We start from the raw sequence: 109,648 nt of genomic DNA, 5'->3' as shown, positions 1-109,648 counted from the left end.
TGCTGCGGGAACTTCTGAAGTTTCAATGACAGGGGGGAAGAAACGTGGATGGAAGCCGTAGTTTGCAAAGAACGGCGTTTCTTTTGTAGAAGCTTGAACTCCATTGTTGTAGGCAAACTCAGACAGTGGTAACAGAGAAGCCCAATTGTCCTGTTGGTAGTTTACATAACAGCGAAGATACTGCTCCAAAGTGGCATTGGTGCGCTCCGTTTGCCCATCTGTTTGGGGATGATGAGCTGAAGATAAGCGAGAGTCTATGCCCAATAGTTTTTGTAGTGCCTTCCAAAAACGAGAGGTGAATTGAGATCCACGGTCTGTGACTAAACTCTTGGGCAATCCATGTAGTCTGAAAACATGTTGAAGAAATAGATCCGCAGTTTCTTTGGCCGTGGGGAGGCCTTCGCAGGGAATGAAATGGGCTAACTTGGTGAAAAGGTCCACCACCACTAAGATCGTGGTGAATCCACAGGAAGGTGCTAGGTCAGTGATGAAATCCGCGGAAATTATTTCCCATGGGCGAGATGGGGTAGGAAGGGGGTGTAAAAGCCCTGAGGGCTTCTCCCTTCGTATCTTGGAGCGCTGGCATACTGGGCAGGTGTTGACATATTTTTCCACATCCTTGCGGATCTTGGGCCACCAAAAATCCCTTAGGATCAAATGCATAGTTTTAAATAGTCCGAAGTGTCCTGCTGGTTTGCAGTCATGACACAGACGAAGCGCTTTTTCCCTGCCCGGTCCGGGTGGGATATAAACATGATTTCTATAGCAGAGCAGCCCATCTTTAAGCGAAAAGGGAAAATGCAGACCTTGGCGAAGTTGGTCCTGCGCCCAGGCATCTGCTTGCTGACTAGCCCTGATTTCTTGAGCACAGATGGGTCCTGGAGTAGGGGAAGTTGAACCAATGGGAATGGATTTGGTGTTCCCCACCGTGAGCGTGGCAAAGTTCTCGGGTTGTAGCAGTTGGGATTCAAAGGTCTCCTTGCGTCCTGCAGCGTATTCCGGTTTACGTGACAGGGCGTCTGCTTGCTTGGTTTGGGCTGGGGTCACATAATGGATCTGGAAGTTGAAACGTTCAAAGAATAAAGCCCAACGTTGCTGCCTCTGATTTAGTTTGCGGGCAGTTCTTAGATGTTCTAGATTACGATGATCAGTGTGGACTTCAATGGGAAATTTGGCCCCTTCTAGCCAATGTCTCCAAGTTTCAAAGGCTGCCTTTATGGCCAGTAGTTCTTTTTCCCAAATGGTGTAATTCCTCTCTGGTGTGGTTAGTTGACGAGAATAAAAGGCACAGGGATGGAGGTGATCTCCCACCGGTTGTAAGAGTACAGCCCCAATTGCCACATCAGAGGCGTCCGCTTGCACCACAAAAGGGGTTCCAGGATTTGGGTGCTGTAGAATTGGCTGGGAGGTGAATAGTTTCTTTAGTTGCTGGAACCCTTTCTCTGCTTGATCAGTCCAGCGGAAAGGCTGCTTTCCACGGATGCAGCTAGTGATGGGGTCGGACCAGCGGGCAAAATCTGGAATGAACTTGCGGTAATAGTTCGCGAACCCCAAGAAACGCTGCACCTCTTTCTTGTTAGTTGGCGCCCGCCATTCCAATACTGCTGAAACCTTGGCTGGATCCATGGAAAGCCCTAGAGGCGAGATGCGGTAACCAAGGAAATCTACCTCTTGTAGATCAAAGGCGCATTTTTCCAGCTTGGCATAAAGTCCATGATCCCGCAATCGTTGTAACACCATTTTGACGTGGTTCTCATGTTCTGATTGTGATCTAGAAAACACCAAAAAATCGTCCAGGTAGATTATCAAGAACCTGTCTAGATAGTCCTGAAAAATGTCATTGACAAAATGCTGGAACGTTGCGGGGGCTCCGCATAAACCGAAATTCATAACTCGGGACTCAAATAATCCGAATTTGGTCTGGAAGGCGGTCTTCCACTCGTCCCCTTCCCTGATGCGAACTAAGTTGTAAGCCCCCCGAAGATCCAGCTTGGTGTAAACCTTGGCTCCTCGAAGCCGATCCAGTAGATCCGAGATTAAGGGCAGGGGATAGCTGTTCCGCTTGGTGATATTGTTCAATGCTCTGTAGTCCACCACCAAGCGTAGTTCCCCTGACTTCTTCTTCACAAACATCACTGGGGAGGCGGCTGGGGATTGAGAGGGTCTGATGAATCCCTTGCGAAGGTTTGTCTCTAGGAATTCCCTGAGAGCTTCTTGCTCTGGTTCAGTCAGGGAGTAGAGATGCCCTCGCGGGATCGGGGCCCCCTCCACCAAGTCAATGGCACAGTCATAAGGTCTATGTGGGGGTAATTTTTCGGCTTCTTTCTCATTGAATACATCCCAATACTCGGAGTACTTCTTTGGCAAGGTGATGATGGGCTCGGTGTCTGTGGCATGGCATACCTTGGCTACGAGGCAATGGTTTTGGCAGTACGGTGAAGCAAACTGCAGTTCTCTGTTGGACCAGGAGATGTTAGGGTCGTGGAGAGTCAGCCATGGAATTCCCAAAATCACAGGGAAATGGGGGACCTCGGTAACAAAGAAGGAAATCTCTTCCATATGTTCCCTTATCCACATCCTGGTGGGTTCCGACCACTGACTTACGGGGCCCGTCTTGAGGGGGCGGCCGTCTATGGCTTGCACCACACGGGCATTCTTGAAATCATGATATTGTAATCCCAGAGAGTCGGCATACTCTCTATCGATGAAATTGTTGGTAGCTCCAGAGTCTATCATGGCGTGGATCATGACGGGTCCCCTTTTTGCTGACCATAATGTGACCACGAGAAGGAACAGGACCCCGGTTGGCGGCTCTTGGATGGATTTTTTGACCGGGTTGGCGAGCCTCTCTACACCCGGTCGTTGGCTTCCCCCGCCGGCTGTGTGCCAGTCGGCTCAGACGCCTTCGTCTCCGTGGAGGACGCCGCCGCAAGACGGGCGGCAGGCTTCCCTTTGGCTGGGCACTCTCTGGCGAAGTGGCCCCCGTTCCCGCAGTACCAGCAGAGGTTTAAGCGTTGACGACGGGCCTTCTCGGCGGCATCTAGTCTGGGACGCACATTGCCCAACTGCATCAGCACCTCCTCGCCTCCTCTGGGGTATGGGGTTGGCGGTGGGGGTCTCCACACCGGACGTGGCTGAACGCTGGCGGGAGCGGGGGGTTTTGTCCCGGCTCTACTGCCCTGGCCTCGAACCCACTGTTTCCTGTTAGCAATCATGACTTCAGCCCGTAAACATTGATCAATGAGTGCCTCGAGGGTCTGGGGAGGATCCACCTTGGAGATTTCTTCCAGCATTTCAATGTTGAGACCCTCCCGGAATTGTCCCCTGAGGGCTACATCGTTCCAGCCGGTGTTGTGGGCCAGTACTCGGAACTCGGCTATATACTGAGACATAGGTCTGTCTCCTTGGAAAAGGCGACGGAGTTTGTGACCGGCTGCCTCCAAATTGTCCTCGATTCCCCAAGTCTCCTTGAGGTGGTCCAAGAAGTGTTGCGCTGATCTTAGGTGTGGAGAGGCTTGGTCGTACAGTGCCGTCGCCCAGCTGGCCGCTGGCCCGTCTAGAAGACTGTAAACCCATGCCACTTTGATGTCTTCTTGGGGAAACTCGGCAGCACGGGCCTCTAGATAAGCTTGACATTGGCGACGGAAGACATGAACCTTAGAAGCTTCTCCAGTAAACTTGGTTGGCAACGCCATGGCCGGAAGACGAATTCCGCGTTCCTTCAAACCCCTTATTTCTCCATCCTGTGCATTGAGCTTATCACGGATTCGGTCCACCTCATCCTTGTCGATGGTGTAGGTAATCGGCTGGCCGCTCGGCCCAGGTACGACTCCGGTAGACATTCTGGCCGAGGTTAATTGGTGCTTAGGGTGGCGGAGTCAAACTGTCACGACCCAGGCTGCAGAGCACCAATAACCATACACAGAGGCCAGAATCTATCTAATATCTTTATTGAAGGAATATATAAAGTTAATAAAAACAAGTGTAGAAAATAGTCCAGAATTAGACCTTTCAGGAAAGGTCAGAATTAGTCCAAAAAAGCAATGTCCAATAAGAAATATTAAGGTCCAAAGTTGTAATCCAATAACCGAAACACTCACTTTGCCAAGCAAAGTGAGGGGAGATGACAAGGTCCTTTAGTCCATGAAACTTGAGCGAGGCTAGGAAATAACTTGATACTTGAAACAAGGCTTGAACGTGGAACAAGGTAACTAAGAACAAGAACAAGGTCCGTGGAATAACTTGATAAAATCCGTGGAACAAGGCAAGGATTGATCCTGGGAAACAAGGCAAAGTCCGTAGATAAACAAAGGCTGGGAAGCAAGGCGAAGGCTGGATAGCAAGGCAAGGCTTGAGCAGGAGCGAGGCTTGAATCGGAGCGCGCTGTCCAGACACAACTCGCTCCGTAGGCTGACGAATTGACTCCGCGAAGTTACTACGCGGGTAAAACACCTAAATAGAGTCTAACTTTCCCGCCGAAGCAGTTCTCTGGGAATCAGAACCGAAAGCTAAACTCTGAGACCAGATGTGAGACTCCCCAAAGATTCTCACGAGAAGCAGTCTTAATTGGCCACATTCTTAGCTGCAATCCTCGCACTCCTGCGCGAAGCTGATTCCAAACTTCTCTGTTGTTTACAAAACTCCCGGCGCAAGAACACGGGAGAAGTAGGCTCTGGGCTTGTTTGACATACTTCTGGGAGACAACTTTCTTGCAGGTGCAAGGTTCCCAGATCTGCCTGGGAAAGATCTGGCTGAGAGGAATCCAGTTCAGACTGGGAAGGTAAAAAACCCAAGTTTTCATCTTCATCAGGAATTACAATGTCCTGAGCAGGACTACAAGGCCCATGGGTCATCACAATTTCCAACTTTTGAATTACTCTGTATAAGTTGGTTTGTTGGAACCCTGACACAATCCTTTAGAGTTCTTTATAGTCTGCATTGGGGTGACCTATCCTGGGGACAAGATAGCATAAAATTGGATGTATGAGAAGCACAAAATGTTCTAGATAAGAAATTATTTTTCAGTCCTATATCTTCAATGAGCGTTAGAGCCTGATCCATGCATGTTTACTCATTTATTCAAGTAACACATGAAATGTTGCTTATCACAAAGACATCAGGATATTCAGGACTGTGAATGAAGACAAGGCAGATTAACAATCAATGTGGGTGCATCTACACTGCATCATTAATGCAGTTTGACACCACTTAAACTGCTATGAATCAATGCTATGGAATTGTGGGATTTGTAGTTCACAAAGTCTTTGGTTTTCACTGCCAAAAAGTACTGGTGATTCACCAAACTATAACTCCCAGGATTTCATCACATAGAATCATGGCAGTTAAAGTGGTATCAAACTGTATTAATTCTATAGCGTAGATGCACCCTGATTCTAGAGTCTGTGCCCATGGTACCATTGATAATCTGACCCTGATTCCACACTTTTGATGAGATACTCCAGCATTGGGAATGGAGCTGAATAAATGACTGCAAAACTGCAGGCTCATGATTTCCAAAAGCATTTCTGTGTGATCTGGAAAGCCATAGAAGGGCTACTAAAGGAAACTCTTCCCTTGATTTGGTTATGGATGAGCACGGCATTGTTCATAATCTTAGATCCGGTTTCTTTGATTTAACATCTGAAGCAGTTGTTCTATAGCTGCCCCATTTTTACATTTCCCCCCAATTAAGTGAGACATTCCTTTGCTTACTTTCATCTCCTCCCTTTTGATTCTTATTGCTTTCTGAAATGAGATTCATTCTGGTTATACATGAAGCCACTGGGGGAGTTTTGGAGTTCGATGCCATCTGTAAGCAGATGATGTCCAACTTTATCACTCCTTTCCACCTTCTGCTAAGGAGGCTGTCCAGGTCCTGAACCGGTGCTTGGTGGCTATGACAATTTGGATGAAGGTAAACAAATTGAAATTGAATCCAGACAAGACAGAGGTGCTCCTGGTCAGTCGGAAGGCCGAACAAGGTATAGGGTTACGACCTGTGTTGGATAGGGCTATACTCCCCCTGAAGATACAGGTTCGCAGCTTGGGAGTTGTTCTGGACTCATTGATGAGCCTGGAACCCCAGGTTTCAGTGGTGGCCAGGGGAACTTCCGCACAATTAAAACTTGTGTGCCAGCTTCCCCTGTACCTTGGGAAGTCAGACTTGGCCATGGTAGTCCATGCTCTTGTTACATCTCGAATAGACTACTGCAATGTGCTATATGTGGGGCTGCCTTTGAAGACTGTTCAGAAGCTCCAAGTGGTCCAACGATTGCTCACTGGAGCAACGTACAGGGAGCATCAAACCTCTTTTCTATGTCTGCTCCACTGGCTGCCAGTCTGCTACCGAGCACAATTCACAGTGCTGGCTTTGGCCTATAAAGCTCTAAACGGCTCCAATCCAACTTACCTGTCCGAACATATGACCCAGTAGAGTCAGCAGGGGAGGCCCTGCTCTCAGTCCCACCCCCTACACACCTATACTGAACACAGTTTTATACCACTTTAACTGCCATGGCAAACAAGGGAGTCAACGTTTTACAAGGTCTTTAGCATATACAGTAGAGTCTCACTTATCCAAGCTAAACGGGCCGGCAGAAGCTTGGATATTATCTTGGATAATAAGGAGGGATTAAGGAAAAGCCTATTAAACATCAAATTAGGTTATGATTTTACAAATTAAGCACCAAAGCATCATGTTATACAACAAATTTGACAAAAAAAGTAGTTCAATACGCAGTAATGTTATGTTGTAATTACTGTATTTATGAATTTAGCACCAAAATATCATGATATATTGAAAACATTGACTACAAAAATGCCTTGGATAATCCAGAACCTTGGATAAGCGAGTCTTGGATAAGTGAGACTCTACTGCACCCTTATTTGCATATGCTAATTTTTCCTACTCATAATGGTGACACTCCTCAAAGTGATTCTTTGATCACATCAAGATCTGCATATATATCAAATTTTATCACTTAATTCTAAAACTAGATTCTATCCTTTTTAATAAAAAGCTGACTGGGATGTCAATCATGCAATGAGGGGCGGGGCAATGTCAAGTAAGGTGATATGGAAGGGGCGGGGCCAACATTCAGAGGGTCAATAAGAGAGGGCGGGGCCACCTTTGGGTGAGAGACGCTTGAGTTTCAGTCTGCCCAATGAGCGCACTCTGTTTTAGGCACGTGGAAAAGTTCCCCTCGTCTCGACCAATGAGCATTCGGCAATGGGATCAGACTATGGAACAGCGATTGGTTTCAGCCAATCAGAGAGCACACACTCCGTCGTCTAGCCTCCATTCCCTCAGGGAAGTGGGAAGACCAAGCGAGGGCCTGTGGGGAGAAAAGGGGCGGGACTTTTCAAGGCAACCAATGAAAAAGCTAGAGGTTGAGAGTGACACGCCTGGCGGCTAATGAATGCAAAAGAATACTATTCAGGGCTTGTCCCCCCCACTCGACGAATCAGAAAACGAACTGGTGGTGACGCGACGTTGCCCCTGGTCATGTGATACAACGAGCGTCCTTTTCGTAGGAAGGAAGCGTCAGTGGTCACGTGACGGGAGTAGGTGGGAGGGGAGAGCGAAAGGAGGAGTGGTACGGAAGCCGAGAAGAAACGCGCTTGGAGGCGGTTGCGGTTACAAGAGCGGCGGCAGCGATGGCTGCGGACGGCGAGCGCTCCCCGCTGCTCCCGGCTGAGCCCGGGGATGGGAACGGCAGCGCCGGGGGCCTGGTGGGGCCTGCCGGGCTGCCCTCGGGAAACAACTCCAACCCGCCGGGGAAGCCCAACCCGCCTCAAGGTGAGCTACGCCCCCTCATGAATATGCATGAGGGGCAGCTGAGGCGCGAGGGTGGGCCCGATAATGGAGGGAGAGCATCCTGTAGACTCACTGGCTCAGGGGACCAGGGGGCGGGGCTACATACCATGTGGGCCGGGTTGTAGCTCGTGTGGGCGGGGCCTTGCTCCAAGCTTGAGTGCCTCTATGCCAGGCATGGTCAAATTTGGGCCTCCCTCCAGGTGTTTTGGACTTCAACTCCCATCATTCCTAACAGTTTCAGGCCCTTTCCTTTTCCCCCTCAGCCGCTTGAAAAGGAAGGTGCCTGAAGCTGTTAGGAATGATGGGAGTTGAAGTCCAAAACACCTGGAGGGCCAGAGTTGGCCCAGGCCTAGTTTAGATGCATGCCTAGAGGGTATAATTTGGTACAGGTTTATAAACTATGCTTTAAATCTTCCGGGCTGAGGAGCAGGGTATAAAATAATAGATAGAATAAATATTATTTATTTATTTACTGTATTTCTACCCCGCCCTATCTCAACCCCGAAGGGGACTCAGAGCAGCTTCCAAATAATTCAATGCCGCATTAATCTAAAACAAACAAAATCCAATGTACAATACAATTCAATGTGCTGAATTGTATTGTATATAGTATTAAAATCCTAAACCAGTGGTTCTCAACCTGTGGGTCCCCAGATGTTTTGGCATTCCAACTCCCAGAAATCCTAACAGCTGGTAAACTGGCTGAGATTTCCTGGAGTTGTAGGCCAAAGCACCTGGGATCCACAGGTTGAGAACCACTGGTCTAGCCCATGCAAGAGGCAATAATATATCGATTAACATTAGCAAGTTGTGATATTGTTTGGATTAAATAGGAAACCTTTTTTTAAAATGTTGCCTCATACTTTAGATACACACAGTAGAGGGAGTGGTCTGGGGTTATTGTGACTGACAATTTTCAAGTCTGCATGGAAGCAAATCAGAAGACAGAAGGATTGTGGAAGAAAAGGCATGGATTAAAATGCAGCAGTACAAAGTATAAGCAAGATAAGATGCAAAATTGGGACAGGGTGCAAAAATTGGGGCGGATTTAGCTGTGTCTGAAGGGACTAATGTTAACTCAGTTCTGAATTTGCTTTGGTTTCCCCACCACCACCAGTTTAAAGGGTCTATTCAAAATACTGCATTCTAGTCACTTAATAGGTTCAGTACTCTGGACAGCTCCATTAAACTGTGGAATAAGTCAAAATGCATTAGTTGGATAACTTATTATGAAGGTGTGGTTGCTCCTAGCCAATGCTCTTTTTCCTGACTTATCTCCCTTATCTCTTGCAAAGGATTTCCTTCTTTTGGCGGCATCAATGATGGGGGCCAGGCAGCCGTTCTGCCCGGAGAGGACCCTCCGCCCTACTCCCCAATGGCTTCGCCAGAGAGTGGCAGCGCTCCCATGATCACCTGCCGGGTCTGCCAGAGCCCCATCAATGTGGAGGGCAAGATGCATCAGCATGTGGTGAAATGTAGCGTCTGCAATGAGGCCACGGTGAGCAGTCTTGAAGGGGCAGGGAGTGGGCAAATTATGGGCAATAAGATCGAATGGCTTTCAAAAAACTGGACATACAGTAGTAACATTGAGGATGAATAGTGTGCCAGGAAGTGTGAGGTTTAAGCCACTTCTCTTCTCACCTATGGAGTAGATGAATACCCAGAGGCATGATTCTATCTGCTGTATTCAGTATAATTTTGCCAGATAGCAAACTTGTGACATAGAATACACAGAATCTCACAGAGGAAATGGTGTCTTGTGTTCTTAAATTTTATCACAAGTATTTGGGGAAATTATTTTTTGGACTTTGATGTAGAACAGTGGTTCCCAATCTGTTGTCCGCAGACCACCAGACAACAGTGGTCCACAGGAACTAAAATATGGTCCGCAGCCTCACTGTGACTACACCGTTGCCTCGAAAACACGAATCAGTTTTTGGTAAACTTTAAATTCGGTTTGGTTATTTGGGGTGCTGATTCAGAAAATTGCATTGGATAGACCACATCAGCTCTAAATTATTAAATATGGTTTTCTGTGGGCAAGTAGATGGTGACTACTGGGTGGCATATGTTCTGTATCAGAAACTAGAGCTGATGTGGTCTATTCAATGCAATTTTCTGAATCAGCACCCCAAATAACCAAATCTAATCTAAATTTTACCAAAAGTGACTTGTAATGCTTTTGGTACTAATGTTGGAGAGTGGTCCCTGGTCCAAGTGGTCCCTGGTCAAAAAAAGGTTGGGAACCACTGGTATAGAAGGAACAACACTTGTGAGATCAGAACCTGGATGGAAGACTGGGGAGAGGATGTAGCTTGATGGTTAATTTGGTAAATTACTATACATCTCCAGTTGCATTTAGGAAAGCAACTGAAGTCCTAGAAAGCCATTACCAGTCCATGTGAACAAGGGCTAGGGATACCATCAGTTTCAATCTCATGGTCAATAGGGAAGATGCGTATTGTAATTTCACAATATCTAGCGGGTAACAAAGCCATCACCAGCATCCCATAGCAAATATTGAACTAGATTGACTCTTAAGGTTTTTGCGGTATAAAGCAGCTTAGAATCATAGAATAGTAGAGTTGGAAGAGACCTCACAGGCCATCCAGTCCAACCCCCTGCAAGAAGCAGGAAAATCTCATTCAAAGCACCCCTGACAGATGGCCAGACTCTGCTTAAAAGCTTCTAGAAGATTACTTAAGAGTCATTTGTTTATCATTTTGTCCTAAAAGGATTTTATTAGATTGTTACCTGTTGTGTGGTTTTAACTAGAATTTTTATATTATATATTTTTATTGTGATGAGGATTGGCTTTAAATTTATTGTTCATTTTATGGTTTTAAAAGGCATTAATTTTTATATTGTATATCTTGGTAGGCCACTTCACCTTTGAAGGGTCTTTTCCTAAAAGGCAGATTACAAATATATTAACTGTGAAGGTACATTTCATTTATTTGCTTGGTTTATAAGAAGAAAAAACCTTGTTTCCTTCTGGGAGACTGAAGAGAGTTTGGGTCATGTAGTTAAACTGATTGGTAAGAGATTTAGATAAGGACAACTGAAATACTCCGCATTACACGCACTTTAGAGCAGTGGTTCTCAACCTGTGGGTCCCCAGATGTTTTGGCCTTCAGCTCCCAGCTGGTAAACAGGCTGGGGTTTCTGGGAGTTGTAGGCTAAAACACCTGGGGTTGAGAACCGCTGGTTTAGAGGGAGTTGTATACTTAGTAGTTGGGTTTAAAATGAAATTAGGCAAGTCCTTGGAGGATAAAGAGGCCAGCCAAAGGCCACTAGTTATGATGGCTATATGGGACCTTTGGGTTCAGTAGCAGTATGACTCTTATCTTGAATTTCTGGGGAAAACAAAAAAAGAAGTGAAACAGTTTCTCTCATATTTGTGGCGTTCTGAAAGGCATCTGATGGGCAGTTCTGGGCTGGAGACTAGATGGACCACTTTCCAGGTTCAGTGGGGATTTTCCAGAAACCTTATAAGTAGGGAACAAGTTTGGCTTATCACGCCTATTTAGAATGACAGGTGGTAAGGACTTGTGAAAGTGGAAGTCTAAAACATCTGGAGAGCCAAGGGTTCTCTTCCTTCTATTGAGTTGGTTGTTGTTATGCCTCATTTGCAAGTTAGAAGTATTTTGGAGACGTTTTACATCTCTGACCTCACTTGCCCCCTTTGTCCCCTATATATATATTACATTGGAAGGTTCAAGAAGGGTACTCCCTCTTCCAAATGCCTTACAGGTCACAATCTCTGTGAGCCATAATACTGCTTTGTCATTACAGAAGCAATTGTAATGTAGCTTTTCTCAACCTGGTGCCCTCTGGTTATTTTGGACTAATATTCCCATCAGCTTCTGCTGCCATGGCCAGGGGTGATATAGGTTGCACTTAGAAATATCCAAATAGCCATCTACTAGAGACTCAGCCTTAATGAGATAACTTACATGAATCAATTTGAACAAACTGAAAGGAATCAGTGGGAGCAATGGGATTCTACTGAAGAATCATTGAGTGTGTCCTCCCTTGCGTTTTCTTTTCCTTGCTCGTCTTTTTGCAAAGCTTCTCAACGTTAAAGTCTTTTTCATTTTCCTTAAGAGAAAATTAGAGAGAACGCAAACTGTTAAAATAAATATAAATCTCAAAGTCAGGATTGCCAACCTGCAGCAGTTTTAGTTCCTTGGTAAGATGACTCCACAGAACTGGCATGACATGTTGCTCCTTGGACATGCTCCAGTGTCTGAAATGAAATCTTTGAGCATGCATTCTGGATGCTTTTTCATTCTCTTTCTAGAACAGGCATCTGAATTGAAGTAAATCCAACCCCCAATGTCTGGTTAAGCCTGCCTGGCAGCTTCTCTCACTGAAAGTGAGACACCCCTTAGTGATGTTAAAAAATAAAACTGTGGTTAAGAAGGATAGGTGATTGAACTTTGGACTTGGAATTATACCTTGGGTTTGCTATGAAGTTAGCATATTGTGATGATGGGTCTCCTCCTACTCTGCCTTGCTCCATGTTGATATTAGTAAAATAAATCGATCTCATGGAGATGTAACCAGACTGACGGAAGCTTCAGGCACTTCTTACACATTCCACGTGTTTTATTTCTTGTGTTTGCTTTCTTCTGCCTGTGGCTGCTTTGACGAATGTCCTTTAGGCAGATATTGCAGCCCTTGTGTATAATGCTTTGCATACTGACGGTTCTATAACAAGGCCTTGTTCTCACAAATATCAATGGTGCTGGTGCCCTGATTTCTGGAATGTACCATTAAGCTTTTGTTTTATAGATTGACAGTGGCTTTTTTGGGTCTTGATCACGGAGTGGTCTTTTCCACTAACTGCTATTTTTAAATAGCAAGATTAAAGATTTTACCATAATCTTCTTCCTGCAAAGTATGTGCTCTGCCAGTGAGCTGTTGCCGTTCTCCAGATGTGGGGCTTGGATCTGAGGCTGCTTGGGAATCTTCCCTCTAAACTATGAAATGACTTGTTGGACTTCTGTTCGCATCATTGCTGTGACCATTCTGGCTGGAAAAGGTGAGAGTCATAGTCTTCACACCTTTTCCATTCAGCAGGGCCAGTTCTCAGGGATTATGGGAGCAGTAGTCCACATTGGGGTGTGTTGCTTATCAGAGACCCAGCTAAAAGTCAGAAGGGGGCTATTTGTATGTGCACCTGACCTGCAGTTTGAACTGGTACAATCCAATTTTTAAATCTTAGCAATAGAAAAACAAAATACTGTATATATCCTAAACATAAAGTGCATCTTAACTGTGTATGCTGGATTTCTATGTGCTCTAGTCTCTGTAACTGTCAGCTGTTCAGAGTATTTTGTGCATTACAAGCTGGACAAGTCCTTCCAAGCATTGTTCTCTTTGAGGTCTGTGAAGGTGGTCTTTGGGTATTATTTGCTGTTGTATTTGTGTTGCATAGTGAAGAGCGGTGAGGATTTGAGGTCAAATTGATGATTTCTCTCAAGTCCATCTGTTAAGACTACCTTTCTTCTTCCAAACACTTCCTGTGTTTTCCTTTATGAAACTTGCTTTGTGTTTCTCATCTGAAATCCTTTTAAGAGACTTGAGATTAAAACATTTGACAGGAGGATATAAAATTAAAAACAAAATACCATCCTCCTTTGGCCTTTCCAACCTCCTGACTCAGCAGTTCATGAATCTGAACCACCATTGCCAAAGGTTTTACAGAAACCACATCCAGGACGTCTAGGTCTCATGTGAGACCTTCCCTTAATATCTTACACTTCTGAGCCTGTTTATGACCTTTCTTATCCACCACTGCCACTAAGCCCTCTTTGCACTGCGGGTTGCCTTTGCTGCGTAAAAGCGATGGACCACCGGCAGATTTTGTGCTTGATCTCACACTTGACTCAGTCCTGTTTAAGATCTTAATTCAGTCCTGAACAACAGAAATATCTGTGGATCTCCTGTAGCCCCACAGCTGCCAGAAGAACCATTTCAGTTTTTGCACAGTTTTTTAACCTGTTCTCCTTTTTATTTTATTTTTTCCCTCTCAATGCTGCTTCTCTAGCTGCCGGGCTGTGGTGCAGCTAGCTAGTAACCAGCTGCTATAAATCACTACTGATCGAGAGGACATGAGTTCGAAGCCCGGGTCGGGTTAAGCCTCCGACCATAAAAAAAAAAAAAAAAAATAGCCCCGGCTTGCTGTTGACCTAGCAGCCCCGAAAGACAGTTGAATCTGTCAATTAGGGAAATTTAGGGACGCTTTATGCGGGAGGCTAATTTAACTAATCTACAACACCATAAAACTGCTCACGAGGAAAAGAAGAGGAAGAACAGCCACCAATGGACGGTGAAGCAACAGCTCCCCCTGTGGCCGGAAATCGTGAAGCTGGAAGATGTTAAAAAAATGCCTCTGTGTCTGTCTAAAACTGAATGTTGTTTGTCTATTGGCATTGAATGTTTGCCATATATGTGTTCATTGTAATCCGCCCTGAGTCCCCTTCGGGGTGAGAAGGGCGGAATATAAATACTGTAAATAAATAAAATAAATAATTCTCAAACCAAGATATGTACATTGGCCTTGTCACTTTTGACTTTTGGATTCTGTTTCTTTCTGTCTGCTCCAGCCAATAAAAAATGCTCCACCTGGTAAAAAGTACGTGAGGTGCCCCTGCAACTGCCTCTTAATCTGTAAAGTGACGTCGCAGCGCATTGCTTGTCCTCGGACCTACTGGTAAGGGAAGCTTCTGGCTTTGACGTGTTTCAGTTCTACATCGCTGACTCTACTGTGTTTGTTCACAGTGTAAATGAAAAACATTTAACTATAATTAGCCTGACGTGTTGTGGCTGTAGAACTCAGGTGTGTTTCAGTAAGGGTGTGGTGGTTAGCAACGCTAGAAGGTGATCAGCCACAGAGGACAGACTCCAGTGTGAATTCCAAGCTTTTTTTCTTCCCAAAAGAAAGAGCAAAGGGCTGCAGTTCATACTAGCTATTGAAAGACACAAAATGTAATTAAAAATAGAAGTAAAGATTGGGTATCTCTTATCTGGAATCCAGTCTGAATTCCAAGGCTTGTTTTTTTTCCCCCCCAAAAGAAAGAGCAAAGTCCTGAAGTTCACACTGGCTATTGAAAGATATAAAATGTATTTAAAAATAAAGGTACAGGTTGAACATCACTTATTAGATATACTGGGAACTACTATACCTAGTAATCCTTTGGACTTAGAATTTGTTAGAGATTGTCCAATGCATGTTAGAATTGTTAAAACTCCAGATGGAGAGAAAAGAGATTATTGTTCAGGAAAAATCTGGGAGCAATGGTGCAGGAATGATGAGAAATTGGATTTTTGTCACTAAAAACAGTAGGCTATATCAGTGGGGAGTGCTACCATGTTGGAACAGTCGGCCCAAAGGGGGTAATTGCTTTTTATCTGAGCAATAAAGGCTAATTGTTACAAAACTCCAAATGGCCTGAGGGAGAACAAAGGAATAATAATAGATTTGGACTGGGAAGTGGCTCATGTGCTCTTTTCCAGGCTGTGATGCTCTGAATAGCAGGGAAAGGCTCACAAGGAGAGTGGGCTGATCTCTTTTGTCTTGTCTTCCCAGCAAAAGAGTCATCAACCTGGGCCCAGTGCATCCTGGTCCTTTGAGTCCTGAGCCCCAACCAGTTGGTGTGCGAGTCAACTGTGGCCACTGCAAAAACAATTTCTTGGTGAGTGGGATTTGGAAATGGGCTGAAAGGGGAGGCAGGACAGTCTGGGACCTTTCAGTTCAGTGCTTAAACGCTTGCTGGTGTTTGGAGAACTGCTTACTGTGGTGAGCCTCAGCAGAGAAGGGCAAATGTAGCCCTGGGGCTCTTTTTCCGAGGCGATTTTTATAGCTCTCCAGACTCCTCACCCCACAATTTTTCAGTCTCCAGAACAATTGGCTTTTCAAGTTGCTGGATCCTTGATCATTGTTTAACAGCAGTACAGTTGTACCACCACATTTGTAGTTTTGACTTTTGTGGATATAATTATTCACAGATTTTATTAGAAATGTTATCTTTAGGAATCTCTAGGTCTTCTGAAGGACACTGAGGCCACCTTCATCTAGTCATGCTGAAGGATTTCTAAAGAGAACATATCTCTAGGAATCTCTTAAATCCTCTAGTGTAATTCCACTGTCAACTTCCAGCAGAAGTCAGTCAAAGTCATGCTGAAAGACCTAGAAATTCCTAGAGAGGTGTTTTCTCAGGTAAACAATTGCAAATTCTTTATATGCTTTTTTCACTTTTACAGGGGACTTGTGCCCCTAATCTCAGCAAATGTGAAGAGCTGACTGTATTTACCAATTGTTCAATACTGGAAGTGTACTTCTCACTGCAGTTTGGTTTGCAATTTTTGGAGGGTTTGCAATTCATGGAGGGTTCAAGGGAAAGAAGAGTGCCTTCCAGACTTGTGAAGTTGCCCCTTAAAGTATGTATTCTGAAGTCAGATTACAAATGTGATCTGGCCAGAATGTGAGGTTTATATCAGAAAAGATACACAATCAGTGGCTTTAAGAGTCATTCTGACCTCTCACTCATATACCTCACAGTATTTTTATGAACCTAAAGTAGGTGGGGAGGCTATAAACTTTAGTCCAACTTCCTTGAAAAAAGGGCATGATTGAAGTCCAATTACCAGATGCATTGGCCAGCAGGCTATGGTCAAAGATTAAGATAGTATTTATAGAATTCTTGAAATGGTTGCAAGCTGTGATCATGGCCTCTCTGTTTTGGCAAATTGGGTAACTTTAGTGATTAATCGGCAAATAGATGTCTGATGAACACCTGACGCACTCCTGCCTTGATAGATAGGCATGCTGGGGTTCAGACACAGGACACTTCCTCCAGGTTCGACTAACCATCCTTTACCTTTCTCTCTCTCTCTCTCTCTCTCTCTTGTTCCTCTTCTTCCCTCTAGTGGACAGAATTCACAGACCGCACCTTAGCCCAATGTCCCCACTGCCGGAAAGTGTGAGTTTACTTGCTCTTGCTTAACCATTAAGGTATAACAGGAGAGATCTTCCCACTAGCAGCACTCAGGTGTTGAGAGAAAACTCTGGAAAACTGTCCTTGGGCTCTCAGTTCTACTGGCTAGATGTTCAGTTTGGGAATGTGATAACCGGGTGGAGATTTTGCTTCTCTGAGAAGAAAAGTACCAGCCCAGAAGGGTGCTTGAAACTGAGAGGAGTGTTTCTATGAAACAGAAGTCTGATATTTGGTTTGGGCCAGTCAGTGCAGTAGCCTCTTGCTGTGTGTTTCCTTGAGTGTTCACATCTGGGACTTGAGACCTCTAACAGAGTTGATTTCAGGAAAACTAATGGGTTTGTCCTTCCTGCCACCAGCTCCTCCATCGGGCGCCGTTACCCCCGGAAGAGATGTTTTTGCTGCTTCCTGCTGGGTTTGTTAATGGCTGTGACAGCAACAGGACTTGCAGTAAGTAGGGACAAGAGGATGTGATCCCTTTATAGCCCTTCTTGGCAATTGCAATAGGAATCTGAAGTGGATTACAACATGTTAACATCCATCATGAAATGTCTGGAACCAGGACAGGAGTTCTAATTTTTTTGTACTTCAAATCCCAAAGTCGAGTAGTGAAAAATATTGGGAGTTGCAGTCCAAAAAGATTTGGAGAATCATCTGATTCCAACAAGAGATATATAGACTTATCGAAGTCCAGATAAGCATTGCTCTGCATCGAGGTGAGGAATGTGTAGCTTACCAAATATTGCAGTTCTTTTCACCTCTTGTCAATATAGCTTGCGGGAGGTGGGATAATGGAAGCTGAAGTCCAACATTATCTATAGGGCCTTCAGAGCTTTCTCATTTTTGATTGTTTGATTACCAAAATCTCTCAGTAGGAATCTTTTGGAGGGTTCCAAAGACAATAAATAGCCAAATGACCAGAGCAGTACCCCAATATTGGAAGAGAATATGCCCTCTCTTCCTGCTCATTCACTGAGTCACTCCTGGAAAATGAGATGTGATGGAAGTCATTTCTAAGAACAGAAGGCCACATGTTTCAAATTCACAACATCATTTGCCACCCTTAGACTGGTGGCTCTGATAGTTTCCTATTTCAAGCAGTTGTTGAGTCAGTAAATCACCCTGGCCCTTTTCACTCTTGCATGCGAGAGCCCAAACCTTGAATGGAATTAGCTGTTGTTCTATAGCAGGCATGGGCAAACTTTGGCCTTTCAGGTGTTTTGGATTTCAACTCCCAGAAAACTCTAGCCAGTTTACTGACTTTTAGGAATTGTGTGAGTTGAAGTCCAAAACACCTGGAGGGCCAAAGTTTGCCCATGGCTGTTCTATAGGTAAACACAGTGGCAAGACTTCTGCTTCCTCCTTATATTGTAGTAATTCCAGCCATTCTGCCTTAATTTGTTTAGTTTAGAAGAGGAAAGGAATGAAAACTCACAGTGCAATCACCAACCAAGTAATTTAAATGTTTTTAAAATGGTACTGTAAAACAGAAATGGAACAGTGGCCTGCTAATTTTTTGAGGTACTCATGTCAGGTGTATTTTGAAGGTACATTTATTTTAACTGTGGCTTATGCTGATGGTTATAGCATATGTGCAAAGAGATATGTGCATGTATCTCCTTCCAACATCAGTGCTGTCAATGGAGGGTGAGATAAGTTAGAAAGTACAGCTTCAACTCTTTCTGGCAGCAGAAAAGCTTCTCCATCTCCTTGCTTGACTCCCCTTTTTTTGCCTCTCCCTTTGTTTCCAGTTCGGCACGTGGAAGCAAGCCCAGAAGTACAGCGGGATCTATGCCTCCTGGGCTCTGGTGATCCTCCTGGCTTTGGTGTGCCTGGGCCGAGCAATGTACTGGGCCTGCATGCGGGTCAGCCACCCCGTCCAGAACTTCTCCTGAGCGTCTGGGAGCTGCTTTCCATTTCCAGTTGCTGCTGCTACTGCTGCTACTCCCAGCATATCATCTGCCAGCCCCACTTGCCCCCTTTCTCTTCTACTTCTTCTCTCCATTATGGGGCTGGCACATTCCGTGCTCCTCCTCCCTGCTGTGCCAGCACCCCATTTGGTCATCACAGCTGCTGCTGCAACCCTCACCAGGGAACCATTGGACCTGAAGAAGACTGCAAAAATTGGGGGCTGCCAGCAGTTTCCCCTGAACCCCCCTTGGCAACAGAACCCTGCCTGCACCGAATTCAAGAGGAGTCAACTATGACTGAATATTTTGGGGGGAGTGAAGAAACTGGGGATTTGTTGCTGAGCATCTACTTCAGATGTTGGAATTACATGGCGCTGTGCCAGGACAGAGAATTAGGTGGGTTGTTAGGATACTTTGGTCAAAACGGCCCAATCCCAAGTGGAAACCCCAGCAGTAAATCGCTCCTCAGCCACTTGAATTACACTACAAAGATTCAGCAAAGGAGCACATTGTAGAGTCAGCAAGCTGCCCTTTCCTGCTGCTGAAATGTTTCTTGGCCAGGACAAAATTGGGTCATGGAGTTGCTGCTGCAAAGATTCATCCCTTGCCCTCTGCTCATGCGCTTTTGACATTTGCTGTCCTATAAAGGATGGCTTATATCCTGAGAGCCAAGGCACCTTGCACAGCAAATTGTGAGTTGGAGCCAGAGATGTGGGTGGCAAATGGTTCTCCACTGCTGGTTTCCCTCACCTCTTGGAAGAACTTTGATTACTTTGATGGCCAGTATTGGGCACCCTGGCTTTGGGTGCTCTGGATCCTTCCTTTCGCAAACCTGTCAATCAGTACCACCAAAAGCCAATCCCAAGGCCTCTTTGAACCCGTTGATCTGTGACCAGTCCCAGCATTCAAAGGCCTTGTGCCAAAAGAACCTTGGGAATTTCACTAGAACTTATCCTTGGGACATGTGAATTTTTCCTTTACTTCAGTCAACCTTTCCCCGTTTTAACCCCCCCCCCCCTTGCACATTCCTTGGTGGAGGACCTTTTTTTAACTTCTAAGAACCAAAACCAAGTGGGGTGGAAAGGAGGGACCGCCATCTTATCCATCATCATGTCACTGATTGTTGCCTCCTTTAAACAGAGAAACCTTTCCCACCATTGCACTGAGACCATCAAACTGAACCCATGTGGTGGGATCAAATTCTTTTCTTTTCTTGCGCATCAGCTGGCTGTGGGCATTTTGTCTGATTTGATACAGGACACTATGCTTTGTGCTTTTTCCTACCAGCAGTTCCATTGTGGGCTTTGCTCTTCTGCTTAATTTCCAACCTTCATTTCTGTCTTTGAGCTGATAAAGTATTTCCCCCTTCTCTCATCACTCTTCCTTCACCTTCTCATCCCTGTTTTCATGATGCCTCTGAGGTTTGAGTTGGGAGGACTCTAACCCCTCAGAGACATTTACTTGGAGGAGAATGGTGTCAACAGAAGTAGGGAAGGAAAAAACACCCATCAGAGCCACAAAGAAGCATTCTTGTTAGGAAAGTGTTCCAGCCCAGTTTGTGTGCCTGTCTGCCTTGGTGTTTCTAATTCATTCTCACATATCCTCCCGTCCTCCTGGCTTTTGAGCTTGCCTCCCCAATCTCTTTGCTGTTGCAGCGTGTATATACAAGTGATTAATGTGTACATAGAGCTATTTAAAGATCATTCCTCCATGGTGGCTGCCTGCTTGCGTCTTTCCTTCTGCCTGTGTGCCTGTGTTTTCTCCTTCCCTTTCTTTCTCTGTCTCTCTCACACTTTCTTCTCCTTACAATGAAATTTATCTGCCACCTTTTCTCTCCACAGCCAAAGGAGGAATGAACAAAATAATTGGATGGTTGTAAATAAAAGTAAATTCCATAGACTGATGGGAATATTTCTCACCAGGGGAGGGTAGATGGTCTCTTTGGCTTTGCTTTCACTGTGAGCTTTGGTAGCTTAAAGAGAATAATTTTAGCCCAATTACCTTGTCTTGAAAATGCTGGAGGAACCACATTGATTAAAGGCCTATGCTGTTGACAGTGGCCAATCAGTTGACCACCAGAAGCCCAGAGCAGGACATGAGTAAACCTATGTTCTCCATCTTTTGCACTTGAGCAACTGACAATGGCATGCTACCTTTGGTACCTGCTTAGACCTTAATGGGAAATGGTCCATTACCATTTAGCTGTCTGAGGAAAGACTGCATCAAAATGCCATTTTTCAGATTATAGGCCTGTCTGGATAGGTACTGTTTGGCAGCAGCTCTCCCAAGTTTGCTGGGATTCTTAGAAGGGGGTTTAGGGTTCTTTAGTCCTTCATTTTAATCTGAAATTACTGTAGTCCCTTGCCATTCACCATGCTGAGTGGAATGTCTGGAGGTTTATTCCCAAAACATTTGATCGCTCTAAAGGTTTTCTGCCCATTTGAACAAGAAAGAGCAGAGATTTAGCCCGAGACATTTTGAATATGTACCTCCCTACTAAGGATCCCCAATCCCTATTTCAGGGCAGAGCATAATATATGAGAGTTTTCTTTGCTGCGTCATTGAACTCAACTGCATGGATGACCAGTACCATTATTCTTCATGATTCATGTGCTGCAGTCCAGATAGGAATCAAATCATTATCTCTCACTGTGGCTCATTAAGGGTATGTGGGTGCTGAAGAAACTCAATAAGAACAGGAGGAAGGTATAGTATTTCAAATGTGTTTGGGTTTCAAATCCCATCACCTCTGCAATGGCAGTTGGCTGGTGTGGTGGGATTTATTGTCCAATGGCACTTGGCATGCCAGAGATTCCCATTCCTACTCTGTCTTGATGATTTAAAGCAGCGGTAGTGAGACCCACTAGATGACTTTATTTCTATCTCAAGAAAGCAGTGGTAAACCTCTTGGTTTCCAAGGAAACCTTGAAATAGGCTGGCTTGATGTCACTTGACTTGAAGGCCCCTAACCATATACCACAGCATAGGAAGACCTGGATTTGAATTTCCAGTCTTGAGGCTCACAGGGTGCTTTTGGTCCAATTATACTTATGACTACTCAACCTCGCCCGTTTGTGGTTAAGAATGAAAGGAGCAGGCAGAATATATCATATACATCACCTATAGCCTTCTAGGAGAGAGCAGAGAAAGGAATGTCATTAAATTTGCTGCAGACAAATTTCACAACAGTACAGAAACAAAACAGTACAACTGTTTCATTGTATCTTATAAAATGGAAGTTTAATGCTTTTTCTAAGAGGTTATGCTGTTACTATCTTGAAACATTACAACCTTCAGGAAAGGAAGGGAGGGAAGTAAAGAGAAAATAGTTACTTGAGGAAGAATGGGGCAAGGGAAAGTATGGAAACAGAATTTACAGTACTAGGCTGGAAGGCGAAGCATCAACTTTTTCCTCCTAGTCACTTAAGCTCTTTTGGAAAATCATCAGCAGGCAGTTACCAAATGATGAGCCACGCCTAAACAACTGAATGTAGAAACAATATGGCTACTCTCCCTTGCTCCATTCTCACTGTGATTTCTGTACCAGTGCTTGTTATAATTGAGGAAGGGGAAAGTGGGCAGAAAACCGTAGCAAGAGACCTGTTTCTGTGCATTATTCTGATTGCCTAGAATTGGCCTTGAACAGTTTCAAGGGAGGGGTCAACTTCCATCTCAGGAGTATCTTAACTTTATTGGAATCCTCTCTAGGTTTTATCACCTAGGGAGAAAAAGAACAGAAATTCAAAGCTCTACTATATAGGTGTGGATACAACAAATCACATGATCGCACACTATCTTACACACCCCAGTTTTCTACAGTTGTCTCCTTCACTCACAAGCTCTAATGTTACGCTGGCAGTGTAATAACCACTAACTATCCTGATTCACACAGCTATATACAGGGTGATGGGACAGTGGTCGCTCCCCAGGGCAGTGGAACGGATCTTGCTGTCGCAGATACTCTCCTGCAGGTCTTTGGAGACAACAAAATAGTCGAGACGCCAGCCCACATTCTTGGACCGGGCGTTCATCATGTAGGTCCAGAAGGTATAGGCGTAGGCTTTGTCGGGGTACAGGTGCCGGAATGTGTCAACAAAGCCTTCCTCCAGCAGCTTGGTGAAGCCGGCCCGCTCCTCAGGAGTGAAACCGGCATTCTTCTTGTTGCCCTTGGGGTTCTTCAGATCGATTTCTTCATGGGCCACATTGAGATCTCCGCACAAAATGAGGGGCTTGCGGGCAGCCAGGCCTTTCAGGTAGGAGCGGAAGGCCACGTCCCAGCTCTGGCGGTATTCCAGGCGCACCAGGCCTCGGCCAGCGTTCGGCACATAGGACGTCACCAAGAAATAGGAGGGGAACTCGGCAGTGATCACTCGACCTTCCTTGTCATGTTCCTCCTCACCTGTAGTGGGGAAATTGACAGAATGGAAACCGGTACTGGTCATATTGGTCAAGAGGAAAAGCAAGGTAAGTGTGCCTCCCCCAATCCACATCATCACCTGTTTCCGCCCCACAATTTCACCAGAGACACCATTATTTTAAGCCCAGGCGACGCCTAGTTTAGTCTTAACAAAGTTTCCTGCTGGGAAAATGGAACAGTAGGCTCACAGTAAACCAGCACGCACCTATGGGGATTGTTAGATGCAGTATAAATGTAGCTTTTTTGTTGCTTGAGAGAGTTTTTTATAAAAAAAAATAGGCCTAAAGTAATACTCTGTACTGATATTTTGAAATACAGTAATTAAAAGCAAATTAAGACAATGACAAACTTAACGGTTTTTACTATCTTAAAGCACTTTATTTCTTCAATTCTAAGATCACTTTCACCCTATATAAGCATACCTAAAAATAGGGTGCATCTTAGAATTGAGGAAACTTTTGGTGGCACTGACGTTTGTGTGCATGTTACAATTGATGGCATTTTAAAATTGAAGAAATGTATAAAAACAGCTTTTTTATTCATAGCATTAGTTCCTTGATTTTTTTTCACAAATGCTTGAGAGTTCCAATTAATTGAGAGTCTACTGTAAATCCGGATCTAAAATGGTTACTGGCGAAATATAGCATATTTGGCTATAAGGGCATTTATGGAGTTAAGATTTTTTTTTCAAAAGTACAGAACTGTCATAGCAACAATTACATCCTTGCATGGTTTCATACAGGACTATTACATTCTCTCCATCCGTGCCAGATGCCCATCCCAGCCAAATGCAAGAGAGATTTAAAGGAGGCTGGAATATCAGCACTTTCTTCTGAAGAGGAGTGTGATGGATGGAAAAGCCTATCTTTTTGTAGGAAAGTCCAGCCAGGTAAGCTAAAGGAACCATTGCCAGCCCAGGAGCATAGAAGGCAGCAAGTTTGGAAATACAGTATTCTGGATTACAACTCCCAGGAAGGCACCAGATTCCATCTAATATTGGAAACTATGCAGGTTCAGACCTAGTTAGTACTTGGGACGGGAGACCACTAATAAATATCAGGTGCAGTAGACTGATTTTCAGTGGAAGGAACCTTATGTAATTCATGAGATCATCATTAGTTGACAGGTGACTTTAAGGCGCACACACACAAACTGGACACAAAGGTTTCATATGTCCTCACCAATTCCATACTTGACCTCAAGAGGCTTGACCTTGGAGAGTAAGGCCACGCCACTGTAGCCTTCCTTGTCTTCGGAGCAGGCCCAATACTTGTGGGGATATTCGGCTAGATCCCGGATATCGGCCGGCAGCTGCTTCTCTGCACACTTGGTCTCCTGTAGACAGAGGATGTCCGGGTTCTCCTCAGAAACCCACTGTGGAACAAGAACATTTTCAGATAAGGGTCTCCTGACTTACATCTTCTCACAAAAGGAAAAAAATATATTACAAAGATTAGGGTGTCCAGAACTGGCTTCCACAGAAGAAGCACAGTTGGGCCACTGTATATAATGAGACTCCATGGATTTTGATATCCACCAAAGTTTGAAGCAAGCTCTCTAGCCCTTGACGCATTTTGTGTTTTATTGTTCATTTATTTAATTTTAATAGTTTATATGTCTATTATTATGTATTTTGTTAGCTTTATATTGTTGTGTGCTGCTCCGAGTCCTTTCAAGGAGAGGGAGCAGGATACTAATATAGTGTGTTATTGTTGTTGTTATAGGTGATGCTGGAATACAGCTCTCAGCAGCCCCAGCCCATTGTGAGAAATGGGAGTTATAGCCATAAAAAACAGGAGGATCATATTTCTTGGAGGGCAGCACCTTTGAGACAACTGAGGGAAAGAAGCTGGTAGCATGAACTTCTATAAACTTAAGCCTCTTCATCAGATGCATGAGGGTCTGTCTACCAATAAGCTTCTGACATAAGCCTGTTACTTACGTCTATGAAAGCTCACACAACTCCTTTCTCTCAGTCTTAAAGGTGCTATAAGATCCCTCTACGTATTGATACAGACCAACGGTGCATCTACACTGTAGAATTAATGCAATTTGACACCATTTTAACTGCTATGGCTAAGTGCTATGGAATCCTGGGAGTTGCAGTTTTATGAGTTCTTTATTTTGTAAAAGGATGCTGGTGCTTCACCAAACTACAACTCCTATGACTGCATAGCATTGAGACATGGAAGTTAAAGTGGTGTCAAAGTGAATTAATTCTACAATATAGATTTTTGTCTGTGCATGATCCCAAGCAATTGGTTGGCTGCAATGGAAAGTAAGAAGCTGGACTAAATGAGACTCCTTTTCTGGCACGGTGTGTCTTTATGCATTACCTCCACTCCCTTCTTCTTGACCCAGGCTCGGATCCCATCAACATTCCAGGATGTGACCTTCAGTGTATATTTCTTGCCATTGGAAGAGGTCAGTTTATCCGGAGGGTCCTCGTACAAGATGGGACCGTCGGCGTCCTTTGCAGCTTTAGCTCCACCTTTCTTGGCTTTCTTAGGTTCTGGCTCTGGGTGAGAAAAGACACGGATAGACAAACAGATACAAAGAATGATTAGAGAATGACTCAAACCACTTTTCACCCATCATAGTGAACTGGGTGACATGTTGAACTGGCACTCCCAACACAGTTGAAGAGAAGGAATTATCAGAACTGAAGTCTACAAAGCATCTACCTAGCACTGCTTTAAGAAAGCTCTGCAAATCTATAATGATGTCCCTAAGTGTGCCTCTACACTGCACAAATAGTGCAGTTTGACTTCACTTTTAACTTCTATGGCTCAATGCTATGGAATACTGGAGTTGCAGTATGGTGAGGTGCCAACACTCTTGCGTAGAGAAGGCTAAAGATCCTGACCAACTACAACTCCTCTCATTCCATAACACTGAACTATGGCAGTTAAAGTGGTGGCAAACTATTATTTCTACTGTGAAGATGCACCCTAAGTTTTGGACTTGTTTCTCTACTACACCCAATACCTCTACACATTCTACTAATCAGATGAAGATTTCTGCAGAAAACAAAAGGGCTTTACATTCCTTTAGCATTTTGGTGTGCCCTGATGAAACACACTCACAATGCACAACAAACCCACATGAAAGAAGGATGCTCTTTCTGCCTTGGCTTCAGGATAATCCTATCTTTATGGCTAAGATGGAAACATGTACCTGCCACTTCCTTCTCCACCGGCAGTTCTCCATCCTCTTCCTTCTTCTTCCCTCGTTTTGGCATCTCAAGTCCCCAACTTGGTCCGACCCGAAGCAGCCGGCGGCTGAGTCTTACAAGCTGCAGGGCTCCTGGCCAACAACGTCTCCTGGGAAGAAAGCAGCCAAAATTGCCCATGACCCTATTCCCAGCCATGGTCAAATGCTATGGAATTGTGGGAGTTGTAGCTTGGTGAGAAACCAGCATTCTGGCAGAGAAGACTAAAGACCTTGTAAACTACAAATCCCAAGATTCCATGGCATTGAGGCTAGGCAGTTAAAGTGGTCTCAAACTGTATTAATTCTACAGTGTAGATGCATCCAAAATTACTCCGTAAAACCCTGCAGATAAGTTGGACTATAAATATATATGTAAGTTAAATCAATATATTGTTTCTCAAAGGCTATCTAAAGCACTTTATTTTTTTTAATGGGAAATCAAAAAAATCACTAGCATTTGGTTGTTAAGTTGCCTTTGGCCTTTTCCATAGCCAACTGCACCATTCCCACAAGACACAGTCCCCAAAATCAAAATGGGCCTTCTCTACGAAAAAGACAGCAAATTGGAAAAACCTGACTTGGCAACAGTTTACTCAAAAAGGAGACACATGTCTTAATTGACTATGAAATTCAGGCAAACCAGCAATTCAGTGTCACAGCTAAGGAAGCGAATGCCATGTGCTGTATTATCAGAAACACAAGATCCAAAGCATGACAAGAAATGAGCCCAATTAAGATAACAGTGGGATCCTTATATCTGTGGAGGGAAATGTACCAAGGCTATCCCAACAGTTGAAGAAGAAAGAATGTCCTATGATCCTGAGGAAAGTACTGTATTTCATTGATTCTATTATGCCATCCATTGTAAGATACACACTAATATACATATAAATGAAAAAGCACCTGTGATTCTAAGATATAATCTGTTTTAAAGGTATTCATATGGAGGGAAAAGCGTGTCTTAGGGCCCATCTTCACTGCCATATAATACAGTTGGAAAGTGCATTATATGGACAGTGTTATAGACTTATAGCACCATATAATGCAGGGTTGTTTGTTTGTTTGTTTTATTCGTATCAGTGACTTGAGAAACTGCAGGTCGTTTCTGCTGTGAGAGAATTGGCAGTCTGCAAGGACCTTGTCCAGGGGACGTGTTGTCGACCGCGTTTTTAGGGGATCGGGCCCCTTAAGGAGAGAGCCGATCCGGTCCTGAGAGAACGGACCTTGGCGGAGCCAATAGGAGAATATGAGCCGCAATACAACCTGAAGCCGAAATGAAGAAGGTCCGCCAAAGTTGAAGGAAAATCCGCCAAGGAGTCTTTATTGAGCGATTCAGCTGAAAAGGACTCTAGTAGTGATCATTCAGTCTACTAGGGTATCATATAATCAAAATAAAGCCATATTTATACAATGTTTCAGTCTGACAGCCCCTTGAATTTCCCGCCCCGCTCCCCCGCCCATCTGATCGCGGATAGGCTAGAGGGTTGAACGAGGCAGGCTTTCGTTTCCCGCCTTGCTCTGTTGGCCCAATAGGGAGCTGCTTTTTGTCCCCACTCGAGCCAATCAGGGAGGAGAAGGCGGGAGTTATTGAAACAATGAAGTGACAGGGCAGGAAATATCATATTAATTCCTGCTAGACCGATTTCTAAAGGGATTAATGACAGCAATCAAGGGTTCCTGTCACGTATACAGATTTTAGATATGCCTTGGGGTGTCAGAGGTGGAAGTAAGGATGGGTGGTAATGAGCCATATTTACAGGCTCTGCAGGGCGCCTTCCTGAGGTGTCCTGGTTTTTCCTTTGGGTGAGATATGACAATGTTTGCCTTGGGGGCGAATCACCTTTTGTTTTTGGGAAGGGGAAGCCTGGGTCATAGGAGCTGGGATGGGTTCTAGGGTTCAGGTTGAGTTCAGAATATTTCCTATTTGATTTCATGACTTGACAATTATATGAAATAAAATGAAAAATAAAACAAAGTTGGAATATAAACCCTGCTGGGAAAAATACATATTTTCCGGGGATCCCAAAGAGTACAAATACATATAGGCAGACAGATAGATTTCATGGAAATAAGGGAGAATCCATAAAAGTGAGTTACATTGCATAAAGGGGAATCATGAGTGATATAAACAATTGAAAATATTTGATAAGAACGAAGTTCATAACATCTGGAGAACCCAATATGGAAATTCATAAAAGTGGAGTTTTAGCAGCATGATTTTACAATTCATGAAGTTGTTATCTCTTGCCTCAGAGTGCAGGGATAATCCACAGTAAACTCCAGTAAAAAGTCTCAATCACCTTCTACTATAAATATATGGAATATAGAACATAAAGTCTTGATTTTTGAACTATCTTTTACAAAGCCCTGGGGGGGGGGGGGTCATCTCGATCACAGACGCCCGGATGTTTTACCATCCTGTGGGAGGCTTCTCTCATGTCTCCGCATGGGAAGCTGGAGCTAACAGACAGGAACTCACCCCGCTCCCTGGATTCGAACCGCTGATCTTTCGGTCAGCAGTGCTGCCGGCACAAGGGTTTAATCCACTGTGCCACCAGGGCTCTATATAATGTGGTAAAACTGCATTATATGAGTCTACACTACCCATAGTAATGCACTTTCAAAACTGCATTATATATGGCAGTGAAGACAATGATGATGATAATAATGTACCCTGTCACCATCTCCCCGAAGGGACTCAGGGTGGCTTACACACGGCACAAAGTGCCAAAAACAGAATATGAAATAAAACACAATTTTAAAATACAGTTGAATAAAACATATAAGCATATTAAACAACAACTTAAAACTCAATTAAGTAAAACAGCTCTCATCAACCAATGGAGGTAAGCGACTATAAACATGTAAACATGACCAGGCTGTGAACAATCAGGGAATGGGATAAGTGCAAAGCTGTAATAAAGTTCAAGGCTGCATAACAATTGCATAGATCAGTTGGGGACTAGACGTTCTCAAAAGCTTGATGAGGCACTAGAATTGAAGAAACAACAATTTGCCCTCCCTCTGCAAGTAGATAAAAATAACGAACTGCCTGCCTATGTTGAGCCCCTCCGACTATCTTTTAATAATTGTATGTCTTATTCAATTTTAACATGCATATTTTTCTGGGGTTTAAATTATTTTTATAGTTGTGAGCCAATTTCGGTCACAATTGAGAGAAAAGCAAGGTAATGGATTTTGGGGGGGGGGGGGGGGGGAATGGGATGCAAACATCATTTTCTGCGCAAACAGCAGACTTGTTTTTGGAGATAGAGGAGAAAAAAGAAGCAATTCTTCCAATATGATGGGCCCAAACTGCACTTCTTGAATTTTTATTTTTATTATTATTACATTTATTAATATGCTATTTTTTTCTCTTAGGTAAAAAAAGTCTAGTCGTGTCTGACTCTGGGGGTTGGTGCTCATCTCCACTTCTAAGCCGAAGAGCCTGCGTTGTTCGTAGACACCTCCAAGTTCATGTGGCTGGCATGACTGCAGGGAGCGCCGTTACCTTCCTGACGGAGTGGTACCTATTGATCTACTTGCATTTGCATGTTTTCGAACTGCTAGGTTGGCAGAAGCTTGGGCTAACAGTGGGAGCTCACCCTGCTCCCTGGATTCGAAACGCCGACCTTTCTATCAACAAGTTCAGCAGCTCAGCAGTTTAACCCACCAGGGCTCTATCATTAGATTTATTAATATGCTACTTTTCCTCTCGATTTTAAAGGTTTTGGGAAGAGAAGGCATAGCAATCTAGATGCATCCACATTGTGGAATTAATGTAGTTTGACACCGCTTTAATTGCTCTGGATCAATTTCGTGGAATAATGGGATCTGTAGTTTGGTGAGGAATGAGCAGAAAAGGCTAAAGGCCTTGTAAAGCTACAACACGCATGGTTCCATAGGAGTTAGCCATGGCGGTTAGAGCGGTATCAAACTAGATTAATCCCAGTGTAGATGCACCCTCTGCAAAGATGGAGGTCCTTTTTTCTTAAGAGTCTAGGCAAATCAATTTTTTATTATTACTACTATTGTTATAAATTGCACAGTAACTGGTGGTTCTTCCTGGCTGCTGCTCTTACCAGGCCAAGATCCCAACAGCTCCCCTTGGAGACAATGCGGACAATTTCGCAGAATGGAGAGGGCGAGGAGCACGTGGAAGCGAATTGTGTCACGTGACAAGGGCTATTGGGCGTCAAGGGGCGGGAATAGCCGTCCAAGCCAATCAGAAAAGGCGCTTTTCAAGAGTAAAGACACGAACAAAACGCGGAAGAGAGTGAGGCCCCGCCCCGTCATGTGGAGAGGGACCGATGGGCGGGGCTTAGTGTCCGATGACGTCACGAGATTTTGTCCAGTCTGGGTTTCCTCTGTGCCCAAAGAGAAGTGGCAACTTTTATTGAAACTATAGAAGTAAGGTTCTCAATTGAACAATCAATGCAAATTAGACAATCCAGAAGTGAGGTAGAAAGGGAAAATCCTCCATGCCGTCCCTTTTCTCTTTCAAGACGGAAAGTATTCCCTCAGCCACTCATTCTGCTCATTAAAGTACTTCTTTATTCCTCTTCAGCCACTCACTTCCCGCATATGGCGGCTGTCGAATGCTAACCGGAATTCAAGATGACGTTTCATATCCCAACCTCTAGTATCTTTTTCCTAAGAGGGAGGGGGGGAAAGTAAAGCAAATTTAACCCTCTCTTGTCTGTACTCTTCTGTAGCTTTCTAATTTCAAAGCAACTCTTTTCTTCAAAATATTTTATTTTCTTATTATTGATCCTAATCTTCTCTTTAAAGGATAGGAAGGAGGATAAAATCTACTGGAGGTAAGGGAAAAAAACTCCAAATTTATTTCAACTCATCTAGAATAGAAAATGTGGGTGCATCTACACTATAGAATTAATTAAGTTTGCCACAGTTTTTAACTCCCATGGCTCAATGCTATGGAATCATGGGAGTTGTAGTTTCACAAGGTCTTTAGCTTTCTCTGCCAAAGAGGGCTAGTGCCTCACCAAACTGCAGCTCCCAGGACCCCATGGCAATTAAAGTGGTGTCAAACTGCATTAATCCTGCAGTGTAGATGCATCCCGAGATAGCTTTTTAGGCAAAAGCTAGAAGCCAAGGGATCTGAGATCCTTCCAAGTATTTTGGATTAGAAAGCAAGGAATCTGGGATCTCTGCAAGCATATGGGGTTCACACCAGAAGCCAAGGGTTTGTAACCCTTGTAGGTATGATTACAGTAGAGTCTCGCTTATCCAACACTCACTTATCCAATGTTCTGGATTATCCAACGCATTTTTGTAGTCAATATTTTCAATATATCATGATATTTTGGTGCTAAATTCGTAAATACAGTATTTACTACATAGCATTACTGTGTACTGAACTACTTTTTCTGTCAAATTTGTTGTATAACATGAAGTTTTGGTGCTTAATTTGTAAAAACATAACCTAATTTGATGTTTAATAGGCTTTTCCTTAATCTCTCCTTATTATCCAACATATTCGCTTATCCAACGTTCTGCCGGCCCGTTTACGTTGGATAAGCGAGACTCTACTGTATTAGTGAAGTTAAGCAAGGAGAATAGTGGGTTGCTGTGAGTTTTTTGGGCTGTATGACCATATTCTAGAAGCATTATCTCCTGACATTTTGCCCATTAGGCAAGTGCAGTTTATATATTTGTGGAATGTCCAAGGTGGGAAAAAGAACTCCTATCTGCTTGAGGTGAGTGTGAATGTTGCAATTGGCCACCTTGATTAGCATTGAATAGCTTTGTAGCTTCAAAGCCTGGTTGCTTCCTGGTTGTTTCTCTCTGTGGACATTCCACAGATATCTAAACCCCACTTGCCTAGTTTCCTAACCCTCACAATCTCTGAGGATGCCTACCATAGATGTGGGCGAAATGTCAGGAGAGAATGCTTCTGGAACATGGCTATGCAGCTCAGAAAACACACAGCAACCCAGTGATTCCGGCCATGAAAGCCTTCGACAACACAAGGAGAATACTATTCTTGTATGTACAAGAATGTAAGCGTGGGCTAAAATGGGCTTTAAAACTTTACAGCCATTCCTGGCCTTGTACCCCATCTACACTAATAGTTTAATGCAGTTCGAAGCTACTTTCAAACTGTGACGACCAAGCAACAAACCCCCACAAAAGTATGCAAAAGAAAGCCCCTTGATTTGCATTGATGCTTTGAGTAATCACCATCCGGACCTGCACAGCGAAACCACTTTCTTCGATGCCAGTTTGAAACTGCGTTAAATGCCCGGTGTAGATGGGACCTAAGAAAACCCTATGAAATTGTAGGATCATGGGCAGCCTACTATAAAACAGGTGATAGTTGCAGATACATTTCGTTCCATGGCTTAATGATAATATATCATACTAGCTGTGCCCGGCCACGCGTTGCTGTGGCAAAGTCTGGTGGTATGGGAAATAAAATATTGAGGAATTGGTGATAGTTAAGGTAAAGGGTAAAGGTTTTCTCCTGACATTAAGTCCAGTTGTGTCCGACTGCACACTGAAGTGGATTATATGGCAGTGTGGAGTCAAGATAATCGAGTTCAAAGCAGATAATATAAGATTCTAAATAATAATAATAATAATAATAATAATAACTTTATTCTTATACCCCGCCCCATCTCCCCAAAGGGAATCGGGGCGGCTTACATGGGGCCTTGCCCAGACACAACAATATAAAAGCAAAAGCAAAACAATAAAACAAATTATTCAACAATAAAACATCAACATCGATAAAAACAGTCATAAAAGGTCAACATACAAAATAAAATGTTAAATGGGTTATATAGCTGTGTGGAAGGGCCTTGAGTCTACACTGCCATATAATCCAGTGCAAATCACATAATCTGTATTTTATAGGCAGTGTGGAAGAGGCCTAAGTGAGGCCTAACTCTGCCTGTCCCCTGGGCTGAGTGGGTTGCTAGGAGACCAAGTGGGTGGAGCTTAGCCTTCTAACTGGCAGCAATTGGATAAAAAAATTATTCCTCTCCCTGTAATTAGGACTTTATTTTTCTTTTCTTTTTGTTGTATGAACGTAGAGGCATGGATGAGGGGTTGTGCTGCCAAGTTTAGTGTTTCTGGGATGTGTCGTTTTGTTGTTTTGTCCTAGGCCGAAATTTCATTACCCTTATATATATATATAGATTTCTGAATATTCATTCTGCTTGCCGCCTGCCCCTTACTAAGCTAAATAGGACCCAGTTCCTAAGATGGGTAAGAACTCTTAATCCAGAAGAACTCTTCCCTATGATGGGAAGTTAGTATCATCTTGTTTCTCTGGCTTTCAAGGACGCAATATGCCTGTGATCATTGGCTTCGAGGGCAGTGCCAATAAGATTGGCATCGGGATTGTGCGGGATGGAGAGGTGCTCAGCAACCCCCGAAGGACATATGTCACTCCTCCAGGGCAGGGTAAGTATCTTGTGTATGATGCTATGCCAGGTATACAAGGATGCATTGTATTGTGGTATACTTCAAGTCATTTCTGACTTATGGCAACCCTAAGGTGGACCTATGACAGGGTTTTCTAGGCTGAGAGTAAGTTACTTTCCCAAGATAATTGAATGGGTTTTCATGGCTGAATTCTGGTCTCCAGAGTCATAATCTGGCACTCAAACCACTATACTAGGCATGGGCAAACTTTGGCCCTCTGGGTGTTTTGGACTTCAACTCCCACAATTCCTAACAGCCTACTGTTGAAGAGTTGAAGTCCAAAATTTATATATATTACACACAGTAGAGTCTCACTTATCCAACATAAACGGGCCAGCAGAACATTGGATAAGCGAAAATGTTGGATAATGAGGGATTAAGGAAAAGCCTATTAAACATCAAATTATGTTATGATTTTACAAATTAAGCACCAAAACATCATGCTTTACAACAAATGGATAGAAAAAACAGTTCAGTACACGATAACGTTATGTAATAATTACTGTATTTATGAATTTAGCACCAAAATTTCGCAATTTATTGAAAAATTGACTGCAAAAACATTGACTATTAAAAGGCAAACTGCGTTGGATAATACAGAACCTTGGCTAAGCGAGACTACTGTGTGTGTGTGTATTATTTATCTGAAGTCCAAAACGTATGTATGTGTGTGTATATATATGTGTGTGTGTGTGTGTTATTTATTTGATTTTTGCCAGTTGCTTGAGGGTTCTGGTTGCTTGAGAGTATACTGTTTAATAATAATTTGAAGAATTTAGTTGGTTCAGAATCTAAGCTATGGCTCTTTATCTGGGTGCATTACAGAAGGAGAGAGAAAATCTCATGTAAACATGGGTATGTGTTGGAAATGACAGCAACATCTCTGTTTTCCTAACAGATCAAATATAACCGGTTATTCAGTCTAACAACTGAAGCCATTGCCTTGCCTAATTATATCTGGTTGTATACCATTAGGGGAGATTCTACTCTAAAGGGTTTTTGTCTCTTCAGAGTTCATGCTTTTCTAAAAGTTATGATCTCCAAAAGGTGTTTTTTCAAAAGATTATGAATGCCGTTTTCCAAAAGTATGCACCATCCTGTACTGGGAATTCGGCCTTTGCTGTTTATCTTTCCCGTTTCTCATTTATCTCTGTCTTCATGCCTCCAATCTCTCACTCCACTCCAGGATTCCTACCGAGCGACACTGCACGTCACCACCGGTCTTGCGTCCTTGCTGTCCTGCAGGAAGCACTTCATGAAGCTGGGCTGAAGCCACAAGACATAGATGCAGTAGCTTTTACCAAAGGTATGTTCCTTACATCACATGCATAAGCTGAAATAAAAAGAAGGTGGAAACAATACATGGGAGAAGTATGCAAAAGAGTTGGAAGTGTGACAGATTCATTTGATGATACAAAGAGAAAACAGATAGGAGAAGAGTTCCATGGATACTGCATATTGCTAAACAAAAAAAGGGGTCCAAGGTCAAGGGTGCATCTCCGCTGTAGAATTAATGCAGTTTGGCACCACTTTAGCTGCAATGGCTCAATGCTATGGCATCCTGGGAGTTGTCATTTGGTAAGGCATACTTTGGCAGACAAGTTGCTACCATTATATACATGGGGCAATAATTACCAGACTATATACAATGGTTGTGTTGATCATGGTAATGCATGGATTGTTATATTATTTTTAATTGCTCCACACATTGACTACAGTTTGTTTTATACAATTCTGGTCATACATTTCTGATAGGCTGTTAGGAATTGTGGGAGTTGAAGTCCAAAACACCTGGAGGGCCAAAGTTGGCCCATGCCTATCTACATTGTAGAATAAATGCAGTTTGACACCACTGTAATTGTCATGGCTCAATGCTATGGAATTCTGGGATTTATAGTTTGTTGTTGCACCAGCACTCTTTGACAGGGAAGGCTAAGACATTGTTAAAACTACACCTCCTGAGCCATGGCAGTTAAAAGTAGTGCCCACTGTTGATGGTTCAAATAACCAGAGCAGCTCTTAAGCCTCTTTTCTTCCTGTTGTTTAGGTCCAGGCATGGGCGCCCCTTTAGTGACGGTGGCCATCGTGGCCCGGACGGTGGCCCAGTTGTGGGGGAAGCCTCTGTTGGGTGTGAATCACTGTGTAGGACACATCGAGATGGGGCGGCTGGTGACCGGTGCACAGAACCCGACTGTGTTGTACGTCAGTGGTGGAAACACCCAGGTAGGGGTGAAAACGATTCTTCATATAGATTAAACTGAGGAGAAGACATGATTCACCAGTTTGATGAACTGAGGAAGCCACAATCCTGAGTCTGCAAAACCTTAGCAATACCTGAAGTTATATGGTACATAGGGTTGCCTTTCATCACCATTAAGTGCCATTTTAACCTGATAACAAACTGGTGAGATAGAGAAAGCCAAAAGAATGTGACTGCCTTTCAATCAACTGGAGGACTTCACGAGTAAGTGGTTTTCCCAATTCTATTTTGATAGTTTTATCCAGGTCAGAGTCTGGGCGTAGGTTACAGCTTTTATTCACCTCTGGCTTCCTGGACCATCCTTTTTCTAGCCATAGAAAGAATTACTTTTCATGGAAGCTGTGGTCCTACCCTTAGCAACAGAGACCTTACCCTATATAACGTAATTAATATGCATTGTTCAAAACCACTTCTGGCCAGTTTGCTTTTGCTGTGATTTTTTTTTTTGTGTCAAAACGTTGAATCCTCAAAAGTTATCAGGAGTAGAAAAGTTATCCCTAGACCCATCACATTTGGCCGCTGCTGCTCTAACCACTATACAGATGGTCTTATTAAATCATGTTTTCTGTTTGGAGTCCTTAAATCTTTCTTTTGTGATTGAAACCACTTTTTCCCTTGGAGTATTGCTATATGTCTTGGACCCTAGAGTGGAATAAAATACTTCAAGAGGGTCTTTTACCTCTCCATCCTTCCCTTCTTTGTCCTCTGGTATTGATGGGCAACTTGTGACTTTCAATACCTTTGATATAGAAAAGTACCTTGACATATAAACAGAAGTGTATTTTGCCTTTATATCTTTGGGGCAGCATTAGGTGGTTTGGAACGAAGACACTGAATTATGTACAACTTGAATTCTTCTCCAGCTCTATTTTTAAAAGTGATTCGTGATAACTTGACCTGTTGTTTCCTTTCCAAACCCATGCAGGTCATTGCATACTCTGAGCACCGATATCGGATATTTGGGGAAACCATTGACATTGCTGTGGGCAACTGCCTGGACCGATTTGCCCGGGTCCTAAAGGTGAAACAAGACTTAAACTAATTCTTCTTTATTAAGGGGAAAGAGCTGTTTGAATGCAGTGGGGCTTCCTTTCTGTGTTTGAGTGTTGTTGTGAGTTGTTTTCCATTCATAACAGGACCTTGAACCACTATGTGAAAGAGACACATTTTTAAATTTTCTCTGTGAAACTGACATAGTATTCTAGGAGTTAGGACAAGCCTCCTCTCAAAAGAACTTGGATAATTTAACGTATTGTCGAAGGCTTTCATGGCCGGAATCACTGGGTTGCTGTGAGTCTTTCGGACTGTAAGGAGAGAAAGCTTCTGGAACATGGCTATACAGCCCGAAAGACTCACTTGGATAATTTACTTTTTGGGACTCCATTTCCCAGAATGCCCTAGCCAGCGTAGCCTAGTGTTTCGAATTCCTTTGGTGATAGACAGCAAGAGTAATGGAGCCTATATGAAATCATGACTACTTTGTTATCTCTTTCTCTACTTAGATATCAAATGACCCCAGTCCAGGTTACAACATTGAACAAATGGCAAAGAAGTGAGTCCTGCAATCTCAAAAGCAAACAATGTGGTTGTGATTCATTTACACGAGATTCTTTAATTACACTTGTGTGTTGTGTGGGTGTAAATATACACATGTCTATCCCAGTCTAGTCTAGATTTCATCTTTTAGCAAGATGAGAGATCTAAAAAACTAAAAATTGCTAACTAATACAACAGGTAAAGTGTCTCTGTCAGGGAATGTTGTCACCTGCCTCCACTCCTGATAATTTAAGCCTAATTTAGCGTTTTTCTTCTTCTTTGGAGTTTCTAAACTCTTCACATACTTCACATGTTCTCAACTTTTATATGTAATGTTTTATTAAGCAAAGTTGAATTTCTAGATTGGAAACTCTGCAAAGAACTATCTCTTATATTTTGTGAAATAAAACAATTTGTGGCCATAATTTGAATATGAGTCCCTAGAAAGTTGCTACTGTTCATTTTAATATTCTTAAAAATTAGGTTCTGGGAATTTGAAAATAATACGGTACATGAGGAATTGGGGGGGAAAAGAGATTTAATGCCATTTTCCTCTTTTCTATAGAGGCCAAAAGCTTGTTGAGCTTCCATATACAGTAAAAGGCATGGATGTGTCTTTCTCTGGGATCTTATCCCATATTGAGGTATGATCTGATCTCTTCCATCTCACCTAATCTTGCTTTTTCATTCTGTTTCAAGGGATTATATGTCCTTAAATTATGTGACACAAGTAGGCAAATATTCAACAGTGAGAACTTCTTTTTCGATCCTTTCCATGACTCCAATTAAGACAATATTCCACCTGTTTTAACATTGGCCAGATTCTGGTCAAATGACGTTTTGTATAATGCCAAGTTTATAACTTTCTTTGTGTTTCTAAATACATAACAACGGTACCCTCGGTTTCGCTTCTGCCACAATAAATAAATAACATTGGCTTGTTATCACTGCCATCGGGATAGTGCAATTATCCTCAGCCAAAATCTAGGTAGGAACATATATTTGGGTAAAAGTAGCTTGAATATCCCGACAGTTGATTTTTCGCATTCACTAGGGCAGGCATGGGCCAACTTGGGCCCTCTGGGTGTTTTGAACTTCAACTCCCACCACTCCTAACAGCCTCCCAGCTGTTAGGAATGGTGGGAGTTGAAGTCCAAAACACCTGGAGGGCCCAAGTTTAGCCAGGCCTGGGTTAGGGGTATAGGACCCTCACAAACGTGGAAAAAACATGAATAAAATACATTTTTTTTAATTTGGAAGAACACCTCTCTAGAAATCTCTAGGGCTTCCAGCATCACCCTGTGCTCAACTTGCAGTGGAAGTCCAGTGCTCAACTGCTGCACGGTGCTGAAGGAATATAAACTTCAGTAGAAGAGAGAAAGCTATCGAGCTAACTATATATTCTCACTCCCCTTCTTTTCCCTTGTTACAGGAAGCGGCTCACAAAATGTTATCTGCAGGAGAATGTACGCCAGAGGATCTCTGCTTTTCCTTACAGGTAAGGACACAGTCTAGCCAAGGAAGAGCAGAAAGAGCAAGTCATGCGACTTTGAGTGCTGGGTGAAGCTCTTTTGCTTCATCCTATCAGAATAGGATCTTTTTTGGTCCAAAGTAATGAATTCCATCATTAATTTGCAATGTTACCTCAGTCTACTTGTAATTTAAATCCATTAGTCTGGGACTTGCACAGTGGAGTAGCAGAAAACAATGTTGCGTCTTCTTCTATGTGACATGTTTTCTGATACTTGAAGTGACCTACCGTGTTTCCCCGAAAATAAGACAGTGTCTTATATTAATTTTTGCTTCCAAAGACGCGCTAGGTCTTATTTTCAGGGGATGTCCTATTTTTCCATGAAGAAGAATCCATATTTATTGTTGAACAAAAAAGTGAACATCTATATATATAAAAGAGTGATGGCATCAGGGCAGCAGACAAAACAACAAAACTACAGGCCCCCCAACCTCGAAATTTGACAACACAACCCATAATCCATGGCTCTAGGTTGATACAACAAAAAGAATAGAAAAATAAAGTCCTAATGACAGGGAGAGGAATAATAGTTTTTATCCAATTGTTGCCAGTTTGAAGGCTAAGCTCTGCCCACTTGGTCTCCTAGCAACCTACTCAGTCCAGGGACAGGCACAGTTAGGCCTCACTTAGGCCTCTTCCACAGATTATCAGATTTTAACTGGATTATATGACAGTGTAGACTCAAGGCCCTTCCACACAGCTATATAACCCATTTAGAATCTTATATTATCTGCTTTGAACGGGATTATTTTGACTCCACACTGCCATATAATCCACTTCAGTGTGCATACTAAACATAAAGACAACCATACAACAGACATTCAATACCACCACTACCTCAACAATTTATCACCAACACCAGCAGACAACGCCACAGCAACGCGTGGCCGGGCACAGCTAGTTTATTATATAGTAGTTGTGCCCAACCATGTATTGCTGTGGCATAGTCTGGTGATTAGGGATCCCTCTGGTTAGGAAGCAGCCTGGCTTTGAAGCTGCAAGGCTGTTCCATCATGGCAACATTTTTTAAAAGTGGTGTTAGGCTCCGCATACAGCTACGAGGTCCTCTGGATAATGTAGTTGCTTCAGTTCCCCGGGGACCTCTGCGCATGCGTGGTAAGCAATGGGGTTTTTTTTTTGTTATTTGGACTTTATATTTTTAGGTTATTTTGATTGAAAGACATAGATTGGATGACTATGTCTTTTGTGGCCAAATTTGGTATGATTTGGTCTCGTGGTTTTGTTGTTTACTCCATGGGAAAACACACATTACATTTTTATATATATAGATTGTTCAGTAGTTGTCATCACAAACCAGCATAACCAGACAAACTGTGAATCCTATCAAGAATTTCTTATTCCTACCATTATTTCCATGTACAACAAACTATGGTACGTACATTTACCGATCCTGCATGCTCTGCTCTTCTGTTTGGTGTGCATGCTTCCAAACAAAAACTTTGCTAGGTCTTACTTTCGGGGGAGGCCTTATATTTAGCGACTCAGCAAAACCTATACTAGGTCTTATTTTCAGGGGATGTCTTATTTTCGGGGAAACAGGGTAATATCTTTTCTGAAGGCTCAATGTCCCCAAAATCCTGAACCTTTCATTGTAGGGTTTGGTCTCTAGGTCTATTTTTTGTCTTTCAGTGAGAACCATGCCTGTTCCTCTGACTTGTTTGACTTTCTTTCTCTAGGAGACACTCTTTGCGATGCTTGTGGAGATCACAGAACGGGCCATGGCACACACTGGCTCCCAAGAGGCACTGATTGTAGGAGGCGTTGGCTGTAAGTGAACTGCACTGGCATGAAAGGCAGAAACCTTGGCCTTCTAAATCCTCCTTCCAATTCTTGTGCCTTCATACTGTTCCATAAGCCTACTTCCAAAGCAGTTTGGTCTATGTACTCTCAGTTCAGTCCCTTCCCCAACATCTTGATGGCTCCCAAATTTCTCAGAAGCAAGCGATGGAGACTGGTTTCCAGCTTTAATCATCACCACTTTCCTCCCTTTCCCAGTGCTCTCACCTGCACCCCACATAGCTCCAATAATTATAGAAAACGTATTTTAAATATCCCTCCCCCTTTTTCTAATTTATTTCATAACATTTAAAACAGAATACAATTGTCTTGAGACATCATGTGTTTCCCAAATCTATATCTCCCACCTCTCGTATCATTCACATACCATTATAAAACGCAGCTCTGTCAATTCTATTACTTCTACTTATTCTAATGTCACCCATTACATATAAGTATGTAAGAAAATCTTTTTAAAAATGCTCCTATTGAATTGGTTGAGATTCTATGAGATATTTATTGTAAAGCTATAGCAAAATGTGCTACAAGATGTCTCTCAAAAACAAAGTTTTTGTAGTTTAATAAACTTTTTCCATGTTTTTTTATGATAGAACCCATTAGGAAATGACATTTATAACCCAGTAACAAAAATTGTGTCACATAGTGTAATTATTATTATAAGTTTTCTCCCCTTTTTAAAAAATTGCCTGATTCCCCTCTATATAACTGATTTCAGTGTTCACTCTTGGCTTGACCATACACATTTTTTTCAGTAATGCCCCATTAACCCATCAACTGCATATAATGAGTGGTTTTAAAGGATGATAGGTTTATTTTGAAGGACCATGTTGTGCCTAAGAGAGTCTTCTCCAGCCTTTTCTCTCTTTCCATATGGTCACAAGTTGACCTGTTGTCATGGTCTTTCCAAATTGGAAAAAAGCTCTGAGTCTTGTCTGTCTGGCCTGCTGTTCTCTAATGTCTTTTGAATAAGATGATAAACTACTATGCCTCTGTTATGTGATTCTCTTCTCTCCAGGCAATGAGCGTCTGCAGCAAATGATGGAAATCATGTGCCAGGAGAGGGGAGCAAAGCTGTTTGCTACGGACGAAAGGTGAGATTCCATTTACCCAACTTGCCTTGCTTGCAAGACTCTCCCAGATTGTCGAAAGGGAAGAGCATTTCACAGTCACCTTCACAGTCTCAAGCATGGTTAGCACAGCTTCCAGTGAGATTGCTGTTCATAGAATCATAAAGTTGTAAGTGACCACAAGGGCCATCTAGTTCAATCCCATTCTGCCATGCAGAAAAAGCACAATCAAAGCATCCCCGACAGATGGCTATCCAGCCTCTGTTGAAAAGTCTCCAAGTAATGAGCCTCCACTGGACTCCGAGACAGAATTCAATAGTTGAACAGCTCTTACAGTCAGAAAGTCTTCCTAATGTTGATAAATAGTAATAATCATCATATATTTTATTTATATTCCGCCCTATCTCCCCGAGGGGACTCAGAGCAGATTATAGGAAAGCGCCTTAAATTTATATTTAAATGTATAATTATCTATATTTTTAATGTATATTCTTAATTTTATTGTAATTTTTAATCTTGATGGATTTTTAAATTTGATGAAAACTGTTTTTTGATGTGTATGTTTATATTGTAAGCCGCCCTGAGTCCCCTGATGGGTGAGAAGGGCGGGGTAGAAGTGATGTAATAAATAAAATAAATAAATAGGTACATATATGGCAAACACTCAATGCCATTATACAATTGACAAAGACAGACAGTACATAAAGAGAAGGAAGGCTTCCCTCTTTTTATCTCCGGCATCTGGCTGTGCTCAGCTCGGCCATGGGGAGGTGCTGTCGCATCATTTTTCCACACCGAGGAGTCTGTTGTTGATGGACACCTTCCTGGTCAGATTTGGCCGGCATATTTTTCAGGGCACCTTTAACCTCCCGCCAAAGCAGTACCTATTTATCTACTCACATTGTTGTTTTCGAACTGCTAGGTAAGCAGAAGCTGGGGCTGATTGCGGGAGCTCACCCTGACCCACAGCTTGAACTTGCCAACCTTCCAGTCAGTAGGATCTTCTATAGCTGGCAGTTTAACCTACTGTGCTAGCTGCCGCCCCCAACAACAAACAACATAACAGCTACAAATAATCTTAGGGCATCATCAAACCTAACAGATTTCTTGTAGCAGAAGACTAAAGCACCCATGGCCAGATCTGTGAGATATTGATAGAATAAGTTTGAATTTGTGTTTCTAGGACTTCTTCAAGACAAAGGTTTGCTGGTATGCTACCAATATTAAGTAATTGTGCAAATTAGGAAGATGCAGGATTGCTGGTTCATGCTGCTGAAAATATTACTTTAATGTAAAGCTTAATACCAGGTTAAAGACAGTACTGCACAGCCTTTTTAGTCCTCCTGTTTAGTATCTCTATTATATGTAGAGCGCAGGAAATTCAAACTTTGAATGAAAGGATTCAGCATCTGCTATCTGAAGTGGCGATAATGTGGTAGTGTAGCTGTATCATCTTTTTCACCATTTTATTCCACCACTTTTTAATTTCTAGGTTCTGTATTGACAATGGAGCTATGATTGCTCAGGCTGGTTGGGAGATGTTCCGATCGGGGCAAATCACTTCGCTTGAAGATTCATGGATTACGCAGAGGTATTGATGCTGTGTTTTCCATGCAAAGCCTATGTTGGGGGAGTTTGCTCTTCCATAACATTAAAAAAAAGAACTGAGCCAATTGATGTGTGTATGTAGCTGCCACCCCTTGTTTTCCCTTTCTGAATTTGATAGAGGTTATTGTTGTGATTGGATTGTTGTTTACGTGATTTTAATATATTGTAAACCGCTCTAGGTCCCATGAGGGAGAAATGCGGGATATAAATAAAGATGTTGTTGTTGTTGATGATTTATTCACTTCTCCTTTAATCCAATGATTAAAAACAATAGGAAATTGAAATATCCAAAAGACTGCTTCAAACCAAGCCAGGGTCCATAGATCAATAGCAAAAAACCTCTATCTTTAGGAGCAACAAAGCAAAGGCTAAGAATATGTTTTCACTCAAAACTTTAGATTCTATTTTTATCTTATTGATTGAAACAAGGGGTGATCAGTTATTCAAACATCCAGGTGCCTTCAAGAAATCTGTTATGTTCTATATGTCTGTGAAAGAGATGGGAATACTTCATAGGTGGATGAGCGAATATGGGATTGCAACCTTACATTCTGTTTTTCTTGTTATGCAGGTATCGCACAGATGAGGTGGAGGTAACGTGGCGCGACTGACTCCTCTGCATGGAAGCCAATCTTTCTTCAAGGTGCCCAAAGGAGGGAAGCATAGATAACAAGGAATAACAGACTTATTGGATTTGGAAATTCAGATTGGAGTAAAGCCTACATTTTTTGCAAAAAATCTGCAATGTCTCTGTCCCAAGAAGCCACTGGGATGAGAAAGACAAGGGTGTGTGTTGCAGATTGGCTTGCCTGCACATCAGAAAAGGCCCAAGGGTTAAAACATCAGGGCATAAGGAGAGAGTGGAAACAATCTACACGGTGATGGGAAATTCAACTGAACTTAGTTTTGCATTTCCTGGCCTTTAAAGGGAGATTCAGATTTCCATGCCAAAACTTGCTTTCCCCTTCCTTTTGATATTTTCACAGAACCTTTTTAAAGAAATTGACCTATACCAGTAGTTCTCAACCTGGGGTCCCCAGATGTTTTTGGCCTTCAACTCCCAGAAATCCTAACAGCTGGCAAACTGGCTGGGATTTCTGGGAGGTGTAGGCCAAAAACATCTGGGGACCCCGGTTGAAAACCACTGACCTATACCAAATAGGACCATTGATCTATCCAGCCCATAGATATTAACAGTGACTAGCATTACGTCTCCTGGGTCTCAGATAAGACTTATTTCCTGAGTCAACCAGGTTGAATTGCACAACCTCTGTACAGACAGCCCCCGAGTTACAAACATCTGACATATATAACTTCTAGTTACAAACTGGGGTCAGACAACAGGAAGTGAGAGGAAATCCACCTCTAGAAAGGGAAATCCATTCCTGTAAGAGTTATCATGGGAAAAAGGTGTCTCCACTGAAGTTTATCACTTTTTTTTGTTTCCAAAACAACCCAAAATGTTCAAAATCTACTTGTCCCAGGAACAGAAAGTGAGGCGAAATCTTCTCAACAGGGGCACAGACAACAAAACAAACATTACAAGGATGTTAACATTTCCCTATTCTTTTTTTTAAAGGCTGAAGTTACACTTTAAAAAATACCTGTTCTGGCTTGTATACAAATTCACTTTTAGATCCAACTTACAGACCTTAACTCAGGGATTGCACGTATATATTTGCTCTACCAATTTGCCACAGCTGTTAGCCAGCCTTCTCTTCTCCTTCCCAGCTCTGATCCTAACACCAGCTTCAAGTATCTAGTCCTCAGGTCTGTAGCTATTTTAACCAAGTTTTTTAAAATTGATCTACTCTGTGCCTCCTTTTTGTGATTTATTCAGTTTTTATTCAGTGATGAGCAGCCATGTTAGGATGAGACGCAACCACTGTGCAGGAAAGCTGAAGGTTTGAAAGTAGGTGTCAAACCACTGATGTTAAATAACAATATTTAAATTTAATATTTACAGAGGAGTGGTTATCCTTAAACAGGAGAAATCAACATTGTAGGTCTCGGTCCAGCAACATGAAGAGGGAGAAATGTGAGTCCATAGGAAAATTGAATGGTAACATGGATCTTCTCTTGCATGTTGAAGGCAGTCTTCTGACTTATTTTTCCACATATAGCAGAGACAAAGTTGCCTCTGGCAGACATCTGGTCAACAGTGGAACCTAGGCTGTCCTTAGGAGTGAGGTTCCATGTAGTCTCTTGCATTGCACTTCTTGGAGGACTTGCTGCCTTTTATTGGCAGTAAAAGGTGAGTGCGTCTTCCTGGTTCCCTCGGATGAAGGCGACAGGTGGATGCAGCCCCTTGGAGACAGTCTCAAGCCAAGCCATGTACAGGGCGCTTGGACAGACCCCTTTCCGCACCACAGGAAGGCTCCTAGAGGGCAAAGGAAACCAGAAGGGAATTACAAAGCACTGGCAATCACAGAATCCCAAAGGTGCTTTTAAGGAGGCCTAAAGCTCTATTTCACCCTATAGACCAGGCATGGGCAAACTTTGGACTTCAACTCTTACAATTCTTAATAGCTGGTAGGCTGTTAGGAATTGTGGGAGTTGAAGTCCAAAATGCTTGGAAGGCCCAAGTTTGTCCAGACTTTAATATTTAGGCCAGAGACAACTACACCTATGCAAAAATATGAAATCCAGGTTCATCTGCATATACAGGTCTGGAATTCCGAAGTACCCCAAATTCCAAAATTGTAGGTAGCTGAGATACTGACACCTTTGCTTTCTGATGGTTCAATGTACCAAACTTGATTTCTTGCACAAAAGTTTTTTAAAATGTGCAAAATTTCCTTCAGGGTAAGTGTATGGTGTCTATGCAACAAATGAATTTTGTGTTTAGGCTCTACAATACTTCATTGTGTATGAATATGCAGATACGGGTATTCTAAAATCTGAAATCAGAAATACTTCCGGTCTCAAAAGATTCTCAACCTGTATGTATTCCTTATAGAGTAGAATAGGAGGTGGGCATAATGTGATTAGGTAAAAGTAAAGGTTTCTCCTGACGTTAAGTGCAGTTGTGTCAGATTCAGGGGGTTGGTGCTCATCTCCATTTCTAAGCCGAAGAGCCGGCGTGGTCCGTAGACATCTCCAAGGTCATGTGGCCGACATGGAGTGCTGTTACCTTCCCGCCGGAGCAGTACCTATTGATCTACTCACATTTGCATGTTTTCGAACTGTTAGGTTGGCAGAAGTTGGAGCTAACAGCGGGCGCTCATTCTGCTCCCGGGATTTGAACCTGGGACCTTTTGGTCCGCAAGTTCAGCAGCTCAGCGCTTTAACACACTGTGCCACCAGAGGCCCCAATAATGTGACTGTTGACTAGTAATTCCTAGAAGCTTTAGCCAACATAGGCAATGAGGAGCAATTCTGGGAGTTGCATAGCCTTGGAACTGATATAGCCGTCAGCATTCCTGATTGTCTGCTAGGACATACAATTCAAACAACATCTTGGAGGGGTGAAATTTGATTGTCTTGCAATACTGAGCAAGAATAATCTAAATTCACACATCCTGGATTTAAGAGGTGATGATTCCTGAATCAAGCTACAACTGTAACTTCAATGTCCATCTGTCTTGTCATAAAAACTTGTTCCAAAAGGGAGAAGGAATGGGAGGAAAATGTGTGTATATGGATGTTGGAAGGATTGCCATACAAAAATGACTCCTCTATCCTGGAGCACCAACTAGTAAAAGATATGGAGTAACTCACATGACAATGAGGGCTGCATTTCGAGAGTGGTCCTGCAGGATCTCATGGAGGCGCATATGCTGTTCGGACTGGAAAGAACATTTTGGAAAACAAGGATGAGAGACTCGCAAAGAGGATGTCCATTCCTTCCCTTTTACTCATTACACCACTTAACTCTCAGGCAACGCACAGGCCCCTTCTACACTGCCATATAATCCAGTTCAAAGCAGATAATATGGATTTTATATGGCAATGTAGAAGGGGCCTCAGTATCTGCAAGAGTTTGGTTCCAGGACTCTGCACTGATAGCAGATGATTGAGTGCCAGGAATCATCTGGCACTCAGGTTGTTTTATAAAGAGGAACAAAAGAGCAATAAACAACTCAATTTTTTGGGTTAGTTTCCAAACACTTTCGTAAGTAATTGCAACAATAATTACTCTCTAAATGCTGTAAAAAGTAACAAGGACACGTTGTTAAAAGGTAATTTAAGCTAACAGTTAATTTTCAACAATTTAGCATTTTTACTCAAGCCCCAGCTTCTGCTAGAGCTTTCACCTCACAACCCAAAAATTTAAACTTTCTAAGGAAGGAGGGAACAAGAGACATGACTTTTCCTATCTCCTTAAATGTAGGTGAACGCCACCTGTGATGTGCTGACTCTATCCCGCAATGCACAAATTGCATCCCACAATCTTCTACAAAATGTTAAGGGGTTGACGAGAAGTTAACAGAAATGACTTAGTTGTTCTGTCACCATACAATGGAAATGGCACCCACAGAAGCCCCACCTTTTTCTTGTAGATTCTGAGGTCTTCATCTGTGACCTTCCATGGTGCTTCCATCTTCATCTCTTCCACTGTATCCACACCTTTCTGGCCCTCGTTGAGTCGATATGGGGCAATCAAGTCCTCAAATTCTTTGCGACTGGTGGGAAGAAGTCACACAAAAAGTGGTGAGACTAGAATAGTACAGGTGATGAGCAAAAGTGTACCAGAGAGGAAGTAGGCTAAAATGGAAATGGCAGCCATATGGCTCACTGCTAGAGTTGGCAGGTCTCAAGGCAAAAGCACTCCCTTGAAAAGTGTGTGCATATACATCCAACCATTCACATTTGCTAAGATTTGGGGCACAGGACCCCTATGAAAATGGAAAAACATTGAAGAAGAGAAAATATGTTTATTTTTCATGTGAAATCCCTCTATAGCAGTGGTTCTCAACCTGGGGTTCCCAGATGTTTTTGGCCTACAACTCCCAGAAATCCCAGTCAGTTTACCAGCTGTTAGGATTTCTGAGAGTTGAAGGCCAAAAACAACTGGGGATCCACAGGTTGAGAACCACTGCTCTATAGGAACCTCAAGGTTTTCTAGCACATCATTGGGATCAACTTCTGTTCAACACTGGGATGTGTTGGAGAACTTGGAGATTAATACAGAAAACATATTAATCAAATCCGTGAGTAATCAAATCCATTAAAAATTAAACTCACAAATGTGGTGGGCTGAGTGTATATTTCTCATTCATTAAACTCTCTATTTTTAAATTAAGTACCATTCTTTGTTGAACTGTGGTTGATGGTTGCTGTATCATGTTTAATGGTATTATCAGGAACTGTCTCTAATGACTCCAACAGGGCCAGCTTCCTGTGTCACTACAGGAGGTTATTCCAAGATCTCATATTTTAACTCAATAATAATAATAATAATAATAATAATAATAATAATAATAATAATAATAATAATAATAATGGTGATGATGTATATTCTACCTTTCATCTTTTAATGGGACTAAAGACGGTCGACAACTTATTTAAAGCAATATGAAAGCATTCATAAAAGTATAAATATAAGATTACAAACTAGCTTTAAACATTAAACAGTTACACAATCAATTGACATTAAAAGACATGTAGAGTGTGTGTACAGACCCACACAGCATTAGAAACATTAAAAGCCACACTTTGTTAAAAACCTGATGTCACAAAAATATTTTGACCTGCCGTTGAAAAAAGAGCAAGGATGGGGCCATCCTAGTGACTATAGGGCAGTGGTTCCCAACCTTCAGTCCTTCAGGTATTTTGGACATCAACTCCCAGAAATCCCAGCCAATTTACCAGCTGTTAGGAATTGTGGGAGCTAAAGTTCAAAACACCTGGAAGACCAAAGGTTGGAGCTGCTATTCTGGGGGAGAGTTTCAAAGTTTTGAAGCACCTACTGAAAAGGCCCTTTCCCTTGTTCCCACCAGAGGATCCTGTCCTGGAAACCCTACTATCTACCCATGGAACCGTTTTTGGAGAAAAGTGTGAAGAACCAGGGGATAAGGTTTGTCCACAGGTACTGACCTCGTCTCCTCAGGCCTCCACATGATTTCAGGCAGCACCACAACCTCATTAAAGCCCAAACGGAACTTGTTCAACAAAGACTGAATCCTGAAAAAAAGATGGGAGGGTAAGAAGTCTTGCTCTAGCTACTGGGATTCTGTAAGCAGGGAAAGTGACTTCAAAGCCCTACAATGGTGTGGTGTGGATATACTCCAGATGCTGTTGGGAGTGCAGTCCCCAGCATTCCTCACCATTGCCTATGTGGCTGGGAATGAAAGACTCTTAAGCTCCATCATTAGACTCTTAACAATATGAGGCAAGCCATCTGATTTCCAGGTCTGTGTTAGACCATTACAAGGTGATTTGCTTCAGACACAAACACAATGGTTCCCATAGCTTTCATAAATTGGGAACAAGGAATTTTGACAAGGGCAGCTTTTCCCATACCTCTACAGTCATGGCACAAAAAATTGAATCTGGCATAATTCTTCTAAACCAGTGGCTCTCAACCTGTGTGTTCTCAGATGTTTTAGCCTCCAACTCCCAGAAATCCTAACAGCTGGTAAACTGGCTGGGATTTCTGGGAGTTGTAGGCCAAAACACCTGGGGACCTACAGGTTGAGATCCACTGGTCTAAACCTTGTCTGTGTCAGGGGACCTCTCTTTAGTATGCATGGTGAATTACCATTGTATACAGCAAGACCACTGATTGGATTGCAGTTATATGAAGTCACAGGTATGACCAGATTCCAATGAGTTGCACCTAGAGATTTTAGAGATGTAGTCTATCTAGGGATTTATTTGGTCCTCTTAGGCAACTCTACAAAATTGTCCGGAGAACCTAGTAAATTCCTAGAGGCATCATATTTCCATATATGGATAAATGAAACTGCAGTCTCACTGTATTAAAAATTAACTTGGTGAAGCGATAATGTTTCATCTTTCAATCCAGACCCCTCAATCCCACCCTCTTACTCTTCTCTGTGCTCTTCAGCATTGGCGATCTGGCTGCTGAGGAAGACTCGGACTCTGCAGCGGCTCCAGCGTTTTCGGCGAGTGAGGAGGTAAGGAATGAGAAGGGTCAGCCCTGTGGGAACAGGCAAAGAAAATGAGTGGGCCAGGCTGAAAAATCATATGGCGGTTGTGGGCAACTGTTGGGGATAGATTCATTGCATCCCACAAGAAACGTGGAGTCAGGTACATCTGTCTTGTCCCCCACCAGCCTCCTAATACAATATCAAAATAATAGGAAGATCTTTTGCCAAATTCTGGGAAACCTTTGTAATACAGGAATAGCATTTGGGGGCAAGGGAGACCTCGTCCAGATAGCCACCTAAGGTGAATCTGCACTGTAGAATTAATGCAGTTTTACACCACTTTATCAGCCATGGCTCAATGCTAAGAAATCCTGGGATTTATTGTTTGGTGAGACACCATCTTTCTCAAGCAGAGAAGGATAAGGACATTGTGAAGCTACCATTCCCATGAGTTTAGCATTGAGCTGTGACAGTTAAAGTGGTGTATTTTTAACTGCATTAATTCTACAGTGTAGATCAGGGGTCCCCAAACTACGGCCCGGGGGCCGGATGCGGCCCTCCTATGTCATTTACCTGGCCCCCGCCCTCAGTTTTATAATATAATATTTTTATATCAGTTTTAATAATATAATATACTGTATATACATATAATATTGATAATAGTCTTATGTTATACAATATAATACTAATAATAATACCATATACCGTGTTTCCCCGAAAATAAGACAGTGTCTTATATTAATTTCTGCTCCCAATGTTGCGCTAGGTCTTATTTTTAGGGGATGTCTTATTTTTCCATGAAGAAAAATTCACATTTATTGTTGAACAAAAAAAATGAACATTTATTATATACTGTACAGCAGTTGTCATCACAAACCAGCATAAGCAGACAAACTGTGAATGCTATCAAGAATTTCTTGTTACTACCAATATTTCCATGTACAACACTCTATGGTACGTACATTTACCGATCCTGCATGCTCTGGTTTTCTGTTCGGTGGGCATGCTTCCAAACAAAAACTTTGCTATGTCTTACTTTCGGGGGAGGACTTATATTTAGCAATTCAGCAAAACTTCTACTAGGTCTTATTTTCTGGGGATGTCTTATTTTAGGGGAAACAGGGTAATAATATTAATTATATGTTATATATTACATATTATATAATAGTATAGTGGTATAGTTCAATATAGTAATATATAATGCTAATATTGTGTTATGCTAATAATATAATATATTGTATGTACATACAGCTGCTCTGAGTCCCCTTCGGGGTGAGAAGGGTGGGATATAAATGTAGTAAATAAATGCAGTAAATAAATAATTAATTTTAGACTTAGGCTTGGCCAAAATCTGACATGACTTGAAGGCACACAACAACAACAACAACAATCCTAATTAACTTGACTATCTCATTGGCCAGTAGCAGGCCCACACTTTCCATTGAAATCCTAATAGGTTTATGTTAGTTAAAATTGTTTTCATTTTTAAATATTGTATTGTTCTTTCGTTATTGTTGTTGTTGCACTACAAATAAGACATGTGTGCAGTATGAATAGGAATTTGTATTTTTTTTCAAATGATAATTCGGCCCCTCAACAGTCTTAAGGATTGTGGACCGGCCCTCTGCTTAAAAAGTTTGGGGACCCCTGGTGTAGATGAACCCTAAGATGTGACCTAGTGCCAGGCATGGAAGGCTCAAATTTCATGATAAGGAGAGATATAACCTTCTCCCATCTGTGTCATAGTTTTGTCTAGACTATTACCAGCAATGCCTACTTTTCAATTTAGTAAGAGAACTGATAGTAATATATCACTTTATGCTTTTTCTCAGTACTACAATATTCAGGCCAATCTTTCCTCTTATCTCCAGAGAATGGGCTACAAGCCTCCATTCCTCTAGAAGTTGTCCACTTTGGATAGAGAGAGATACATACCACCATCATCGAAGAGCCAATATATGTCAATGTTTTTCTTCTTCTGGTTGCCCTGGAAATAGGTCTCCAAGTGTGTATCAGATCCAACCACTTTGAAAGTTTCACCTGTGGGCAAGAGATAAGGAGGAAGTTTATGCAGATACACAATGTAGCCTTCTCATAAGATTATATCCCACCTTTCTCTACCCCGAGGGGGACTCAAGATTGCCTTTTACTAATCGTTTTGGAAGCTCCTAGATCTAAATCTAGCACACACCCCATTCAACTCCTTACTAAGGAAACAGACAGAAAGCCAGTAGATATCTGCTTAAATGAGTTCCATATTTGGAGAAAGCTGAGATATAAATAAAATAATACACAGCCCTGTTCATGCGGTTCATCTTCAACTCAACCTGTTAAGGCACGTTTCTCATTATTGTGGGGTTGGCCTTGACTCCAGAAGCCCTTAGAGCTTACAAAAAGTGTAGATATACTTGGTTGGCCACATCTGAGAATTTAACTTCTGCAGATCTGATTATTCATAGAATTGATTAATATAGTTCCTCTCTTTCAGTATGACTCTATGATTAATTTCTGCTGGAAGGTGACCACAGAGTTATACTGGAGAACCTAGAGCTTCCAAGAAAGAACAGTTCTCTAAGGATCTCTTGCTCTTTCAATACATTGTAGTGATCAACCTCCGGTGGAAGCTGACATAGAGTCTCACTAGAAGACCTGGTTCTCTGGTGGAACCAAGTCTAAAAGATGGAAGCAGGAGGCTCTGCTTACTCCAGGAAACTGTAGATGACTGAGGGTTCCCCATAGAGATCTAGTGATGAAGAGGAACCTGTTAGAGCAGTGGTTCTCACCCTTTCATCCTCTCTTTTGAAACTATAGCTCCCAGAAATCCCAGTCAGTATAACCAATCTCCATGGACTCTGGGAATTGGCCCAAAGCAGGTTGAGAACCCAAGATTGAAAACTATTGTGTTAAGGTATTAAAGTTGTCAGCCTTCAACTTAAGACATTATGTGCTGTGTGAAATAATGGTTTCATCACAAAAGGAAGGAAAGAGGATTCTGGGGAAGGACATGAAGACCTTGAACTTTCTCAGTGCTCACAAGCAGGGTACATGGGCATGACATTATAGTAGACTTCTCCAGGGTGCCTTCAACTTACGTCTCTGCCTCTCCCGTCCTATGGCTCCTTCTGTATCTTCAAAGCCCATGTTCACTGACAGGGGAGAGATGAAGACAGTTAGTCAAGCCACAGGCTTAAAAATAAAAGCAGTAGTGTTCATTAGATGACACATGCCTGAAGCTCTTAGCTCCTGCAGTCCTTTGGTGGAAGCTTATGTCATTTCTTTAGTTAAGAATAACATAGACTTATTGAACATGGTTTCAATTATAAGCAAAGAACTTTGAATATTATAGAATTGCACAGGAAAACTTAGTGATGCCTAAAGTAGTGTTCTCTCTAGAGCACACTACATAACCTAGTGTTTGGACCTCCAACTCCCAGAAGCCCTTACAAACTTGTCCAATGGTCAGGAATTCTGGGATCTGAAGTCCAAAACACCTGGGGGACCACAGGCTGTGCAAGCCTGGTCTAGACCTTCAAGACAATTCTATGGCCAACTTCCAATGAAGTTCTGCCAGAGGTTGTCAAAAGACTCTTACTAGAGGCCTAGAGAGAACACATCTGTAGGCATCACTAGGTCCCCTTGTGCCAATCTATAGTATGCTTTGGCCAGAAGACTAAGAATTTGTTCATTCAAGGTTATGTGAAAATAATTTTACATGGAGAATCCTGGAATAGATCCCGTTGCATACCGTTGTGGATCTACCATGCTTAACTAAGTAACCTCTCCTAGCCCAGCTACCCCAACATTGGACAGAGATATCATTCACCTATGTCCTTCATGCCCATTTTCCTCATGAAACGGACTAGACCAGGCATGAATTGTGGGAGTTGAAGTCCAAAACACCTGGAGGGCTGAAGTTTGCCCATGCCTGGACTAGACAGAGCCTTGGCATCTCTGGACATACTCACCTTGGGCCTTCACCGTCCGGGAAACATCCAATCCATCACGCATCCGAAGCACACACACTCCAACGCTCAAATCAAAACAATCACTGCAAAGAAGATTGGGAGAGAAAGGGTCAAGATTTAATGGTCTTTCATACCCTCCTAAAGAGTTAAAGATCTTCCAGCTAACATGGCTTGTTATCCTCCTCATTGTGAGAAAACCAATTAAACTGAACACCTATTGAAAACTATTTGCTAATTGAGACTTGTTCCTTGCACAAAAAAGTGATTTTTTGTATAAAAAATGCCTTTTCTGCACATAAAAGGGCATCTCAGTTCAGAAAACTGTCTTCTCTGAAATATTTTCTGTGACAAAAAAACCACCATGCATTTTTGTGTGCGTAGAATATGTAAGTCCTATATCATGAAGATTCTCAGACATCATAATTTCCTGATTCTTGATGGTCCCAGTTTTCCACCATTTTCCAAATATTTTTGAATATTCTGTCAATTCCTAACACACACACAAATGCACAACACAGTTCTGCTTCCACGGTGTTAAACTCAATCCAGATCTAGTCTATCAAACCAAAATGTTCCATAAAGAAACTGTTGTATGTATAATAATATAATGGCTCATATATTCCACCAGGTTGGATGGCTAGAATTCACATTTATGGAAGCATCCAATATCTCTGATGAATCTCATTCACAATCATGTTCCCACACTGCATCTTCCTATTGCTTCTTTGTCCAATCTGCATACTTACTGGATTATGCCCACATAATTCTCCATGTTTTGGGGAGAGTCAGTCTGCCAATTGTGCTTGTAACCCAAGACCACGGTGTTGGGTTTGAGGCGCCCCAGACCAGAAACCTGTGGGAAGAAGAGGCTGCTTTTAGCTTGTAGTTGAGTAAGGTGAAGAAGTCCACAAGGGCAAATGAATAGAGAGTTGGAAGGGGTCACATAGGCCATTGACTCCAACCCCACACACAATCCAGGAACTCCAGCTAGAGCATTTCCGGTGGGTAGTTCTTTAGCCTTTGTGAAGATACCTGGAGAATGAGGACCTTCTAGGAAATTGGTTTTATTGTTGAATCATTCTTACTATGAAGAAGTTCCTTCTAATGTTCATAAACTAGGAGACTAGGAGACAATGTAACAGTTTGCTTTTGCCTGAGCCTACTGGGAATGGCAAGCTTTTGCCTTGTCCTCTCCTCCTTGCTAACTACTTTTGTATTTTGCTTACTTCATTTATGATAAACTGCGTTCAGAGTACAAAGGAGGGAACAGTAAGGAGAAGAACTAGGACTTTCAAAGGCAGCAAAAAAAGTGGGACCTCCCAAAGTAACAGTTGCCTCTCCAGCCATGATACCTGCATGAGGCTTGTGGCTCCGGCTCTTAAGTTCCCAGTGGTAATGAAGTTGTAGAATGAGCGGATCTTGCGCGCATTAAGCCACCGGAGTTGTTCACTGTAGTTCTCGGCACATGAGGAATCATGTGGCTGTTGATAGAAAATGGGGGATCTGTTAAAATGACAGCTTCTCTATTGTCCTGATTCCCTCCCTTGCTCCTCTTCGCCAAACCCACAAAGCCCAGTCTGGAGGTAAACGCTCACCTCTGCCACATTCCCGCATATCATGAGGCTCACGGTTTTGGTGAAGGCAGCAACAAAGTCCACCAAGGCTGGGCGGAAGTTGGGTGGACCTGAGAGCACCAGGCATTGAGGTCTGTGAAAGAGGAAGGTTCACAAATCAGCCAGGAGGCCATAGAATCATGGGCACATGGAGCTGGAAAAGACCACAAGGACCATCCAATCCAACCCCCTGTTAGGCAGGAAGATACTCCCAACAGATGACCATCTAGCCTCTGCTTAAAAATCTCCATAGAAGGAGACTCCACCAAGTCTGAGGCAGCCTATTCCAGTGCCAAACAGCTCTTTAGGAAGTTCTTTCTAATGTTTAGGTGGAAACTCTTTTTCTGTAATTTGAATTCAATTTGCTCAATAGAGCAATAGATGGGGACCAGGCTACACTATGGACAACTGTTAACATTCAAGACCATTGTTTAAATCCCTGCTTGGTTATGGAAACCCACTGGATGATCTTGGGCAAGTCACCTTCTCTCAGCCTCATTGCAATGAAATGTAATGACAAACCTCCTCTGAATAAATTTTGCCAAGAATATACTAAGACAGGGATGGCATCCATTGGCATCAACTTAAAGGCATTTAACAATATGGGTATACTTGATGACTTGGAAATGGAACATATGGTTACTTGGAAAAAGCAATACTAAAGCTTTGTTTGTGATTTCCCCCTCTGCCCCATTCCATGACAGCAGTCATTACTTGACATTAAGATAATCAAATAAGGAATGTTCATTGGTGAATCAGGAGGACTAAGATACACTGATCAAAAGAAAGTTTACATTTCAGGCTGTCACCCTAAATATACTTGCTCAAAAGTAAGCCCCAGTGAACACAATGGCCGGAATCCAATTACTAGTCTTAACCAAACTCATTCAATGATACGGTATGTCAACACGTATGCAAATCCTGTTGATTCATGGGGTCTAGATGGGATTAGCAGCTGGATTTGAGATAGGAGGACTTTCATTTGAGTAAACACAATTGTGTTGCATCTACCCATTCCTTATCACCCAAGAAGACAAAGAGACCAATGAAACCCCATTGAATACATGGTAATGTTCAACTTACCGGAAGTTTTTGACATGGTCTTCCACATCACTCAGGCTCATAGCATGCGAGAGGGCCATTTGGTAGGAACCGGCTTGCACCGAGGATCCCCAGTTCACCTCTTGGGGGAGAAATGGGGGAAACACGTCAGAAACAAGTTCAGCTCCGTTCTTCCCACCTTCTCTTCAATGCTCATTCAAAAATAATGATTATGGAAACTTGGATATGTTACTTCACCCTCAGGAAACATTTCACTACGCAGAAATCTGCCTCACATTGGGATAGCATATTTACCCACACAGCTGAGAGATGGGGAAATGAACTGGCCAGTTGCTTTTCTGTAGGTCCCCGAGACATCCCCCAAAGCCCATATGCTTCAATTTTGTTCAAGTGCTGAAGAAACCACAACAAAATGTAATGTTTGGGCTTTGTTTGTACCCAAAAACCCACTCAAAATGGATGGGAAAAGGTTGAAAATCAGCTAGAAATTAAGCTAAAGCAAAACATGAAGTTTTGTTTTAACTTCATTTATATGTTGAAATGGGTTCCTGCCACTGATATTAGCTCAACCCTGATCTAACCTACCCTCACTTTTTAGGGTGGCAGAAAAAGTATTTATCCTTGTCATCTCTCTGATCTGTCTAACTCAATGGTTCCCAACCTGTGGTCCATGGACCACCAGTGGTGCCCAAGAACTTAAATATGGTCCGTGGCCTCACCGTTACTACACCATTGCAATGAGAGTGACTAGTCTTGTGAAACCCTCTTATAGTGCAGATGCAATGGGGCGTTGGGAGGGGAGAGGCTGGCTACCCACAAAAGGCACAACAACAAGCCTCCATGTGGCACCTGGAAGTGGGGGTGCCTTGGTGTCTTTGTTTTTAGTCCTGTTTTGGGGATTTTTTGGGTGCCGATTCAGAAAATTGCATTGGATAGACCACATCAACTCTAGATTATTAAATATGGTGTTTTGTGGGTGAGCAGATGGTGATTACTGGATGGCATATGTTCTACATCAGAAACTAGAGCTGATGTGGTAAATCCAATGCAATTTTCTGAATCAGCACCCCAGAGAATCAAACCAAATCTAGGTAAAGGTAAAGGTTTTCCCCTCACATTAAGTCTAGTCGTGTCCAACTCTGGGGGTTGGTGCTCATCTCCATTTCTAAGCCAAAGAGCCAGCGTTGTCCATAGATGGCTCCAAGGTAATTTGGCTGGCATGACTGCATGGAGGGCCATTACTTTCCCGCCAGAGTGGTACCTATTGATCTACTCAAATTTGCATTTTTTTGAACTGCTAGGTTGGCAGAAGCTGGGGCTAACAGCAGGAGCTCACCTTGTTCCCCAGATTCAAACCACTGACCTTTTGGTCAGCAAGTTCAGCAGCTCAGCGGTTTAACCCACTGCGCCACCCAAATCTAAACTGAATCTAAAGTTGACCAAAAGCTGATTTGTAACCCTTTTGGTACTAATGTTGGAAAGTTGTCCCTAGTCAAAGTGGTCCCTGGTCAAGTGGTCCTTGGTCAAAAGCTTGGGAACCACTGGTCTAACTGAAGCTCCCAGGGACTGCATTTGAACAGTAGGCCTTTGATCAATAAAAAGTCTCCCACCTCCTTATATCAGGCTCAACCAAATGGCGGATGATGCACTTAGTCAGTTAATTGGTTGCCATGTTTATACTCTTTACAAAACCATGGTGACCAAGCGTTACGGGAGCTGGAGTGAGACATATCTGGAGAGCCCTGGATGGGGACCAAGGTTGCCCCAACTCCTTCGCTAAACAGGAAAGTGGCTGTGGATTCTAGTCAGCTTCTCTCTCACCTGCCTCCACTCTCCCCAAAACCCAAAAGAGAAATCCTTGGCTTTTCAGGTTTAACTCCAGCCAGCCTCACCAGGTTTCTTGTAGGTGACATACGCCAAGCTGACAAAGATTATGCCAACAACAATGAGGGCCGACCACCAGTTCAGCAGGAACATGATGACCACAGAGATGATGGCTCCGAAGAGGGCTGTCCACTTGCTGAAGTAGCGGAAAGAGGGCCGCCAGCCTGGTAGGAGGCAGGAGAAGAGTTCAGAGAGAGCGTTGCATGAGTTGAAGGTGTTTAGGTATTCACAATGCCCAGAACAAACCCTAATTTATCATATCCTGGGTCAACTCTCACTCAGATTCAGAAGGAAAGGATGCCAAACCCCTTCTGAACAAACCCTGCTAAGAAAACCCTGTGCCTTAGGGTTGCCATAATACAGACAGACAGAAGGTACTCAACAAGGGAAGAGGAACACAATTTAAAGGTGTTTTTTGTCATGTCAGAAGCAACTTGAGAACATACTGCAAGTCGCTTCTGGTGTAAGAGAATTGGCCATCTACAGAGACGTTACCCAGGGGATGCCCAGATGTGTTAGCTGGGAGGTTTCTCTCATCTCCTTGCAAGCTAGAGCTGACAGATGGGAGCTCACCCCATCTCGCAGATTCAAACTGGTAACCTTCTGGTCAGCAACCCAACCTTCAGGTCAGCAGTTCAGCCGGCACACAGGTTTAACCCATTGTGCCACAGCGGCTCCCTATCTAAAGGTGATGACAATACGGCTTCTGAAAGTAAATGGGACATGCAAAGCAAAACATTTGGAGCTGAACTTTGTCCTCAACAAAATCTAAGCCATCTTCAAACCTGATCTAGTAATCCTTCCACCAGTCAGAACTGAGTAAATCCAGTTTGCTGAGCAGCTTCAGGGCTGGTCTGTCCTACTCAGTTTAATCTCTTTCCAATCTACTCAGAGTGCAAGACCTTCCCATTCACCCGCCCCACACTTCAAGCTCCCAGACAAATTCATTATCAGTGTGGTCGCTGCACTCAATGTGTAACTGGAATAATGGCAAATTCCTTGTCTGTTTACTTCCACTGTTTACTCTTTCCACCACACTTCCTTCCCCTTTCTTTGTATCCTACACAATCTGGAACCTGCCCCCATTTGCACCCAGGTCAATTCATGTGCAATGTATTAGCCAACATATTTTAATGTTTCCCTCCGAAACAATTCTGCGCCTAAAATATTAGTTTCTGTTGGTGACCAAACATTTCTTCCTTTGGTGATCCCAGAATTTCTAGGAGACCAGTCCAGGGGAAGATTAAAATCCTCCAAGTACCAGCATATTGTAATGGTTTGAGTGCTGGACTAGGGTTCAAATATCAGCTCAGGAGCCCCGGTGATGCAGTGGCTTAAACCCTTGTGCTGGCTGAACTGTTGACCTGTAGGTTGGTGGTTCAAATCCGCAAATATAAGATGAGCTCCCGTCTGTCAGCTCTAGCTTGCAGGGATATGATGGTAACACATCTAGGCATACCCTGAGCAACATCTCTGTAGATGGCCAATTCTCTCACACCAGAAGTAACTTGCAGTATGTTCTCAAGTCGTTTCTGACACGATTAAAAAAAACAGCTCAGAAAGAAAAACTCTACTTTCAACAAGTCAAACTCTCTCAACATCAGAAGAACAAATTTTGCTAAGAAAAAAATGTGAATTTTTGGTCCACCTTACATCAGAAATGACTTGAATGTACATATACAACAATAACAAATGCCATGCCCTCATTTGAAAGGTTCTACATCTTAACTGGCTTCAAAATATCATGTGGACACTACTATACCTACTTAGGATCATACACTCTTAAAGAGCTGGACGGGATCATGAGGGCCATCTAGTCCAACCCTGTGCCAGTGGAGGAATGCATAACTACAGCATTCATGAAAAATCCCCATGCAACCTTCAAAAAAAGAGAATCCACTACTACTTTGCACCATGAAGCTGCCTATTCCACTGTCAAATGGTCTTTACAGTATGTAGGTAAAGGTAAGGGTTTTCCCCTGACGTTAAGTCCAGTCATGTCTGACTCTGGGGGTTGGTTCTCATCTCCATTTCTAAGCCAAAGTGCCGGCGTTGTCCGTAGCCACCTCCAATGTCATGTGGCCGGCATGATTTCATGGAGTGCCATTACCTTCTTGCCAGAGCGGTACCTATTGATCTACTTACATTTGCATGTTTTTGAACTGCTAAGTTGGCAGAAGCTGGGGCTAACAGCGGGAGCTCGCCCCGCTCCCTGGATTTGAACTGCTGACCTTTCGGTCAGCAAGTTCAGCAGCTCAGTGGTTTAATCCACTGAGCCACCGGGGGCTCTTTATAGTAATAATAGTAATAATAATAATTATTATTAATAAATCTTTATTTATATCCCGCTTTTCTCTCTCACGGGACCCAAACCAGCTTACAACATATTAAAATCACATAAACAATTATCAGAGTATGCTGTATGTAGGATATTTGTGTTGTTTAAGTGGAATCTCTTTTCTTGTAATTTGAATCCACTGGTTCTTGTTCTGGTTTCAAAAAGCAATTAAACAATCTATAGATTTAAAACGATGTAAGAGCTCATTAAAAGACAGGATATGAAAAACAACAAACCATTAAAAGCCCACTGCAGTCAGTTTGCGAAAGCACCCATGCTACCTAATTCAGAAATCTTGCAGAAATCTCAAAACTTGCTTATGTTTATTCAACAGTGAATTGATTGCCTTGAAAAGTGGTGGAATCTCTTTCTTTGGGGGTCTTTAAATGGACATCTTTTTAGGCACATTACTTATACATTCCTGCATGGATTAGATGGCCTTTGTGGTCTTTTCCAACTCCATGATCCCATCGTTTCACATCAGAGCACCAACACAGTGTCCACGCATCTTTTTTCCTGCATCCCACCCCAACCATTTCCAGGATACTGTCCCACCACCATTGCCTTACCTGGGGATTTGGTGATGGTGGCATGGAAGCAGCTGAAATTGATCAGGGCGTAAGAGCACAAAAAGAAATTGGAGATGATGGGTGCAATGGTGTTCAGCTCAGCTGGGGAGGCAAAGAAGAGGAAGATCAGCAAAGAGGCACCATCTCCCAACACAGAAAGAGATGGGAAGAAATGTTCACTTGGGTGTACCGATCAATGTGAATGTGCTCACTTATTTTCAAGTAGTAGTAACTTCTTGTTTGTTTCGTTCCATGGTACATTTTCTCTTCCTTTACACAATTTGTGTCCTTGGTCATTAAATTTATTAAAATATTCCTATTCTAAAGATAATACTGCTTCTCACCTACTCCTTTGCCTTCATCTCACTTGCCATTCTTCTTCCCTTAAGCAGGAAAGATCTCACTTACCAATGAGGATGAAGGCAACTGCCAGGATGAAAGTCAAAGCGTAGGCTCTCAAGGGCTCCTGGTTCTTTCCGTATCCCTTGGCGAAGAAGCCGATGAGAGGATAGAGGTTGTCCTGGCAGAGACACTGTAAGAAAAAAAATGAACCAATATAGATAATTCTAATCTTAGGCTTTGCCAACCTGGGTTGATATCTGTTTCTGCATGATGAATACAGCAGGACTTGCAGATGGATTGGCACTGTCCTAGTTCGAAACCCACTATTCTTCCATATTCCTTGGGATCAAACATATTTTGATCTTGAAAGACAATATTAACTCTTTGTGCTCCTCACACAAAAGAGGAATATTGTCAGCCCTCCACATTTCCAAGTTTAACTTCTGGGGATTTGATTCCTCACAGGTGTGAGTAATATGGTCTCTCTAATAATCTCTAGGTCAGTGGTTCTCAACCTGTGGGTCTCCAGGTGTTTTGTCCTACAACTCTCAGAAATCCCAGCCAGTTTACCAGCTCTTAGGATTTCTGGGAGTTGAACAACAAACATTTGGGACCCACAAGTTGAGAACTACTGCTCTAGGTCCTTCAGTAACATTCTTCAGTCAACTTTGGCAGTGATTGGCAATTAAGTCTCATTGGAGGACCTGGAGATTCTTGGAAAGGCATTTCTTTGGGTTTTATTCATGTTTTCCACTTCCATTTAGGTCTTGTTCCCCAAATCCTCATGAATGTGGAAGACTGATTGTACTTGGGGACAACCAATGGAAGTTATCAGGCAGTAGATTCTGGATAGATTCAAAAGGTAGCCATTGCTGTCGTATGCCTTCAAGTCATTTACAACCTATGGTGACTCTAAGGTGGGTTTCTTAGCAAGAGTTGTTCAGTGGGAGTTTGCCATTGCCTTTGGCTGGCTAAATGAGGATAATTTGAATAAATTAGTTGTCCATGGCTAATAGGTAAAGGTAAAGGTTTTCCCCTGACGTTAAGTCCAGTCATGTCTGACTCTGGGGGTTGGTGCTCCTCTCCATTTCTAAGCCGAAGAGCCTGCTTTGTCTGTAGACATCTCCAAGATCAAATGGACAGCATGACTTCATGGAGCACCACTACCTTCCCGCTGGAGCAGTACCTATTGATTTACTCACATTTGCATGTTTTTGTACTGCTAGGTTGGCAGAAGCTGGGGCTAACAGCAGAAGCTCACCCCGCTCCCCGTATTTGAACTGCTGACCTTTTGGTCAGCAAGTTCAGCAGTTCAGCAGTTGAATCTGCTGCACCACTGGGGGCTCCTCCACCTCTAGACAAAGATCCAAATCCTGGTCTAATTGTCCTTCATATAAACTACCTTTCCCCAAGTTGGTTGCCTGAAGAATCCCAGAATCTTTATTTCACCTCCCCTGAACCTTATTGTCCAACATTTTCTTGTCCAGGCCAAGGATGCAGGCTATATTATTGTTGAGTCAAGCTGGAGCTACAGTTGATGTTGAAGACAACGTGGAAATAATAATGGAGGCTGGGAACTGGGGATTTTCCTCATCAAAACAGTAGAATATAGTGGTCACTACTGTGTTTACATCCCCATTCTCCTCTTCAGTCTCTTTCTCCAACGTACCTGGAAGACTTTGGGGGCAGAGACGAGGCAGGCCAAAGCCGAAGAGAGGGTGGCAGCAAAAATCCCAGCTGTGATGAGAGGGCTGAACGCTGACACCATGCTCATGGTCTAGAGAAAAGCAGGGAGATCAAACTTTAGGAAGGAAACCTGCCTCACCTTCAGAAGCTTTTATGTTCACAGTCAGGTCACTATTATTGTCATCCAATGAACATGTTAAAGAGCATACCTAAATTGCAGGCTTAATGCTGTTTGATGCCACTTTAACTGCTATGGCTCAGTGCTATGGAATAAGGGGGTGGTCCAATGTGGCATCAACATTCCTTGGCGAAGAAAGCCAAAGATCTTGTAAAATTACAGGTCCCATGATTCCATAGCATTGAACCATGGCCGTTAAAGTGATGTCAAACCGCATTAATTTAGCTGCACCATAAGATGATCAAAACAGGATACTAAAAGAGATAAAAGCAAGGTAAGCAAGGCAAAAACAAACAACGGAGCTCGCCTAATGCTCCTGCTCATAGTATGACCTTGTCCCACACCATAAAACCCACTGAAAAAGGGATCCTGGCTTTTCCTACCTGGTAATCATTGGCCAACCCATATTCGCAAGTTCCAGCCAAAGTGCACTCGGTGAAGTTCCACCCGTAGTTACAGCCCAAGCCGGCGCATTCCCCACCGGTGAAATTGCCAGCTCCCAGGGTGTCGTTTATGCTGCCGGTCGCATCGCGGATCACACAGGAACCTGGGGAAAAAGAGAGAGAAAATACCACCTTGTAGGGCTAAGTATCTGGGGTTGCTCTATGGACTCCCTTTGCAAACAGTAGGCTCATTACCAATGGTGGCAGCAATAGCCAGGTATGTCAACGTGGTCAGGAAGATGGCCATGAGAGTCCCTTGGGGGATGGCCACTGCTGGGTCCTGCAAAGAAGGGAGAAAGAGAGAAAGAGTCAACTATATTTATCCAGCAGGCCCTTGAGATCTTCAAGGGTTTGGTTCCAGGACTCCCTGTAGATAACAAAATCCGTGAATGCTCAAGTCCTATTATATGCAGTGACATAAAATGGTAACCAAATGTCAGAGAGAGCCTGAAGATCTGTGAAATATGAAGTCTGCTTTTGCTTGAGCTTACTGGAAAGGGCACGATTCTTGATCCTCCTCTCTCCTCTGTTGCATTAATGTAGTACCATGAAATAGTTTTACAAGGTCTGTGGCCTCTGCCATGTAGTGCTGGTGCCTCACAAAACTACAACTCCCACAATTCAATAGTGATGAGTCATTGGAGTTAACGTGTTGTCCAACTGCATCCTTTCAATGGTGCAGACACACACTAAAAACAAGGTGGCATCTCCTTCCACTTCATATATAGAATTAGAGCCGCAGTGGCACAATGGGTTAAACCCTTATGCTGGCTGAACTGCTGACTTGAAGGTTGATTTGCTGATCTGAAGGTTGGTAGTTCGAATTAGTGAGATGGGGTGAGCTCTTGTCTGTCAGCTCCAGCTTGCGGGGACATGAGAGAAGCCTCTCAACAGGATGGTAACACATCCCGGCATCATCTGGGTAACGTCTCTGTAGACAGCCAATTCTCTCACACCAGAAGTGACTTGCAGTATGTTCTCAAATCGCTTCTGACGTGATAAAGAAATATAGAAGTCATACATAGAAAGGACTGACAGTCCCATCCACACACCTTCAGATCTCCTGAGATATTGGCACCAGCCAAGATCCCTGTAGCTGATGGGAAGAAAATGGAGAACATGCCGAAGAAACTTCCAGTTTCACCTCTCCACTCGGGCCCAATGTTCTCCAAAAAAATGTCACCTATGAGTAAGAAAAAACGGAGTAAAACAGTCTAGTGAGCTATCCAAACACAGTGGGGAAGAAGTAGACCACGAGGAAATGTTGTTTTGGGGCTACAGCTCTTACCACGATAGCTGAAGTAGCCTTTGGCCATCCGCTCCGGCGAGGCTGGGATCAACGTCCCAACGAAGTAGTTGACGAAAGAGACCATGATGACGAAGAAGAACACAACCTGAGCCTGGAAAAATGTACAGTATAGATGAACTCCCACTTTCTCAAAGTCAGAAAAATGCAATGGAAAAGGTTCCATTTAGGATTGCCATAGGTCAGAAAGGCACACAACAAGGACATATTTCAATCTGTGCTTTCAAAAGAGCCAATTATTATTGCACCCCAAGGCTCCCAGATAACCCATATTTCAGCTCTAACCACTTCATTTAATTCCTTCCTTGGAAAATGACTATAAATTCAATTGTCGTTTTCCTTCTCTTACCTTCGCCTCCCATTCCATGCCAGCCAGGGCAATGCCCATCAAACCCGTGATGGTGATCACACCCACAATACGGATGTCGTTTACAGGATCACTCATGATTGAATCAGTCTCCTGTTGAAATATAATAATGGAGGTGAGAAAGAACTCAACTGTAGAACTAATCCACTAAACTGCTTTTCCTTGAAGTGTTTTGCTTGGTCCTCACCGGCCTCAACTTCATTGCCCAGTAGTAACAGAATTGACAGAAATGCCACCTTAGCCAGCACTTACAAACCCTTTTTATTCTCATTCCCCAGATCAGTTCAAATCAATTGAATATTTCTCCAAATGGAATGTACCTCTCCATCGTTCACTGCTTGTGCTATACTGGGCCTACTGCCAAAAAATGTGATTGTGTCCAAGATCCAGATTCAACCGAGACTGGAGGGCCCATCTATACTGCCATATAATCCAGTTTCTGAATCCAATTTATCTACTTTGAACTGGATTATATGGCAGTGTAGACTCATATAATCCATATAATCTGGATTCAGAAACTGGATTATATATATGACAACGTAGATCCAGCCTTAGTGAGAGAAAGATGAATGCTAGCAATAAAAGAAAATGATCCTACTCTTTACTTAGTGTAATATTGCTAAACCACTTGAAGATTTTGACTATAGCTTGTGAGTAATAATTAAGAAAAACTCAGTGGAAATGGCAAAAAAAAGGATTCCTGAAAGCTAGCCCATGGCAGAATGCTATAGAATTGAAGGGGTTGTATGTGTTGTCAAAGGCTTCCATGGTCGGAATCACTGGGTTGCTGTGAGTTTTCTGGGCTGTATGGCCATGTTCCAGAAGCATTATCTCCTGACCTTCTACCTACATCTATGGCAGGCATCCTCAGAGGTTGTGAGGTCTGTTGGAAACTAGACAAGTGGAGTATATATGTGTGTGGAATGTCAAGGTTGGGAGAAAGAACTCTTGTCTGTTGGAGGCATACGTACCACCAGGAGGTCCTTGACTGTTTCTGAGAATCCCACCACATGCATAGCCACTGCGACAGCGTTGGCAAAGGAGAAGAGAAGACCAATGGAGCCACCAAGTTCTGGTCCCAAGCTGCGGGAGATGAGGAAATAGGTGCCTCCTGCAAGAGAGGCCATTTAGGCATCAGTCACTGCTCAAGGCTAGCCCTTCCATCGCTTACTTATCTAACTAATTTAATTCTCAGTTTTCTCCCAAAGTAGAACCCAAGGCAGCTCATTAAAATTTTAGAAAAAATTAAAATGCAAGTATAGAAACAATAAAAGTTTACAATTGTTTTTTCAAAGGTACAGAAGTTAAAAGAGTAAAGAGCATGCGCCTGCTGGGTATGTGTAGCTTTGGCAGATTTGTGTGTATAGCTTTCGCAGATTTAACTATTCACGGAATTAATTAATATGGTCTTTCTAGGAATATTTAGATCCTCCTGTGTTCCTTATGGCCAACTTCTACCAGGTTTTGGTGGACCTACAGGTTCCTAGAGATGTGTTCTTTCCAGATTTAGAGAAAGTGGGTTTTAAAAAATTATTTATATTTTAATATTTATATTTTAATTTTTTCTCTACTGAGAATTGTTTCCTATCTTGGAAATTCTGTGCTTATCATTCATTCAGTTTTATCCAATCATGTCCCTAGAACAGGTCACCAAAATGCAGAAAAAAGACCTCCAATCACTAGACTTCTACAAGTTGGATATGGACTTCATGAATGTGCAAAATTGTGCCAAAAATTGGGTTTCTTGGAAATTTGCTTACCTGCTTTGACTTTGCCATTAGTGGAGATGGCTGAAATGGAGAGCCCAGTGATGCTGGTCACTATGGAGGACATTATAATGATCAACCAAGTCAACCCTGAGGAAAGAAAGAGAAATCCATGGCTTGGAGGAAGCATCACCAGGTGACCTATGTTATACTTCTCTTTGAACCCATTGAACTCAGTTTTTTTTAAATAATCCAAATTTCCTTTCCAAAGTACCCAAAATTCTCTATTTGCTCTCCAGAATCTCGTGATGAATATGTGTCATCCTTGAAGGAAACCTTTAAGAAGTTCTCCAGAAGGTTCAAAATGTTTTTTGTTTTTTATATACTATGCAATGTTTACCTGACCCAACTGTTTCATATGTGAATACAGTGTTAATTTCGAATGAAAGGTTTGCTGAAACATATTGAACTGCTGTTCATTTTTGTGTAGGACTATCTATATTTTGTTTAGGACCCTATCTCTACTTTGCCTTGTTATTTCTGCTTCTGGTACCAAACTTGCAACTAAACAAGTCATACCTAGGAATACATCAACTTTGTCAATTGAAATGTACCTCTGTAGTGCTATAATTGTGTTGAGCCTGTTGAAAAAGATGGTTAATTAGCACAATTTTAATTCCAAAACTTCCTATATTGGAAAAAAAAAACTCTTACCTATCCCAGCCTGAGCAGTTATCCATGGCAAACGGAGATAAAGGATCACACCCCAAATGTTCAACATGCACCGGATCTTTGGAAACAGAACATAAAACTGAGAACTCCTTATGTTGGTAGATTACATAATAATGGGAGAAGACAACTCAGTGGCCATCCATATGGCAGAATTATAACAGTCTGACACCACTTTAACTGACATAGATCCATCCTATTGAACCTTGGAAGTTATAGTTTGCCATGGCACCAGAGCTCTCTTACAGGCAAATATCTCAGAACACTACCAATCCAAGAATTAAGAATTCCATAACATTGAGCCATGGTTGTTAATATGGTGTGGAACTGCTATGATTCTGTAGTGCGGAGACAGCCTGCCTTTATTCCCAATTGTCTCCACAATTGGAGGTCTCACCTTGCTCCTCCTGGTTCTAATGCAGGCATGGGCAAACTTGGGCCCTCCGGGTGTTTTGGACTTCAACTCCTACAATTCCTAACAGCTGGTAAGCTATTAGGAATTGTGAGAGTTGAAGTCCATAACAACTGGAGGGCCCACGTTTGCCCATCCCTGTTCTAATGCCTTAATTCATTTCATTTGCCAACTTTACCATGACTCCGGTCACCCAACCAAAACGGACAGGTTCTGTTTCTGGTTCTTCGTCAGCTTCCACATCTTTGTCTTCCCCATCCTTGGTACTGGAATCATGAGACGACTGCATAAATAAAACAGGGAAAAGGGGGAAGGTTAAATACACTTCTGACTATTCTGAGAATATATGACATTTCTCAAAACGTGGCAAAAGTTGACCGCAGAAGATTGGAAGACCTAGAAATTCCTAGAGAACTGAGGTCTCAGAGTCATGCTGGAGATCCTAAAGATTCCTAGTGAGAACATGTTTATCACATTTGCGAATATCAAACCCACAAAAATCAACCCCCAAAACGTGGAAGACTGACTGAAATGCCATGCATGGAGCAGAATGAGCTGCAAATACATTGGGAAAATCCTGAAATAGTAAGAACAGAGAGCACATTTTTAAACTTACAGTTGGCTCTCCATATTTGCAGGTTTCACTTTTGTTGATTTAATTTGTATTTTATCTCTAGGAATCTCTACATCAGGGGTCCCCAAACTAAGGCCCGGGGGCCGGATGCGGCCCTCCAAGGTCATTTACCTGGCCCCTGCCCTCAGTTTTATAATATAATATTTTTATATCAGTGTTAATAATATAATACATATAATATTGATAGTAATATTATAATGTAATACAATGTGATACTAATAATAATATTAATTATATATTATATATTACATATAATATTACTAATAATATTACAGTATAGTGGTATAATCCAATATAGTAATATATAATGCTAATATTGTTCTATGCTAATAATATAATATATTGTAAATACATATAAATTGTAAGCCGCTCTGAGTCCCCTTCAGGGTGAGAAGGACAGGATATAAATGTAGTAAATAAATAAATACATTTTTGACTTAGGCTCGCCCAAAATCTGAAATGACTTGAAGGCACACAACAACAATAATCCTAATTAACTTGTTGGCCATAAGCAGGTCCACACTTCCCATTGAAATCCTGATCAGTTTGAGTTGGTTAAAATTGTTTTTATTTTTAAATATTGTATTTTTCTTTCATTGTTGTTGTTGTTGCTATTGTTGTTTTTGCACTACAAATAAGACATATGCAGTGTGCATTGGAATTTGTTCGTTTTTTTTTAAATGATAATTCGGCCCCTCAACAGTCTGAAGGATTGTGGACCGGCCCTCTGCTTTAAAAGTTTGAGGACCCCTGCTCTACATTCTCCACTGTGACTCAACAGTCAACTATTACCATAGGGTTGTGAAAGAGGATCTAGACATCCAAAGAGAGGATACTTCACAAGGCGTTTGTAGATCCTGCAGTGTTCTTCTACTGGATCCGGTAGAAGTTGATCATAAAGTTAAATTGGAAGACTTATAGATATCCCTCAAGTAAAGAAATACTGTTTTTTTATTTATATTTTTTCCATAAATATTTGCCATAATCAAAACCTGACTGTAAAAATAAGTAGGTCACCTCTGCATGAAGACAACTAGCATTAAAAAGGTTGGCTGATAATCTTTTGGACTTTTAAGGGTTTTTCCCGGTTAACATCAGAAAGCATTTCAAAAGTAGGCCTGATGTTATCCTCCAACGCAACTCTGGGGTGGATGCTGACCTAGGTATTCCATATCGATTAAATATGCAAATATTAAATATGCAAATAATAACCAATCCAATTTATGTTATCATCTCAGATCGGGACTGAACATTGGAGCGCAGGTCAAAGATAGCACTGGCTAATAAATGTTCTGGTGCCTCCAATGTTAGCCCTGTCTCTGGGTATATTTGACCTGCGGATTCCAAAAACAGTACCAGGTTTCCCCTGTCAGCTCTAGTTTTTGAGACACAGAACATATGGCATATACCACTGTTCATCTGTTTGCCATAGAAAATAAGGACAATCATTTCTAAGCAACTAGAGCTGATGTGGTCTAACCAATGCAATTTTCTGAATCAGTGCCACAAAGAACCTCAAGAACAGTCCTATGGAACCAATACAACAAGAAAAATCTATAGTTCAATAAAATGACCCCCAAAAATCAGATCAGAGGAAGGCTAATATGGACTCGTGTCTCACCGGTTCTGCGTTTCTGAGCATGTCCAGTGATGGCCGGACTTTCCGACGCCCGGGTGGTGCTGAGTTGGCATAGAATTCATACCGCGGGCAGGCATCAAATGTGGTCTCATAATCCGGTGGGGCCAAGCCATCTTCCTCCATCTGAGAGGCAGCTGTGATATCCATGGGGACTTTGGGCTCAGCGTTAGCTTGATCCGTTGGGGGCCCATTCTGTTGCTTCCGGATCTTGAACGGCCCCAGTGAAAAGACAGTTTTATACGACTCTGAGTCCTCCATGATCTGATTTGGGTTGTTCTTGTCTCCTGTTAGGAAACAGACAGAGGACAGTCCAGTTAAAAGCTATGCCTAAAGTTAGTTGTGACTCAATTGCTCCTTGATTCAGAAAGGATACATCTACACTTACAATTAATGCAGTTTGATACCATTGCATTGCCATGGCTCAACTGGGCGTTGAGGTCTGGTGAAACACCAGCACTCTTTGGCAAAAAAGAGTAAAAGATCCTTTGAAACTTCAGCTCCCAGGATCCCATAGCATTGAGCCAAGGCAGTTAAAGTGATGTCAAACTGCATTCATTTTACAGCAGTGGTTCTCAACCCTCCTAATGCTGTGACCCCTTAATACAGTTCCTCATGTTGTGGTGACCCCCAACCATAAAATTATTTTGGTTGCTATTTCATAACTATAATTTTGCTATTGTTATAAATCGTAATGTAAATATCTGCTATGCAGAATATATATTCATTCACTGCACCAAATTTGGCACAAATACCCAACATGCCCAAATTTGAATACTAGTGGGGTTGCGGGGAATTGATTGTGTCATTTGGGAGTTGTAGCTGCTGGGATTTATAGTTCATCTACAATCAAAGAGTATTCTGAACTCCATGAATGATGGAACTGAACCAAACTTGGCACATTGAACTCCCATGACCAACAGAAAATACTGGAAGGGTTTGCTGGGCATTGACCTTGAGTTTTGGAGTTGTAGCTCACTTAAATCCAGGGAGAGAGCTCTGTGGACTCAAACAATGATGGATCTGGACCAAACTTGGCACAAATACTCAATATGCCCAAATTTGGACACTGGTGGAGTTTGGGGAAAATAGACCTTGACATTTGGGAGTTGTAGTTGCTGGGATTTATAGTTCACCTACAACCTACAAGAGCCCCTTGAACCCCACCAACAATAGAATTGGGCCAAACTTCCCACACAGAACTCTCATGACCAACAGAAAACACTGGTCTTTGGTGACCCCTCTGACACCCCCCTCGCAACCCCCCCCAGGGGTCCCGACCCCCTGGTTGAGAAACACTGTTCCAAGAGTGCTCAGACTAAGAACATCAAATTCAGAATAAAAATTATAGAATCAAAGAGTTGAATCCAGCCCTCTACTCAAAGACCTCAGCGGCAGCATTCCAAAAATGTAGCTATCTAGATTCATTTTGAAGATGTCCAGAATTGTAGTTTCATCGGGACTTTTGCCTTATCTGCAAAGGAGTGCTGGTGTCTCACCAAACTGCAAATGCCATGATTCCATAGTACTAAGCCACAGCTATTAAGGTGGAGTCAAACTGTCTTAATTCTACTGTGAAGATGCACTCAGATTTGTCGTCCATGAAGCCAGTTTTTCTTTAAATGTTGGATTTTTTTAAGCCCAAGAGTTTGGTACAATAACAAAAGCATTTTTAGAAAATGACAACAACCTCACTCAAGTCTATCCATTTCCCAGGATATCTGACTGATAGATTCTAACAGACTTTTCCAGAACTTCACGACAAACAGATAAGAAAAGGGATTAACTCAGTCTTTCCCAGCAAAGAAGATTTTGCTTGAACCACCAAAGAGTAATTGTCGTCAGTAAGTGACATTACACTGACCGGAAGAGATAAAGGCCGGCACTCAAATAGTGGTTTGCCGGCAGTGGAAATGCTGAGCCAAGGGTATTAAAAAAGCAATGACCAAAAAGTTAAAAGTTGCCAGTAAGTGATATAAAACACTCAAGAGATGAAAAAGTGGGCTAAATATGAGCTAACGTTGACAGCAGACAATATTATACTATCAAATTGAGCTTGTAAAGCATCCTCCCAAATAGAGCTAACAGCAGCAAGTGATACCACAAATAGAGAGTCAACCATATATTTAAACTGACAGCAAAAGATATAAAACAAACTAGAGGTAAGAAGAAGAGAGCCACTGAAACTGAATTGACATTAGATGGTATTATACTGCCCAGAAGAGATTAAAGGGACAGACTATCAAATGGTTAGAGCTGAAAGCAAATAACCAGAAGACAGAGCCAACCAAAATACAATGTTGATGCAGAAGATAAATAATAATAATAATAATAATAATAATAATAATAATAATAATAATAATAAACAACTTTATTTATACCCCGCCACCATCTCCCCAATGGGGACTTGGGGCGGCTTACATGGGGCCATGCCCAGAACAATACAATATAACAGAATATAAAAAGAACAACAAATCATAACACATTGAACAATACAATAAATGATAATATACATTACAACGCAAAATCAGAAGAACAATAAAAACAAGGGCGGGCCACATGAACACTGTTAAAACTCGGGGTGAGAAAATAAATAAGAATAAAAACCACAAAGAACAGGGTCATAAAATAGTGGTGCAGATACCATACAAAGCAGTATGGTAAACCAAAATCTTACTGAAATAGTTCAAGTTGGCAACAAGAGTGCCTGGGTACATCAAGGACACCAGATCCCATCTGATATTGGAAACGCAGAAGAGCCTGTCCTGGTTAATATATAGATGGGAGACCACCAACAAATACCTTACACTGTAGGTTGTATTTAAAAGAAACGAATTGGCAAAACCATCTCTGAATATTCCTAGGAAAAGTCTATGAAATTCATTGGGTCACCATAAGTCAACTTGACGGCATCTGTATTGAAAAGTTATTATTATACCAACCAAGGGTATAGGGAGATAAGTAGAAATTAGTAGTTGAAGGAGGAGACCAAATGGAAGAGATGCAACTATGGGAAGAACAGAAGAATACAGAGATGACAGAGACGAGATAGAGGAAAGAGATGGAAAGACAGGTGGCTGTTTCCATACCTGTTCGTTTTGCGTGTCTCTGCGATCCTGTATCCGTCCTCAAGCAGTGGGTTCAACTCCTATCCCGCCTTGCCTTATAAAGGCCCCAGAGAATATCAGCAGCTGGGCTTAACTCTCCAGAACTGGACCCGACAGCCTATGTCTGCCCCCTTGATCCCTTCCTCCGATCCCTTTAATAATATTCTCACCTCCATCTCCAACTTCTCCTCCTTCTCCAAACAGACAAAACTTTCCAAGTGCACAGCAGGTGGGTGGAAGGGATTGAGAAGGAACATCTTCAGCCCCCCTGCACACCCCCCTTGTGCACACAGGGCTAACTTTGGCCCCTGTTTGCTCGCCTTATCTCTCGGATTCTCTTGCCATGGTATTCTTTCCACTGGGCAATGGAAACTCTACAAGACAATGGAAGGAAGGGGAGTGTTGGAGACGCTGGGATTTGTCCTGCGGTGAACACGCTGAGCCCACGCACCCGTAGGACTAGGCCAAAGGGTCAAGACCATAGGCAGACCAACTGAGGCGATAAGCAAGGGGCAGCGCTCAATTTGACCCTAACTTTGGCCAAGTGCTGGACAGCCCATTCTACACTGCAGAATGAATGCAAACTGACATAACTTCAGCTGCCATGGCTCAATGCTAAGGAATCCTGGAATTCCATAGTTTCGGGTGGCACCAACATTCCATGGCAGGGAAATCTAAAGATCCCATAAAACTACAACTCTCAGGATTGCATAGCATTGAGTTAGACCTAAAATGATCAAAGATCTGGAGACCATGCCCTATGAGGAGCATCTTAAAGAACTGGGTATGTTTAGCCTGCAGAAAAGAAGGTTGAGAGGAGACATAAATATGTGAAAGAGTGTCATAGGGAAGAGGGAGCAGACTTGTTTTCTGCTGCCCTTGAAACTAGAACTGGGGACAATGGGTTCAAATTACAGGAAAGGATATTCCACCTGAACATTAGGAAGAACTTCCTGACCATACGAACTGTGGAACTCTCTGCCTCAGAGTGTGGTGGAAGCTCCTTCCTTGGAAACTTTTAAGCAGGCTGGATGGTCATCTGTCAGGGATATTTTTATCATGCCTTTCTTGCATAGCAAGGGATTGGACTAGATGGCTCATGTGGTCTCTTCCAACTCTATGATTCTTTGGTGTCACACAGTCAAGATGCACCCTCAATCAGAGTTGAATTAAAGAGCCTGTAAAACTACAACTCCCAGGATTCCATAATATTTATCCATGGCAGATGAACTGGTGTCAAACAGCTTTACAGGGTTGAATTGAAGACTCCATAAAGCTACGGAATCCATAATATTGAACCATGGCAGTGAAAGTGTTGCCAAGCTGCATTAATTTCACAGCGTAGATTACCATTGTTTACCGCCTCCTACAAACACAGAAAAGTGTGTGGGATGGTTTTATGCTGCCAGGAAGGGCATGAGACGGCTTCATGTTTGCAGGATCAGTTCTGTAGTTGATAGGCTTTGGGTTTGTTTTGGTTTCTTACTAAAACCATAAGGTCTCCCAACGTGAGACGGTTGCAAAAGGGTTGCAAAATGGTGTAGTTATTTAATGACTGCATCCTATGAGTCAGATGTACCAGGACAGCCTGTACACAGAACATATTCTTCAATTGTCCCAATTGGAAGGGATGGCTCAATTAACCCTTTGTCATCCCTCTTTTTCCTGTTGCCCCATCTATACTTCCATATAATGAAGCCTGAAACTCAATCATCAGGAGAAAAGAGACAGAATACATATTTTTCTTATGGTACATCTATACTGTAGGATTAATGCAGTTTAGCCCCACTTTAACTGCCATGGCTCTATGCTATGGAATCATGGAGTTGTAGTTTTCCAATTTCTTTAGGCTTCTTGGCCAAAAAGTGCTGGTGCCTCACCAAAAGACAACGACTAGGGTTTCATAACATTGAGCCTTAAGTGGGGTCAAACTGTATTAATTCTATAGTGCAGATGCACACACAGAGAAGGCCAACGTAGAATAACATAAGCTTGGACGCATTAAAAAGAAGATAGGGTTGAAACAATTTTAACACACTGACGTGTATGTGGAAATTTAATTCCAGCAACACTTGTTTTCTCTCTTCTGTACAAATATAAAAGGCATGAAAGCTGTTACATTGGTCCCTCGAATAACAACCCTACCACCATAAAGGTTAGGTTTGAAAGTCACTGAAAAACAGAAATTAATTTTATAGGTAATTATTATCACTGATTTAAAAACTGCTCAGATATATAATGATGCTTGTAAAGAAAAGACCAGTAAAATTAATTACCAATGCTCTTTTATCCTGCTTTTAACAGGATGCCGAAAACAATCAGATGAAAGCTTTCAATGACATCTAAAAACTATTTGTTCACAAATGCCAAGAGCGGTGATGGTAAAAAAAACTTTGAGGATGCCTGCCATAGATGTGGGCAAAAGTCAGGAGAGAATGCTTCTTGAACATGGCCATACAGCCCGGAAAACTCACAGCAACCTGGTTAAAAATATGGCAACACATTTAAGATACCAGGTATATGCATGTATGTACACCTTGAGTCCTTATATCAGAAGAGAGTTGGGTGGAAACTCAAGTAAATAAATAGATACATGACTCCAAGTTGCCTGCCATGGGACTCCCATCAATTTCATAAGATCTACTTAGGCAAGAAATGCTCCGAGGTGGTTTTGCCAGTTCATTCACCTGATATTCCTTGGAGGTCTCCCATCCTAATACTAACCAGAGCTCTTAAATTCTTCAGCCATGGTAAATGGAAAACAAAATAGCAAAAACTCAAACAGAGATAAAGACTCTTCTAGACTGATCCAAAGTAATGTGAATTCTCATGATAAAGTTCTTTGAATTTTGCGGGTTGTGAATGGAGTCTACTAACTTCATCCCTTTGGGATGTTTCTCACAAAGGTTCCTGGACCTGTGGAATTACTCTTCTTTTTCTACTACTACTGAGATTACTACTACTACTACTTCCCCCTCCTCCTTACATCCTTCTCCTCCTTGTCCTCTTCCTCCTATTCACCCACTTAGAATCATAGAATTGTAGAGATGGAAGAGACCTCGTGGGCTATCCAGTCCAACCCCCTGCTAAGAAGCAGGAAAATTGCCTTCAAAGCACTCCCAACAGATGGCCATCCAGCCCCTGCTTAAAAGCCTCCAAAGAAGGAGCCTCCACCACAGTCCGGGGCAGAGAGTTCCACTGCTGAATAGCTCTCACAGTTAGGAAGTTCTTCCTAATGTGGATTCTCCTTTTCTGTAGTTTGAAGCCATTTTTCCACATTCTAGTCTCCAGGGCAGCAGAAAGCAAGCTTGCTCCCTCCTCCCTATGACTTCTCCTCACATATATATACGTACATAGCTCTCATCATGTCTCCTCTCAACCTTCTCTTCTACAGGCTAAACATGTCCAGCTCTTTAAGCCGCTCCTCATAGGGCTTGTTCTCCAGACCCTTGATCATTTTAGTCGTCCTCTTCTGGACACATTTCAACTTGTCAACATCTCCCTTCAATTGTGGTGCCCAGAATTGGACACAGTGTGATTCCAGGTATGGTCTGACCAAGGCAGAAGAAGGTGTAGCATGATTTCCCTGGATCTAGATACTAGACTCCTATTGATGCAGGCCAAAATCCCATTGGGTTTTTTTAGCTGCTGCGTCACATTGTTGTCTTACGTTTAACTTGTCCATAAGGACTCTAAGATCTTTTCCACACGTACTGACTGATATCCTCCTCTTCAAATTCTTCTTCCTCTTCACCTTGACCTTCTCTATCTCCCCCTCCCCCTTCTCTTGTCCTGCTCCTTCTCCTTTTTGTAATGCGGGACCATAACCTTCTTCTTTCCATCTTACTTTAGCCTCTGGCATCATATTTTCCATTGAAGACAGACCGCTCTGGAGCACACCTACTTTGTTGACTGATAGACTTGTACCTGCTTTTGTTTTAACAGCAAGTAGGAATTGTTTCATTTGTGTTGCAAGTTTTTAATTAGCTATTGTTAGCATCACCATTGTTATTGTTTTGAAAATCCACAATAACCATCTGTCTCTGCACATCTTTTAATTCATGTTATACACATGATGCTTTAGCCTGGAAACTATTACTGTTTCGATTTCCAGCCAGGCAATATGATTATTTGTTGAGATTTGTTCCTTTCGGTAAGTTTCCCATAAAGTTAAACAAGGCCTATTGGAAAAATCATTTTACAAGATTGTTGTTGTATTGATTCTGGATTGCATGAGAATGTTGCTGATGTTATCTTCTTTCCTACTGCTTTCTTTTTCTTCAAGATGTCATCTATGTGTCCATCAAAATTCAACCTGTATAGGATCACCCTTCCTCAGAGGTAAGAGTATTGAGACGTTGACCAAAAATACAGTGTAAAATAGGCAAATAACAAATAGTAACCCTTCAGAAGATGTTTAGGAATGATTCCCATGTCTATGTTCCCAAACTTTGCATGGATAATTGTGAATACTATTATTTCAATGAAACAAAGGATGGCGGTTGTACATGAAGCCCAAAGTGGATAAGTGAAACCATTGATAAATGACATAAGATAGACCAATTCTGCGGATATGGGGGTCATACTCTATTTTCAGAAAAGTGAAAAATATCTGGTTTGCCATGAGTTTTCCGGACTGTGTGGCCGTGTTCCATAAAAACTGTATTCTTCACTATAATAGCTTCCATCATTACTCACTTAAATCCAATTTGCCATACTCACAACTACTGAGAATTAAGAAGAACAATAGCAAACCAGATCATTATCTTTCAGCAGCCCATTCCCTCAACAATAGGCTTAAAGCTAGAGGCTATCCAGTTAAGATATTGAAACAGGCTTTTCAGAAGTCCCAACAAATGGATAGGAGTACCTTATTGAAATACAAACCCAAACAGCAACTAAACAGGATTATCTGTCCACTAACACTTACTTCACAGACCCCACACATCCGCAGTATTATCAATAAACATTGGCATCTCATACAGGAGATCCCAGGTTGCAAAGACACACCTATTACAGCACACAAAAGATCCAAAAATTTAAAAGATATTCTCATTCATTCTGATTTTAAAACATCTAACTTAGAATCCAGGAGCATAACCACAGGAAGTTTTAAGTGTAAACATTGTGATGTTTTCTGTCTTACGTCCAACATTAAGCAATTCTTTCATCCATCACTTCACATCAAGATTAATTTGAAAAATTATATGACATATTCATCAGAAAACATATCTATGTAATTCAATGCCCTTGTGATTTATTATATATAGGTATGACCACCAGACCCCTGAGAATCAGAATACAAGAACATTGATCAAAAATCAGAAGAGAAAGTTTAGATTCGACTCTATATACACATTTCCATCAGAAATCTCACCCATATAATAGTTTCAAATTTTTTGCTTTAGAGAAGTTACATATTACTAACCACACAGACATCAAAACTGGTCTCAGAAAGGAAGCCTTTTGGATTCATAAATTGAGAACCATTACTCCTCATGGTCTGAATGACAGATTGGACCTCACCTGCTTCCTGTAATTAGATCAAGATATTTAAACCTCCAAGGGACCATGAATGGCTGCTCGCATTACAGAATCCTCAACAGCACACTGATACTGTGAAATGTGAATAGATATTGTTACTACTATGCCTGGGAAAAGGAAAATCTTCGGTTTGTGACTTTCAGTATAACATACCATGGGGTGCTTTGACATGTCTATTTTCACAAGGTCTATACAAATTATGATCTATATCTCATTAAGAGCACAACATTAGACAATTTTCCTTTTATTTTTTATCACCATTAAGAATACCTGAAGCAGACCCATCAATATAGAAACTAGAAAACATTTGCCGCTTACCAGAAGAAGGGTTACCGAAACTGGAATAAAACCCGGGAACCAGTTGTAGATGGCTATATATATATATGACAGGACCTATTCCAACCTACAGCCAGATACTCAGGAATGACATCTGCATTTAATCTGTTCCCCTGGCTTTGGCGCTTACTCCTGTTATACTGAATTTACTTTTGCTTTACTTTTGTTATACTGCAATTCCTAGACATATCCTCGACCCCACCAACATAGGATCTAAATAATAATAATAATAATAAATAAATAAATAAATAATAAAACTTTATTTATACCCCGCCACCATCTCCCCGCGGGGACTCGGGGCGGCTTACATGGGGCAGAGACCCAAACAACATAGGACAAAATATAGGCAACATAATACAAATCACACTATAAAAAGATAAAACAGTAATACAATATATTAATTAAAACAAAAATACAAGATAAAAATTTGCATTTAAAACACATAAATGGTAAAATCGTAATAAATACTGGATAGATTATTAAAAACCCTCTGGGGCTGATTAATTAATGACTGTATCTCCAAAGGCTGAAATACTTATAAGATCTTCATCTCATGGTTTGATTATCTAAACTATTTGATTCAAAACCTGTGGAGTCCTGAAGAATCTTTCAAGTATTGCAGAGACTCTGAGTCATTTGACTCTATTCCAGGTTTAAGCCAATACATTTTTAGTAAATTCCTCCAGGACTGCAGAGACTTATATCATCAGATATTGTTTTGGGAATGTTAAAGGTATATGATGCTCTAATATACATACTGTGTTGACAACATATGTTTTTTGGTATCCTGAGGAATCTTTCAAATACCGCAGAGACTTTGAGTCGGTTTGATTCTAGTCCGTATTTAAGCCTCTAGGTTTGCAGTTTCTTATATATTATGTTTGATAATATTTAGTAAAATACATCTGTGTATTATAACATTGACCTCATTGTTTAATGTCTGGAATTCCCCTGTCTTCTGAGTGTTGTTCTTTATTTACTGTCCTGTTTTTATAGGGTTTTTTAAAAATACTGATAGCCGGATTTTGTTCCTTTTCATTGTTTCCTCCTTTCTGTTGAAATTGCAGACTGTGCAAAAAGAATCTGTGAACCCCACCTCCTCCAAGGTGAACTGAACCACCTAAACTGGGCCCTACAGGCCAGTGGATACTCCACAACAGACATCAGAAGAGCTGCAGCACCCAGAACTAGCCACAAGAGTAAAGATAAAGACGCACGCAGAGGAAAAGTGTTTTTTACCATACATCAAGAGAACCACTGACCGCATAGGGAAGCTGATGAAGAAACACAATCTACAAACTATCTACAGACCCACTAAGAAAATCCAACAAATGCTATATTCAGCAAAGGACAAGAGGGATCCTCTCACCTCTGCAGGAGTCTACTGTACACCATGAAGCTGCAGACAAGTCTACATAGGAACCACCAAACGCAGCATTGCCCAAACGTGAGTCAAAGAACATGAAAGGCATTGTAGACTAACTCAGCCAGAGAAGTCAGACATAGCAGAGCACTTGAGGAACCAACCTGGGCACTGCATATTATTGAGAACACAGAAATGCTGGGCCACTCTAACAATCACCGTGTCAGCCTACACAGAGAAGCCATTGAAATCCACAAACATGTGGGCAATTTCAACAGAAATGAGGAAACCATGAAAATGAACAAAATCTGGCTGCCTGTTTTAAAAGAAATCTAAAATCAGAACAATATGTAAAGAACAACACTCAGAAAACAGGGGAATTCTGGACAAGAAACAATCAGGGACAGCTAATCAACTCTCAACAAAGAATTCCCCCAAGCAGGAAGCAGCCAGGCTTTGAAGTGCCAAGGCTATTCAAGACTAATCAAGGTGGCCAATTGCAACATCCACACTTGCCTCCAACAAACAAGAGTTCTTTCTCACACCCTGGGCATTCCACAGATAGGTAAAACACACTTGCTTAGTTTCCAACAGACCTCACAACCCTTGAGGATACCTGCCCTAGATGTGGGCAAAATGTTAGGAAAGAATGCTCCTGGAGAATAGCCATACAGCCCAGAAAACTCACACCAACCCTGTGATTCCGACCGTGAAAGACTTCGACAACACATCTCAAAGCCACTTCTAACTTTTTTCTTCTAGGGTTGTACAACATGTTTTCTAAGCTTGGGTACCGGATGGATCGCTAGCAGGCTATCCACGCCACTGAATTATAGCAGCTGTACACCACTTTATCTATTATGGCTTCATCTTATGGAATCCTGGGATTTCTAGTTTCATTGCGACACCCACTCTCTATGACAGAAAAAGGTAGATAATATCTCAAAAAACTACACATTCCAACATTCCACAGCATTGAGCCATGGCAGTAAATGTCATGTCAAATGACATAATACATTTTCCAAAACATGGAGATAAGCATTACCCTCTATTACTTTTTTCCACCCAAGCTGCTATGAAAGACAAGAGCCAGTGCCAAAATGTCATGCCATTATATCTTGGCAAATGTGTGCTTGCCGTTATATAATATGCAAAACGGGAACTGGGCGGTGGCATTTCGGGAAAAGTTGAATGCGACATTCCGACTAATGAGGATTACCTTGCTGTGCGGTCTGTTTACTTAAATCATGCCGCTGGCATTATGATCTGTCTAGGAGCATGAATATTGTTGCCACTTTTATTAGGACGCTTGTGTTCTGGTGATTTCCCCAAGCTTTTGCAAAAGGCCCAGGAGGTTGTTTCCTCATTGATCGGCAACCTTACATAAATGCCCGCAGCATTTACCATTCCAGTTAGATAGGTAGATCGTTTTACTTTTGGAAACTAGAAGCCTTATTATGGGGTAAAATGCAACTCCATCACAATAATAGCATCACTGGTGGCATCTTAATGCATGATGTTGTAGCGGTTCGGTTGCTATCCTATGGGAGACAGTTTTGAAAGGGGAAAAATCAGTTCATGACCTCCTTTCCTGCTTAGGTCATGCTATCAATCTCATGGAAAGATCAATTGTGCTTTTACTCCAATTTGGGGTGGTCATGGGGCAATCTAATGGATATGCTTTGGATATAGAAATATCTATCTATACACATAATAAAAGTGAAAATGTGCATGTGTGTATATGGCTGGGGTATCCACTTACACAGACAAGCTCCCATTCCACAAATAGCTATAGCTCCCACTACTCAAGAGACACCAATGGCCCTCCCTCCAATGACACTCCTGGTTATAGAGAGTGTGGTAAAAATGCCTAAGCACCCTGCCAATGTCTTTCACAAACACCATACTGCCCACCACCCAAGTAAAGGCTTTTATACAAGGACAATTTCATCCTAGATTCTGTTTTTCCTCCACCACAGACATCCCAGTGTTTCTTGCTCTCTCCATTGGTGTGGAATTTGCATGACCCCACCCATTGCATCTCCCATAACCCTTTCCCATTCTTTTCTATGGCTCACAGCAAACAGAGGAATTGATCAGCAACTGAACATACTGGAAAAGTTTGGGGAGAATTCACCATGATTTATAGGAGTTGTAGGTACTGGGATGTATAGTTAATCTGCAATCTAAGAGTACTCTGAACTTCACCAGCAATGGACCTGGAACTAACTTGGCACACAGAACCCCATGACCAACAAAAAATACTGGAGATCTTTGAAGGGATTTATAGGAGTTGTGGTTCACCTACATCCAGAGAGCACTATGAACCCAAACACTAATGGATCTGGACCAAACTTGGCACACATACCTGATATGCCGAAATTTGATTACTGGAGGGGTTTGGGGGGAACTGATGCCCCAAAAGTATCTCTTTCTTTTGCTCCCCTTGAACAAACTGATATTCTGAGAAGAAGGTGAACAATGGCACTGCCAAGAGTCTGCAAAATCTAAAAATAAGAAAAGCGGAATGATGCTAGACAAAAAAGAACAGTGTACATATTTTGAAGGGAGAGGAATGGGCATAATTAAGTCCAATCCAAATAGTCCATGCTTCTGTGACCTCATTTGTGCCCTATATTTTCTGCTCAGTTGTACCTTCCAACTCTCCCAACTTGACAGAGAAAGTGCTAGTTAATCCTCTGTTGCCCTACTTTTTCATGGCATTTAGAATGTTTCTGTCTCTATGTCCTCCTCTCCTTTTGTCCTCAGCTCACTTCCAATGCTGAGAATGCAAAGTATAAAGATACGTAGTTTGCACTCAGTTAATTCAGCAGAAGGGAGAAGAGCCAGAATTGCAGACCAGTGCTCAAACCAATACATCACCGTGTCTTTCCTATCCATCATTCAGCTACTAGGGAACATACCATGCCCCAATTAAATAATAATAATAATAATAATAAAACTTTATTTATACCCTGCCACCATCTCCCCAACGGGGACTCGGGGCGGCTAACATGGGGCCACGCCCAGAGCAATACAATATAATAACATATAAAAACAACATATCATAACACAATTAAAAGCAATACAATAGATGATAATAGACATTACATCAAGAAATAAAAACAAAACAAAACAGTAAAACAAGGGCAGGCTGCATGGACACAAGGATAAAACCCGGAGTGAGAGGGACAGAGGGGTATTCCACTGTGGACAGGGACACATGAAAGTAGGGCAATCTAGAGGATAAATGCTGAGGGGGGAGTAACACAGAAATATATAACAGAAATTACTCACCGAAAGCACAGCGGAAGAGCCATGTTTTCAAATCTTTCCTAAAAGCTAACAGAGTGGGAGCTTGCCTGATCTCAGTGGGTAGTGAATTCCATAGTCGGGGGGCCACAGCGGAAAAGGCCCTCTCCCTTGTACTCACCAGGCGGGCCTGGGATATAGACAGTGGTGATAAAAGGGCCTCCCCGGATGATCGCAAAGATCGGGCAGGTTTATGGTAGGAGATACCGTTTAGGGCTTTATAGATGATGGTCTGCACCTTGAATTGGGACCGGAAAATGAACGGCAGCCAGTGAAGCTCCTTAAACAATTAAAGCAGCTCCACTGGTTGCTGACAAGTTTCCGAGCCCAATTCAAAGTGCAGGTAATAATAATAATAATAATAATAATAATAATAATAATAACAACAACAACAATAATAAACAATAACACTTTATTTATATTCCTCCCTATCTCCCCAAGGGGACTCAGGGTGGACCACAGTACACATACACGGCAAACATTCAATGCTGTTTTGGACAGACAGAGCAGGACAGACAGAAAGGAGGTATGTGATAAGTCCAGCTTCGGTGCCTTGGAGGTTGTGCTCGGATTCAGCCACAGGGGGTGCTGTTGCTCCATTCTCTATGATGAAGAGCCATCAAGACTTCCTCCTTCCTTTCGGTCACTGGTCACCGGCATTTTATGGTGTCGTAAAATACCTCCCCCGCAGTACCTAATTTCTCTACTTATACCTCAGCTGTTTTCAAACTGCTTAGGTAAACAGTGAGCAGGACTTGGCAGTTGGGTGCTCACCCCGACCGGGTTTCGAACTAGCCTCCTTTCGGTTGGCAGATTTTATTACAGCTGGTGATTTACCAGCTGTGCTGCAGCCCAGCCCTATTACCTACAAAGCCCTATATGGTTCAAGTCCAACCTATCTTCGAGACCACATCTCCTTCTAAGACCCAGCACGGGTCCTAAGATCTGTCAGTGAGGACCTCCTCTTGATCCCACCTCCGTCTCAAACATAGTTGATGGGGACGAGAGAGATGGTCTTCTCGGTGGTGGTTCCCCGGCTTTGGAATGCCCTTCCTAAAGAGATTAGGGTAGCCCCCACTCTCCAAGTTTTCTGGAAACACCTGAAACATGGCTTTTTAAACAAGCCTTTGACTGTTTAGCGATTATGGCCTGAATCCGAGTACTTAGTGATTCGTTTCACTTCTGCACTTTGTGTTTTATAGTATCTTTTAAATTAATAGGGGTTTTATTGCTGTTTTAATATAAAATCAGGTTAATTTTACTGTTATTATTTTTATCTTCTGTATTTTGTTGAATTTGTATATTGCTGCACTATTGAGTGCTTTCTGTGAGCCTCCTTGAGTCCCTTTGGAGAGATGGTGGCGGGATACAAATGAAGCTTTATTACTATTATTTGATACACAACAAGATGAGTACACAGCAAACAAGATCACTATGCTGACTTTTGTATTGGATCACACATCAGATGCTTCCCAAGAGTCTAGGACTATGTGATGTATTGGCAAATAATGCGTGCAGATCCAAATAGGGTGGCCTTTTGTAGGTGACAGGTGGTAATTTTGTCAGCACCAATTGTTTTCAAGTGCTGGCCAAGGTCTTTAGGCACTGCACTAAGTATGCTGATCGCCTCTGGGATCACCTTGTGCCAGAGTCTTTGCAGTTCAATCTTTAAATCCTTGTATCGTGTCAGCTTTTCCAGTTGCTTCTCATCAATTCTCTTGTCACCTGGGATTGCAACATCGATGATCCATACTTTTGTTTTTTCCACAATTGTGAGGTCATTATTATTATTATTATACTGACACAAAAACACAGTATGACACAGCAAACAAGATATATATGCTGGAACTCTCTGCCCTGGAGTGTGGTTGAGGCTCCTTCTTTGGAGGCTTTTAAGCAGAGGCTGGATGGCCATCTTTCGGGGGTGCTTTGAATGCGATTTCCTGCTTCTTGGTAGGGGGTTGGACTGGATGGCCCGTGATGTCTCTTCCAACTCTATGATTCTATGATTTCATATCACAAAATCACAAGTCGAACACTTTCCAAGTGTTTAGGACTGTGTGGTGTATTATTATTATTATTATTATTATTATTATTATTATTATTGACACAATGACATTATATGACGCAGCAAACAAGATAGACATGCTGGATTTCGTATCACAAAATCACAAGTCGAACACTTCCCAAGCGTTTAAGACTGTGTGATGTATTTTCGGATGATGCGCACAGATCCCAGTAGGGTGGCCTTTTGCATTTGGCAGATTGTAATTTTGTCAATGTCTATTGTTTCCAAATGCTGGCTGAGATCTTTTGGCATGGCACCCAGTGTGCCAATCACCACTGGGACCACCCGTACTGGTCTCTGCCAGAGTCTTTGAAGTTCAATCTTGAGGTCCTGATAGCGGCTGAGTTTTTCCTGTTGTTTTTCGTCAATGCAACTGTCACCTGGGATGGCAACATCAATGATCCAAACCTTTTTCTTTTCCACAACTGTGATGTCTGGTGTGTTGTGTTCCAGAACTTTGTCAGTCTGGATTCAGAAGTCCCACAGTATCTTTGCGTGCTCATTTTCCATTACTTTTGCAGGTTTGTGGTCCCACTAGTTCTTTACTGCTGGGAGGTGGTACTTGAGGCATTATTATTATTATTATTATTATTATTATTATTATTAAATAAAGAAGCTCTGCTTCTCTAACAGTTAGATTTTGAAAACCCTGTAGAAAATCTTTTGGTGCAGCTAGACCAAGCATAATTTGGAAAAACCTCTCCTAGAGGTTGGATGGGATTAGTGGGGGATATGAGTTTTGAAGGCCATTTTAGTGCATTTACTATATTTCAATTCTGTTTTTACCACACTGTTACTATTTGTTTTGGGTTTTTTTTACTTTTGTACTGCACCTTTTAAACTTGTCTAGTGTGGATCCTTGAGTCCCCACTGAGAGAAAGGCGGGGTGTAAATAAAGATAATAACAATAACAATAAAATGCACAGAAAGGAACAGACCACTGCCATGATCTCTTCCTCGTCATTATTAAATTTCTTTGTATTCTGCCTGTTCCCAGTACTTGGTTGGATCTGTGACATCTTACAAATTGTGAAAACCACTACATATTAAAAACAAGGCAAAGGCATCCATAAAATATATTTGTGCATTATTGAAAATGTTCAACAATGAATGAAAACCATTGAAAACTCATTAAAAGGCAGAATATCAGAAGCCAACAAAACACCATGCCATTATGTGCCCATTGGAATCACATCCAAAAAGACAGATGAATGGAAAGTTTTGACTTGGAAATGGGAGGACTGCAAAGACAGAGCCTTTCTTTAGAGAGGAAGTTCCAAAATATGAGAGCCATCACCAAGACAGTCCTTTTCCTTGTTCCCAATTAATGCAATTTGAAAGGTTAGTGAATGTAGGGTCCTTCCACAGAGCCATATAACCCAGAATATCAAGACAAGAAATCCCACAATATCTGCTTTGAACTGGGTTATCTGAGTCTACACTGCTATATATTCCAGTTCAAAGCAGATATTGTTGGATTTCCTGCCTTGACATTCTGGGTTATATGGCTGTGTGGAAGGGCCCGTCAAGTTGGCTCTGCTGCTTAGAGCTGGAACAAGTTCATAGCGGGAGATATGGTCCTTTAAAGAAGCTAGATCTGACATCTCAAAGTCCCAACCAACCAACCAAAATATCAACTTCAGTCTACCTTTCTACTCACTCAACTCTCAAAACACCGCATGGATGACAGCCTGGTGACGGTTCACTCCAATCCCAGAACACAAAATGGAAATGTCTTCCCAATTGATCGGTTGACTCCCAGTTGATAAAGCCACAGAAGGATAATCCTAGGTTGTAGGTCTCCGCCCTGCTGGGCTTTTGTAAATGTCCGTCAGGTCCAAAACCACAGGCCACGAAGCCAACCGCCCCACGGGGACCGTCGAAACTCAAGCCCCACCCGAACCAGAGGAGATGTTCCTCTTATGAAACTGGCATGGCTTTCTAGACCTGAAGACCTGATGCTTGGACAAAGTTAAGGTAAATTAATTTGCTGTTCTAAGCAGGGCAAGTTGGCACAACCGGAGGGCGGAGAAGACAGTGCCAAGCCCTGCCGACTGGTAATTAACCACACACACAGGTATCTTTTTAATGGGGCTCAAGCGCTTCCAAGAATATTGGATGAAACTAGTTAGCTTGGGAAAGGAAGGGGAAATCCTTGCCTGCAAGGGATGTTGCACACTGAGAAAATAAACATTCTCCTGCCAGAACAAACAAACAAAGCTCTGCAACTATTTAAGAACCCGTCAAGATCCTATCTGATCTTGGAAGCTTTTTTTTTTTTTAATGTCATGAGTGACTTGAGAAATTGCAAGTCGCTTCTGGTGTGAGAGAATTGGCCATCTGCAAGGACATTGCCCAGGGGCCTGGATGTTTTGATGTTTTTACCATCCTTGTTGGAGGCTTCTCTCATGTCCCCACATGGAGCTGGAGCTGATAGAAGGAGCTCATCCGCGCTCTTCTCGGGTGGGATTCGAATCTGGCAGCCTTCAGGTCAGCAACCCAACCTATCTTGGAAGCTAAAAAAGATCAGCCCTGGTTAGTACTTTTAGGGTATGGGTCATCATCAATAAATACTCTATTTCAAATAATAGAATTGGCAAAACTCTTGAGTCATAGAGCCCTTCTACACTGACATATAATCCAGAATACCAAGGCAGATAATCCACATTATCTGTATTGAATTGGATTATCTGAGTCTACACCGCCATATAATCCAGTTCAAAACAGATAATCTGGATTTTATATGACAGTGCAGAAGGGGCCAAAGAAAATCTTACGCAATTCATGATCGACAGATGATTTGAAGGAACACACACATCATATTTATAAGAAGCAATGTTTTTATCACAAGCCTTCAAGTCTACTGCAAATACCAGAATTTCTCAGGATAGTCCCTTTCAACTATTATAGTAATATCTTTTGAGGAATCTTAGGATGTGCAGTTTAAGAAAGAATACAATATGACCCCTGTGTCTGTAGACTCGGTGTCCACATTTCACTTACCCACACCTCAAAATTATCCTCCCTGGAAGGATTTATGGGGCCACTCTAGCTCCTCCAGTGTGATATTACAGTATTTTTCTATCCAAACTACAGTAAAGGTAAAGGTTTCCCCTTGGCATTAAGTCTAGTCTTGTCTGACTCTGGGGGTTGGTGCCCATCTCCATTTCTAAGCTGAAGAGCCAGCATTGTCCATAGACACCTCCAAGGTCATGTGGCTGACATCATTGCATGGAGTGCCGTTACCTTCCCGCCAGAGCGGTACCTATTGATCTATTCACATTTGCATATTTTCGAACTGCTAGGTTGGCAGAAGCTGGATCTAACAGCGGGAGCTCACTCTGTTACCCGGATTTGAACCACCAACCTTTTAATCAGCAAGCTCAGCAGCTCAGCAGTTTAATCCGCTGCACCATCAGGAGTACAGTATAACTCCCATATCCAAGGGAGAGGCACTTCAAGACCCCCATGGATACCTGAAACTGTGGCTAATAGCAAACCCTGCATTGTGATTATCATAGAGCTGGAAGCATATCATAGAATCATACTGTTGAATCTAGAGAGGCCAACAAAAACTTCAATAAGGGGATATCTTTTGGAACATGGCTAGGTGGATATTAAATTCATGGATAATGGGGATCTTATTGTACATTGGAATCATAGGTTTTGCTATAACCTTTGGTTTCAAGTATCCATGGAGGCATCCTTAGTGCTCACCAAAGTACAGACTCCAGGATTCCATAAGAAGTTGCCACGATCATCATAAAATTATAGTGTTACCATTTTATTGTGAAAGAGCCCCAGAGAGAGTTCTATCCATTGTTACTTAAGAATCATCGGTGTATCCTTTTCTACTCCTAAGTTTTTCTATCTTCTCTCCTTCTCTCATCTCTAGTCCTTCTCTTGCCTTGTTTATCCACCAAGCTGTTCTGCCTTCGCAAATCCCTTTGTCTCTTTCCAACCCTCTTTATTGTTCAATGGAAAAAACAGTGTGAACAAAAGTTTTCCAAGACCAGTCAGAGACTGGATTATGTTCACCTCCCGACATGCAACAAGGACTACAGATAGGAGATAAAAGATCTCTTTTCCAGGGGTGTAGTCCTGTCTGATTGGGTTCCTGGCAGAATATACCACATAGTTTACATATCCATTCTCCTACCACAACTAATTGCTTGAGCCCATGGACCTGCTGAACCTCTCAAAGGGCTGAGAAGGAAACTGGCAGCATTCGGCCAATCCTTGCTAGGTCATCATAGTTGACAATTCAGGGTTGTCTTTGGCTTTGAGATTTCTTGGCCGAAACCTACGATATCAGGACAGCACCTAGAGATCAGTGTTATGGATTCAGTGCTAACCACATTTGCTTACAGCTTTTTACCCATGGAAAGGAAAACGTGTTTACCTGTTTGCAAATTAAGACAGAAATTTTAGGAAAAAGTCTGTTCCCAGATCAAGGTGACATGAAGGCATTATTCTTTCTCACTTGTTTAGAGATATGGATACTTTGGCTGAGTTGGACACTCTCAGCCCCAGAAATCCTATGAGTGTGGCCCAATGACATTAGGGTTGTCATAAGTCAGAAACTACTTGAAGGCACACAGCAAGAATTATTAATAATTATTTTTAAAATATGCAGGACTCTCCAGTAGCCTGAGCCACCAACTGTAGTCCAAAATGCTCAATCTGAAAAATAATGTTATGTTAATTTCCAGGTTATTGCCTGTTGAGAATGAGAATATAATTATTTTGTGGGGGAGATAGAGAAGTAACTTCAGGCATTGATTCCCCTCTCCTCTGGATATCTTGTCCTACTTTGAAAACTTGGTCTTGACTATAATTAACTTTCCAAGCTGTTGCCTGGGCTACTGGCCAACATTCCCTAGCGGTCACCCACTTGCAGCTACGGATATCACGCAGGCCCAAAAAAGCTGTAAACAGAGCAAGCTCCAAAGGTGAGAGGATTGGGATGGGGACCCTCAACAGGGTACAAAACATCTTGGAGATCCTTGGAGATTAATTAGCAGGTGGGTCCACTTGGGAGGGATGGGATTTCAATATCCATGCTGCCTTGGCCTCCTGAAATGACATAGATTGTAACTATATCTCTGCATAAAATGTGCAACATATGCTTCAGTGGCTAATTAAACCATGCTCAGTGTAAACATATCCCACAAATAGAGGTTTAGGTCTCATCATCGTAGGTATTGTGTGCCTTCAAGTCATTCGAGTGTATGGTGACCCCAAGACAAATTTATCACAAGTTTTTTTGGCTGGATTTGTTCAGAGCGGGTTTGCCTTTATCTCCCACTGAAGCAGAAAGAGTGATTGGGAGTCTTTGCCTGATATTTTACATTTTTGGAGCATGATGACATGGTTAATGAAGAGAAAGCAACCCTGTTGACATTAATATACTGTCACTTCACAGCCAATTGCTCTGGTTTGTGTCATGCTTTGATTTGGTTGACTACAGGGTGCATTTACATGTATGTCAGCCTCCAGTTCTACCACATTCCTTCACCTGTTTCTTTGTTTTCTAGTTGTCTTTTCCAACAGGTTACTCCTTTTTGGGGGCAATGTCATGCACCAACAGTCCTCCTGTGAATGCTGAAGCCAAGCACCAGTGGAAACTACGCAATGAAGGCCACGCAGACAGTTTCTTTGCTGCAGCTTTGCACCTGAGAGAACACCACCATCTTGTGGATGTGACAATGTCCCTTGGCCTGAGGACCTATGAAGCCCATGGGCCCCTCCTTGCTGCCGTGAGCTCCATCTTCCGGCAGCGTCTGGAATGTGGGGAACAAGGGGTGATGGAGCTGGATGGCGTGACTACACCACGGGGCTGGGAGGCCATACTGAATTTTGTCTACACTGGGGAGTTGCAGGCTACGTCAGAATCCACTGGGGAGATCTTAGATGCAGCTGAAGCACTGGGCGTCCCACGCGTGGCCGAGATTTGCAAGACTGTGCTACTTGGGATGGAAACAGAGGACAGGTTGAGTCCAGCTGAAGAGAAATGGGAGACGCTCCGAAACCTGGAAGAGCTTTATGTCAAAGGCATAGGCTGCAACCTGGAGCTTAAAGCTGAAGGAGAAACATTCCGAGGTGAACAAGGCAAAGAGTTGAGTGGGAGCTCAATACGCAGATATAATAGGTTCTGTGGGTTGAGGTGAAATTGGAAATCTACATTTCCATACCTTCCAACTGTCCTAATTTGGCAGGGTCAGTACCAATTAATGCTCTACCCTTCCTTCTTTTTGTTCACTGCTTTTAAAACCTCCCGGTTCCTACTTTCCCCTTTTATCTTCTTGGATTTTAATGTATTGTCCATTATATTATTTTGTGTATTGTTGAAATGTTTTAGCTTTTGTCAAATATGTTGTCTTGTTGTTCGGGCTTGTCCCTGTTGTGAGCCGCCCCGAGTCCCTTCGGGGAGATGGGGTGGGATATAAAAAATAGAGGGGTTTTTTTTTAGTTTTATCCTCAACTTGAGTTCAAAGTGCAAAAGTTGCATTCAATTAACTCAGCAAGGGGAGATGAGAGGGCAGGATCTTGCCTTTCCCTATAAGCCCAGGGCAAAAGCAACCTGTGGCAGTTTCTCCTAGTCTGTATCTCGCTAATAACATTGGCGATCTTGACCATACACCGATGTTGATTTGCCACAACTGGCATATTTTTCATTTCTTAAATATTAGAGGATATAGATTTGGATTGGGAGGTTGAGACTTGAAAGGGTGACCAAGATATGGCCACTGGATTGCCTGATCGCATCTTCCCTTTTTCCAGTTCACCGTGTGGCTTTGGCTTGTGGCTGTGAGTTCTTCCACGGCATGTTCACCAGTGGCATGAAGGAATCCCGCCAGGGGGATGCCCCTCTCTGTACCCGCTTTACCTCCACTGACCTGAGCATAGTCATCGCCTTTGCCTACTCTGGAGTTCTGGCTGGTGGATGGGATTATCTCTTTGATGCTGCCCAAGCGGCTCTGCAGTACCAGGTTTCAGGCATCTTGGACCTCTGTCTCGATTTCTTCCATCACAGGCTGAGCCCTGAATCTAGTCTAGATGTCTTGTCCTTTGCCCGTGCCTTTGGTCTTCATGATCTGGAAAACACTGCTGAGAACTTTGTGTTGAGGAACTTTGCTCTCGTCATGGAAACCCCCAAGTTTTTGGACCTTCCTGTCAACCAGCTGGTGGATTTCCTCAGTTCTGATGCCCTCTACATCCTCAATGAACTAGAGGCCTTTAAAGGAGCTGTCCGGTGGCTGGATGCTGACAAGGATGGACGGATGGACTGTGCGGAGAGAGTCATGCGCTGCATTAGATTCTCCTTGATGTCTACTCGGGAGTTCAAGCAGGTGCGGACAGAAGAGATGATGGCTTCTCCAGGCCGCCTCTATAACATCATGGTCCAGTCTTTAGCCAGCCTCCCACCAGGTCCCTCCAAGATGGAACAACTCCCTTGCCGGGTGTGGTATCCAGAGAAAGTGATTGTCATCAGTGGAGGAGATCTTATGGCCAAAAACATGGCCACTCGCAGCCCTACTGCGGATGTTTGGTTTTCTCACCGCTTCCGCAATGGCATTGGATTGGTCAAGCAAGTCGAATGGCGACGTCTAGCGGACCTCCCTGAAGGGCCACGGTTCCGGCACGCCGTGGCAGTCAAGGATAATGTGATGTACATATTTGGAGGGAAACATTACTACGGCGTCAGGGACACCATGTGCTCTGTATTCAAGTGAGATGGGAATCTTACTATTTGGATTATGGGAGGTCCACCTTGCAGGCCTAATAGTAGAGGGGGCTGGAAATAAAATTGGGTTTATTATTATCAATCACTTCAACAAGCCGGATTAATAAAATTTTATCTGGAGATTATTATTATTGTTATGTATGTTGGAACAGAGACCACAGTTTTGGAAAGCTTCTAGAAGAATGTTATGAGCAATCCAAAGATGGAAAGTCCCAAAGGCAGGGCCAGCTAGTATCAAAGATAATATCTTGAAGCTCAGCAATCAAAACTAGTTTGAGGTGACCTGACTTGTGAAGTTTATATAGGCCTCTCCCTCCAATCAGAAGACTGAGTTGGAAGCCAATCATATCTGATAGAGCCTTAAAAGGATTGAGAGGATGGGAGGAGTCTCATGCTTCTCTGTCCTGTCACAAGCTGGTTGGCTATGGTTTCCACCAATGGACTCTGAACAACTCTAGTAGATCATGCCTCCCCACACCAGTATCTGGTGTGCTGGTTCTCAGAGCTACTGTAATCAGATAAAATTAAAAATAGAGTGCCTTGCCCTTCTAGGAATCAGACTCTCATTAGGGTTTTAGATTTGGGTGGCCAAGACCAGGGATAGGCATCTGTGGGAGGCGAGTGGGGAATTTTAGTCCACGTGGAATCCTTGGATGCCTCCAAACACCCTCTAGAGAACCTGGGGACCATTTGTTTTAGGGCTACTTAAGCCATTTTAGGCAAGGTAGGAGTGCTTTTTTTAAACTGGGGAAAGTCTCACAAACATAGCCAATGCCCTCCCATTCATTGAGGGCATTTGATTGAAGGAAAATCTTAATAGTTGACTCTATGGGGCAGAGGCCCACAAAAATAGACCTAGGGGACTCCTTTGGGTGGACATTGACTACCTTCAGTCTAGAAGTTTGAAAGCCATAGTCTGGTGGACCAGTTAAGGCTATTGATAAGAATGTGAAAGGACGGGAAGGATAGTGTGTATAATGAGAACTATTTCTGCAAGTTTGATCCAGAAATGGGAACAGGATTGTTGTCCAGCCCATCCAACTGATAGTATGTTCCTTGATCTGTTCCAGATTTGATCCCCTCTGTCAATGTTGGGAGAGATTGGCTGACATGACCAGTCTCCGGAGCTATTTCCCAGTAGTCTTTCTGGACGGCTTCTTCTATGCTCTGGGAGGAGGCTCCAATGATGTCTATTGCCTGGATTCAGTGGAGTGTTATGAACCCAAGGCCAATACCTGGAGGTGAGGAGCCAGGAATTTTTGAGAATTCATCTGAGAAAACGTTTAGGAAGAATGCATAGAAACGAGAATAATTTCAGAGAGGATTGTTGAAGATAGTCAGGAAAGGATGAAGGAGCAGCAATTGTTAATCTAGAGGGGAACAGCATGAAAATGGGCAGGGGATGAGAGAATCATTCAAATCCTTTGAGGATTGCCATACACAAGAGAATCAAGGAAAGGTCCTTTGTGCTGCCCAGAAGGCAAGATAAGAACTAATGGACTTATGTTATGGAAAGATGAACTTTGGTTGAACATTATGGGAAATGTCTTCGAATCATAGTTGGAAGAAACCACATGAGCCATCTAGTCCAACCTCCTGTCATGTAGGAAAAGCACAATCAAAGCACCTCCAACAGATGACCATCCAGTTTTTCTATAAAAGCCTCCAAAAAAGGAGCTTCCACCACACTCCAAGGAAGAGTGCCACAGTCAAACAGCTCTTATGGTTAGGAAGTTCTTCCTAATATTCAGGTAGAATCTCCTTTCCTGTATTTTGAACCCATTGCCCTTCCAGACAGATCCTATATCCCAGGATCTGATCCCAAGTTTTCTGCTTTAAACTGGATTATATGCGCCTGCAATGCCAGATAATCTGGAATAAACAGAAAACTTGGGATCAGATTCTGGGATATAGGGCTTGTCTGGAAGGGCCTCCAGTTTCCATGGCAGCAGAAAACAAGCCTGCTTCCTCTTCCTTGTGATATCATTTCACATAATTATACATAACTGTCTCCTCTCAATCTTCTCTTCTGGAGGCTAAACATACCTAGCTCTTTACACCACTCCTTAGAGGGCATGGTCTTCAGACCTTTGATCAGTCACTCTCTTCTGGACACATTCCAGCTTGTCAATATCTCTCTTGAATTGTGGTGCCCAAAATTGGACACAGTATTCCTGGAGAGGTCAGACCAAAGTGGAATAGAGGGGCACCATTACTTCCTTTGACTTAGTCTGAAATGCTTGCTGGGACTACAGGTGTTTTGGATTTCAGATTATGGAATACCAGCACACACACACACAGTAGAAGATGACCATAGAGTCATGGTGGGAGATGATTCCTGGAGAACAGTTCTCTAGAAATAGCTTTGTCTTCCAGTATGGTTCTATGTTCAACTTTTGGTAGAGATTGATCATAGAATCATGCTTATGAACAAGTGATTTCTAGAGTTTCAGAAGTGTTCTTTTCAGTTACCCAAAAAACATCTACTCTCCCTTAAAACATCTTGGTTTAAATCATGCTCTCAAGAGACAAAAATAAGCAGACTTCTTTAAAAGTAACATAGTTGGATCCCCAGGTGTTTTGGCCTTCTACTTCCAGAAATCCTAACAGCTGGTAAACTGGCTGGGATTTCTGGGAGTTGTAGGTCGAACACCTGGGGACCCACAGGTTGAAAACCACTGGTCTAAAGCAGTCTAATAGAGTCTCTGTCTAGTCTGAAAGTCCAATGAAGTCTGAGTCCTGAATAGTCCCTGTTCTGATCACACGGTCTGCAGCCCCTCCCACAACACAGATTTAAGGAAAACTGAAAACCAATACACACATATACAATAGGTAAAAAAGGTAAAGGTTTTCCCCTGACATTAATTCCAGTCCTGACCGACTCTGGGGGTTGGTATTCATCTCCATTTCTAAGCCGAAGAGCCGGCGTTGGCTGTGGACACCTCCAAGGTCATGTGGCCAGCATGACTGCATGGAGCGCCGTTACCTTCCTGCCGGAGCGGTAGCTATTTATCTACTCACATTTGCATGTTTTCACACTGCTAGGTTGGCAGGAGCTGGGACTAACAGTGGGTGCTCATTCCGCTCCCGGGATTTGAACCTGGGACCTTTTGGTCTGCAAGTTCAGCAGCTCAGCGCTTTAACACACTGCGCCACCACCAGGGGCCCACATATACAATACAGTAAGCAATCCGAATTACAACAAATAACTAGTAAAGGAGGATTATAGAAGGAGGATTATAGAAGGTTGCTATTTCCAACAGTTCTATGGACAACCTCTGGAGGACCAAGAGATTCCTAAATGCGTGTTCCTCTAGGCTAAAAAGAAAAAAAAGCATTTTTGGCAGGTTTTAACATTTGTGGGGGTCCTGTGCTCCTAACCCCAGAAATTGCGGAAGGCTAACTATATCGATCCCAAGAGTAGTAATTACAAACCTCTGATTATGCTTCTCATCAACTTTTGTTCTTTACCACTCTCCTTCTCCCCATCTTGTTTTTATTCCCTCCAGGCCCTGCGAACCCCTGCCTGCCTCACTCTGTGGCCATGCCGCTTGCGTCTTAGATGGTGCCATTTATGTCTCCGGAGGTAGCGATGGTTCGTGCCGCTGCCACTCCACCCTGATCCAGTATCGCCCAGGTGCACCTCCCATCCTGCTGTCCAACATGCGGGAGGAAAGGGCAGGACATGTTATGGAAGTCCTGGATAGACGGCTCTACGTGGCGGGGGGCCTGCGTTGGCGGGACGGCCATGGGGGCTACGCTGATCAATTGGCTTGCGAAGTGTACAACCCCAGCCTTGACCTATGGCTCGCACTCAGTCCTCTACCACAGGCCCATGTCATCGCTGGCTCTGCTGTTCTGGAAGGCGAGCTCTACATCTTGGGGGGCTACAGCCATAACACCTATCGCGACACTCACCTGGATTCATTGCTATAACCATATTCACGACCGATGGGTCAGCGTTGGGACATTGCCTCAAGCTTATGCTGACCTCAGGGCCTGCATCTTAGAAGTCCCTACTAGCTTGAGGAGAAAAGAAGCTTTGCATTTGGATGCTCCTAGTTTGGAAATCTCTGAGGAGCCTTCCATAGAGTCCCCACGTTCATACAATAGTTAAGAGTTTCTAATTCAGCTACATTCTAGATAGATTGGTTCTCTAGATCAGACATGGGCAAACTTGCCCCACCCCCCCGTGTGTTTTGGATTTCAACTTCCACAATTCCTAACAGCCGGTAGGAATTTGGCTTTCAAATCCCAGAATCCCCAATTGTGATGTCTTAATGCTCAGGGATTTGGGAAGCTATAGTCCAACATATCTGAATGCAATCTACTTCTGAATATACTGGTATGTTTGCAGCATCTGAAGTAAGCTGAGGACAAAGGGGGGTAGGTTGATGGAGAGAGAAGCCAAGACGTTTTAAAAACAGTTGAAAAAAGTGAGATGAGAGAGGATTAAAACCTTAGGTGAATCTGCACTGTAGAATGCACTTTTAGCTGCCTTGGCTCAATACTACAGAAGCCTAGAAGTTGTACTTCGCTGAGGAATCGGCACTTTTCGTTTCAAAATGTATATTTATTTGCCATATTTATATCCTGCCTTTCTCAATCCCTTGGGGAATTCAAGGTGCCTTACAAATGGCACGACATAGTGCCAAAAACAGAAAACATAAAAAGTTACATTAAGATTAAAATAAGCAAACATACAAACACATTGAAATACAACCCAGTGTTAAGAGACAGCATCCAAAAGCAAGGTCTAAGGCCAATCCTGAGTTAATTTCATGATTTCGAGTAACTTATTGCACAACTACTTCTCGAAGGCTTGCTCCCAAAGCCAAGGCTAAAGACCTTTAAAAACCACAACTTCCATGCTTCCATAGCATTCCATGGCAGTTAAAGTGGGGTCAAACTGCATTAATTCTACAATGTAGATGCAGCCTAAGAGCTTGAACTTAAACATGGGAATCTATAGACCAGTTTGCACACAATGTGGTCAGTTTAAAAAAACCTTTAATCGCTGTGTATAACTGTGATCAGAAAGTGGAAACCAATTATGCAGGGAAGTATTGAAGCAGAGGTGATAGAAAAGGATGTCTGTCATGTTCAATAGTCATTTGGATATGGTTATTCCTATGTGTGAACTAGCCTTGAGCCATTACAAACAAAAATCTGACGGCCACATTTCCCAACCTTCTGCATTTATACTGCACTAGATTTCAATTAAACTTTTTGTAGTACAGTACTTTATATACTAATAAAGAAATGTATCCTTTTTCCTGCATCTGTGTCTCTCTGCTGCATTTCCAAAACAATGACAATACGCAAGCAGCTAAAGGAAACCACAGGATTGATGCAATGTTTAAATGCATTGTTTTAATATTTTATGGCATGTCTGATGATTTATATAGTTTTTAATAAGTTATATGCTACTGTTTTTAGACTTGTAAAATTTATTTTATATTAGTGGTTCTCAACCTTCCTAATGCCGCGACCCCTTAATACAGTTCCTCATGTTGTGGTAACCCACAACCATAAAATTATTTGTGTTGCTGCTGTCACTGTCACTATCATTTTGCTACTGTTATGAATTGTAATGTAAATATCTGATATGCAGGATGTATTTTTAATTCACTGGACCAAATTTGGCACAAATACCCGATATGTCCAAATTTTAATACTGGTGGGATTGGGGGGCAGATTGATTTTGCCATTTGGGAGTTGTAGTTGCTGGGATTTATAGTTCACCTACAATCAAAGAGCACTCTGAACTCCACCAACGATAAAACTGAACCAAAATTGGCACACAGAACCCCGATGACCAACAGAAAATACTGGAAGGGTCTGGTGGGCATTGACCTTGGGTTCTGGAGTTGTAGTTCACCTACATCCAAAGAGTACTGCGGACTCAAACAATGATGCATCTCGACCAAACTTGGCATGAAGACTCAATAGACCCAAATTTGAACACTGGTGGAGTTTGGGGAAAATAAACTTTGACATTTGGGAGTTGCTGGGATTTATAGTTCACCCAGAATCAAAGAGCTCCTTGAACCCCCACCAGTGATAGAATTAGGCCAAACTTCCCACACAGAAAATACAGGAGGGATTTGGGAGGAATTGACAGTGATTTAGGGAAGCACTCTGCCTTTTCTGCCAAAAAGATTCCTAATGTTGTCGACCGCGTTTTAGGGGATCGGGCCCTTAAGGAGAGACCCGACCCGGTCCAGAGGGAACGGACCTTGGCGAAGCCAAAAGGAGAATATAAGCCGCAATACAACCTGAAGCCTGAAATGAAGAAGGTTCGCCAAAGTTGAAGGAAAATCCGCCAAGGAGTCTTTATTGAGCGATTCAGCTGAAAAGGACGCTAATAGCGATCATTCAATCTACTAGCGTAACATATGTTTCAAATAAAGCCATATTTATACAATGTTTCGGTCTGACAGCCCTTTGAATTTCCCGCCCCGCTCCCCCGCCCATCTGATCGTGGATAGGCTAGGAGGTTGAACGAGGCGGGCTTTCGTTTCCCGCCTCGCTCTGCTGGCCCAATGGGGAGCCGCTTTTTTGTCCCCACTCGGGCCAATCAGGGAGGAGGAGGCGGGAGCTATTGAAACAATGAAGTGACCGGACAGGAAATATCAGATTAATCCTGGCCCGGCCGATTTCTAAAGGAATTAATGGCACCCATCAAGGATGTCCGGGGTCCTGTCACGTTCACAGGTTTTGGATATGCCTTGGGGTGACAGGGGGAAGTAAAGAAGGGTGGTGATGAGCCGTCATTGACGGGCCCCACAGGGTGCCTTCCTGAGGCGTCCTGGCCTGGGATATGACAATGTTTACCTTGGGGTCGAATCACCTTTAGGAATTTGGTGACTCAAGCCCTATATTGTCCATGCGATCGGAATGAGATTGGATTAAACTGTGGCAGATTATCCTTTTGTTTTTGGGAAGGGAGGTCTGGGTCATAAGGGCTAGGGTTCATGTTGGGGTCATAATATTTCCCATTTGATTTCATGATTTAACAATTATATGGGATAGGATGAAAATTAAAAATAAAGTTGGAACATAAACCCAGCTGGGAAAAACACATAATTTCCGGGGATCCCAAAGAGTACAAATACATATAGGCAGATAGACAGATTTCAAGGAAGTAAGGGGGGAATCCATAGAGGGGGGGTTACATTGCATAAAGGGGAATCATGGATGATATAAACAATTGAAAACATTTGATAAGAATGAGGTTTACAACATCTGGGGAACCCAATATGGAAAGTCATAGGAGTGGAGTTCAAGCAGCATGATTTCACAATTCATGAAGTTAGTCCAACGATTAGAAGTTCATATAACAGTGGGTCATGAGGGTGTCCAGGTACATAGAATATGCAAATTCATGGATACATGAGGAAAAAGAGTTCATCTGTGATGGGAGGAATTCGTAGAGATGGCATGGGGAAGAGGCACATGTGGGTTGCAGTCTTTGGAAGTATAGGATTTCATAAGTCCAGGGGTAGGTCTGGGGAAGAGTGTTCTTCTCCTTCATAAAATCATGAAAGTATGAATGAAACATGGAGGGCACCCGTCCGGGCACCCCCTGGCAGCTGCAGAGAGGGTGAGGGTACTTGGAGATCTATGTCTCCCCGGCGGGAGAGCGATCCCCCCATTCCCAGTTCACAGAAAGGGGCTAGGGATCTCTTAAAACCATTCCGCGCGTCACGGGGAGAGGAAAGTCCGGGATAAGGCTGGAGGAGGGCAGCCTGGCTTGAAAAAGAGCAGTCGGTCCCATTTGACAGTCAGCTGTTGAGGTGCCGAAAACTGGACCGATTCCGGTTCCGCTGGTTGTCTTAGAGTCAGGAGCCTTAGAAAGGGTTAGGACTGAAAGAGGAGCGTTCTAGGGGTAATTTTGATAGAGATATGAGCCGATTTGTATCGTCCGCCATATTAATCTATGGCGGAGAAACCTCAGCCGGAGTTAAAGGGACGGGAGAGAGAGAGAAATTGCATGCAAAGGAAGGAGTCAGAGAAAGATACAAAATAACCAGATAGAGAGTGTTACTGTTAAAATGAATGCTACTTTTATTGGGGGATTTGTTACATAGTTCAGGGAAGGGGAAAGTGAAGAAAAAAAAAGATCTTTTAACAATAGTCTGCTGCGGTCCCGTCCCGTTCCTTTGGTGAGCGATCTGCGGAACTCTCCGCTGCGCTTTCAAATCAATTTGAAAGCCAGGGTGACGGTCATCACTAACACCATCAGAAATACGTGTTTTCTGATGGTCTTTTGGCGACCCCTTCAGGGGTCCCAATCCACAGGTTGAGAAACGATGTTTTTATATTTATTTATTTATTACAATATTTATATCCCGCCCTTCTCACCCAACAGGGGACTCAGGGCGGCTTACAATAAAACACATATAAAAAACTGTACCATGCACTATGAAACAGTTAAAAATTATTAACTTACATCGGACAATTATTAACTTATATGGACGTGAGGCATTGAATTTTTTGTCATTTATTATGTCGTTGAACCGCTCTGAGTCCCGCTTGGGGTGAGAAAAATGGTATATAAATGAAATAAATAAGAAATACTGTAAAAAAAGCAGGGTATAAACATAATAATAATAATAATAATAATAATAATAATAATAATAATAATAATGCCTAGAGTCTTAACACCTCTGCATCTGCACTGTAAAAATAATGCAATTTTGAACAGTGTTGAACAAGCATGAGCAAGCTTGGGCCCTCCAGGTGTTTTGGACTCCAACTCCCATAATTCCTAACAGCCTACCGGCTGTTAGGAATTATGGGAGTTGGAGTCCAAAACACCTGGAGGGCCAAAGCTTGCCCATGCCTGGTGTAGAAGATGCACTCACTGACTGTCTTTACCTCCCCACCACAAATAAAAGAGCTGCAGTCCTATTGCAAGGGGTTAACCAGCCTTTCCTCGTGGACGTGGGATTGGGAGGGGTTAAATAAGCAAGGCCTGGTTGCCAAGCCAGCCTCGGAGGAGAGGCGGAGCAAAGAAAGCCACTCGCGGGCGAGGAAGTGGAGCAGAGCCTCGCCCCTTGGACTGCACCCCGGAGGAGTTGCGCTTCCGTAGCCAACAACGGGGCTTTGCAGAGCCTTTCCTCGCCGGCAGTGATTGATTTGGAGCCCTTTGGGAAGGAAGGGTGAGCTTGATTGAGAGGCTGTAGCTGGTTGCTTTTGCCTGAGCCCCGTGGGAAGGAGGAGGGCGAGATTGGCTTAGGTTGGCTTCGAACTCAGTTTGCCTCCAGAATGAATGCAGTTGGGCTCCTCTTGCAGTGCCATATCTCAAGGTTTTGAAATCCTGGGAGATGTAGTTTTGCAAGGCCTTCTCTGCAAAGCACTCCCAAGAGTGCTGATGACTCACCAAACTTCAAGTACACTGCCCCAAGGCTTTTAAATTTTTCTTCTCCTGTTTCTTGGAAAGAAGTAGTCACTTCCTACTTTGGGTGTGGCTAAGGGAGGGTGTGTCCACGCCCTAGGATTAGGTGGATTTGAGTATTCCTTCTCTTAAATGCCTGGAAACCAGAAGTATTTTTGGATTTTTGTGGTGATATTTTAATTTTGGAATATTTGCAAGCATACACATATACCTTATATCTGTATTGCATGAAAGCTGGCTCTTAAGATACCAAGTTCGTTCACATACAGTAGAGTCTCATTTTTTTACAGTATTTATATTCTGCCCTTCTCACCCGGAAGGGGACTCGGGGCGGATCACATTACACATATAGGCAAACATCCAATGCCTTGACATAGAACAAAGACAAAGACAAACGCAGGCTCCGAGCTGGCCTCGAACTCATGACCTTTTGGTCAGAGTGATTGGTCTCAGCTGGCTGCAGCGGGCTGCTCACCAGCTTGCGCCACAGCCTGGGCGCAACCTTCGCTTATCCAACGTTCTGTATTATCCAATGCAGTTTGCCATTTAGTAGTCAATGTTTTTGCAGTCAGATTTTCAATACATTGCAAAGTTTTGGTGCTAAATTCGTAAATACAGTAATTATTACATAACTTTATCATGTATTGAACTGCTTTTTCTGTGGTAAAACATGATATTTTGGTGCTTAATTTGTAAAATTTGACATTTAATAGGCTTTTCCTTAATCCTTCCTTATTATCCAACATTTTCGCTTATGCAACATTCTGCTGGCCCGTTTATGTTGGATAAGTGAGACTCTACTGTATATTCATACACACACACACACACACACACACACATGCAATCCAAATATCTTTCTATCTGTATTATAGCTTCACGCCAGCATGTATGCAATGCCTATCTATATAGTGTGTGTGTGTGTATATATATATATAGGTAAATGTTTTCCCCTGATATTTGGTCCAGTCATGACTGACTTTGGGGGTTGGTGTTCATCTCCATTTCTAAGCTGAAGAGCCGGCGTTGTCCGTCGACACCTTCAAGGTCACGTGGCTGGCATGACTGCACCGGAGTGGTACCTATTGATCTAGTCACATTTGTATGTTTTCGAACTGCTAGGTTGGCAGAAGCTGGGACTAACAGCGGGAGCTCACCCCGGATTCGAAATGCCAATCTTTTGGTCAGCAAGTTCAGCAGCTCAGCGGTTTAATCTGCTGCGCCACTGGGGGCTCCATATATATATATATATATATATATATAGTGTATGTGTGTGTATATATGTGAGCATGTGTGTATACATATGTGTGTATATGTGTGTGTGTGTGTGTGTGTGTGTGTGTATATATATATATATATAAAATAAACACCAGGGTTCAAATCCCTTCTCAGCCCTGTTGGGTGACTTTGGACACTCTCTCAGCCTCAGAGAAAGGCAAACCTTACAAAAAAAACCCCTGATGACAGGGTGGTCTTAAGTTGTAAATGACTTTAATGCGCACATCAACCATGAAATATCTTTGAGATGGGATCAAGGTTTGAACTGAAACTTCTTTCATGTTTCATATTCACTTTTGACAGATAGCCCAAAGATAATACCTTGCATGGTATTTTAAATAATTTTATTCATGAAGGAAAGTTTGTCTTCATGGTAAATGCGTCAGTATTTCGGCCATCTATGTAGACGTTTTCTGCAGGACCTTTAGATTCCCATCCCGCAAAGTTTTAATCACGTAACACTATGCTGTTTTCTCCTCCCTTTCGTTACTCAATGTTATTATTTTTTCCAGTGAGTCATATTGTCTCATGATACCTTCAGAACCTCTGCTAAGTTGTTTTGGGAGCCAGACATTGCTATTGAATGTTGCTTCAGACCTGTGGTCATGGGACTAAGTTTGGAACTAAAGAAAATTTTCATCTCTTGCGTTATGGCCGACTTCTCTTTGTGCCTTTGCATGTGTGTTTTGCTTGAGAAGGGTGGTGCCATTGAAGTTTTGTTTTTCGTGAGAAGGGTTGATGGTTCATCGGGGCAGAAATTTGGATTGCCAGCCAACTGGAACAATAAGTAAACCCAAGCCAGCCTGGCCTGCGTCTCTACCTTTAAGAAAGGCTTTTCATCCTGGCTCATACCTTTCCAACGGTCTCAGGTGTGGCGAGAATAAGCATTAGGCCAAGTAATTGCTTACACCAGTGGTTTTCAGACTTTCCTTCTCCAAGTGTTTTGTCATTAATTGTTTTGCTAGATTTCCACAACAATAATAAAAAACAAACACATAAGAAACAAAAGAGTCAAATCCAAAAATAACTCCTTTGAAGCTCTGCAATGTAAAAATCAGTTCCAAATACTGCATTTGTGCATCTGTCTTCAAGTTGTGTGTAGTTTAATGGCAACTCCATGAATGTTATAGGGAAGGAATGCTTAGGGATAGGTTAAAATATAGCTTACAGTACCTCGTAGTCATTGATGGTCTCCCATCCAAATACTAACCAGAGTTATCTTTTGCCTTTATGGTAATTAGGCCCTTGGGTATTTTATATTACCTTCCCAAATGGTTACGGGAGCTTTCATTGGGCTGGTCCCTTCTTTCCCCTTGGACAGAATTATATTTCATGACTTTTAAACTCCACGTGGATACTTGTGTTCTTTCTGCCTTTCTTGGCTTTCCTATATAAACTGCTGCCCAGTTTTAATTTTTATTTTTAGGGCATTAATGCTTCAACTGGCAAGTCATAGTGAACTGGATGATAGTAGGGAAATGAGGCAGGGCTTCTTTGCAGATGGGCAAACAGAAGGCAGGTTCATTGTGCAAGTCTGTGTGATTCATGGGACCTTTGGACAAGGAGGAACAGTAGACTTCCAGATGTGGACTCCAGTCCAGGGTGGGGTACTCTATGGACCTAACTTGCTCTGGAATATTTTAGCTTTATTATGTCAGACCTTCACATTTGCTGAGATTAGGAACATAGTAAAGGTAAAGGTTTCCCCTGACGTTAAATCCAGTGCTCTGGGGGTTGGTGCTCATCTCCATTTCTAAGCCAAAGAGCCGGCATTGTCCGTAGACACCTCCAGGGTCATGTGGCTGGCATGACTGCATGGAACGCCATTACTTTCCCATAGTACCAGTGAAAGTGCAAATAAAAAATTCCATTTCATAGAAACATAGAGTTGGAAAACACCTCGTATGCCATTCACTTCAACCCCCTGCTAAGAAGCAGGAAAATCACATTCAAAGCACCCCCGACAGATGGCCATCCACCCTCTGTTTAAAAGTCTCCAAAGGAGGAGCCTTTACCACACTCTGGGGCAGAGAGTTCTACTGCTGAACAGCTCTCACAGGGAGGATGTTCTTCCTAATGTTCAGGTGGAATCTTCTTTCCTGTAGTTGCCATGATTACGTGTCCTAGTCTCCAGCAGAAAACAAGTTTACTCCCTCCTCCCTATGACTTCCACTCACATATTGATACATGGCCCTCATCATGTCACCTCTCACCCTTCTTTTCTGCAGGCTAAACATGCCCAGCTCTTTAAGCCACTCTTCATAGGGCTTGTTCTCCAGACCCTTGATAATTTGAGTCGCCCTCCTCTGGACACATTCCAGTTTGTCAATCTCTCCCTTCAATTGCGGTGCTCAGAATTGGACTCAGTGTGATGCCAGGTGTGGTCTGACCAAGACAGAAGAGAGGGATAGCATGACTTCCCTGGATCTAGACCCTAGACTCCTATTTATGCAGACCAAAATCCTGCATTTTTTATAACCTTTCCACTGGATGTTGACCATAGAAACGCACATAGAGAGGTGTTCTTTGTTGGAAGCTGTAGGTCCTCTGGTTTTATTTATTGAGTCCAAAACGAATTGAGAATACAGTTATAATGTATTTAAAAACACAAAGTCAAAAACTTGGCATTATATTAGATTTCCTTTGACCAGAATCTGGCCACTTGGAGTGCTTCTGGTGTCACCATAATAAGATTCTCCATGGTTCATATGGCAGGCTCAGACTGCATTGTAAGTGGTCTGTGGTTTGCTCTTCTCCACATTCGGATGTCATGGACTTTGTAGCCCATTTCCTTAGATCGGCTCTGCATCTCATGGTGCTAGAGTGCAGTCTCTTTAGTACCTTCCAAGTCGCCCAGTCTTCTGTGTGCCCGGGGGGGGGGGGGGGGTCTCATCCGGTGGCAGCCACGGATTGTGGTTCTGGATTTTAGCCTGCCACTTTTGGACTCTTGCTTGCTGGGGTTTTCCTACAAGTATCCTCTGGTGTGACTCTATGGTTAGCCTCTGCAGAGTATTGACCATAGGGTTGCATTAGAGAACCTAGAGATTCCTATAGAAAACCTTTAAATCAAATCCGTAAATAATCCGTAAAGGGCCGACCATTCTTTTGAATGTTCAACTATCATTTAATAACATTAAGGAGCTAAAGGGGGATAAAGGACATTTTAAAGTAAATGTTTGGAATGTCAACAGCTTGAAATTTACTTATTTCTAAGTCAACTAAGCTAAGTTTCTGTTTTGAGGATGTGCTCTGTCAACTGCATCATCTGTAGCTTACCGATTGTGCTTTTAAAAGTGGTGAAGAATTGTATAAATCTACATCACAATGATTCAGATATAAAATGCCAGGATTAGATGTTGGATACATTGCAAATATAGTGAACCAATCTGTGGTTTCAGTTATCTATGGAGTGTTCAAGAACTAAGCCCGTGTGGATCTGGAGAGCACTCAGTACATGTATATATAAAACTAGCTGTGCCCGGCCACGCGTTGCTGTGGCGTTGTCTGGTGGTGTGGGTGAGAAATTGTTGAGGTAGTGGTGGTATTAAATGTCTGTTGTATGGTTGTCTTTATGTTTAGTATGCACACTGAAGTGGATTATATGGCAGTGTGGAGTCAAGATAATCCAGTTCAAAGCAGATAATATAAGATTCTAAATGGGTTATATAGCTGTGTGGAAGGGCCTTGAGTCTACACTGCCATATAATCCAGTTCAAATCTGATAATCTGTGGAAGAGGCCTAAGTGAGGCCTAACTGTGCCTGTCCCCTGGGCTGAGTAGGTTGCTAGGAGACCAAGTGGGCGGAGCTTAGCCTTCAAACTGGCAGCAATTGGATAAAAAACTATAATTCCTCTCCCTGTAATTAGGACTTTATTTTTCTTTTCTTTTTGTTGTATCAACCTAGAGCCGTGAATGATGGGTTGTGTTGTCAAATTTCA

At 42.5% G+C, this 109,648-nt stretch overlaps 5 protein-coding genes across 5 annotated transcripts; 3 read left to right on the top strand and 2 right to left on the bottom strand.

Annotated features, from left to right (window-relative positions):
• Nucleotides 1-7,522: 7,522 nt before the first annotated feature.
• pip4p1 (phosphatidylinositol-4,5-bisphosphate 4-phosphatase 1) lies at nucleotides 7,523-20,627 on the top strand. Its single transcript, XM_003223868.4, has 7 exons — nucleotides 7,523-7,798; nucleotides 9,112-9,314; nucleotides 14,431-14,537; nucleotides 15,414-15,519; nucleotides 16,754-16,806; nucleotides 17,178-17,268; nucleotides 18,570-20,627. The coding sequence occupies exons 1-7, from the start codon at nucleotides 7,657-7,659 to the stop codon at nucleotides 18,711-18,713; spliced, it is 846 nt and encodes a 281-aa protein (XP_003223916.1). The 5' UTR covers nucleotides 7,523-7,656; the 3' UTR covers nucleotides 18,714-20,627.
• Nucleotides 20,628-21,941: 1,314 nt separating this feature from the next.
• On the bottom strand, nucleotides 21,942-30,597 carry apex1 (apurinic/apyrimidinic endodeoxyribonuclease 1). The gene is made up of 5 exons (XM_008115375.3): nucleotides 30,441-30,597; nucleotides 26,323-26,468; nucleotides 25,482-25,663; nucleotides 24,327-24,519; nucleotides 21,942-23,127 (listed from the first exon to the last, which is right to left on the bottom strand). The coding sequence occupies exons 2-5, from the start codon at nucleotides 26,384-26,386 to the stop codon at nucleotides 22,613-22,615; spliced, it is 954 nt and encodes a 317-aa protein (XP_008113582.2). The 5' UTR covers nucleotides 26,387-26,468; nucleotides 30,441-30,597; the 3' UTR covers nucleotides 21,942-22,612.
• Nucleotides 30,598-31,001: 404 nt separating this feature from the next.
• Nucleotides 31,002-44,368, top strand: osgep (O-sialoglycoprotein endopeptidase). Its single transcript, XM_003223805.4, has 12 exons — nucleotides 31,002-31,178; nucleotides 33,667-33,789; nucleotides 34,997-35,116; nucleotides 35,858-36,033; nucleotides 36,996-37,091; nucleotides 37,573-37,622; nucleotides 38,172-38,250; nucleotides 39,039-39,104; nucleotides 40,835-40,925; nucleotides 41,971-42,046; nucleotides 43,515-43,613; nucleotides 44,202-44,368. Exons 2-12 carry the CDS (start codon nucleotides 33,675-33,677, stop codon nucleotides 44,239-44,241), a joined length of 1,008 nt encoding a protein of 335 aa, XP_003223853.2. The 5' UTR covers nucleotides 31,002-31,178; nucleotides 33,667-33,674; the 3' UTR covers nucleotides 44,242-44,368.
• Nucleotides 44,369-45,322: 954 nt separating this feature from the next.
• On the bottom strand, nucleotides 45,323-71,964 carry LOC100566888 (solute carrier family 12 member 3). The gene is made up of 26 exons (XM_016995397.2): nucleotides 71,541-71,964; nucleotides 69,464-69,568; nucleotides 68,859-68,934; nucleotides 68,199-68,294; nucleotides 67,410-67,549; nucleotides 66,421-66,531; nucleotides 66,054-66,165; nucleotides 65,818-65,948; nucleotides 64,961-65,045; nucleotides 64,706-64,869; nucleotides 64,128-64,235; nucleotides 62,525-62,648; nucleotides 62,117-62,218; nucleotides 59,218-59,373; nucleotides 57,347-57,446; nucleotides 56,246-56,357; nucleotides 56,003-56,131; nucleotides 55,397-55,503; nucleotides 54,651-54,733; nucleotides 53,778-53,831; nucleotides 52,621-52,725; nucleotides 50,624-50,735; nucleotides 49,670-49,756; nucleotides 48,120-48,255; nucleotides 47,351-47,418; nucleotides 45,323-46,010 (listed from the first exon to the last, which is right to left on the bottom strand). The coding sequence occupies exons 1-26, from the start codon at nucleotides 71,814-71,816 to the stop codon at nucleotides 45,869-45,871; spliced, it is 3,021 nt and encodes a 1,006-aa protein (XP_016850886.2). The 5' UTR covers nucleotides 71,817-71,964; the 3' UTR covers nucleotides 45,323-45,868.
• Nucleotides 71,965-92,026: 20,062 nt separating this feature from the next.
• Nucleotides 92,027-99,172, top strand: klhl33 (kelch like family member 33). Its single transcript, XM_062957477.1, is given in 5 exon segments — nucleotides 92,027-93,387; nucleotides 94,069-95,017; nucleotides 96,103-96,273; nucleotides 98,542-98,953; nucleotides 98,955-99,172. Coding segments are annotated over 5 exon segments (2,256 nt in total). The 5' UTR covers nucleotides 92,027-92,858; the 3' UTR covers nucleotides 99,150-99,172.
• Nucleotides 99,173-109,648: the final 10,476 nt, after the last annotated feature.

Source organism: Anolis carolinensis, chromosome 6, assembly GCF_035594765.1.
Source record: "Anolis carolinensis isolate JA03-04 chromosome 6, rAnoCar3.1.pri, whole genome shotgun sequence".
Taxonomy (NCBI): Eukaryota; Metazoa; Chordata; class Lepidosauria; order Squamata; family Dactyloidae; genus Anolis; species Anolis carolinensis.
Note: the sequence above shows the minus strand (reverse complement) of the source record. Positions and strands in the feature narration are given on the sequence as shown.

What these genes read in the sequence shown, in the direction of transcription:
- apex1 (XM_008115375.3), bottom strand. Translation starts at nt 26,386, where the DNA reads ATGCCAAAACGAGGGAAGAAGAAGGAAGAGGATGGAGAACTGCCGGTG. An exon ending in TCAAGAAGAAGGGAGTGGAG is followed by an intron (nt 24,520 to 25,481) that starts GTAATGCATAAA and finishes CTTGTTCCACAG; the next exon opens with TGGGTTTCTGAGGAGAACCC. An exon ending in TGAGGTCAAGTATGGAATTG is followed by an intron (nt 23,128 to 24,326) that starts GTGAGGACATAT and finishes TCCCCACTACAG; the next exon opens with GTGAGGAGGAACATGACAAG.
- pip4p1 (XM_003223868.4), top strand. Translation starts at nt 7,657, where the DNA reads ATGGCTGCGGACGGCGAGCGCTCCCCGCTGCTCCCGGCTGAGCCCGGG. An exon ending in GAAGCCCAACCCGCCTCAAG is followed by an intron (nt 7,799 to 9,111) that starts GTGAGCTACGCC and finishes TCTCTTGCAAAG; the next exon opens with GATTTCCTTCTTTTGGCGGC. An exon ending in TGACAGCAACAGGACTTGCA is followed by an intron (nt 17,269 to 18,569) that starts GTAAGTAGGGAC and finishes CTTTGTTTCCAG; the next exon opens with TTCGGCACGTGGAAGCAAGC.
- osgep (XM_003223805.4), top strand. Translation starts at nt 33,675, where the DNA reads ATGCCTGTGATCATTGGCTTCGAGGGCAGTGCCAATAAGATTGGCATC. An exon ending in ATTGAACAAATGGCAAAGAA is followed by an intron (nt 37,623 to 38,171) that starts GTGAGTCCTGCA and finishes TCTTTTCTATAG; the next exon opens with AGGCCAAAAGCTTGTTGAGC. An exon ending in GATTCATGGATTACGCAGAG is followed by an intron (nt 43,614 to 44,201) that starts GTATTGATGCTG and finishes CTTGTTATGCAG; the next exon opens with GTATCGCACAGATGAGGTGG.
- LOC100566888 (XM_016995397.2), bottom strand. Translation starts at nt 71,816, where the DNA reads ATGGAGGACTCAGAGTCGTATAAAACTGTCTTTTCACTGGGGCCGTTC. An exon ending in TAATGGCAAAGTCAAAGCAG is followed by an intron (nt 67,550 to 68,198) that starts GTAAGCAAATTT and finishes CCTCTCTTGCAG; the next exon opens with GAGGCACCTATTTCCTCATC. An exon ending in ATATCTCAGGAGATCTGAAG is followed by an intron (nt 65,046 to 65,817) that starts GTGTGTGGATGG and finishes CCTTCTTTGCAG; the next exon opens with GACCCAGCAGTGGCCATCCC.